Source organism: Rhipicephalus sanguineus, chromosome 2, assembly GCF_013339695.2.
Source record: "Rhipicephalus sanguineus isolate Rsan-2018 chromosome 2, BIME_Rsan_1.4, whole genome shotgun sequence".
In the NCBI taxonomy this organism is placed as follows: Eukaryota; Metazoa; Arthropoda; class Arachnida; order Ixodida; family Ixodidae; genus Rhipicephalus; species Rhipicephalus sanguineus.
In genome coordinates this window covers 50033460-50170959 of record NC_051177.1, presented here as the reverse complement: position 1 = coordinate 50170959, position 137500 = coordinate 50033460, and the positions used below count along the sequence as shown (strand labels likewise).

Below are 137500 nucleotides of genomic sequence, written 5' to 3'. Positions count from 1 at the left end.
ATGTAACATCGGCAGTATAGCAAGAATACACCATTCTTATAGTGCTACTGATCATAGCGGCTCGCTTTGACTGTGGCATAGGCCAGGCCTGTGATTGGCTTTGTGTAGTTTTTTTTTTTTTACGTAATAGGTGAGCATACACGTTATTCAGTCTATTGAATTGAATAGTTAAAGCATACTTATTGCATTGAAAGCACAGTTAAAGGAAATATGAAGAGATAAAAAGGTTTTATCAGCAGATTGCAGTTGAACAATATGCAAAAAAAACACCATTACCTAGAGAGGAGGAGTGATAAGAAAAAAGAAAGAAAGAATTAATTACGTGGCGGACCTGCCTTGTGGTTCTCACATCAGATCGCCATGACGGGCCGTTAGTTCATTTATTGTCCGTAAGGATAAACTACGCATGTATTTAAGAAGAGCCAGGGAATGAGCCTAGCAAATTTCGATAACCTTTACTGCGCTACAACGGCTTGAGTACCAGAAAAAAAAAAAAAAGATTGTGACGAGCCACGCTAACGTAACGGCGTTGAGTTTCGGTGCGGTATTAAAAAAAACTTTGACCCTAAATTTTGCTTTTAATAATTAGCCTGTTTACCCGCGGAATCAACGAAGACCGATCTTTCAAACAACTCTATAACGCTCTAAACTGATTTGCCGTTTTTCTTCAGTGTCCCTTTGCAACCGTTGTTATTTGTTTACAACCTCTTTGACCATCGATGAGCTTCAATTAGAATTAGGTCCGTATCAATAGTGTCGGTCAGTTACATGAAACAAGAAAGAAAAAAAAAAGGTAAAGAGGGCTTAATTTAGTCAAGTGACTAATACCGAATCATGGCAGTTATGGAATTCAAGGGTCAGCGCGAGTGTTTACTGGCAAGAAAACCTAAATGTGGAGTTTGTAGGCGTTCGAAACCGTAAGCGGAACTGAAGACCACGGCATTCACATATAACGTCGCAGCTCACTAACGTCGCATACATCTAAATCGCAGAAATAAAAGAGGCGAATGCGAAAGGAAGGCGGAGGTATTTTGTTTAATTAAGACATCAAGTACTATCTTGACCTTTTTGATACGTTCTTGACCCATCAACAAACGCTGCCCCGCCACAGTGGTCTAGTGGTTATGACACTCGACTGCTAACCCGTAGGTCGCGGGATCGAATCCCGGCCGCGGTGGCTGCATTTGCGATGGAGGCGAAAATGTTTGAGGCCCGTGTACTTAGGTTTAGATGCACGTTAAAGAACCCCAGGTGGTCGAAATTTCCGGAGCCCTCCACTACGGCGTCTCTCATAATCATATCGTGGTTTTTGGGACGTTAAACCCCAGATATTATTATTATCGACAAACGCTGCCTTTTCATGCCACGCAACGAAAGCACTTTTGAACTTTCTTAGAGGCGCTGGTCTCACTGAAATACTTCCACCTGAGAAGTGTTGGAGTGTATTTAGTTTATGCCTGTCTCTGTCGCGCACTGTGTTTTTCGCTTCGTTCTTCATCATATACATCTGAAGTGTAGCCTGCCAGACGTAGACAGCCAGAAAAACCTCTCCAGCACGTCTTAAAGGGACACTTAACTGAAACAATAAATTACTTTAGACTGATAAATAGAGGCCGGATTTTTAGGCATTAAAAAAAAACGTGTTTTATGCGCCAAAAATAGGCAGGCAAAACAACGTTTTAGGCCTGCTATATCATAAATATAGGTGCAATAAATTTTTACATAAATGCAAATAATTTTAAACGAAGACGTGCGCAACGTCTATCTACGACAGGAAAACAAGAAAAATTCGGCAGATCGCACGTACCGTGGGAGTCGATGTTATGCGAAGCATGCGGCGGGAAGGTGAATGTGGCGTAATTTTTTTTACTGAGCGAACCGTTACGAAATGACGCTAAAGGTTTGTATAAATTTTATACGAACACATATATGCTGAAGAGCCGCATATGTGTTGTATAATCAGTTGCTTACTGTTGGGTAGCGCTGCCAACAGCAACGTGGGTATTACCAACACCAGAAGCGGTAAGCTGATATGTAGTGCTTATAGTTGTCCCTTATGGTGTAGAACGCACGCACGTTTAGTGAACTCGTGTGCACTTGTGGAAGACTTTCTTGACAGTTCTTGAACAAGGTCATCATCACCGTGATCACTGAGACCCGGCAGCTGGTCATGATTTATCAGATCCGGTCGTGATTGCGGTGACGAGGGGTCCATGTGTAGTTAAGTAAGGGGTATAGTACAGCTATTGGAAATTGTGAATGCCTCGGTGGTTTCATCGACAAATTGTCTGTCGATATACGCCGTCGAGTCTGGTAGGCTTGGATAGTGCTCCGTAGACAAACATCAGTGGATGGCGGTTGTCGTATTCGTAGACTACCTGGGCGTATGTGGCCTACGTAGCCTAGTCAATCAATCTGGCATCATCCTCGGTTAGCATGAGTCCATCGCCCAGCTTCGTAATAAATGAAGACGACACTGTGTCGTTCTGGCGGGCTAAGTGCACTTTACGGCACGATGACGTGAATACCATACGTAACTTTCGTTAATGCATTCTTCCGGGGTCGAGCAATGCTTCAATATAGCTTGCTGAATCATAGGAATACAAATGTAATGCGTATTAGACTGCTATAAAAGCCGAGCGAACACTGGAACCACCGACGTTAATCCAAAATGACGCCTGTATCGTAGGAGTATCATGTAGTGTTTATTGCTTTCTTGCAAAAATTGGGGGACGCTTAAGCTTCGCCTTTAAGAGTTGAACGCGATAGCGATATCCTGCCCCTGTGCGCATTTCGAACACTAGGAGTGTTTAACAGAATGCGAGCAATAAGGTGTGTGCCTTATGTAATCGGTAGCATGCTTTAAACCAGGAGCAATTATGCGCGAGAAACGTTTTCGAAGTTGTGATGCAACCACTACGTGGTCTTAAGGGAATACGCGCAGTAATGTGTGTGCCTTTTGTAATGGGTGGCTGTCTTTAAACCACCAAGTCGTTATGATATTGACGTGGTGTGACGCCCGATGGCAATGTACGCTTGTACCACGCAATATTACTGCGATATTACATCTCGTACTGTGACACCTTTATACAGGACGCGTATTTTTGGGAAGCATGAAAGTTACTTTCAGTGCAACTCCAAGCAGAGGCGTGGCTGTGTGGTAGAACACCTGCTTGCCACGCAGACGGCCTGGGTTCGATTCTCACTCGGACCCAACATTTTTATTATTTATTTTATTTGCAGCTTTTTCGATTTTTCGGTCACGGACAAGATGATGATTTTTCGCTCACAACCAACGGTGCCGACGCCGACGGCGGAATTTCTGCGATACGAGCTCTTTAACGCTATCGCGTTAAAATTAGATAGCCAGCACCACAACCACAATTGACGTTGCAACGACATTACGCCTGCATAGGCTGTTTTTCCAAACCAGTTTGTAGATCTGGCGTGGCTCTGTGGTAGAATACCTGATTGCCATGCAGAATGCTTGAGTTAGATTCCTGCTGGGATCCTAATTTTCATTCTTTCCATTCGTCGGGTCAGCGCTGCCGATGTCGGTTCCTGGGTATAAACTGTCGATCACCTGTGGCGCATACCCGTACACCGCGGCTCGTGGTAAACGGGTATGTGCCCACGTGTGAAAGAGTTTGACGACGTACGCGACAGGATTTTCACGTTATTCATGTCATGACCAGACAATCATATTCGTCAAATCCTCTTAGCCTCCTATGCCAAGCTTGGTCTACACCAAGTTAAGGAGGCGATCATGAGAACACCTAGATAGATAGATAGATAGATAGATAGATAGATAGATAGATAGATAGATAGATAGAAACGCTCAAAGTGCCAAAGGTTCGCTATGAAATGCTTCGCATTTATTATTATTGTTTAAGAAGGCACAATGGCGCCAGCAGTTGAACGTAGCCGTGTAGTTGTCGAATGTATCGCACGGTTCGCAGAACATGGTCTCTCCGCTTATTCTGTAGCATGGTGAGTCAAGTGTCCACTGTCGAATCGACCCACTCTTGGGTGTCTTTCTTTTCGGCATGACTGAGAAGGGCAGAGCAGCAGCAGGTAGCCAGGTCGCTAAAAGACCAGAAAGGAGAGATTCCTCCTATTGGCAGGGCCGAATCGCCTAGAGCCGGTTTCTCCGCTGGCGCTGGACATCCTAAAAAGTAAATTACAAACAAAACAAAAGCCGCGTACGCATAAATTTTTGAAGTGTCCCATTGACGGCTACCTTCCCGTTTGGTCAGCTTCCTCGTTGAAGTTCCCAGTTGCCGTCAATGGGGAACTTCGAAAAATCATTTTCTTCCTTAAAACAAAGCTTGTAATGATAAAACTTGCCATAAAGACGAACTATTTATTTCCTTTAGATTGAGGTATAAAGCTAATTTTTAATTGGAGCACCACGTGGCGTAAATTGCTTTTCAATGTGGACCAAAATGATGATTTTCTAAAATTTGTGATTTTTATTCGTCAAATTTAGGAATATCAGTGCTCTCAAGATATTTTTAACGCGACATATACCTTCTGTACAGTGGCTACTCATTACTCAGATATTCATACACAGCGCAATATTATAAGAAAATGCAAACGTGGAACATTTTGGCAAATTTTCTGGAGGCGTGTATGAGTGAAAAATTGCAGTAATATTACTGAACTTTGACCACCTTAAACAAACGCCTTTATATAATAATTGTTGGGGTTTAACGTACCAAAATCACGATATGATTATGAGAGACGCCGTAGTGGAGGGCTCCGGAAATTTCGACCACGTGGGGTTCTTTAACGTGCACCTAAATCTAAGTACACGGGCCTCAAGCATTTCCCCTTCCATCGAAAATGCGGCCGCCGCGGCCAGGATTCGATCCCGCGACCTGCGGGTCAGCAGTCGAGCGCCATAACCACTGGAAGCACCGTGGCGGGTCAAAACGCCTTTGCTTAGGATCTAAGCCAAATTTGGCATTGGAACAAGAAATGATACTCTCAGAATAATTTTTGTGACAATTAAACTACACTGACGAAATTCTGCGAAATTCGGAAGGCTGCCACGTGACTAATAAACTCTCCGGAAAATTCTAGAAATTCGCTGTTTTCAATGCAAGAAATCAGCACGATTTTTTCCGAATGCATTTGACAAGGTCGCCTAAATGGCTGGGTCGTTTGGCGTAGACTGACCCAATTGCTCACTGCAAAAGTCAGCGCGACACCGTAAGCTCGCCGGCGCGCCCAATTTCACTGCTGCTAGCGGTTGTTTCCGGGAGTTGGTTGAACCAGAGGACTGTTTTGGACCCCATAGAGCTCCAACCAATCATTGTTGCGTGTTAACATGAATAAAGGGCTCAAACTGCACCGGGAAGCGAACCTTGTCGTTAAATAGTGTTCATATATGCGCCTGTATTGAAAATAGGCATTTATAGGCACTGTAAAGACACTATAAAAGCCATTCTTAACCTCTAATTCATGCTCATATATCGAAGTGGCACGATAGGAGCGCAAGGAACAAAATAGGCATTTGCCTAAAATCCGGTCTCTACTGATAAATTATACTCTGAAAACTCTGATGTCGTATTTCACCACCATCGCTTTAATAATTGATGAGAAAGTCAATATCAAGAGTTTGACTTCTAAGTTTCCCGTCGAAATCTTCGATGGTGACGTCATGGATTTCAAGGTATCTTTTCCCATTCTGACCATATTGCCTCAACGAAATTTCTTGAAACATGGTATGTTGAGTCTCTGGATCCTTTAAAAGACAATGAACATCATTTTTACCGATTAGGAACTACGTAGACCCCAGTAGACGCCGTCAAAATCTATGACGTCACGGGTACTGGTGCGGGAGCTTCAAGGTGGCGTAGCCAGCCGCATTTTATTTTTGCGCGTTTTATCGCTTACCGAGCGTTTCCTCGCAACTAGCCTTGTATTTTTGGTATCGTGAAAGAGTAATTTACTAATGCGAGAAAAATCGTTTTTCTCTTTAGTGTGCCCTTAAAGAACTCGCCTTCCTCTCGCAGGTATTTGTAGAAGGGTAGGTTACAGGGAAGGCTAAAAGTACAAAATTTTTCTATCTCTCTCGCTTCTTCCGTCCTCAGCCTGCACAATGCCGATCTAAACCGCTACGCCTATCGTAGAAAAGCTCAAAATTACACAGTCCACTATAATGTCTACTAAAGCCCTGCGCAAATGAATCGAAGTTACGACGCTTTAAATCGTCATCACAGCGTCGATGACTCCGGTCATTGAGGATGCGAATAAAATAACATTCTAAATGCGACGAACCCACAATTACCAAGCTAATGTGCGGCTATATTTGTCTCTTCTCATTTTGACCGTAAGCACACGCCCAAGTCATGCGGAGCATGCGTGCTTGGGCATTTCTGGGTAGCGGAAACTCTTTCCTTGTGCGAAGAAGTTTGGGGTCAACCGCGGGAACCTTCAGCGCAGGGAGCCTAACGTCACTGCCGCAGTCTTCGGAATCGTGGAGAGCGCTTGCGAAACGTATATAGTCATGACGCGGGCTGCCTTATGAAATTTGTGCTCGCGAACAGTTCGACTTCAGTTCTGCATATTCGGTGTTTTAGTCTTCTTCCAAACGTATGCACCTTTAAAATTTTCAGTTCTTTCCCTTCCGTCTATTGTGCTTTCCGGTTTCTTCGTTGCTACTGCGAGGAAGCAGCTGCAAACGTTTACCGGATCTCCGTTCCCGACTGCGCCCTTCTGCCTGAAAGCTTACTCCGCGTTTGGAATGCTTTGGAAGCCTTCGCTGTCATTGTGGGTTGAAACGCTTTCTTCGGGTAACAAAGCGAACGACTTGAGCGGGGGAAATGAGTAAATGAGTGCGGCCATCAAGCAATTGTGGGGAGATGTAGAGATGAGCGTAGCACAGACCTTCCTTTTCCTACAAGGGAAGGCCCAACTTTGCTCGAGCTGCATGGGGGAGGTGGGTGGAGGGAAGGGGTGGACGGTAGTTGCTTGTGCACGTACTGCTTGTCTGGTCACCAGACAAGGGAAGCGGGGCGCCTCCTTATCCTTTATTGGAGGAGACCTGTTCCGAGTAAGGTCCCTAAGGTAGCGACAACTACACGCGCGGCCTCTCGAGGGGTCCAAGGAGCAGCGATAGCAGACGACGCGCCGCTCGCTCCCATGCATATTGCGGGCGCCTGAAACCGAACTGGGTGCTCGCTTGAACCGCTAAATTAGTAATATTTGTGGCTTAAGATGCTCATCAGTTATCAAACTACAGGGACAATAACTTTAACGAGCACGTAAAGCATGGAGCACGTTAAATATTGAAATAAAACGCGTGCGTTTCCGAGCGGGTTCCCCACAGCAGCAATCATGCAGGGCATCTTTTTTTTCTTTGCATATCTTGACATTTAGCGTAACTTGAAGAACAGGTGGTGTTTGGGTGAGTTAAAAGTGCTTGTTTTCTAGCTCGAATAAAATAGGCAGGTAGTCAGCGTACTGGTACTTTCGGAAGCTTCATCGGGCACCTAGCGCTCTTGTATTGCGTAGCGCAAAATACACGCTAGTATTGGTTTGACTGTGTTTGTCAGCGTTCGGAAGTCTTCCCACGGTTACACGGTATTTTTAACTGTGTTTATACTCTAAGAGGTTTACTTAGGAGAAGAGGGGATATTCCTCATGCATTCCTCCCTTAGGAGAAGGGATGATATTCCTCATATTCTCAGTTGCACTGCATTTTAGGAATATCAGCAACTTGAGTACCTTTCAAGATCTAGGAAATATAGCATGCCCACTAGTACCTCGCCCATTTTAATGTTTAACTGTTTTTAACAACGTGAATTTATCCAAAGCTGTCCCCCTTTTACTACCCCCCGCTGCCTCCGTGTCCCGCAGATATGAAGGTACGTTGCAATGTTACCCAATGTAATTTCAAATAAATTTGGGGTATGTATACACGTACAGGCCCTAAAATATATGGCATATATGGTTTCAGTCTTTTCCTCCCAGTGTCTTGCAATATTATTTATTCGAACATGTCAATAGCATTCTGGTCCTCTACGGAAAACATCACGCGGAATGCTTCAACAAAGAAGTCTTAATCGATCTCGCACACAACAGTGCGGCAAAACACGGCAAGGTGTGGCAAAAAACTAATCCCAAATGCTCATTTCCCTGTGAGCTTGTAGTGTTTAAGCCACCTCAATGAGAAAAACAAAGGCAGCTTTATTGCGTTCCTAGCAATTTATTTTTAGAGACACGGGGCGTGACTCTCCATTGACTACTGCGCACAAATCTACGGCATAAAGAATGCCGAAGCAATAATAGCGTTGCTGAGATAATGCTCATGCATATGCACGAACAAAAGCACGCCGGCCAGGCAAAAGGCTGCTTGAAGTTATAACCATTACAAAATAACTTACTTCGCATTTCCGGGTGTTTTCTGTGGGCGCAAATTTCTTGCGACTGATTTTGTTAGGCCTTCCTTCAGCTTATATTTTTGTCACCGCGAGGAACGAAAAAAAAGAAAAACATTTTTCTGTTCTCCGCGCGGGGAGGCAACCGAAGGCATATATATAGAGACCCGACATACTAGCACGTCACGCTCCAAACATTAAATTCGAACGCGGAATTCCTGCGTCCACTCAACTTCAGGTACATAAACGCTTCTAGTTTGCAACAACAATGCGACAGAGGCGCGTGAAGTACTCTCTACTTGCCAAAATCGCCACACTCCACGCTAGAAAACACAGTGATCCGTACCTATCGCCGGCACAGCGCTGCCGCCGCTGGACCCTTTGGGCGGGGCGCGAAGGCGAAAAGGTCACGTGGCGCACACCGGCCTATCGCAGGGCGCGGCGGCTGGATCAAGACCTTTCGCTACTTTTGAAAAATAGAGGGACTTTAGTTCCGAGACCCTTCTCACTGGCCGTGAACAGCACATCGGCCGCTGAACCTAGCCAGAGGAAGGTGGGGGGGGGGGGGGGGGGAAGGGGTGAAGGGGAAGATGGGAGGGGTGAGGGACTAGCATGGTCGCAATCGTTAGTGCACCCATTGCTGTCGAAAACTTACATCGTCAAAATGACACTGTGGCGCCTACATAGATTCAAGGTAAACAGCGCGAGTTCGGGAAACTAGGGCAAATTGAAGAAGAGTGGCGTTTTTTTCGTGTGATAATCTTTTCTTTTTGTTTCTTCAACAAGTATAAATTTCTCGTAAGCTTGTCATTGACGTTTTCTTTGGTTTTTGTCCCCTTGTCAGGAAGTTTAACTGCTTATCTTGAATCACGCAGAGCAAACTACTACAATCTTGGACATTAATGCGCTTTCATAAGGCCTTGTCCTCTTTCATTTGTTCATGCCTCATTTCTACTTCCGAAATACAGGAGAGGTCAGCTGGAGATCTCCGCCTAACCTCCCTTCTTTCTTTCTTTCTTTCTTTCTTTCTTTTGCCTTCCTCTCCCTTCGCTGCTGCTGCTTTTGCCGGTCTCTAAAAAAAAAAAAGAAAGAAAGAAACAGGCGTTGAACACCTTTCGAACCCTTCGGGGGCTGACACCTTTCATCCTGACATCTTAACAGTGTCGTACATGGTCGGCGACTCAGTGCAGTAGCAGAGCCGTATTTGTCGAAGGAGTCAACCACGTACGACGTCGACAGTCAAGGACACTTCGTTTTTTTTCTTTTTTTGCGTTTTTACAATTCGTTTTGTGAGTATTGTGAAACCGCTTGGGTGCCTCGGTTTGATGTGGTTTCTAACCGAAACGCGTGTCGTCCGAATCCGAATGTTGGGCAGTCAACTCACGTCCACTACGGTCTCGACTGCACACGACGGTAAGTGGATGCGAACTCGTGCTTGCTGCTAGACATGCGCTCTATGAAAAGATGCAGCCTAGCGTACGCGAACAACGTTCAGTTGAATGCGCATCAACGAGTAATATTGGAAGGGAGAATTCGCGTTTCTTTCACGAAGCCTTGGCGACTGAACATACGAGCACAGATTGAAACTATCTTGGAAAGCCAAGCTATGAGCAGGAGAGCGACTACCATGTCATGTTCGAATCCGTATACATCTTTTCTTACGACTAACTTGATATCAGCTCACTGCAAGATCAGTTGGCGCAGCTATGCATTTACCTCCCTATAACTTTGCGTATGCTCTCAACTGCATAAAAATGAGCGCGAAATGACAGCATGGGGCGTACGCCATAGTGTTTGTCAATGATCATGCATTATTCCCATTTGACCAGCGCACCGTTCTCGCTGTCAAACTCGGCAGCTTCTTAAATTTCAATGCACGCGTTAATCAAATGAATATTCGAGTCGTTTTCAGAGCCCGTCAGTATTCCACCTTCCATGCTTTAGCTACTCTGTACTACGCCCTTTATTCATGGTCATTTAAACTGCTGCATCATCATATCAAACTTGCTTGATCCCACAAGAGCGCATTCAACAAACAAGCTCTTCGCGTTATGGCACACATCACTTATGCTCACTCGGCTACGCTATTTCCTCGGTTAAGCGTTGCAACTACTGCAAAACTTATTTCCTACAAATGAAGTCTTGTTGTCTACCTCATGATACTACACCAGAATGTTCTATATTACAGAGAAAAACATTACCAATTTTAATGATACACTTTTCTCCGTCCGGTGTAATATTTTACTGTCTAGTGCGTGCACTACCAATCACGCAAGAAACAGCGTGCGTTTCGCAGCAAATAAAGTGTCGGACACTCTTACCTCTGGTGGCTAAAACCTCGCCTTGAATAGTAATTTTTAAACGTGCAGTTCGTCTATTTATGAACGTTTTATCTTTAGGAAGTGATGCTACTTTCTTTCGCTTTTTCATATAATTGCCATATTTCAGTGCAACTCGTATTTTTTACCATATTTAAATTCAAATGGTATTCTTACTTCACTGGATGATATATACATGATATGATATTATTGATTTCATATCACTTATGCCAGCATTTATTTATTTATTTATTTATTTATTTATTATTTATTTATTTATTTATTTATTATTTATTTATTTATTTATTGTATATTTCAGTAATCAATTGTTTTGATATTGTTACGTCTCTGTATCTTGGCTCCATTAGGAATTCCATTCGAACGAGACAGAAAGTGGCCCCTTCAAAAAAAGAAATAAAAATACACGAATGCAATGCTTGCTTAAAACGCAGCGCAGACCATAATTTGCTGCACCTGCAAAGGGTAAAATGGCACGTTCAGACTTGCGAGCGCTGCACGCAATTTCGCGAGTCACGGTTGCACAGACCCCGTACTTGTAGGCGCCAGTGCGGTTGTCCTCGCGTAGGGCGTGCGACGAATTGACCAATGGAAAACGTCCCACAATGCGCCTCGCTGACGAGCAAGAGGAGGAGCCCCCCAAAACCGGCCTCCTACCAGTTTCTTTCTCGCGGGAGTCGTCTCACATTTCGCCATCGTCCAGACTGCAGGTGACACCAGGTACGTCCAGCAAAACCACTTCCGTGTTGTAACAATGACGGCTCCGTACATATGGTACCCCTTAAATATAGACAACAGAGCGTTTCCGCGCAATTCACTGTTGTTGTTAGCCGGCACAGACGTGATACAGACCACGACGCCATAACAATAGCTGCCTAAACTGTTATTTCTGGCAGGCACGTATAATTTGCTTAGTCATGAGCCTTTGTCTTAGCAGGGGTGACAACGAAAAGGGGAAAAAAAAAAACGAAAGCTGAGTTGCAGGTTACTGCTGCCACAAATTAAACTGGCTCGATCAGGAATATTAAAAAGTGTTTCTTTTTTTTTATATCCGCCGCGCTGGCTTAGCTGCTAAGGTGTTGAGCACGAGGTCGCAAATTCGACTCCGGGCCAAGGCGGCCGCATTTTGATGCGGGCGATATGCAAGAGCTATAAGCTTCGACTCAGTTGCTTGGATATCTAGAGAGACAGATGTAGAGTCAGTTTGAAGAAAAGCTCTTCCGTGTATTTTTCACCATTGTCGCGTTGACAAAAATCACTCCTTTTCTTTGCTGGCCATTACGCCATGCGTCATAATTTAAATAAAAGCAGTATAGGCCTGTCTCCTCGATAGTGTAGAGGGGTAACCGGTGCAGAAGGTTATAAGTCCAGGGCCTTAGGTCCGGTGGTCGTCTTGAGTTGTAGCCTAGGTAACCCAACCCCGTGACCCCGTGATCCAGCGTTGCCTTTATGGCACGCGCAGCGCAGACAGGACAGGTCATCGATGGAGACTGTGTACCGGACTTCCACATATAGCCCGGGCCGCATTGGTCAAGACTGCGTCCACGGGAGTCCCTTTGAGAGCAGCTTCTGAGGTCCGGTCCATGCCAGTGGTCAACGCAGAGGGATCAGAGTATGCGGAGTGCCGGAAAGTTTTTTTTTTTTGTCGGGGCGTACAAAAGAGCGGCAGTGGTTGTCGGACCGCTGGATGGCAGGCAGCTTATTCTCGACTAGAATAATTAGGACTCGCCCTACTTTTCTATCTTCGCCATGCAGCTTCTGTTCAACATCTTTCATCAAAACCATCATGTATCCCCAAATAGCTCCATCCCCGGCAATGATGTAATGAACTCGAAAACCTGCTTTTTTTTTTTTCTTCACACGAACCATTGAACTTGAGGAACTGATTGCCAATACCGAAGTGAAATGCGATTTCTCCTTTTGCAAATTTTTTATACTACATTGAGTATTGGTCTGCCTGTTCATAGCGGTTCTTTCTTTCTTTTCTTCCTTTTTATTGTTTTTTCTTTTTACATACATGCGTGTAGTTTATATAATGTGTCTTTCACCTCGTACACTTTGTATAAGATGGGCTTGTTTTATCACTCCCTTCATTTCGGGCCTCCCCAAACCTACAATATTCCTGACGGCCTGCGGTAGCGTCAAATAAATAAATAAATAAATAAATAAATAAAATATTAGAACCGCTGACAACGCTCGTGAGAGGACATCACATGTGTTGTATATTTTTTCCAGCTTTAAGAGGAGCTCGTGTATCGAGTTCATAGAATGTCTGAACATAACTGTATAAAAATGAATTATCTATTAATCTTATTATTCTAGAAATCAAATTATTTTTTTCAATTTTATTATGTATATCAGCTGAATGCATAAAATTCGGTCATACATTCAATGAATAATCTCGAATCATCAGTTATTTTTGGAGATGCAAACAATTTCATAAATATGTTGAGTCCTTGAGAATTGACTCGCCATGGTTGTCTGTTGGTTATGGCACTGGGCTGCTCACCCGTCCGCCGCGGTGGTGTAGCGGTTACAGTACTCGGCTGCTGACCCGAAGGTCGCGGGTTAGATTCCGGCCGCAGCGGTCGCATTTTCGATGGAGGCGAAATGCTTGAGGTCCTTGTACTGTTCGATGTTAGTTAAAGAACAGATGGTCAAATTTGCCGGAGCCCTCCACTACGGCGTCCCTCATAATCATAGCGTGGTTCTGGGACGTAAAACCCCAAATATTATTATGGGCTGCTGATCCGAAGGTCGCTGGATCGAAGCCCAGCCGCAGCGGCCGCATTTCGATTCAGGCGAAATGATACAGGCCTGTGTACTTATATTTAGGTACACCAGATGGTCGAAAATTTCCGGAGCACTCCACTACGCCGTCCCTCATAATCATACGGTGGTTTTGGGACAATTATTGTAATATTCCCTGAGAACTATAAAATATTCCTTGAGCGCGTTTCCAGAGCTTCTAATCACGCAAGACGCTGACTTGACTTCACAACATAAGAAATAAAAGAAAAGCTGTCTCACGCTGGATTCCAGCACCTGCAGCTGAGAGAAAGCGACAGGGACAAAGTTTACATAAAAGTATGCTTCGGCATTTTTCTTAAACAAAAAACAAAAAAAGTTTATTTATTTACAAATAAATAAACTACATTATGCACAGCTTATTACGCTTTTCGCCAGCGACATCCTGAAAAAAAAAAACGTTTCTAAGTAATTGCCCCAGCTTACTTAGCAAGTAAACAGTACACATCGGATCACAATTAACCTAAGGCTATGTGTACTTCGGAGTACATCTCGCATGTATATACATTCGTGATGTAACAGGAACTTTCGATAACCTAGCATGCATTCCGCATTACTCCCAGAAACCACATAATTAATAAAAAACAATCTCGTTCATCCACGATTGACCTTTGATCATCCCATGGCCCCCCTGCTTCTTCGCACAGGATGGGGCGCCTATCGATATTCGCAGCGATCGTAATCGTCGCTTGGTGCGCGACGAGTAGCACTGACGCCACGCCGCCACCTCTGCTCGCTGGCCTGGCCACCCTTCCGTCGCCCGGCCTGGCTGCTGTGCTGATCGGCGGCAAGCTGTTGGCCGCCAAGGCGGTCGTCGGCATCGGAGGCGCCAAGCTGGTCAAGGCATCGCTGCTCACTCCCATTCTCACCAAGAAGGCCGTCAAGCCCTGGATCGGTCTCGCCGCCAAGACAGCTCCGCTCGGCAAACTCGGCAAGCTCGGTAAACTCGGTAAACTCGGCAAACTTGGCAAGTTCGGCAAGCATGGCAAGTACGTGCCGATTCCCGTACCGGCTCCGCAAGTTTACGCCGCGCCCACCGTCTACAAAACGACCGTGGTCAAGAGCCCACCGATACAACAGTGGCCCTCTGAGTGGCCCTCGTCCGCCTGGCCCACTTCGTCCGGGTGGGAATGGCCGTCCGCATCGCCTTCTTTCGGAGCCTCCGCGGGTTTCGGAGGCAGCGTCTACGGCGACCTCTCGTACGGTGGTGGCCTCAGCTCAGCCAAGGCGCCGGCTTTCTCTTTCGATTCCCTGGCGGCGGCACCTAACAATTTTCAGGTTGCATCAGCTGCGACAGTTTCAAAGGCAGTTCCGGAATTCTACTCGAGGTACGCCGAGACCGCCAAGCAGGCCGTTCCAGTCAACTACGGCTCTTTCGACTTCAGCAAGGCCGGACTCGCGGCGAAGCCTGCTCTGACCGGCCTCAACTACGGGGCGTCTACTGGCTTCTCCGCTGCTGCCGGACAGGGCGGTGCCTGGGCCTTCCCCGACGCTGCTGCCTCTGCATGGCCCGCGGCTTACAACAGCAAGTCTGCCTTGGCCCTGGGGCCAACGGTGAAGCTGTGAAGTGGTGCTGCCCCAACAGATGTGGTGAGTAGACCAGAACGCCGTGCACCAGCCAGCTGCGTTTTGTGATACAGAGCAGCTTCTTGCGTAGGCGTGTGCACTAGGGGGCCAGGCAGATCCTGAAACTCCCCCTCCCCCCTCGCACTCCCATACATAAAAAGGGGGGGGGGGGTGAGATGGAGGCGCCGTCAGGCTACGCTTTAGTGTGGGGCCTTGCACACTTCTTTGGCTTCTTATGTTCCTGCTGTTTGCAGATATTCATAGGGCTCAGCAGGAGTTATCGCGCTAAGTGCATTTAGCGTGCGTTTGTTTTCACCTATATTAGTCAGTTGTTCTTTTTCGTCAATATTTTCGTTTTAGATTATTATTATTATTATTATTATTATTATTATTATTATTATTATTATTATTATTATTATTATTATTATTATTATTATTATTATTATTATTATTATCATTGTTATTATTATAACAACTGCACAGAAACAGGCCGTCCAGGAGACGTCTATCCCGATAATCAAAATAAACTCCTACATCTAAGAACCGTGGGGGGAAAAATGCGCTTGTTACTCGTGTCATGTGGTGTTTCGCATGCCATATTACTGATGTGGCTTCTTTAGTGTCCCTGTTTTTTTTTTATTGCATATGCTGTTATAATGCATTAGCCATCTCCTCTCCAAAGCTCTTTACTTCTGAGTGCTCTCGGGCTCTCTTATGAACCTCGAACTTTCTAAAGACTGTGCATGACAGTGCGTATTATTTGTGCTCTCGCTCGTGCGTTCCTGTCACTTGTAGGCAATTTATCGGATGTGTTCATGCTGTTAGACTTTCCTTTTTTTTCGCGAATGCTTTCAGGTTGACTGCTAATAAACAATAGCGTGCGTGCATACACAGTTCAATAAATATTGCGTATACGTAAGTAGCCTGAAATGAAACTCCCATTAATGTCACCAACCTTTATGATATCTTTCAGACTCTAAGACTCTCCAAGGACGGTTGAATCAAAGCTGAACTCACTCGTCCAGCATGAGTGGAAGTCTTCTGGAAGCTCACTGAATACAATTAAGCTCGTGAACGTGATAACCGACGAGTACGCTCTTCCAAGTTGCTCGTGTGCAATAGTTCGCGTCCTCACAGAGAAAGTTGTTTATCATTGTCTGTTGGATGCTTTTGTTTGACAATACCATCATATACGCCAATAAATATTGTTTGCTACCAAGTGTGCGTTATTCATCCATATATATATATTGTCATGATCTGCCATAAAATAGAGCACGTGTGAGTCGTGACAGATAACCGCACGTGACACAGCACGTGTGGCAGAGACTATCGGCCTGTATTGCAGGTCAGCTGAATTCTCCTCAAACGAATGTACTATGGTTGCTCTTTGCTCAACTTGAGTCAAGTACGGAGTCAGGTATTTACTGAAGTTTAATGGTTCCAAGAATATATAAGTCCACATACAACTGAATTGCAGTGCCTTCTTGTGACAGGCTCTTGATCTATTAATTGTGTGTCGTATCGAGGCGAAATAAGCTTGAGCGAATACGTACATTCATCAGCACCCCGTGCTTGAGTCTTGTAGAAATGAAGTTGAACAACCGATGGTCTTCTTGTTAGGTAACACTTTCGTGTTAGTTGTGAAAACTGGCTGAGAATTTCCGCGATAGTACTGCCGTCTTACACGCGGCCTTCTTATCCGCTGGAAGTGATGCTTTTGGACTTGAAAGGTGCGTCAGCACTTTTCCTGCTTTGTTTGAGTACAAAAAAAAAAAAAATTAAGCACTGAACTCGAGTCCGTGTTTCAGATTCTCATAGTTTATCGTGCACAGAACACAAACAAAACAGACATACACATGAAAACCAGTTGGCCCTACTACACACTCCAGCGATGCCAGCGCAACGTTGAACATCTCGAAGTTCTATACGTGACTCAGAGTACTCGCTCTTAGAATCCAGCGAGGGATTACGGAGAGAATAAATATACAAATTATTGTCCAAGCTAAATACTCTGCTTGGGTCACCGGCAAAAAGAATGCACACGCCTCTTTACGGCAAATGTGTCGTCGCGGCGAATAGGGAAACGCCTCCTCATCGAAACATCTGTGCGATATATAACTACTTTACCTCTTTGTCTTTGTTAAGCCCTCGTTAAGTTTCAAGACCAGAGCGACACCGTGCAGACACAATCAAGCGTCACTACAGCACACACACACACGCACACACACACACAACACACGAACACGTGATCTGCAACAGGCTACTCTGCGGTCGAATACTGCATGTCACCGTGCCGCGCTCACGTTGCGCGTGTCTCATACCATTCGTATGTTAGGTATTAAGTGACAATTGTCCAGGAATCGGTGGGACTTCTCGTAGGTGACTTTGGCTTCCGAGTACACGCTCGTGTCAAGCGACGAGAATTTGTCCGCGTTATTGAAACCTTCTAACGCGAAGTGACGGAACGCGACAAAGTATGCAACTTAGCTCATCGCGTGTTATCCATGCCTTGAACGAGCGTTATTGTAGGTGACCTACGCTCACTAATTGTGAACGACGCTATCTACCCTAACTAGCTGAGCTCTCCGGTCTCTTTCACCGAAGCGACGCGAAGCTTTCCACAAGATGACACGCACAAACACACGAAAGGTTCTTTGCAGGTGCCAGAGATAGCTCTTCGCTGCGGTGTCCAAGCAGCGACACAGTCAGTCAGTCATCATGCGGTGATGATAGAGTTTGGTCCAGCGAACTCGTTGTTATATGCGGTGTGAAACTGGATGTTCTCAGTGGGCAACGTCTGTGCAGGGAGTGTCCGCTCTGGTGGCAATTGCAATTGCTGCAGCGAGGCGAGAGGTACGCAGCTCGCACTGTCCGTACCACCGTCGCACAAGAAAAAAAAATAAAAACAAGAAAAAAAGAACCACACAAGCACAGGCGCACAATGGCTGGTGTCCGCACAATAACCAGTCATGATATGGCTGCACGCAACTATATTGTCCAGTCGATATGTCGACGAGACCGGAGACTTGGCGTCGCTTCGAAGGACGCGTGGTATACGTTTGTCGACGCTATTCCTCGCACTCGATGAGCCACGGCCTCCGGCTAGTTTGGTGTCCATAGCGTGCTCTTGGGTTGCGGATGCACGACGCTGTCGCTAGACCTACCGACCTGGAAAAAAAAAAAAACAAGAGACGAAGATGAGCAAGGAGCCGCATATGAACGTTACTTAACTATAACGTTACCGTGAAATCCTAAGCCAGTTTTCCTGGCAATTAAAACTACAATGGCGTCATTTCCTACAACCCTAGAGGGATAATTGCCCCGCGCCATGGTTCCCTCCCCATCAATGAGACCGAAATCTGCGCTCACAATTTGTATCACTTTCCCCTTTTTGTTGCTTGCTTACTCTACCACAACGCAGTTCCACATATGTCAATCCAATCCTGCTATGCACAATAGCCCCACCCCCTCCTCTTCTTCGTTTCTTCGCGGATGAAGGCAACGACGGCATTGCTAAAATTCTTGAAGACAACAGACTTGCACTGGCGGTTATAAACCAATAGCGATATTGGGACTGTGAGCAGTGCGACTTTGTGTATGTGTGTTTGTGCTCACCCTCTCCCTCTTTCTCTCTACATCTAACTTTCACGTTACCCCTTCCCTTTCCCCAGTGTAGGGTAGCATACCAATTTTCCTGAACTGGTTAACGTCCCTGCCTTTCCTCTCTCTCCTGTTCCTTCCTTCCTTCCTTGCGCCCCAGCTTGCTCTTCTGCTCCACTTCTGAGGTTGGGGGAGATTGAGCAAGGCGTACATAAACACGCCCCTAAGGAAGGCACTTTTGCTGCCCCGACGAACACAAATCCTCTTGTCGAAACAATGACTCAAGCGGCATTCACTGTTCAACGGTGTTTCATCGCTTCAAGCCTCCATCCAGACCTTAACACTACCTTCGTCTAGACTTCTGTCTACTCTGGATTCCTTGGTAATGTGGAGGATGATGTGACGTAATAGAATAGCTGTCGTGTGACAAGCTTACATAATTTATGTATGTATGTATGTATGTATGTATGTATGTATGTATGTATGTATGTATGTATGTATGTATGTATGTATGTATGTATGTATGTATGTATGTATGTATGTATGTATGTATGTATGTATGTATGTATGTATGTATGTATGTATGTATGTATGTATGTATGTATGTGTGTGTGTGTGTGTGTATGTATGTATGTATGCATTTTATGTGGGCTTGTCACACCACAGCTCTTCTATTACGTTACACCATCCTCACCATTCGTACGTACGTACGAATGAATGAATGAATGAATGAATGAATGAATGAATGAACCTTTGTTGCTAGGACAGCTAAAGAACCTAAAGCATGGTTATGGAAGAGGGAAAGGATCATTCAGAGCTTTATAAAACTGAGTGGGTGAGTGGAGTGGGGCAGGCATTGTTTATTTTTTCTGCGCAGATGCGCGAAGTGACAAATCTTGACCATACTAAAATAATCACAAAATGGTTGCAAGATAACCTCAAGAGAACATGAATGTTGTATACATGTCCCGTTTTCCCAATTGAATTTCTTTTAAGCTCTTCAGTATTTTAATATGCTAAAGTTTTATGAGCCGTAATATATTCAAGGCGAAATAAGATTCAGTGCTTACTCTTAACACTGTTGTCTGACTCCATGGCGATGGTGTCCTCGCTCTTGATTTCTTCCTGTAATGTTTCTGAAATTACGTAAAAAAAGACATATGTTCTAATATTGTCCGAAGCACACACACGATAAAACCGTACACAGTATAAGGCAGACAATACTCCAGCGGTTTGTGTACATAGAGGCGTGTCCAGTTAGTCCGAATCGCCTATTTTTATTGAATCTAGGCTGTCAAAAGATAGTTACTATTCGCAGTCGTTTTTTTCCGTTCACAACAGTGGTACAACAAGCTCTCTTCCGAGCCACATTTACTCCTCTCGTTCGAAGATATATTCACACGCCAAATTCTACAATTGAATGCCATGAGAGAGACAGCCACAGCTACTTTATGAAATTCGGATCGACACAACTCGAAGCGGCGTGTGGACAAATAGTCGGCTAGCCCATTTGATCTAATATGCCATTATTACATTTTGTGGCAGCATTGGCGTTTCGGCTATTTTATCATGACTATTTTCTTCTTCATTAAAGCGTATATCTATGTACTGCACTGTTAAATATTCCTGTAATAACTAAAGCTCTTTACATCAGTTCCTTACATTTAGCAAGGGCTCACTTCTGTCCTTGTTGATACGGCATATCTGAAGTGTTTAGCGCAGATTTATCACGACAGGGCAAGACGAAGGGATAACACGCACACTGGCGCAAACTTTCAACAAATGATCAAACGTCGAAACAAACGTTGAAGTCATTTGCTGAACGTTAGCGCCTGTGTACGTGCTATGCCTTCGTCTTGTCCCATCTTGATAAATCTGCGCTAAACACTTCAGATATGTTCTTCCATTTGTTTTTTTCCGCCGATGCACCAATAATCCCACGCTTACCTAGATTACTGACCACTTAATATACGCCAACCATTGAAAGCGTCAAGTGTCCCGTACCTTTGGGCGTTTGCTGCGACTCCACGAGCGTAGAGCGGAGCGCTTCCTCGCACCGTGCTCTCTTCTTGACTTCGCCTTCAAGCTGGTCTTGCACCTGTCGCCGGCAGCGCTTCTCGCGTCGAAGCCGTTTCTGGTAGAACACTACGATCGAGGGAGACAGCGTTAAGTACATTGACAATGTGACGGTTCGGTCATTACACCTAGTGAGTATCAATTCTCCCATCAGAGGTTTTGAGTGTAAGCATTTGGTTAAGTAATTTCCGTGGTCGTTTCATCGACTGATAATATTTGGTTATGCCACTTTAACTAGGCAATGAATGAATGGCCATAGTTTTGCCGAAGTCCCTGTGTTCAAATGCATTCGCCGACTACCTGTCTGGGTTACTTTCACATCTTGTTCTTCGATAAAACTATGAATACATCGCTGTGACAGGTATATATAGCTCGGTTGTTACACCACAGAAGAGTTAAATTACCCTCGAAAGTCACCGATCTTGTAAACACACTTTACAAAAAATCAAGTATTTGAGGAGTATTTCTGCCACACAAATATAATGATCACCTGGCTTGCTCGCGTTTCCTTCCTTGAAAACTCCACTCTCGCCACTTTCCTATCAAGGATGCTATGTCACGCTGATAGCGCGCACGCCGTTCGTGACCAGGAAGTACCGGGACCGTGGTGATAACGCAAGGAAAGTACTCGCGGTAAATGACGATCATAGTTGTGTGGCAGAAATACTTCCTAAATACTCGATTTTTTTTCTTAGAGTGTACGGACCCAGAAGGCTACCCTTGTAAGTTATACGGACCCAGTTCCGTCCAGAACCGCAGTGATGCTGCCAGTGCAAAACCTAAAGCGTGCTTCACCTGCTAGTGACGCTTTAGCAGAAGAAGCCAACTTTCCGTAACCGATCGGAGCTACAAATACGAAAGCGGTGAAAGTACTAGATGATGAATCTTTAGAAATGCCGTTAAACCACATGAACCAGCTCACACAAGAGCGCACGAATGCGAACTTTTCGCTCTCTTTTTGCCTCCTTGGCATGTGTCACATGTGACAATAAAAGCTTTAATATGAAGCCACACTTCGGAGCTTAATGAAAAGGTAAGTTCAGTCTGGGTTCTACCACAGTTAAACTTTATTTGGCACATGCATTAATTGAATGAACTGTTAAAAGTCTCTATGCGTTAAGGCTATTAATCATTCTTCACTACGATTAAGGCAGCGACTACTCACCTCTTTTGGTCTGTTCCTCCTGAAGCTTTTTCTCAAGGCCTTCTCTGAGTTCACGCTCACGAAGGATTTCCACTTTTAGTTCGGCTGCAAAAGAAAGAACGTAAGAGAAAATGCGTATAAGTGCAACTATATGAAAGTATATTAAATTATTGAAAATATTTGTAAAACAATTAGCGCATCTACGATATAAGCAGGCTGAAGTGGTGCAATAGTAATACATATCATTCTACACGCTGGTAACTTGGTTAACCTCTTCATTTTTATCTCTTGTTCTTTTTCTCGCTCTCTTTACGCGCCATCACAGTTAGCGCTTGCACAAATGCAACAATAAAACATACCAGCGATACGTCTCAAGGAGCAATGTTCGTCGAAGTTAGCTGAGTGTTTGGCATAGACGCTTCACTTTCTGTCAAGGCTAGCTATCCGAACGTTTACAGCGTCTCGCCTGGTGTCGAAGCTGCAGCTTTGTGAATGGTATCTTTCGCGGTTAGGCCAACGGCTCTCACGTGAACTCTGTGCATGCGCACACATGCGCGAGTCGAAATTAGTGGCGTCCCCGTTAAACCACTGCGCTGTTTCGGGAGGTTATACACCTCCAAATTTAGTTTTTCGTAATGGTAGATAACTGGATCACTAAATCAAGACTGAAATGAGGACAATGCTCTCGTTATGAAACACTTGAAAGACTATTATCCAGCGTTCACCAGCAGTTATTCCGCACTAATCATCATGTAGTCAACGCTAGCCACCATTAGCCCTTATTAGTCAACAGTAAATGGCATTTTCCTTAATACAGCTAGCCAGCTTTCGCCAATAATGAGCTAACAATAGTGAGTACTAGAAAACATCAGCCACGGTCGTTCATTACACTCAAAAAGTATCGTCGACATCATCACGAACATCATCATAACCCATCACAGAAAATGCGTGGGAGAAAATCATTTTCAAAATTCTTCGCATATTATGCGCTTGAATATGATGATGATGAGGATGAAAAGACAAAGAGTATAGTGGACACGGCGCTCACCTCTCTCCATGTGAACCTGCTGCTCCTGTTGCCTGGCGTTCTCCTCGGCCACCTTGAGCAAGCCGAGGATGTTCTGCAGGAGGGTCTCCACGGAGCCCATGCCCCTTGCGGCGAGAAGGCCCGCCCGCTCCATGAAGAGTTGCGCCTCGCCGTCCTGCGACGAGCTGCGCTTCACGCCGCCGCCGCCGGAACTCGACAGGCTCGCTTCCGAGTCCTCGCCACTCAGGTCACCTGCGTCGTCACGGCACAGAGACAGCGTTCGTCAAACTCTCGTGGTCACTTCGATGCTAATACAGCTGAAAATCGTTGTAACGAACACTTATACAGCGAATTATCGGTTATAGCGAACAAACAACGAACTTTGGTTGGTCGCACTTTATTTCAGTGACATTTATTCTTTATATGACGAAACCGAAAACGCGAGGTCTGCCGCGCTATCGGCTGTAACGAAGAAATACTGGTTCGCGCGCGGCTCAGAACTAGAAAGGTTGCATAAAAAGCAAACTAAATATTGAAAGGCTATTCGCAACCACATTTTTTCAAAAGTGGTTGTGAGAGGTCGCGGGATCGAATCCCGGCCGCGGCGGCTGCATTTTCAGTGGAGGCGAAAATGTTTGGGGCCCGTGTACGTAGATTTAAGTGCACGTTAAAGAACCCCAGGTGCTAGAAATTTCCCGAGCCCTCCACTACGGCGTCTCTCACAATCATATCGTGGTTTTGGGACGTTAAACCCCAGATATTATTATTAAAGTGATTCTGAGGGAGGAGGAGGAGGAGGATGAAGAAGAAAAAGACGGAAGGACATAGAGGTTAGCCAGGTCTCAGACTGGCTGGTTACCTTGTGCTGGAGAAGAGGGGAAATGGGATTAAAAATTGGGGGACGCTTAAGCTTCGCCTTTAAGAGTTGAATGCGATAGCGATATCCTGCCCCTAGAGCGTACTTCGACCACTTACTGCATACTTCTTATTGTATGTTGTTACTCAAGAAGTTCAGATCGTGCACTGCAATGTAATTGACAAAGTACAAAGTGGTCGCATAGACGCAGCACGCCGAGCTTTGGTGTCTGCCTTCTCTGCCTCCGTCTTGTGTGGCCGCCCTCGTTGTCGTGCGCCACTTGACACTGATGCCGCACCAAAATTCGCCGATAAGGAAGACACCGCAGTGTGATTGGCGCTTGTAGACGACACAATCCATCACAAGCATGTCAAGAGCCCGGTGTCGTGAGAGAACGTCTGTGCGCGTGACATTTTTTTTTTTTTCGAAGTATCAGTGCACCCACTACGTGTGTGTAACAGCATGCGCGCACTAAGGTGTGTTAAACGTTGGTGTGTGCCTTATGTAATGGGTAGTATGCTTTAAACCAGGAGCAGTTGTGCGCGAGAAACTTTTTCGAAGTTGCGATGCACCCACTAAGTGGTCTTATAAGAACACGCGCAGTAATGAGTGTGCCTTTCGCAATAGATTGCTGGCTTTAAACCGCCAAGTAGTTATGACATTCACATGGTGTGGCGCCAGATGTCAATGTACGCTTGTACAGCCGCCAAAATCTTTAACTATCGTGCGCGAGCGCCGGCTTTTTTGTGCGCCAGCGCCGTACGACGGAGCTAAGTTGTAAACAGGTCGAGAGTAAGCGCATGCCCACGAAGCGCGCTCAGCTGGGCCCATCGTCTGCTTGGTCGTTCCTTCGTGAGAACGTCACCCTGCATTAACTCATTTCAGAAGAACAGGCAGCGCGTCTTGCTCGTATCTTATATATCGAAGATCAGCAAGCGACCGAGAAAATGAAATCCGCAGACACATCACACGCACCTGCGCATGAGATAAGCTGACAAATGTGGATTGTTCATTTGTTATCTGGCGACGCAAACGCTTTTTTTTCCCTTGTAAGAGGGCCGATATCCGCGCAATACGTGCTTTAATGCTTCAGACATACCGAAATCTCATCGCTTACTCTAGCCCTCTTTGCAACTTGGCTCCGTCGTACGGCGCTTACGCACAAAAAATGTCGGCGCTCGCGCACGATAGTTAAAGATTTGGGCGGCTGTACCACGCAATATTAATGCGATATTACATCTCGTACTGTGAAACCTGTATACAGGACGTGTATGTCTGTGAAGCATGAAAGTTACTTTCAATGCAGATCCGAGCAGAGGCGTGGCTGTGTGGTAGAACACTTACTTGCCACGCAGACAGCCTGGGTGCGATTTTCACCCGGACCCAACATTTTCATTATTTATTATATTTGCAGCTTTCTCGATTTTTCGGTCATGGACAAGATAAGGATTTTTCGCTCACAACCAACGGCGCCGACACCGGAATGTTTGCGAAACGAGCTCTTTAACGCTATCGTGTTAAAAGATGGCAGAAAAGAAGAAGAAGAAGAAAACTTTATTTTGAGGGAATGGGTAGAAAAGGGGGTACTCAGGAGCATGTGAAAAGGGGGTACTCAGGAGCATGGGACCCCAAGTCCAGGGTCCCACTGGCTTGCGCCGCTCGCCTAACTTGACTCAGAAGCGCTAATTGCACCTCTGGGTACGAGTTGGCAAGTTGTGCCTCCCATTGCTCCGAACTTCGTACAATGTTGTTGCCTAAAAATGAGTTCAAATTCGCTGGCTTTCGGTCACACTCCCAAGAGATGCGATATAAAGTTGGCAAACCACCGCATATATCCCACGTTGTACCGTGACGCTTGTTCGTGATAAAAAAAAAAAAAAAATGAGTTGGTATAAAATCCACCATACGAACTCGAAGATCACATCCCTCCTCAAATAAATGTGAACGCAGGCATGTTTTGTCAAACTAATTTTGTTCAATTGTAATATTACCTTCTGATGTTCCAGCCTCTTTAGTTACCACAAAAAGGCAGGTAACCATTACCTCGTTTATAGTGGGCTTGAGGACCAGACTAAAGCGTTTTGTATCTAGCATACTTGCGCAGACCAAATTGCCGATTAGTTAGAGCATTTTTTATATCTACTATTACAACGAATATCGGATATAACGAACTAATTTATGGCCCCGATGCAACTTCGTTATAACGAGGTTCCACTGTAGCACAAACACGATAGTGTCCCACTTCTACACTATGCAGCCTCGAGGGAAGTTTGTTTACCTTGATCTCGGTCGTCGGCGTAGTCGGACTCCGCCTGCATTTCCTCGTCGTCCCTCGCCCTCTGGTGACCGTCGACGTAGTCTCTGTCACGCGATGGCATGCCTACGCCGCCTCCATTTTGAGACAGGTTGAGCGCTGAAGCGAGCTCGTGCTCTCCCGCAGGCCCTGCGAATTTAATGGCAGAAAAAAGCAACAAAGGCTTGGTGAAGCGTGACAATATCGCCTGGCACTTTTGTAGTTTCAGTATTAACGAGGCGTTAGGAGCGTCGAAGTGGAAAAAGCTGTGTGTGTGTGTGTGTGTGGTGTGGTGCGCCTATGTGTGATCTCTGTAAAGCTGGTCCGAGTTAGAACTATATAGACGACGTATAAGTTGCGTATAGGCTGATTATAGGTTAAGTATATATAGACCGAAAGTCTGTTTACCATAGGCCTAAGTGGCCAACCAGTAGCGGTTACGACAAAATATTATTTGGGGTTTTACGTGCCAAAACCACGATATAATTTATGAGGCACGCCGTAGTGGAGGGCTCCGGAAAATTCGCCCATCTGGTATTCTTTAACACGCATTGACATCACACACTACATGGGCCTCTAGCATAGTGGTTATCACAGATAGCGTGAAAAAGATAAAATCAGGAGTAGGAACTGGAGTAAAATTAAGATCAGAATAAGGTCGCCTAAAGGACCGGGGATGGTATAACCGTACTTAGGTATGACCCAGAAGTCATGGGCCGGAAGTGGGAGGTGACGTCAAAGGAAGTGAGAGAGATAACTTTTGTTCGTAGAATGATAAGAGATCTTGAGGCAGAAGTTTGAAGTGACGTAACGAAAGTCGGGAAATTAGAATGGATACGAAGCTAAAGAGGTAATGCTAGTGCATTTCTGTCGCATCTACTGCTAAATCGCCATTGAATATGCATAGTTAATGGCACCTGTCGACTGGCATTTGCATGTTTCACAGATGATGTTTGAGGAGTTAGCAATAGTCATCTGTTTTACATTCATTTCTTTGTTCTGACGCCGGGCGCTCGGTACTTTCAGGTCAGGAATGGTGTCATATAGTATTCGTGATTGAAGTGTGGCAAGCGCCGAGCTATTGCGAAAGGCGCGCAGGCAAGCCATATGACTATTATTGTTGTGGGACAAAAGATTTCCCGAAGAGTGCAAACTGTTTTTAGAGCGCACAGCGATTACTCGTAGTAATTTTTCTTGCACTGTGCGAAATGTACGTATACTTTCGTTTTGTACTAAAATTGCATCGTGTATGTGCTAGCGGGTGCTTATATGCAGTGACGTTTCTCGGGCTAAGTATGCATTGAACACGCATAAAGTACAAGCAGTGTTTTCCGCCAAAGGCTTTAATAACGAAAGCTTTGTGTGTATTCAGCAAAGGAAAAAAGAAAGACTAAGAAACAATGAGTTCGTAGGATCAAATTAGTGTCTAATATCGTAGCACCCGTCAGAGTTGCGATGTCGCTGAGATCAGGTAAGCACGCCACTCTTTTCTTCAAAATCGAAGGATTGAGAAAGAACCAAGAGATGCCTCCTGACGAGCTCGAACTTACATCCGGGACTCATTGATCTTCGGTTAGGGTCCGTCCCACGCATTTTCTCCTTCTCTCCATATTCGTCGCTGTTTCTGCGAAAGAAAAGAAGAAAGACATAAGAAAAAAAAAAGCGAATTTGCGCACCAAACAAGAAGCAGTAGCCAACACCACCCATAAACTATCTAACACAACAGCCTAGATTAGCCTGGGTTTGTAGTACGCGAGTAAACGCGGTAGCTAACTGAGGAAAGCCTTTACTTGAGACTAGTGAGAAATCATGTTCGACGTCGTAGACAACGTGCCCCTTTCTTTACAGAGAGAAAGCGCAAGCTGCCCACCAGTGAGACGGTGCATTAAAGCAAAACTGCAGGAGTTCTACCCCTACCGGGAAAATAGGGGCTGGCAAGCTTCGTGTGTGCGGGCCTAACCTACTATTATTTTTTTTCTTTCTATCGCATTACGCAATGTTCCCTTTTAACATTTTTCCTTCCTCCATGCCGGGAATCAGACATTCACCCACGTGCTCAGCAGTGCAACACTTCTGTTGCTACACGCAACAACGACTGTCATGCGTGAAACGACGAAATGCAACAATGAAAGGTAACAACGAAACGTGACAAGGTAAAATGACGAGAGACCTCGATAAAAGATCAGGTTGTCATATCAGAAACGGCTAGTCGACGACAAGCCTGCGACCGGGAGAACATCATTTATTGGAAAACTGCGCATACATATACGCATGTGACCGGCACACCTTCGAGGGCCACATTTCCGTACACCCGCATTTATCTACGACACATGCCTGCGCCGGGTTTCTCGCGAACTAAGCCGCGGCCGCAGCACCGAAATCTGTAGCTCACGGAAGCATCGCTCAGAAAAAAACAAAAAACGGAAGGAAATGATCGTTACATCACACACCGGCTTCATTCATGAGCTGCCGGGGCTCAAGTTGGCGCAAGCAAGGCGAACTTCTGTAGAAAGATCAAGCGCGAAGCATAAGGCATGATACAATAATAATAATAATAATAATAATAATAATAATAATAATAATAATAATAATAATAATAATAATAATAATAATAATAATAATAGTAATAATAATAATAATAATAATAATAATAATGAAGAAAAAGATAACGGCGAGGAGGCGAACGAGGTGGAGAGCAGGTTATGAACACCTGCCGCTTGTTGTCTGGTCTCTCTCACCCATCTTTCCCTTCCAGTCTCGCGGCCTGCGGTGTTGTAATGGGCTGCCCACGCGTTATAAACACGCGCACCCAGAAAAGCGCGATAGCGTCATATTCCCGCTTTATAACCTCGCTATGTTTTTCCCGTTATGCTGCGCCTCTGCCGTCGAGGAAGGCAGGGCAGGTCGCGCTCGGATATTGACCGCCCAGGGTTGTTCTTTTATTAATCGCACGGTGCTTTCCGGTCACCCGTTTCCCGCAGCGAGGAAGCCAAGCCCTGCAGCCTACAGCGTCAAAACCTGTCGATCGAGCGGCGGTGATGCTCTTTAATCTTCCCGGATCTTTTGTTTCTCCCGTGACGACGAGTTTTGGTTGCGATGGGATATCGAGGACGGAAATGTGGGAGGATATATATCGGACGAACGTGGGAGGCCGTCCAGGTCGGGGCTGAGGGTGCGTGTGTGAGCGATATACAGCACGCGGTTGATCGTGGCGCTGTGTTGGTCGATGATGACGACACAGATATTGCCTTGATGAAAACGAGGAGCATATAGCGGAAGCTGGATAGTCATTGACTATGTTTTTATTTCAGGCGAAAGCCTTAGATGCCTCATCAAAAGCGAAAATCGACCGTCGGCGTCAACACGAGTGATGCGAAAAGATGACCACGCGATTACGTCACCATATGACGTCATCATGACGTCGCATATCGCAAAAACTTGTGACGCCATCGTAATGTCACACGCTGCGGTCATCACGTGATATTTTTGTTTGTTCAAAGGTAGGCCTATCACGGAGACAGTGCAAAACCAGATGAGGTGCAGAAAGATTGCCTCCGATCCTGGAGGCAGCGCAAAACCACGTTCAAATATCTTTGACAGAGGGCGGGCGAGGACCAATACATCAGCCGAGAAGAAAAAGAAAATGGTTTTCGCCATCGAGTTGTCTTAGGCGAATGCAAAGGGACTCTGTGAGTTTTATCACCATCATCGAGCGTGCGCAACGAGATGCTGTAGACATGTGTGCAGGAGAAACACCTTTGATATGGATGCTCGGCTACAGCAGGCGTGCTGTAAGTATGTCGTTGATGTTGCAAGACAAATTATGCCAAACTTAAAACTGCGCCGATAAGAATTCTATCCGAAGATGTTCGTATAGAATTCTTGTTTTTTCTGTCCATTGCGACGATCCTGAACCCTCCAAACAGCCCATCTGGCTACGCCAGTGAGTCAGACAGATAGCCTGCCGTGTCCGTAACATCACAGATTTTGTTGGCGTCTAATGATGACTATGGTGAGTAAACATGTATTCACCAGTAAACATGAACTACGTCTCATTCTGAACTGGCCAATGGCCGAGTGTGGTAAGTTTTGAGAGCCGCTATTGCGCCACAACTAACTCAGGTAGAAAAAAAAAAACATTTTACAAGAGTGATTTTTATTGACTTTAAGACTGAATACATATGTAATACAGGTTTAGCTACGAAATAAACAATAGAAGTGTGACCTTTATTTTATGATTTAATAATTTGCCAATTAAGTACTTCCAAATAAAACATTACTAAATAAAACACGTAATCAGCCTAAACTGAACTATTGTTTCTGTTAACAAACAATAAATAAATAAACGAAGTTGAAGAAAAAGAAGAACAGAGAAAAAAAATGCACATAGAGCCGTATGTTAGCGCTCACATGCATTATTTATATTTCGCATAATCCGTGTGCCATCTGGCATTGTTTCTTGCCTGGTTCACTCATAATTAACGTAAGAACCTCATCGTATGGGAAGCACGGGAACCACTGCTTGAACAACACTGGTCTCGCCGCCTGGTGGCATCCAGTGAAACCAGCGTCGATCATGGGACTACAATAGGTCAACTTTACCAGCTGGTCTGGCTGTTCACGTTTCAATAATTCGATCCGATCTTACGATCTCTTTGGATACGAGAGAACTAAACACAGTTTTCTTCACACAGAAATTCTGGTGAAGTTGCCCCCGTTACCCGTTTCTAGTTGTTATGTTCCTAGTTTCCTCTAGGTGGCGCTACCAGTCCATGTGCATATTAGTTCAAATAAAAGAAAGAAAGTACGACGAAAGATGTTGGTAGAACCTGAGTCGTTACAGGCTAGATAACAGGTGTATATCATAGAAAAAAGAAGACGATTCTATAAACAATAAAAAGAAGAAAAACATAACCAATGTACAAGGCTCCACTAGATGCAATAACACCAGGTTATAGAAAACTGGTTCGGGGGCTACGTGTAGATAGATAGATAGATAGATAGATAGATAGATAGATAGATAGATAGATAGATAGATAGATAGATAGATAGATAGATAGATAGATAGATAGATAGATAGATAGATAGATAGATAGATAGATAGATACCGTATTTACTGGAATCTAGGCCGGCCCCGATACTAAGCCGACCCCCGAAATTCGCAAGGCCAGAAAAGAAAAAACCTCTTCATTGTACTCTAATCTTAGCCGACCCCTCCCCCCTTTCGCACATCGGCTTAGGTTCGAGTAAATAAGATAGATAGATAGATAGATAGATAGATAGATAGATAGATAGATAGATAGATAGATAGATAGATAGATAGATAGATAGATAGATAGATAGATAGATAGATAGATAGATAGATAGATAGATAGATAGATAGATACCCCGGCGAATGCTCTAGAGGTAGAGCATTCGGGAGCTTTACTGCGAAATAAGCCACAGCCTTTCTTACATTTCTTTTTCATTATTTCCCTGTTCTACGGGTTTCTGTTTTACCGTGCCTGCCGATGCCACGGTTTCGCCTACGGAAATATGATCGCGTTGAGTGAGAGCGCTGAAAGGACAAAAAGAATTGAAAAAGTAGTAGTCGGGCTGCCCGTTCAGCGAGTGGCTCCCTGAAAGCGTATACGTCAGGGACGGTCTCGGCTGCTGCAGTTTTGAGAAGCGAGAGCCACGTTCATTAGTTGCGCACGTCCTCGTCAGCGCGATTCGGCAGACCAGATGGCTGGGGTCTAAAATACGCAACAGATGGGCTGTTTCAGCTCGAGAGAGGTGCAGGGTCGATTTGCGTGGTGGGAAAGAGACGCGTGGCGCGTCCGGTAATAAATTCATCAAGGAACTGCGAGGTCAATAAGGAGAGAAAGAAACCGCACGAGCAGCGCAGTCTGACGGTTCCCGCACAGTTCGTTACAGCTGGTGCAGCCGCAGGAATCGAACCTGAGAAGCTGCGCTCACTACCGGGACGCTACGATATAAGAAGGCATCAATCTATACGTCTCGAAATATTGTCGCACTAGTTGCGTGCTGTGCGGTTCGAGACTGCGCCCGAGTCTGAGCAGAGAATGCATGCAAGACAATGATAGGTGCATTCCTCAGGATCGCGCTTTCAATACTCAGCCCTCTTGTGCTGCGTCATTGGGAATCAGAGTGTATAGTTAGCGCCATAGCTCTTCAGTCATAAACAATACTTCTAAGATATCCCAATGACACATGTTTGAGAATTCGGGTGCACTGATACGTGAAGGTCTGCTAATCGGTGTACATTGTTGCCTGTGAAGTAGAGATGATGTGCTTCGCCGACTTCGAATATAAAGAAGTTGGTAGTAGCACCCGTGACGTCTGCGCCAATGTTTCTTTATGACCATGGTTATGTCGTCGTATCTAAACTGTGCCCATCACCAAGCACCAACTAGGCCGAAAACATGCTGCTACGCACGTTTATTTATTTATTTTTAAATGCGAAGCATTTCTTCTCGAACCTTTGGTACTTTGAGCATTTCTATCTATCTATCTATCTATCTATCTATCTATCTATCTATCTATCTATCTATCTATCTATCTAGCCCCCTACGTCTGGGTGCTCTCGTGATCGCCTCCTTAACTTGGTGTAGACCAAAATTAGCATTGGAGGGTAACAGGGCCTGTCGAATATGACTGTCCAGTCATGTTATGAATAACGTGAATAACCGACATCTGCAGCGTCGACCCGACGAATGCAAATAATAAAAATCAGGATCCCAGCAGGAATCGAACCCAAGCATTCTGAGTCGCTGTCAGGTATTCTACAACAAAGCCACGCCAGGTCTGGAAACTGATTTGGAAAAACAGCCTATGCATGAGTAACGTTGATGCAACGTCAATTGTAGTTGTAGTGCTGGCTATCTAATTTTATAACAAAGCAATAAGCGCTACATTTAGCCGGCTCCGTTTCTCGGGAAGACGTTACCAAGGAGGAAGGGGGCGGGGGATGTCACGCCGAGCGCGACCTTACAATATGTACTCCTACGATGCAGGCGTCATATCAGGTTAACGTCAATTGTGGTTCCAACGTTGGCTCCGCTTTTATAGCAGTCTAATAAACATTAAATTTCTATTCCTATGATTCAACAAGCGATATTCAAGCGTCGCTCGACCCCGGATGAATACGCTAACGAAAGTTACGTATAATATTCACATCATCGCACCGTAAAGTGCACTTCGTTTCGCTAATACTGACGTATGTGCTCTAACGTGAGTGCTGACGTTACGTCAGACCATAAGTTACACTTTAAACGCCAGTGTTGCCGACGTGCCTGGTAAGCCCACGATGTGCACACAACTGCTACACTTACAAAAACACGTCGATCCACCTCGTAACGCTTGACTCAAAGCAAAATAATGCAACATAGATCTACTCGCTGACTGCTTCGCATGAAACCGATTCCCTCGAGGTGTGGGATCTGCCGAATTGCCGTTTCACCCACAAAAATTGTTACCACCGGTCGGCGCAGGCCGCGCCGCAATGTTTAGCAATTTCTGTATTACTTATGAATTTTCTGATAAGATTGTGCGCACGACACGAGTAGCCGAGTTTATTCTGGAGCTAACGCTCCCAGCGATAACGCTGGAATTTTCGATCATTCATGTATGAAAGACGACGCGTTCCACCGACGATCAGGTTACCGACGACCAACGTCTGGCCTTGCTGCTTTCGCTGCACCTTGAGTGTTGCTTAATTCCTTTACTGGGTACAAGTTCGCCCAATAAACTGTTTCATCTTTACCGGCTGCGTTTTTTGCTTTCTTCACCGCCACAACCACGTGACAATACTCTCTTGCCGATAGCCCGTAGCATGACTGAAGTTTGAAACGGAGTTTACAGTCGGTTACAGCCTAAAGAATCAGCGTAAGCTCTGCCCACAGCCGTCACTGTCCCACAAAGAGAACTTGCATAGATGCCCAGTTCAATTGAATTTGCTCATTTCCGTGACGTCAAGTACCTTTAACGTACTTGAAATTTGTCATTTTTTCCCTACTGACACTTATTTGTGTGGCTGGTTTTCCGCCGAAACTTGAAATTCCTGCTATATTTCAGCAAAAATTGCTGGCATCACTGCTCAGCCAAACGTAATATCTTAAGTAGGGACGACGAGCTTCAAATTCCTAATATGCCGCAGTACTTCAATTTGCAGCGGAAAAGTACTCGTGTATAGAACGGAAACCACCTAGCACGACTCTCTCGCAGAGGTTAATGGCAGGCGCGCCGCAGTTGTGGAGGCGGAGTTTGCCCTTGTCAGGTTGCAACTGTACCGCGATTGACTGAATCCTGTTTCGCAGGAACACACGAAGCCAGGTTACCCCCAGAGTTAAAATCTTTGAAAGGAGCCCGTTAACAGACCTGGGGCTGCACAGGTCCAGCCCGTGTGCCGCGGCTTGTTGTTGCTGCTGCTGTTGCTGTTGCTGCTGTTGTTGCTGCTGTTGCTGCTGCTGCTGCTGCTGTTGTTGCCTGAGCTTGTCGTGTCCGCTGACAGGACGTCCCAGTTGTGCCATGCCTGCGGCTGCCAACGGCAGCGCCAGTCCCCCAGCCAGCAGGTGCCTCTGGTAGGCAGCGGCTGCTGCGGCAGCGGCAGTGGCCGACGGGTGGGCAGCGCCGTGGGCTCCCAGGCCCAGCATGCCCAGGGCCTGCTGCTCCAATGGGGACACACCAAGGGCAGCCTGGTACGCGGCCGCCGCGCTGCTCGCGGACAGCTTGTCCGAGGTCATCGTCGGACGGGCACCTGTCAAGGCAAGCGGGAGATATGGTCAAGGTATGTTTGCTATATGTATTATTATAATTATTATTGTGCGAACGCCTCTGACTTGTGGTGCATTTCCGCACGCTTAAGCGAATTCACTGCTTTTTATTTTTTTCCCTCTTCCCTGCTCTCTTTCTCGCTCATCTTTCTATTCCCCTTCACTAACTCCCCAGTGACCGGAAGCTTTTCAGGTTAACCTCTCTGCCATCTGTCTTTCTGTTTCCTTCTTCTTCTTCTTCTTCTTCTTCTTCTTCTTCTTCTTCTTCTTCTTCTTCTTCTTATTATTATTATTATTATTATTATTATTATTATTATTATTATTATTATTATTGTCGTTGTCGTTGGTTGTAGTAGTAGTAGAAGTAGAGAAAAAGCAACGAGCGGAAAGTAGGGAGGTCAGGACCAGCGGCCTGTTTGCAACGCCACATTGGTGTAAGGCAACGAAGAACAGAAAGAGGGAGACAGTGAGCACTGCACGCGCACATAAGGACTCACGTCAAGACTGTATACAATCCGTGATGAGGTCGACACTTACCAAAAGCTACGCTAATGTGCGAATAGCTTTGTCGAAATGTGCCCAGGGTACAGAAGTGAATTTTTTCGCTAGGCATGTGTAAAAATATTACACCATCTCCCACTAAAGGGGACCATGTGGGGATGCGAATCAGCGCATGGGTCGACTTAAAGTTCCGTTCATCACGGGCACCTTGCCCGATGTTAACGCGTCCTTGCAAGTGGAGCACACCATGAATTCACTGTAGTTGCTGTTGCTGTTTGCCAGTGCTGGGCAGTATCGAAGATACATGTATCTTAGATACTATTTTAGATACTCTTTGGGTATCTTGTATCTGTATCGCGATACGTCTCGCAAAACAAGTATCTGTATCTGTATTTCCGATACATTCGATAATGTATCGTGTATCTTAAGATACAAGATACTGCTATCGCAACACAACTGTGCGAAACAATAATCGCTGGCCAAACCCAGCTCCTCAAGCTGGTACTGGCGCCACTATGCCATCTGAATAAAACTAAAGGCAGTGATGAAATTTTCTTTCTGCCAGTGCCCTCCAGTAAGGACAGAATATGAGGTCTGCGTGTCCCTTATTGGGGGAGCAGAGTCACGTGGCAGCGCTCGCGCAGTCTCGAGAGAAACAAGCGCGCGGACGTCTACGCCCATCTCATGTGCCTTCTGTTTTCTCAATCTTTTTTTTTTCTTTTTATTTGCGCCAGTGCCATGACACTTGCTCTTAACCACTGTCCTACGCCGAGTACTCCAATGCGTGCGGCGTCTATCGCGCAAACTCTGATGTTGCTATAGCGTCCTTATTGAAGATTCTCTTGCGCCTTGCTTTGTAACGAAATCTGACGCCTGCAAGGATGGGGTTGCTTTGCGTCTCGTGGCTTTTACATATCAGCGATTTGAAGGATCTCGGGGATGTATGTTTGACTTACATGCAATGAATTAACTTACATGCAAATAAGATTCTAACAACTTTAGCACCACTGATACTGATGCTAAATATAATAGAGCGAGCGTTTACCTAACAGAAGATATCTTGGCCTACCGTATTTTTTCTTCCTGCTGTCTTTATTCAAAGGATTTATGAAATCGTAATTTGAATGTTAGCAGAAGTGCTTTATTGGCTGTCCTTTTACATCCCATACATTAGCTAGGTCTCTGTACTGTTTTTTACGGTCTGGTCACTGCAGTATATCTTTTGTAACGGGCTATCAAAATAAGATCTCTGCTTATTCTTTTGACTGCATTATTTCTACTACTGCTTACACATTCACACGTTGCCAAGGCGATTTTGAAAACATTTATAGTCATGTGGGCGCGCCTTGAGTATACAGTACAAAACATTCTTTACCGCTTAGTAAAATAGCGAAATTGAGTTTGTGTTATAAAAGAGGAAGTTATTAGGAGCCATCTTAAAGATGTTAGGTAGGGAGTTCGAGGAACGCTGTTATACCGAATGCTCTGTTTTTCTGATGAGCGTCCTAACGACGCGTTTCAGGCAATTTTCCATAGGCACTGAATTTTCTATTGTCTCACCTTCACAGGTGAGTTGACGACACTTCATGCTTAATTGTCATAGCTATTAAGGGCACCGTCTGTATCTTCTTTCTGTACTCATTTAGTGTGAATGTTTGATACGGAACCGCCTCTCTATTTTACCTATATTTGTTTTCCTGTTTTAGGCCTTCCTGAATTTTTTAGTGTTACTAATCGCCACGTAATCAGAACTATAAGTGGCAATAGCGCGAAGGGCGGCGGTATCCCGCGACGCTTTGTGCAACTAAACAATACGTCTGAGACTTTTCTGGATTGCGCATGTTTTCTCGTTGAAGAAAAATCGTTAAAAGATTGTACTTTAGTGAGTATGTCAACAAAGAATCCTTTATGCCAGCAGATATGTACAATATGAAAATTCATTGCAGTTTACATCCTCTACGTATATACCAGGGGTCTCAAACTCGCTGTATAGCCAGCGGGCCTCAGTCACCAAATGCAGTCCCGCAAGAGCCAGGGCAGTAAAGTGAAGGTTGAAAGGGGGGGGGGGGGGGGAGAAATGGCTTGAACAAGATGACAGCAACGTTGCCATTTGAAAGGAAGCCTTTCCCATATCTCATATATGTCATTTCTGAAAGTACTTTGGAGTCAGGATTCGACAAACATCGATACCGTTCTACAGAATGACTGAAATCGGGACGCGGATTCTGAAATATAGAGTTTGTGTTAATAATAATAATATCTGGGGTTTAACGTCCCAGAACCACTATATGATTACGAGGGAAGTAATAGTGGAGTGCTCCGGAAATTTGGACCGTCTGGTGTGCTTTAACGTGCACTGACATCGCAAAGTACACGAGCCTCTAGCATTTCGCCTCTATCGAAATGCGACCGCCGCGGCCGAGATCGAACCGAGTTTTTGTTCCACGGTTATGTTTCAACACATGGTGACCACATGTCCTCACGAAAAGAATGATTGAGACCAGTCATGTCATTGTAGCTCATGTAAATACTTATTAACAAAATAAAAACAAATGGAACGAAGACGGTAATAAGTGCGGGCCGGGCCACGTGCTTGAGACCCGTGGTATACACAATGAGTCAAGAAAAAAAAATTTCGCTACTAGCGTTCTTGCTGCTCTGCACCTGTCCAGTGATCCGGTATTGCGCCAACGGTCTTTTACGGACAAGGCAAAAGTCCACACCGGTATTTGCGCCATCGTGCGAAGGCTTCTTATTGAAGTTCTTGTGATTAGATGGCAACCTGTTAGCTGGTCGGCACGCAAAGCAGCGACTCCCATCAATTGCGAAAATTACAAGCAAAAAGCACTGTCAGCGAAGTGTATAAAGAGCTGTCCTGTTAAGAAGCTAAAACAAATGCCAATAATTTATTTCAGGAGGAAACCAATGAATTTCCGGAAGAAGGGAAAATTTTTGCGATACTAACAGACATTTCACTCATGTTCTTTTTATTTATTTATTTTTTCAAACTACTGAGGAATGGAACCTGATACCTTTTCATCATCTGTACTCACCTGAATAAATTCATAATTACATTCTCACTATTTCGTAAACAACATTTTCATTTTAGAGTCGTTTGTTCGTTTGCCTTCCTTCGTTTGAGATTTTCAATTGGGCCTTGTACGTGTGTTTCTTATGTTGTACCTTGCCCCTCCTGCTTTGGCCACATGGCCAAAGTACGATGTAAATAAATAAATGAAACGAAATGGGTCACGGTTAAGAAATTTTCAAGGAGACATTTTTGTGCGTAGGCATTTGCTGCTACATTATATGGACTTATAAAAAGAAATTTGCGAATGTATCGAAGTATCTTAAGATACAATTGCCAAGTATCGTATCGGATACAATTCTTCTGGCAGTATCTTGTATCTGTATCTCAAATACTTCTTGCCTGAGTATCTTGTATCGTATCGCGATACAATTTCAAAGTATCTTTGCCCAGCCCTGCTGTTTGCCACCACGTGATTGCTGAGAGAGTGTAAGAGCGATAGGCCACAGAGTCTTACCCTGCCCCTTACACAGGCCCGAACGCGCTAGCGCGCGCCAGCACACATGGTTTTGTCTGCGTTACGCCAAGCTAAGACAGCATACGGCAGCCCGGGCCCCTAAAGTGCTCTGCACGTATCATCATCAAGGCGGTCGAAGAACAAGAGGAAGAAGACTTGTCCTTGGCGCGAGCGAGCGCTCAGCGAGCGCGGCTGTAGTACGTGGGAGGAGAGGCTGCGCCGCGGCTGCAGCGCGGGGGAGGAGAGGAGAGAAGGCGACCGAACGCCTGCGTAAAGGAGGAGAGTGGGAGAGAGAGTAGGCGCATGCGCAGTGGAGCGCGGACGCCACCGCCGGACACAGCCCCGAGCAAAAGCTGCTTCGCATCTAATAAAGGAATTAGCAAAAAGGCGCCAAATAAACGCATGCTGCTCTGCGCGGTACAGGTACTTCAACAAATAGCTTACGCAGTAATTGTCTGTTAGCCGATGTTTGTGGTTGTCCGCGATATTCAGGTTTAGCTCGACCACCACGAGCATCCCATTCCTTATATCCTCCGTACACGCAAGGGTGCAGCTACAAAAGGTTGATGAATATTTACCGTTGGCACAAATGCAGACTGTAGTCAAGACACTGAACGAACTTATAACACACTTATACTGAATGTATAAGCGCAGCCCGTGGCACTTGGTTCGTCTCCTGGCCTACAGTCATATGGGATAACTTCACATAATCGTTAAGGTTTAAGGGTTAAGATCAGATCGAATGTAGATGATCTGGACAAATTAAACTGTTTGTTCTTTTTGGCGACTTCTTGTGACAGGCAAACGCGGATCGTAGGTGCGATAGACACGAAAATTGTATAACATAAACATTGATAGTTACCGCTGTCGAATTCTCATTTCAGATATTCAATAACATGGACGAAACTTTAAATTGTAAAATAATTTCCAGTTACCAGTAATATGGCTGTCTTTTTGAATTCTCACGCTTAAGCTTCACGCGATATTGCCCCAGTGCGCACTTGAACACGAGTGTTAACAGAATCCACTGCATGACGACACAGGACCTTTAAAGGTGTAAAATAATTTCCAGTGTAACGCAGCAATATGGCTGTGTAACATGAAAGTTTTTTGAGCTCCAAGCTAGGCGTGGCTGTGTGGTAAAAACGCAGACGTCCTGGGTTCGATTCTCACTCGACCCAACATTTTTATTATTTATTTTAGAGCTTTAATTCAATAAGAAAAAAAAAAGATACGGAGATTAGGCAGATCAGGTACCGCGGATTAAAATATGGCACATATTTTTTTACACACACGAGAGAGAGAGAGAGGTTTTAAAAGAAAGGCTGCCTTCGCGCGATGGTACATACAGCACTCGCAGCAAGCAGACTAAGAAACACCGTGCACGTGCACTAAAGCAATGGTCGCATAGAGATGCAATATACTTGCTCGCATGAGCACTTCCTAAAGTTATGTGCAGTATATGTTTAAGAATTTTACTTTTCCTTTCTTCCTTTTTGCAAGCGCTATTATTACATTACTGTCGTTTATATAATTATACCACAATACAAGAAATTTCGGCGTGAGTTCACTTTCATAGATTATAGCTGCTGTTGCACTGCGATGCAAACTGGGTGCGAGCCAGAGCTACCATCGAAATGTCTGTCTCTTCGCCTTATCACGCGCGCAGGAGTTCGTCTTTTCTGGTGCCCCGATTAAGTTATTTGACTTCACTTGAACTCTGAAAATTATTCCGTAGCCGTGGAAGGAAACTTGGCCTCACCATACAACGTAAACTCACAGTTATCTCGAGAGAGAAGAATCTTCTACCGTCCCTATAGTGTGGGGTGATCTCATGAAAAGTGCTAAGAGGGTCATCAGAAGCTTACCCCAGCTAAGGCAGTCACATTAAGATGGATCCAAACCAAATCCTATCCCACGCTCGTCACTCATAATCGGTCAGAAGTGCCCCCGCATGCAGGACTATGAAACAACACAAGCATCTCGCGTTTCCAAATTCGGTGTCAGGGGTCCTTTAACAAAAAATGACGGTGATTATCTGGCTGAATGTAAACATTGTGGACACACTCCGTGTCTATTTAATCATATGTTCTGGCTGTGCCCCAACCAAGGGGTCGGATCTCAACAGTGAGACCCGACCCCTTGGTTGACAGGAGGACTGGAGTCGGCGTATAACCAGTGAAGTTCTCCAAGGTCAACTCCTAGCCGTCCAGAGAGCTCACACCATCGGGAAAGCCTTTGGCCTACCGGTGCCTGCGTAGGGGAGCCACAGACTTAGCTTGGGGGCTTTGCCCCCGGGTCGTAGTTTCTCTGGACAATTCTTGCCATGCCATGCCATGCCATGCCATCTCCAAAGAGATCTTCGTGTCACTGATTAAAAAAGGAAAAAAAAAGCAAACCCTTCGGTCTCCTTCATATTCTTACTTTTTTTTTTTTTACCTGTGAAACTTCTGTCTGATCGATGGCCCCGCCACGGTAGTCTAGTGGTTACGGCGCTCGACTGCTGACCCGAAGGTCGCGGGATCGAATCCCGGCTGCGGCGGCTGCATTTTTGATGGAGGCGAAAACGTTTGAGGCCCGTGTACTTAGATTTAGATACATGTTAAAGAACCCCAGGTGGTCGAAATTTCCGGAGCCTTCAACTACGGCGTCTCTCATAATCATATCTTGGTTTTGGGACGTTGAACTCCAGCTATTATTATTATCTGTCTGATCGATTTCCTTAGCAAGTTCGTGCTGCTTAAGGATTGGTGTGAATGCTGATCCTCGTGAATTTAGCTCCGCCTTGCTCATTACCGTTGAAGTGACGTGGTCGAAATTAGGCGCCATTTTGAGACACGTTGGGCTGTGACAAAACCATATTAGCATGGATGGATGGATGGATGGATGCTATGAGCGTCCCCTTTAAAACGGGGCGGTGACATGTCTGCCACCAGGCTCGAAGAAAAAAAAAAGCTTCTTTGTTTCATGTTGGCCTTACACCTTATCTACATTGATTAAATTATGTTATTATACCAAAAAAATATAAATTCGCGGTTCATCTCTCTGCCTCTTAAGGCAGAATGACCTTATTTTTCCCCCATTATTTATTTTTGTTCTTTATCTCTACTTTTCTGCCACCAATACTCTAACCGTCTCTTACTTATTTCTATCGCGGACGTGTTCAGCTTTACATTGTTGTCCCTAAGACCCAAGGCTTCCTGTAGACTCGTGCCCACAAGTATACTTGGGTGAATATCGCCACATTCAATCAGTACATGTTCCATCGTTTCCTTAGTTCCCCCGCAGCATGTACATTGTTCTTCTTCGTTACTGAACCTCGCTTTATAACTACGCGTTCTAAGGCAGCCCGACCTTGCTTCAAACAGTAAAGCGCTTCCCCTTGAATTATCATAAAACCTTTCCCTCCTTATTTCGTTTTTTCCCTTTCGGTAGTTACTCAGAGCCGGCTTCTTTTCCATCGCTGTCATCCAATAAGTCCTCTCCGCCTCTCTAACCTTCTGCTTAATGCTCCTTGTTGCTATATCGCCCGCACTGCTAGCTGTATATTTACTGGTGAGCCTCCTAGTTCTTTTTCTCCACTGCGTGTCAACGCTTTTTCTATACAAATACCTGAAAACCTTCTCTGCCCATCTACTCTACTTCATTTTCCTCAGCCTCTCTTCGAATCTCATTTTGCTCTGAGCTTCCCTCACTTCAAAGCCTGTCCATCCCATATCACTCTTTATAGCCTCATTTGTCGTCTTCCCGTGAGCGCCCAACGCGAGGCGGCCCACCGTCCTTTGATTTACCTCCATTCCTGATTGTACCTCTGACTTCATACACACCACTGAGTTCCCAAATGTAAGCCCCGGAACCATCACACCCTTCCACAGCCCTCGAAGCACCTCGTACCTATTGTACCCCCATAAAGCTCTGTGCTTCATAATTGCAGCATTCCTCTTTCCTTTTGCTACCGATGCTTTCTCTTGTACCTCCATATATCTATCCCCCTCATTTACCCATATACTCCGAGGTACCTGTACTCGCTTACCCTCGGTATTTTTTGGCCCTGTATAAAGACCGCATGGTCTTCGTGATCATTGAATACCATCAATCCACATTTTGTTGCACTAAATCCTAGTCCTAGAGCCTCACATTCCCTTCCGCATATATCTGCCAGTCGCTGTATATATCATCTTGACTGTCCGCAAATAAGACAATATCATCAGCATAAAATAGACCTGGAAGCTTCTGCTCAACCACCATGCCGACCTGTTTGTGTGACAAATTAAATCCAATGTTGCTACCTTCTAGCGCTTTTTCCATCCTCACCATGTACAGCATGAATAACAGCGGGGACAAAGGACATCCCTGTCTCAGCCCCTTGCTAATTTCAACGCTGTCCTTGCTACTTATTCCTTCCCATTCTATACAAACTGTATTTTCTCGGTATATTTCCCTCAAAAGCTGTATACAGTCGTCACCTATGCCCACTTCTTTCAATATATCCCACAAAATTTGTTCATTCCACACGCCTCGGAAACCTGCAACCACACGCGCACGCATGCTGGCACACAAATGTACGACCAAGTAATTTTGCAAGCCCCTGTCGCAAGCATGCAAAAGTACTCAAGGCAGATACAGACGCAAGATCAATGCTATACAAACGCCGAACACGTGGAAAACAATGCTTTTCTCTTTCGCCAGGCACAAGGAATATATGTTTCATTTCTTACGAAGGAAGAAAAAGATGAAAACGAAAAAAAAAGCCAGAGCAAATAGCTTCTAAATGAAAAAAACGCAGAAATCGGCGCTGATAAGAAATGGGAGAGAGAAAAGAGAGGCACCGCTCCACTCATCCAATAATTGATCAGTGACGACTCAGCGATTTTTCAGCCAATTTTAATTTCTAAACCACCGGCGCGCTTCGGCAGCCGCGGGTTCGCCAGTGTGAATCAAATTAGCCTCTCCGGAGAAGCCCACCCCCGATGCGGTGCATTACACGCCTTTAAAACGACGGCGAACGAAAATTTCGAAGCGACGCCACCCTAAGTATAAATCAAAAGGTCGATTTGGCAAGAACTCGGACAAGAGGGGAAAAAGAAGAAGTAAGACAAAGAAAGAAGGGCGAAGCACAGCAGAGTCATAACATTCCAAGTTACATACTACCGGCTTGGCTTGGCTCGGCCCTCGCAAGAAAAGAAGGCTCGCGAGCCGAGTTTGAGAAGGAAAAGAATGCAGCGCCATGGAGTGCTATACGGCGACGTACGCCGGAATTCATCTTGTCCCACTTCGATATTCAAAGACTTCCTCGCTCTCCTCCCTCCCTCCTCTCTGATGCGTGCAGCTGTGGCGGCCGGCACTCGCTCGGGCTTCGAGAGATAAGCGAGGATATTTATGCGACTCCGTAATAAAAATTCTATTATGCGCCGCCGGAGCACTGTCCGTCACCGGTCGTTTGGTTCGGGGGCTTTTTCCCGCTGCCGCTGCTGCTGCTGCTAGTGCTGATGCCCAATAATTCCGCTAATAACGTTTCTCGGCTGGGTGGAGCTCCGCGATAAAGATGCCCTCCTCTACCACCTTAACGTCCTCCCCTCCCCCTTCCTGCGCAAGCGCTCCACATACACAAACCACCACTGCATTTCCGTTCCGTTCCTTCACCTTTTCCACCCCTGTTCGCAATCAATGTCCCTTTTCCTCCATGGCCGAACCCTTTTGCTTCCTTAAAAACCCTGGGCGTTTATCTTGTATTCGGCTCCTGCTCATCGTTCGAACAATGGGCTACGACGAGCATGATGCGACTTTATAAGGCGGAAAGGAATTCTTTCTACGAACGCCGCACGATTTAATGGCCCACCCCTTTTGGAAGCGAGGTCTCGCGGTTCGACCGTCTTTTTTTTTTCTTTCTTCGCTCTTCCGTCCATTCCTTAATGTCGCTTAATGAAGGCTGCAAAGCGAGACGGTGGGCGCAACGCTTATACGTGGAGCTCGGCGATTTCTCTCTCGCCTAATCGAGCCATGGCCACAGGAGCCAAGTTTTCGCGATGGGAGCTGTATATACCCATTAAGGTCGTATCATTGGTTAGCAGTGCAGGCGAACAACGCAGGTCGTTATTTTACGGAAATAATGTAAAAAAAACAACTGCTGTCCGCTTGAGATTCTGTACGAAATTATCGAGGAAAGGCACGTGTGCTGTGATCAAAAGAATTGTGATTTAGGTTTAGCTGAATGAGCAGAAATGATCTACTCTATATACTAAAGCAAAATATTATCACACCGGTATACAACTGAACAATTCATTGAGACTGGATGAATACAATGCTGCTGTTATAACAGGAGAGAAGCCTGTATTAACACAATGTATTGTGCGGCGTGTCTCCGCAAACTGGTTCGAATTAAAACCTCGAGTCGGCATCGACTGGGATAAAAACGACACATGAACGTGACAGAAGGCTTAGAATAAATGCCGCCGCTAAATATTTGGGCAGGTCAGGAATTGATGCTCACGCGATCGCTCAGCATTCGTAAAGAAATCCAGTAGCCATGTTATCTGTTAAACAATACCAAAAAATAAAATAAGAAGCAAGGAAGCGGGCGGGAGATGATCGCATGTGCATCCCCAACAAGCTAACGTAACTTTGATTCACTTCGTTCAAAATCTGTCGACTCGACGAAATTTATTCGAGACATAAAAAGCGTGGGAAAGGCCACCTCCGAGCGGTTGCCACTGCTTTCTTTTTTTTTCCTTTATTAATATTCTAGAATCTGAAGAAACGAAGTGTTAAAAAAAAAGTGTCCGAATGAGTGCGAAGGCGGCTAGGACTTTTTCTCGCTGGCCTATCCAAACTTGCTGAAAACAATACCAGAACTGCTTCCTATTGTCAGCTATAGTGCTTGCTATCGAACTAACTGAAGGCAATAAAGGCCAATATTAACGCATTTTTCTGGTATTTGCAGCTAAATTGCCACTGATGCTTTTCATTTTCTTTCTTTTTATGAGACTCCAAACAAGTTTAACTATTATACTGGCTTCATATAATCGCACTAGCAACTTTTAAAAATGAGAAATAGCGCTTGCCATTCCTCCAATCAAGGTTTTCAGAGAAAGCGGGAGACAGGAAGAAAGGAATCAGGTATAGTATAGCAGTCGGAAGTGTAGTATAACGTTGTTCTTTACCTTGGCTCCACATCTTGAATAACACGGCTGGGATGTTCAGTTCAGCTTCCTCCGCGCAACGAATGTTCTCTGAGGACGAAGCAGAAGGAGGGAACACTCAGATTGGGGGGGGGGGGGGACAGTTCGGGCTCGGGGGGGGGGGGGCACACAGACGCTAAATCAACCCTGCACGATCCGCGCGCAGCAAGAGCGCGTAGCCGAGGTTTGCCACCGAAACCTCGGAAAAACACGAAAATCGAGTGCGAACACTTCCTATAGACAAAACGAATCCAAACCGGTGGGAGATCGTTTGGAAAGTGCGCGAAACTTAAACGACCGCTCCAACGTAGAAAAATAAAGCAAAGAAAACAAAACAAAAACACCAAGTTTTTTTTTACGGAAAACTGAGATTTGCTGTAGCAAGTTGAGGTTTGTAATGCAACTGAAGTCCGCGTGTTTTTGCTTATGAAACGCCGCTGCACGTTGCTGACCCCGCAAAAAGATGCAGTACAGGTACGCATACTGACCTAGCGGCATGGCATGGGGCAAAATATTGTGGTTCTACATGTACTGCATGCACCGTACTAATATCGTCTGTTGCTTCGCATATTTCGGTTTACGTTTGTCTTTTCCACGCATTTGCTTTTAATAACGCAGTTACGTTTTGTTTTTTGTTTTTTATTTCTTTACAAATGACACGCGCAACGGCCTTCGGACACGTTGATACTATCGAGGACAAACGTGAACCATATAACACGCTACAGCAAGCAAACTTTAGCGCGATTGCACTCATTTCGACGGCACACACGACACGCAAGAGGCTTCTAGAAGCAGTTCGAACCAAAAATGCAGCTCGCTATCGCAAGTAAAACAAAACAAAACAAAAAATTTAAAAGAAAGGGTTACGAAGAAAGAGTTGCGGGCACGGAGCTATCCATCAAGTCACAGTTTCCCAAATAGGAATATACGTATGCGCATGCCGGCAGGAAAGCTGGAAACGCGAACAATGGAGGAATCCTTTGAGGCAAAAATCCAGCGTCGTCGAGGGTTCGGCGACTGTTGGGGAAAGAAAGAACGGTTTGTGGTTGGACGGTAAGCGGAGCCGAGGGTATATATGGAAGCGTGCAGCAAAAGTTTTTGAGTGAACCCGATCTTAAACGGCGATGTACCGCTCCCTTACAGCTGGCCTGCCGGAATTTCGGAGGAGAAATTTAAGGCTACTTACGAATAAAATAACAAAAAAACAGAAAGCAAGAGAGAGGTTACGCGAGAAATCTCTGCACTTTCTCGTTCGCGCGGGAGGTGTAGGCGTATGTATATCGTTGCGGGCATTATGGAGATGCAAACGGATCGCTCGTGCTCCTTCCAGAGGGGCCGGCCGCGCTGTGTTCTGCATTGCAGATTCGGAACAGCCACAGCTATACTCCCACCTACTGAGAGTTTGCATTTACGGAGCTTCCTGAGCTGTGCCTCTTTGTCGTCCTTGTATTTACCTGTTCTCCCTCCTTTCTCTTTTTTGTCTAAACCCGTAGAACCCGTTCGGAATTTGCCCCTTTTCTCGGCAAAAAAGAAAGAAAAAGGTCTTTTCTTTTCCGCCGCAATGGAAAATTCCTGCCCGTGCCATGGCTCATGTCGATGAAGGAAGCCGAAACTTCAGTCGCGAACTTTTTTGGGGGGATATTACGGTCAGCTGGCGGAGAACGAAAGCGCGCTTGCTTCCGCGGAAACAACACGAGACCTCTGTGAGCGCGCATTTGCATTGTAGTAATCGGGAAACTTTGTTTGAGGGCTGTAGCATGAACGATCGCCATTTTGTGCCGCGAGATAACGCGCGAGTGCTCCCGCTCAAGGAGGTTCGAATGAAGAAAACAGAAAGGAAGAAAAACGTCTCGTAGTGAAAGGTACGAAGCGTAACGTAATATCTTTCCTTCGAGAGGGTTGCTCGAATTCCCAGCCGTTACAGCTCTTCAGCCGAGGGAACCTTTCTCCCTATTCTAATTTCACCACTTTCTCCCCTGTCGCTAAACACTTACTTCCGTACATTCTTTCGCATAGTTCACGAGATATTCCCACCGTCTTATGCCTCGTCTTCAACCTCCTGCTGCACCGGCTAAAACGTTCTCTCTTTTTTTAAAGTTTTTTGCCTGCACACATTACCGGCCCACGACAATAGCATCTTCGGCGTGCTAGCGACCCGGAAGCGCCGAAATATTCGTCGCGAAATATATCGCGTTGCTAGCGGGCGAAACGATTTCGAGCAAGAAAAGGCATCTGTGTATGCATACGTATATGCGCGGGAATACTATATACGTACTGGGCAAATGCGCACCGCGAGATACACGGCAGTGAGGTCAGACAAATTGTGACGCGTCGTTTACCGGGACACAATGATGCGCCTCGTGGGGAGCCAGACTCGCACGACAAATCGAAAGAAAAAAAAAAAAAGAAACGGGAGCGAGGAGCAGAAGTTTTCCAGGGGCGTCCCATGAATGGGATGATACGTGAAACCGAAAACCAAACTTGGGAACTCGCATTGTGATCGTCCCGGATCCTCTTCGTGACAGGCATTACTATTCCCCCACGCCGTCCCTTTTCTCCCTTTCCCAATTTCGCTTCCTTTGTATGAGACAGTTGTCTCTTTTGCCACCCTTCTCTCCCCAAACTTGGGTATCCCCCGCTTCCCTACACTAGCGACGTTGAAAGCCGCGAGAGGGCGCCGCATGTGGCCGCGCAGCGAGTTTGTAATATGCAGAGCGCTCAACGCATGGCAACGGCAGCGGCGCGCTATTGGCTGCGCGCCCACAGGGACGCCGCTGCGGAGTTCCGCCTAGCAACGGCCGCCACGACGCATTCGCCGCTCTCCTTCTCGGGGTGCCTTTCGCGGGAATTTTAAACGGTGAACGCGGCCGCCGGGCCCCGTGGAATTTTCGTCGCCGCTTGTGAACTGCTACTGCTCTCGCGTTGACCGAAGACGCCGTCGTCGCCGTAAGGTTCGACTGTGTTTTGTGCATTTTGTTTTGTTATAACGGTGAACACGTTCGCCCATGAACATTTGTGTTGTCGCCACTGTCTTTTGTGCCTTGGCGCTGCAGCAAGACGCGATCGGCCGTCGTGTTCCACTGTGCGTTTACGCTTTTTTCTTTTTTTAACAGTGAACACGCTCGCCCTTGAATATCTGTGCTGTCTGCTGTGTCTCTTGAGCCCTTGCGTTGTCGCAAGACATAATCGTTGTTGTGTTGGTCTGATTGCTTTTGTTTGTTTTTTTTAACGCTGAACACGCTTTCACGTGAATATATGTGGTTGTCGCCAGTGTTTTTTGCGATCTCGCGTTGTCGCAAGACGTGATCGCCGTGGGTTCGAGTGTGCCTTGTGTTTTTTTTTTTTTTTTTTTCGCGGCTGTGTAGAAGATTACGGCTTGAAGACAAACACATCGTGGGTTGTAGACTTTGTGAAGTCAACATCAAGGTGTGAAAGGTAATACAAAAATGGTGTTTCATAACTTCAAAAATAACTTGCGGAATCTTCTGTGGTAATTTAACTTCATGCTTTGGGGATAATGTCCAATGATCAGCAGTTCTCAGTTAGGTCGTATTATGTGTGCACTTAGCCCCCCTTATACGTGGCGTGCGGTTGGCAAAACAAAATCGAAAAAGTGCCGCAGTCACATAAGTAATTGTGTTCTAGTTATTTTCATATGTTATGGCGTAGGTACCATAGGATGGGAAAATAATGAGAGCAATCAGAGCGCAATGTGAACCAGATCTACATTATGGTTGGATCTCACGAAAGTATTCCACAAACCTGCACATTTCACTTAGGTCACCAACTTAAACCTCACTTAGGTCACCAACTTAAACCTAGGAGAAATATCATACAATTACATCCCATACTTCCTAACGTATAGGAAGGTTACCTTCAACATGGGGGAACTCGAGTCTGAGGTGAGGGGCATGGACAGCTTAGTTACACCTCAGGGCTCCATGATATTGCTCATGCTCTTAATCTCATTATGACAGGATTGTCAGAAAAAACGTGAAGACATCTTAGGAATCAATCGCTCCGTATACACGGATGATGTTGCCATATGAATCTCGCAAGGCAGTGATGGGTAAATAGAACAGAAGTTACAGGAAGTGGTAGATAAAGTGGAAGTCTACCTCACAGGCACTAGGCTTGAATTTTCACCAGAGAAATCAGAACTTTACAGGCCCATACTTAACAGGAGGTGGCCCAAGAGATACATGAAGGAGAGAGAGTGCGAGGAGATACAGACTTGCACGAAAAGGTCCCCATCATTGAACAAGTTAGGGTCCTTGTACTCAACATTGAGTCGAAGCGAACTAACAGCAATACTCTTATAAAAATAGTGACTAAGGTCACTAAGGCAACTGGCTGATCAGGAGAATCACAAACAAGTATATCACGGAATGGGAGGCTAGCATTCTTAGACTTAAATGGAACAAGACAGAAAAGGACAAAATCAATATTTTCGTAAGGAAAGCTTTTAAGCAGGCCCTAGGCTTGCCCGAAAGCACGAGCATAGAGAGATTAACGCACCTGGGCATGCATAACACCTTAGAAGGATTGACTGAAGCTCAGTTGGAAAGAATTGCCAGCACCGCGACTGACAGAATATAGATAAATTACAAACAATAACCAGCAAGGACCCAAGGTTGCATCGGCAAGAGATTGGGAGCCAGATTGACATTGCAAATTTACTAAAAAAGAAATAAAAACAAAATTCAATTAGGGCAGTATAACGAGCACAGCTAATACGACCTAATTGAGACAGCTCAAGTGCACACATAATACGACCTCATTGAGACGGCTCATCATTGGACATTATCCCCAAAGCATGAATTTAAATCACCACAGAAGATGCCGCAAGTTAATTTTGAAGTTATGAAACACCATTTTTGTATTACCTTTCACACCTTGCTGTTGACTTCACGAAGTCTACAACCCACGATGTGTTTGTCTTCAAGCCGTAATCTTTTACACAGCTGCAGGCGTCTTGTTCATCAGTGATGTTCGCCCGAACCACGTCGCGAGTTTGTAATATGCAGAGCGCTCAACGCATGGCAACGGCAGCGGCACGTCAACGTCAGGCGATGAACTGTCATTGTCTTCAACGCATTCGATCGCGCGGCGCGCCGACGTCTCACATGCGCTGCTTTCCATGGTCATAGCCGTACAACACCGGCGTTGCAGGGCTGCGAAATGCGTTGGCAAGATCAGCCGCGAAAAAAAAAAATAATAAGAAAACACAAGGCACACTCGAACCCACGGTGATCACGTCTTGCGACAACGCGAGATCACAAAAAACACTGGCGACAACACATATATTCACGTGAAAGCGTGTTCTCAGCGTTAAAAAAATAAACAAAAGCAATCAGTCCAACACAACAACGATTATGTCTTGCGACAACGCGATGGATCAAAAGACACAGCAGACAGCACAGATCGATATTCAAGGGCGAGCGTGTTCACTGTTAAAAAAAGAAAAAAAGAAACGCACAGTGGAACACAACGGCCGATCGCGTCTTGCTGCAGCGCCAAGGCACAAAAGACAGTGGCGACAACACAAATGTTCATGGGCGAACGTGTTCACCGTTATAACAAAACAAAATGCACAAAGCACAGTCGAACCATACGGCGACGACGGCGTATTCGGTCAACGCGAGAGCAGTAGCACTTCACAAGCGGCGACGAAAATTCTACGGGGCCCAGCGGCCGCGTTCACCGTTTAAAATTCCCGCGGAAGGCACCCCGAGAAGGAGAGCGCGGCGCGGCCGTTGCTAGGCGGAACTCCGCAGCGGCGTCCCTGTGTGCGCGCAGCCAATAGCGCGCCGCTGCCGTTGCCATGCGTTGAGCGCTCTGCATATTACAAACTCGCGGCCGCGCACGGTCCCTATATACGTGCACACGGGAGGAGGTAGGTGTTCGTTGTTTGCGCGTGAAAAATGTAGCAGCGGTCCCCGATCACCTATAGGGGCCATGTATCACGCGCAAAGAGACAGGAGCCGAAAAAAAAATGTGGTGTTCGTGCTTTCAACTCGCACGCTAGATCTTTACTTCTTTACGCTTTACTTTTTGTCCGAAACGGGTGCGGTGGACTCTTTATATGCTAATCATGCGCACCGTCCCTGACCGCAGTGAAACGGGCCCCCTTGTTTGCCGCTCGCATATGCACAGGACATTGCTTCCCCCTCACTATCCTCCTTTAAAAAAAAAATTCTATTTTCACTTGTCTGCCCTTGGGGTTTCAGCTTGGATGTTATACGATTTCCTAGATACTATCGCGTTGAAGCAAACTATTAGATCGGAAGCGAAGCGTTCCACTTTGAGGGTGATGTTGCTAGCATATATATATATATATATATATATATATATATATATATATATATATATATATATATATATATATATATATAGATATATATATATATATAATATATATATATATATATATATATACGTAGACTTACAGGCTTACGTTAATGAACTGTATCGTCTGCCTAGACTGTCCCTGGGTTTTTCGCGCTATCCTACAATACATTCATACCAAATAGCTCCGCTTTCCTTACCACTGAAGGAACTCGTATTCTTAAAAAGCAAGACAAAGCTCTGTCTGCGGCCGGTGCGACAACAACTACAAAAAAAGGGGGGGGGGGAAGCAAGGGAAATTTACTCGACGGATGTACACGGTATACTATTTTTAAGCATCGCTCTGTTCTTGAATATACAACACTGGTAACCGAGTCACGCTTCGCCACCATGTTGGTGTATAGGCAGATTTTGTCTTATTGTTAAAGGGCTCCTAAACCACTCTGGCTTCAAAGACGATCGAGTCGTTTCTTTATCGACTTCACTACACTTCCTACAGGCGCTGTTTCCTCCTCGCCACTTATTGTTTTCATGACTTAACTCTGTTTTCAAATATGTTTACAAGACGTAACTCTGTAGGCTTTAATTTCATATAATATTACATTAAATTAAAGCCTACATATTACATGAAATTAAACCTACAGAGTTAAGTCTTGTAAACATATTTGAAAACAGAGTTAAGTCATGAAAACAATAAGTGGCGAGGATTGTGCATAATGGCTTCAACCAAGTTGTTATTCTTATTTTTGCGGAATTCTGGTCTGCATAGTGCTGGTGATTGACGCAAATGGGCGGCGCTTAGAGGTAGTTTCAATGTTGTGGTCGCGCGTTAGCTTATGGATCTAGGTATACCATGTACCAGAACGCTCCGTTGAGTGTTTCGTGCAAGCGCTTTCAGGGGCGCACGTGCCGCTCCAGCGCTATTGAAAAGTCTCTTTGACGTGTGTGCCTGTATACAGTTGTAACATCACACAAGTAGACCAATTAATTATTTACACGAGTGGGCCAGCTAAATCGAAGAGAATATTAGTGCTCGACAGTCCTCGCTTAAATGCCACCATTTTTAATGACAATTCTTTTGTGCCTTGCCGCCGTGCGCCGCTTCACACGTTAAGGTGAACTGTCACCAACTCGCCCATCTTTCAACTTTACTGAACCATTTTCGGCTCGTGTGGCATCGTGGCTCGGTCTGAAAGGCTTTGCACTGTTTAGTTCGTTTCTCAATAATACGGGGCTACAGTGGAAACCTCGAGAGGTGCTGCAGCGCTTAGGTGCGCTGGAGTAGACGGCACTATGACGCGGAGGGAAACCTAGCGCAAAGTGAATTTAGCGCCATTGCCTTATTAGAGTGCAGCGCAGTACGTGTTGGTTACGGTTCATGCAAAGCATGTATCTGACTTCATGACGTAAAACGAAGGCACATGACGATGCACAAGGCAAACTGAACTAGTATACGACTGATGTGAGGCTATGTACACGCATGTACTTTCTTGTTGTTCGCGTCTTTGAAAATAATCTTGGCTAAGCAAATTTTCAGAAATCTGCCTTGCGATAAAATCTGCAGCAGTGTAGTTTACAAACTGTGTTTTCCTCTAGCTGTAACTGGAAATAACGCACCTTCGTGACGTCACGCCGTGGCGCCGCTTGTTTAGTATGGGGGCTTGTTTTCAATGTTGCTCATTTCTGATCCAAGATTAAAAACCTTAATAGTCGGCTGCGGTCGTCTTCCCGCAAAGAGAGCAACGGGAAAGGAGAACACGAAAAAAAGAAAAAGAGTTGACGAAAAGCGAATACGGAGAGATAAAGAGTGAGGAGAAAAAAAAAATCCCAATCTCAATAGGCGTCCTAAATATGCGCCATCTTACCGGCAGAGGCGCTCGCTACAGTAGCGCCGTCCGGTGTAAGCTCTCACACGGGGGACGGGGCCTCGCCACCTCAAATAGCCGAGATAATAAAGGGGACGTCGACGGGCAAGATGTAATCCAGTGTCAACGCAGTTCTTTGACAAGCCGGCTCGCGGCCCATTGAATTTCGGGCGCATCCCCAACAATGCGTCGCTGTCAGCCGCCGTATTCGTTGGGCACCGCGTGAGGTGATCCCGCTTGTTATGCGCTCACTGTAGCAATGTGCGAACCATAAGGCTGTGCGCAGATGCCGATTTTATGACGCCCGTGACTCCCTGCTTTTTTATTTCGTCAGCGATGTGAGGATGCGCTCATTGAAAAAGTGAAAGGAAGAAAGAAAAGAAACGTTTAGATGAATCTCATTTCGGTTCCTTCCACCCTCTATACAGAAAGCGTCGGTTAGGCGTTATTACGCATGCATATAAACTGCTTATTCACTCGATTCTCATTGTTTTTTATGCAGCGAGAGGACCATTAGATATTGCGCTATAAATATATTTGTATAAAAGTTGAATGTTTGGCCAACGGACAAAGATATGCTCCTATACTGATGACATGGCAGTCCAGTCGGTACGTATCTGAGCATGAAAACAGCACGTAAAGACGGGAGAACGGAATAAAGCACAGACATAGACACAGCGCAGTGTCTGTGTGCTTCATTTTGTTCATATATGCTCCCATATTGCGGTAACTGCGGTCACTGGTATATTGAAGCATATCTTTGCGCGTTGCCCTTAATGTCCCTATGGCCAGGTTCGTAGGGTGATGTCTCCTTTGTCCGTACGAGCTGGTCAGATAGGGGCTGACCGTGGGGCTGACCGTCAACATTGCTTGACTAATATTGTTTCCGTTTAGAATTTATAGTTAGCGGCAGCGCAACAAAGGGTGTAGGATGCACGATCACAAAATATAACACCATTTGAATAAAGTCAGGTGACACGAACTGCACAGAGTCCGAAAATACGTCGTCTGCTTCCTATTTCCGCGGTCATGATCATCGTCCGGCTAAAATGCAACTGTTTTTTCCCAGCGCATTTGCGGTTCAGGAAATCGTATTTTTGGAATTGCAAATAGTTCACTGCTAAGTTGAACGTAGACAAAGAACCACTCGCGGCGTAAGCAAATGATCAGTGCACGACACCGTGTTGAAGTTATCGCGACAGATATAGTTTTCGTTACGAATTTCAGAACGACTGGCCAGTACTATTAAATTTTAACAGCTGCACAGCAGCAAGCAATCAGTCAGATATATTCACTCTTGAAACGCACAAAACATTTTCTTAAGAACATTAGCGGACCTGCATGATGCTCAGTGGCCTACCTACTCGTGGACAATGACAAACCCATAAGGCTGCAGTGACATCGCGGGTGATTCACTATGGATTCAATGCTAGAAAGTTAAAATTTGCCCCTTATTACCCACACTAATGTGGAATGTTTTTCTGTCGTATAGAAATTCAGCGAGATTACTTTGAAGTGCGTTCTCAATCATTTAAAGGGCCCCTCACCAGGTTTGACAATTTTGAGCTGACGAGCGCAATGCATGCACTAGGCGTTCACGATTACGTCTGCCAAAATTTGCAACGCTACGCGCCGCGTAAATGGGTCAATTTTTAAGCTGAACGCTGCTTGCCCTTCCTCTCGCGGGCGCGCGCTTTAGAGAATGAGGGGATGACGTACATGAGAGAATGGCCCTGCGTAGGTAGTAGTGCTGTGACGTCGCTCCTCTACGTAGACGACTGTGCTCTGACGTCGCCAACAGTAGCACGTGACACTGCGATAATTATTTGACACGACGCGTAGTTTTTGTAATTTGTTGCTTGAATGGATGAATAAAACTTGAGAGCAATAATAAAACACACAAACGGAATGTGTGCGTTTTCTTTTTGAATTTTTACTGCGAATCGCAGCGAGATTCGAGACTAGTCTACCTCCGTTTCGCACGCGTTCGTGTTCTCGCGCTTTGCGCATCGTGCAGACGCCACCCTTTACAACGAAACTAATTTTCTACCGCGTTCCAGCGCTCATTAGGCTCATTTATCCTCCCGCGTCTAACTAGATGTTCATGCGGCACACCGCTAGTCTCGCGTCCGTACAAATGTTGCAGCTTTCGCGCTCAGTAATAGGTTGAAAGCCAAGTGATCGGCGAGGGCGCATTCGGCATAACTTGCAGAGATGAAGCGCAAAGAACGCCGCCACAACACCGCTCGCGTCTCGGGGGCTCGGGCTGGTTCGGGCGCGTCATGCGCTCGTGACATTTTGTGCGCATGACGTGATCATACGTATGCGTTATGTGATCCTTCCGCTCGCGTGGCGAAGAGGGCAGGGAAGGGATTTGGCTTGCGAAGGCTACGCGGGGCAAGCGGCAAGGGTTTGCAGCTCGCCTCCTCGCATTATGGTTTCGCGCCGCTACAAATTATTGTTTTTCTCAGCTTCTAACGGACCGATTAGAAAAATTCTTGTGGCATAATGCTCTTTATTGGGCTCGCAACAACTTGCAATGTCTAACTAAGATTCATTAGGTCACCTGGTGAGGGGCCCTTTAACGGTAGTCTCACAGATGGCTGAAAAGTTGTCCAGAACACTTCCAAAAGGTAGAGAAGTGGTTCTGCAGAAAGATATCTTACGTATTGCTTGGATAAGTTCTTTTTTATAGATTACATGAAGAAGTCACCATGCATATTACTTGGACAAGGCATCGTACACGCTATACTTAAAGAGTGGTCCTACATACTTCACTTACAGAACTATGGTCTTACAGTTTCGACTACTCGCTTGCCTTCGGTGTTCCATTTAATGTTACCGCTACAATCTACAGAGACGAATGTGTTGATACAATTCGAAACAAAAACAATGGAATGAAGCGGTGGCAGCGCGTTAGAGGCGTTTTTTTTTTCTCTCGCCTGTATTAGAGCACCTACCGGATTTGATGGCAGCGTCGTAGTCCATCTCGGCTCCCGGCTTGAGCAGCGGAGGGTAGCCCGAGCGACCACCGAGACCCACCAGGGAGGCGCGCTTCGGTGGTCGACCAGGTCTGGAAACACAGCAGGAAATAGAAAAAAAGTTAATGTTCCTATATATATATATAAGGGCAAAGGAAAGTCAGGTATAGAAAAAAAAAGGAGAAAAGAGAGAACAAGTGACACGCGCACACACAGACAGTCACAACTGAGAAATACTTGAGACCGGTTCCTCTGCTGTTGTCTTAAAGCAGACTGGAATCCAAGATGTTAAAGAAAGGCTACACAGTAAAACTTTACCCAGTAAAAACTACACAATAAAATTTTTACACCCTTATGGGCGTAAAAAGGGTGGTTGGCTCTCCCATGGCTAACACCTTAGCGTTTATGGTAGAACTAAAAGGAGGACACCGACCATGGAGAAGAATACGAAAAAAATACGTTTCGGTTCCCCTGACGGGTGCCTTGTTCACAATACGGCCAACCCTAGCGTTTAATGGGTAAGAGCAAATAGAAGGTAAGAACATGTCTCTTGTTCGCCGCCTTTTCATTGCAAGTAAATATTGTGGTAGGCGCAACAGACGACGGGAAATGTGGAATAGACGATTTTCCTTAGCTTCCGCTGCCTAATCTTCGTATAAGATGTTTCTACGCACACTAGGTGGTCATAATCGGTGCAAAGGTTTTGACCGAACCTTTTCTCATCGTGTACATGTTTTCAAGCTCAGTGTTGAGTGCAGTAAATGTTTCCTGCCGCCGCAAACGTAGGGGTGTTACCCATGGGACAAGGGACACAATTGAGGGTGTAAATTTCTTTAGAGTGTACCTTAGAAGCCGACGGTAAGCATCAATTGCAAACAGCATCAGTAATACGCGATTAAGTACGGTAGCCAGCAGTGAATGTGTTACGCGAGTAGATCCAGTACGCTTCACGCAACCTCGTAAACTTCTTGCCACACTGCCCCTGTTGATAACGCATTAAAAGAGTGCGCGGACCGCCAGTAAGTGAACATCATCAGCACTCGCTTTATTTAAGACACAGAGTGATGCATGCATATTGGAAATGATACATGCATTGTAATATTGCATAACAGATTAACAGCCGGATATTATTTTACGCTCTCTCTCTCTCGTTTGTTCTTAAAGAAGTAGCAAAGGTAATTTGAATGCGTTAATAACCTTTCGCCAATGTCATCACGGTTACCCGCGAAGCATCATCGCCGCCCAACAAGGCAAAACTAGTTTTTCGGTCCCTACTTCGCACGTACCAGCGGCTATTTAATAGCTAACCAACAGATTTCCTACACGATGTAGCGATTAAAGAAGCACTCTAATCCGCAGGCGATACCGAGGTTGCAACGCGGCTGCATGCATACAAAAACAAGCTGACTGAACCGAGAAAGCCTGTTTCTTGTTGGCGGTGGTGTTATTGTTCCTGTCACCGTAAATACGTATAAGGTCTTCGTAATCACGAAGTAGAGCTAGACGCTAGACGACGTGACGGCGAGGCACTGCGAAATTGAAACATCCATCAAAAGCTTTCCGCTTCTTTCGTGTTCAAGGCTGAGAACGTACGCGGCACCGGAAAATCGTGTACGAGCGCTTCAGGTTTCTGATTCAATCTCGAGCGCACTTGCGCGTTCAGTGTCACGCAACGTCGAAGCACCGTCGCACTGGTCTGCGCTGCACTACACAGGTCACTGCAAATACAGCCCTACTCATCTAACAAGACGAATCCCGTTTTTTTGGAAAGCGTGTGTAATCACTAAGCGCGCGAACCGTTCCTTGCATTCGTCTTCGCCGCAGCGCATAAACAAAGCCCCCGGACGACTGCTTCCTTGCAAGACTCGTACGAAGGGGGTGAGCCTCAGTCGGACATCGTGTCCAGTTCCGGCGCTCTGACGCCGGAAGGTTTATGCGCAGTCACGTTCGCAGTCGACTCGGTATACATTCGGAAGTACACTTTTGGACCGACGTACGTGCGTGATTGTGTGTAAACGAAGACGGACGTTTTCGCACAGGCATTCGCGGATTGATTACGAAGATGCACGCGCCAGCGCGTTGCATCAGTTCGTTTCTTACGCGACAAAGAGAAGAGAAACTTTCAGTTTTGATCTTTTTCTCGGTGTGTTTCTCAGCAATAAGCACTGCATAGGCCGAGTAGTGTAACTGCATTCTAGTTCATTTTTCGCGTATATGTCAGCACTGTGAGCGTTACGTCATCCATACGGCATCAGCGAAATCGCCTAGTCGCGAAGTGGTACATGATAAGGGTAGAGTATTTAGGAGAAAACGCAATTTTAACGCGAGAAGCACCGCGTCTGCTGTGCACCAGGTATATACATCTCGCTGTTCCTGTGACAGATGAATCGCTTAAGATACTCGTGGCACGTCCTTCAGAAAGGTATGTTCGGCTTTGTAGTTGTCTGACGCGTAAGTGCCTGTCGCGCTGCAGTTTAGGAATGTTTGCAAAGTGAGGTATTGGGCTAGTTGGGTAATGTAGTTGGGAATTAGGAATGTTTCCAACAAATATGGTGGAACAGATTCTGAATAGGGGTGTGCTCGTAAGCGCTGCATCTGATCTATGTCTCAGATAGACGTGCAGAAAAATCTCAAGTAAACAAGTAGTGTAAAACCTTTGTGCGCATGTTCAGGCTTGTGTATGTCCTCCTTTGCGCCCTAAACATCAATTATGAATGCTTTTACATGTTTACGCACGCGTTTGTGCGTGTGTTTTGTTTTGCTGCACCATTGAGCACACGTTAACGCGGCGATTCACTGAACTCGATACGCGACGCGTTGAAACGAAGAAAGACGTATTCTTGATAAACGGTCTTATTTTTCGACCGGTGTACGACGCTCTGGAAGGAACTATGAGAGCGAACCTGAAATGCGGAGATAAACTATAGGCCCCAGGTGGTCCCGCTTAGTGTGGGAAAACTGAGAGGACAAAAAAAAAAAAAGCAAAGTCGTTCTCCGAAACACTCTTTATCATTTATCAGGCGCAGCATCTTTCAGTCTCAACAGCGCGACGAAAGGGGAGACCCCGAGCAACAGTCGTTTTTACAACGGCTAACGAATCCTGTCCGGAAGGTATACTCTCAAAGCCTGAAAGAAGTTAACAACCTAAAAAAATAAAATAAAGCGTGCTCACGCGGGTTTCACAGGCTGCACTGAAGTGCAAGCGGCGCTGCGCGAGCACGACGAAAAATCAAGTCCAAACTCTGCGCAACTCCCCTTCTTTTCACGAGAAAATGAAGTCCACTGGCGTAAACACACTGGTAAGCGAAGACAAATTTTTTTTTTCTATCCCCACCTCTTTTCTTCGCGTAAAGGACAAGCTTCTCGCCGAAAAACGGACTCCCACAGAGCGGGACTCAGTGTGTACTCGCCGCGGCACTCTATGAAAACGGACAAGAAATCACGCAGTGGAAGACGGGCAAGAGAAAGCGAGCATCGCGTGTATACACACACAAACAGAGAGCGCACGCGGCTTCCCCATTGTGACGTATGCAAATCGTCTCTGCTTTTCTTCTGTCGGAACAGGTCCCCTCTTCTGTGCATACGAACTTGCCTGTTCGGAATGCTCCTTTTTCAGGGAACCAGTGGAGTTTACTAAACGCTCATTGTTTGTAAACCGCGTAAGGCGGGGCGGCGCGGCTTGCATTGTGCGTCTGCGAAATGGAGAGTATAAGGCAGAAAGGGAAAATTGAAGCGGAAGAGATGGGAAGGGGTGTTCTAGATATTCTAATGAAAACGCCTTCGTGCGAGGTAAGTAAAGGCTGGCCGCATTTTGAGCAGCAGTACAAACGGGAAATCCCGTGCCACCGAGATCATCCGTTTCCCTCAGTGTGTTCTCTTTTTTTCTTCTTCTTCTGCTGAACGAGTCTCATATGCAGATTAGTCTGGTTGGCTGGGGTCTTTTCCCTGATTTTCCGGTGATTGACTCGGCTATCGGCATGCGTTGGCATCTCCCCGTGTATGTATACAACCTGAAGTCGCGTACATTGATTTTGAAACTTTCTTTTACAATATTGTATTCTGTCCGGCCAACGCTACTGTTTGTAAAGGGTTCGGTATTTTGGGGACATGGCGAAAGGCTTGTGAGAAATGTGGGAAATTAGACGGCTGGCAGGGACTCCGCAAACTTCAAATACTGAAGCTAAGGCACAGGTAAGAAGTAAATATGTGTTTTTTTATTTTGTACTGGTCGGAAGCATTTCCCAGACCAAGCGTAATCAGCTGAACGAAAACGCTAAATCTCTGTCTATGCGCGTTGCTGTTGTTGATGGCGATGACACCCAGTTTGATACAGGGCAGCGGCAAAACGGTTGCCTACCCAGTCTGAGCTAATAACCCTCTACTACAGTTATTAAAGCCTCGCGTTTGCTCTATCTTTACGATCATTTTTGTTCATTAAATGCTGGCGCCGGAGTGAGCGCTATCTGTTGAACATTTGGGTTTTAAACATTTATACTCGAGGTCATCGCATGTATCAGGTTTCAAAAAAGAAAGGAAGAAGGAGGTAAGGCCTGGATCTACTAAGAATGTAAGAGTAAACATAAAGAAATTAACACGTGCATGTGAAAATGCCATTTCATTTGCAATCAAGATTTCGAGGACGTACTATTTGCCTTCGCCTCTTCCCAAGGTTCTCACGTGCGAAAACTAAAAAAAAAGAAGAAAATTATGATAATGAGCAACGCAACAAAAAGGAAGAACCTTAAGCTCGGCTTCAAAAGTTACGCTTTTTTTTCGGTCGAGTGGCGAATAGCCGTTTAACCGGGCAAAATACTCTCTCCCAACGCGCACTCGCGGAAGATTTAATGCGACCCCATGGACGTCAGAGCGCGTGGACGGCGTTGACATTTCTGCAATGAGAAAAGAGATATACAGCCGCGACACGGGCTCATTGTGATCCGTGCATTGCGTTCTTGACTTTGCCATTGTGCGTTTTATGAGAAGCCGGCGCAATAGGCGACCGCCCCGAGAGAGAGCCGCGCGCATTCAAACGGGGCAGGCCGACAGGAGGAGTTGAAACAGGTTTGCCCGCTGCTGCAGCGATGGACGTGGAAATCCCACATATATATCTATGCGGGTCGCAAGGGATTAGCATAAAGTCTGTGGCGCGCGGTCAGTTTTGTTTTCTTTATTTTAAAATTGTCCCCCACGATATGCACACAGCAGTGGGCGGTTGCCGTATAAATTCTCGCCGCCCTTTCTCAACTCCCCCCCCCCCCCCCCCATATCCGAACCGTTACACAGAAAGAAGGCGTGCACGTTTCGTTTAATTGCGCGTGCATATACGGGAGCAGCTTTTTCTGCAGCTATCGCACGTTTTCGGGCAGTTTTCAACTGCGGGCAAACGCGTCCGCTGGCTGACTTTTTCCCTCTTTTTCTCTCAATTCACTGTTGGTCCTAAAGTGTATATACCTAGCGGGTTTGGCGCGCAGCAGGCAGTTTCGAATCCCCCTTGACCAAATAGTTGGCCGTCTTTCTCACTCTTATATATATATATGTGTGTACACACGCCGCCTGCCCGCTGCCATGGGCTTCCCCCGTCGACGACGACGAAGGGGCGATTGTTTCGCCGGGATTTCTCCCCATTCACTGCGTCAACCCATCCTCTGTTCGAAGCCGCCACTCCTCCCCTTGTTCCCTATACTGCTGCGGAGATACTCTCTCCCGTCGTCAGTGCAGCTTGTTTTTGTATGGCTCTTCACTTCTCGGTGATCTGAAAGCGGCGTATAGGTCACGTTTATACTATACGTACGGAGAACCATGGGAAGCGCAGGCTGCTCAAAGAGAGGAGAAAAAAAAAAACTTCCTGAGGAACAAAAGGTTTTTAGGGAGTATACGAAAAGAGAGAGAGGACTGGCTATTTTAGAAAGCGCCGAATATATTTCCGCTTTCTGTCAGCACCTTCCGCACACATGCACTCTTCCGTTCCCGCGCCAAACGCGCAGCACGCGACAGTGTCGTCCACGAGCGGTGAAACAAGTGATCGCGACGAGCGTTCATGAGCGAAGGAGGAAAAAGTTGTGGGAGTGGTGATGAGGGGGCTGCAGCGGGGCGAGGACATACATAGTGAACGTCGTATGTTACCGGCTCGTGTCGGCGCATCGTCGGTTCGTGTGACGTCCGGAGACCATGCCGCCTGTCGTCAGCTTGCATGGATGCGCGGTGTGAACGAATACACCCTCCACCGCTTACTTTCTTCTTTCGTCTCCTATTTCATGTCATCCCGCGTGCGGCTGATGAGCCTGTACCAACAGTGGTGATGCGTGCGTGTGCCGCAGCGCGGCGCATATAGTGTGGAAGATAGTTTTCGAGCGCTCGACGTGCAAGGTCGTTTGCACGGTGATGTTCTATACAGCGGCGATATGCTCACTGCCTGATTTTACTGCCTCGTATTGAAAAACGGGCTCGCGCAAGAAAGGAACGTGCTAGTTCCTGGAACGTACATATTCGGTAGGTGTATCTGTTATATAGCACAATTGAATTATTCGCTTTGTTCGCTCTATGATAATAAGGTTGCTAGCTTTTATATGGGGCAATTGATTCACGCTGTACATTGTGCGTGCGTGCGCGCGCGCGCGCGCGTGTGTGTGTGTGTGTGTGTGTGTGTGTGTGTGTGTGTGTGTGTGTGTGTGTGTATACTAGAGGTGTGCACGGGCTCCGGGTAGCCCGAAAGCCCGACCCGGCCCGCGGGCCGACGTATTTTCACCACGGGCCCGGGCCGGGCTCGGGCTACTTGGAGTTTTATCGGGCCGGGCTCGGGCCCGGCGCAAAGCCCGACTCAAGCCCCAAATATAATGAGTGGGAATTGTATTCCAGCACGCAAACAGCGCCTTTTCCGCGACCGCCCTTTACCGCTTTTCCTTTCCATTGCAGTTGTTCAGCGAGTGGAGCGACAGTGGTGAGAATGTAGCAGTTACAAAAGATGAGCTCTCCGATTATCTCTCTATGGAATCGCCCTCCTGTTCATCTGAAGTTTTAGACTTCTGGAAAAACAAGCAGCAGAGATATCTCAAGCTTGCAAGGCTGGAAAAAAAGATATTAGCAATTCTGGCGACGAGTGCAAGCAGCGAACGTAACTTCAGTTCAGCCGGCTACATAATGCAAAAGCGCCGCACTTCGTTGAAGCCGGAATCGTTGGACTGCTTGCTGTTTTCGCACGACAATTTGTAATCCATGTACCTAATAGAGACAGTTCATCGTGTGTCGTTTGATCATATTTGGTATATATGCTCAATAAATTGCCAAATTACCGGCAAACGATGTTTTGTTTTCGCAGCGAACCTTCAAAAAGCCGGACCGGGCCGGGCCGGGCCCGGGATTGTGTTTTCGTACGTTGGGCCGGGCCGGGCGGGCTCGCAGCCCTTTGCTGTCGGGCTCGGGCGGGCCTTCGGCAAAGTCAGCGGGCCCGGGCCGGGCTCGGGCTCGGAAATACGGCACGTGCACAGCTCTAGTGTGTACACAACATTTGTTAGGGCAGCTACAGTATTTCAAGTTCGGAGGAAGGAACGGAGGGGGGGGGGGTAGGTAAGGAAGGAGAGGAGACACAGACATAGCGGCACTGTTGCAAAACACTATATATGTTGCCTTTCTTGAAGTCAGATAAGTACAGAAATAGACAAGTCTGACGCGCGTATCCCTGCTTATTTCTTCGTTAGTTAGTACGAAGCTGGTCGTTAAAAGCGCATACGGCCCCGCCACGGTGGTCTAGTGGTTATGGCGCTCGACTGCTGAACCGAAGGTCGCGGGATCGAATCACGGCCGCGGCGGTTGCATCTTCAATGGAGGCGAGAATGTTTGAGGCCCGTGTGCTTAGATTTAGATGCACGTTAAAGAACTCCAGGTGGTCGAAATTTCCGGAGCCCTCCACTACAGCGTTTCTCATAATCATATCGTGGTTTTGGGACGTTAAACCCCAGATATTATTATAAGAGCTTATACGTACAAAGAGATATATGCACAAATCCTGCCGCTACAGTGACACTAATCAGCACGACAGACGTATCAAGATATAGAAACAACTAGGCATTGGACCTAATTACTAAACGTGTGATATAAAATGGACTGAATGAAGCCAGAACCAGGGGCGTAGCCAGAAATTTTTTTCGGGGGGGGGGGGGTTCAACCATACTTTATGTATGTTCGTGCTTGCGTTTGTATGTGCGCGTGTATATATACGCAAGCAAACCTGAAAAATTGCGGGGGGGGGGGTTAGAACCCCCCAACCCCCCCCCCCCCACACACACAACGCGTTCTCACAACGTTCTCACAACGTTCTCACAACGCGTGTGCCGTCAAATGAAAGAAGCGAGCATCTGCCTACCCATGTCAACCAGAACAAAACGAACGCGGCTGTCAAACTAGACACACCAAAACTGTCGATGTGTAACGAGTCCTATGCCAGCGACTTAGCCAGAATTCGCATTGACAGCTCGCAGTCAGGCGCGACATGGACTGCGTGCTAGTTGAGGAACTGTGACAGACACATCGTCGGGCTAGCACAATCGACCACGTGACCGCGGCAAAACACGCGCGCTACTGAAATTGTAACGGAGAAAATGGAAAAAAGAATAAAAAAACGCTTTTCAGTGATACGAGTCCCTAGACCGGCGTATCTGATTGCCTCCGCAACCGTGCACCTATACGCATATTCTTTTTCATATTTTTTTTTTCGGGTCGAGCAAACACACTCACGCGGGCCATCTGTCCGTCGGTGCACGAGCTGTCGTCGAAAGTGGCCCCCGCGTGAGACGCCCGCCATCCAACGACCGTCACGTTAGCTAGTTCAAATAAGCGCGAATATAGAAAGAATCGCGAACATGATCGAGATAAAAAAACAAAAAAATGACTCCCTCCCCACGTTTCCTCTTATTTCCCCTGCATTCCGCTTTTGCCTGCCCGTATACTCACGTGGATACGGTGTCCACATACATAGAAAGAAAGAGAGAGAGAGAGAGAAAGCAGTGCATGAAACGAGATAAAAAGGAGGGGGGGGGTCTGAATAATATTTGGGCCGTTCTATTCTTTTTCTTGGTGCATACGCAGTTTTGAACGTGTCCGCGCAGTCAGAAGCCAAACCTAATTCGACGGGCCAAACCTGAAAACTCCGTACGAAATAGGGCCCCGTATGCGGGAGAGATGATTGACATCTGGAGGTCGGTTTCACCTCCGCACCGCTAACTCTCACCCCCGCACGCACACACAGAGACACATTCGCTCTCTTCTTTGCCCCGCCGCGGTGGTCTAGTGGTTATGGCGCTCGACTGCTGACCCGAAGGTCGCGGGATCGAATCCCGGCCGCGGCGGCTGCATTTACGATGGAGGCGAAAATGTTTGAGGCCCGTGTACTTAGATTTAGGTGCACGTTAAAGAACCCCAGGTGGTCGAAATTTCCGGAGCCCTCCACTACGGCGTCTCTCATAATCATATCGTGGTTTTGGGACGTTAAACCCCAGATATTATTATTATATCGCTCTCTTCTTTCGCTCTTATGTGTCACTTGAAGCGCGGAAACTAACGGCTAAGTATACGGTTCATTTATCGCCAAGATTTGTTTTATTTTTCTCCTTGCGTAGTTTCTACTGGCATAGCTCGGTTTTGAGCTCGTATGCACAACAAATTTATTCAATTTTATCAGTTGCGTCTTTGCGGATGACAGTTCTCCTCTTCACTGCATGTGTAAACTGCGCTCGAAATAAAATCGAGTGAGAAAAGAGGAGGAAGAAAAAAGAACTGGCCGCCATCCCGCCCTGCAAACGTGAATGTCCGACGAAGCGTATCAAACACCCCGCATAACCACACAGGACTACACAATGAAGTCGTAGCTAGCAGTATACACGTCAAAAAGTAAAAAAATTCACCGAATTTAATTGTTAATTAACACGGATAGATAGATAGATAGATAGATAGATAGATAGATAGATAGATAGATAGATAGATAGATAGATAGATAGATAGATAGATAGATAGATAGATAGATAGATAGATAGATAGATAGATAGATAGATAGATAGAATTACTACAAGCATGAAAGAAAATACAAAATAAAGAAATAGTGGATGACGTAGGACAAAACCAAAAAAAATTGAAATAATGTTCCGACGCACACATTCTCAGGCATTGTTAGGTCAATAAAGGTTCGCTCTCCTATCACTTTATTTTCTCTTCGTAATCGGTCCAACCGCACCCCCTTGCGTTCTTTCATTTCTTCCCTCCCCAGTGTATAGGTCAACGTTTATAGAACTTGGAGTATTTCTAGAAACGTTGATCCAGGGTAGGAAACTGGAAGTGCGTCTGGTTAACCTTCCCGCCGTTTATGTTCCTTTCTTTCTCTCTGCCTCTTTTGGATTATTGCTCGGGGGCGAATATCGGTAAACTTCGCTCTCGTCCGATCGATGCCACTCTGAGAGACCCCGAGACCTAGTTTCGCCATCTGGTGTCGGAAAGAGCAAACACGCTCCGCAAGATACTCGCATGCGTCGCTCATCCAAGTGGCCCCGTTTTCTTTTTCTCTTCATTAATATTAAACAGTATGAATATTATGATTTTTCAGATGATTAATATTTTTGGCGTCAGATCGATACTGCTGCGGCGAATCCTACAGAAGAAAGAAAAAGGCGCGGCAAATACCTACGTCGTAAAGCAAAATCCACGAAATAGTGAAAAGAATAGTAACAAATGAAGATATAAGAAAACGGCCTCGGGGAAAAGGAGAAATCAAAATAACAATGTAGAAGAGATGCACGAACAATGTGATCGAGGAGGCCTGTTTTTGGGCCGGACGCAGGGCTGCCTTTCCTTTCATATTTTCAAAGAACAGAAAAGAAAATGCCTAAAATTGACCGTGGGTGGAGGTGAAGTGGGTTCTGGTTATACCCGCGTTATGTGCCGAGGCTTGGCTTTCCCTTTTCAACGCTCGCGCCGAGTTCGGTTGAAGGGATCGGGTATCGCGACGGAAGCGGTGGTAGGGATGGAATAGGAGAGAAGGAGAGAAAGGTTTGTTTGTAGTTAGGGGCGGTATATTTATGGGGCGCACGCGATATGACCTCGACGAGCCCAGGAGCTACGCGACCTCCCTCTCCGCGTTTTTGGATCTTCCGATCTCATTATGAAGAACGGTGGGTGGGGAGGAGGGGGGGGAGGAAGCCGTGATGACGTGTGTGTGCGGGTCGGACGGAGACATTTGGCAGCCGACTAATGGATGTGGACGAAAGAAAATCTATCTATCTATCTATCTATCTATCTATCTATCTATCTATCTATCTATCTATCTATCTATCTATCTATCTATCTATCTATCTATCTATCTATCTATCTATCTATCTATCTATCATCTATCTATCTATCTATCTATCTATCTATCTATCTATCTATCTATCTATCTATCTATCTATCTATCTATCTATCTATCTATCCTATCTATCTATCTATCTATCTATCTATCTATCTATCTATCTATCTATCTATCTATCTATCTATCTATCTATCTATCTATCTATCTATCTATCTATCTATCTATCTATCTATCTATCTATCTATCTATCTATCTATCTATCTATCTATCTATCTATCTATCTATCTATCTATCTATCTATCTATCTATGCATGCATGCATGCTGTCTGTCTGCCTGCCTGCCTGCCTGCCTGCCTGCCTGCCTGCCTGCCTGCCTGCTCTGTCTGTCTGTCTGTCTGTCTGTCTGTCTGTCTGTCTGTCTGTCTGTATGTATGTATTGCCACCTGTAGTAGTGGGTTATATGCAAAGGCAGAGGCACAGACCTCGAAAGGAAGAAGTGCGCGCGCTGTCCCTTTTGCGAACAAGCCCAGCCGACGCGTTTGGCAAGAGCCCTGTTGCTCTACGTTAAATAAACCTTGCCTGGACCTCTGAAGCGACGTGACAAGTGGTGGAGGTGCTGGGTAGCCCTCACGAATGCTGCAGACCCCTCCTGGAAGTCGCACCACAAGCCCAGTGCTAGTCCACACTCCCGTGCATCGGGCCAGCCGCAGGATCAGGGGATTACCTCCCGAAGCCGAAGCGGACGTTACGGTGCGTACCACTTCGAGCGGTATGACGAGCACTTCCGTTCAAACCACCCCAAGCGGTACGGAAAGCACGATGGTGAATCGCTACACACTTTAGAGCCCACAAGTTCCGACGCCATTCCATGGCACCGTGCTCAAAGACGTCGAAGACTGGTTGGTCGACTTCGAGCGCGTGGCTGCCTTGAACGAATGGGACGACGCAGCGAAACTACGACGTGTGTACTTCTACTTGGAGGACGGAGCACGTACATGGTATCAGAACCGCGAGGAACAGCTGACGTCGTGGCGTGAATTCTGCCGTCGGCTGCTAGACACTTACACCAGTGCTGATCGCCACGAACGAGCGGAACGAGCGATACAGGCCCGCATCCAGATGCCCAGTGAAACTGTGACGACCTATGTCGAAGATATGACGCGCCTGTTCAGACGAGCTGATCCAAGAATGGCGGAGGAGAAGAAGTTGCGGCATCTGATGCGAGGAGTCAAGGAGCAGCTTTTCGCTGGTCTCGTACGGAGCCCTCCGAAGACGGTCGCCGAGTTCTTATCCGAGGCCGTCACAATGGAAAAGATGCTTCAGCATCGGTCCACCCTGTACGAGCGGCAAGTCAACAGTACGTCCGCTGCTCAGGTTTTCACGGCTATCGGGAGCAACACCGAGTATCTTCGAGAACTCATTCGCTCTGTAGTACGCGAGGAGCTGCAAAAGGCTGCCGCACCACCCCTACCTACTGTGAGCTCCATTGCAAGCATCATAAAGGACGAGTTACACCAGGCCCTCCGGGATCCTGTGACTCTTGATAACACCACAGCAGTGCCGAGTGAATACCGCCGTCCGACCTATGCGGAAGCCTTGAAGCGCCCTGCTTCCTCTCCCCCGCAATTCGTACATGCACCTCCCACGGTTTCCCTCCAGTCGGCGCAGCAGCTACAGTACTGCGAAGATACACGTACATCGCCTTTCGTTTACGGCGGTCCTGTTGCACATCGTTCGGAACAACCAGTGCATTACATCGGCGATAGACGCCCGTCCCCTCGGAAATCCGATGTTTGGCGCACTCCAGATCACCGGCCTCTGTGCTTCCACTGTGGTGAAGCAGATCATTTGTACCGCCAGTGCCCATACCGGCGCCTCGGACTGCGAGGCTTTTCTGCATATTCGCCGCCTCCCCGGTATGGCCAGCGACCCCGGGACATTGAGGACTACCTGGCTCAGCAGCGCGTGCCACCGCCTGCCGGGCGGCAGTCGCGCTCACCGTCGCCGAGGCGATTTTCATCTCCGCCCCAGCGATATGCTGGCGCTCGGTCCCCCAGTCCCCGCCGGGAAAACTAACTAAAGCGACCTTTGGAGGCGAGGTCGCTGGCAGTCGACGTGCTGAAGACCTCCGATCGACGCGAACAAGAAAGAGTGCAGATACGATTGAACGGGATAGCCGGCGTTCTCTCGATATACCGGTGCTGATTGACGGTTATGCGGTTAATGCTTTAGTGGATACCGGGGCTGACTATTCGATATTAAGCGGGAAAATGGCCACACTTCTGAAGAAGGTTATCACGCCCTGGCATGGCTCGCAGATTCGAACGGCTGGTGGCCACGTCGTCACTCCGCTGGGAACCTGCACGAGTAGAGTTCGAATTTGCGGTTCTACCTTCGTAGCAAGTTGCCTTGTGCTACGTGAATGTTCCCGCGACGTCATTCTTGGTGTCGACTTCCTGCAGGAGTATGGGGCTGTTATTGATCTCCAAGAGTGTCGCCGCATCACCTTCTCAGCAGACCGAGCAATCGACGGGCAGGACGATCAACGGCGTGCCGACGTTCTTCGTGTTTCCGCCGACAGTGTAACGCTCCCGCCACGAGCCAGTGTCATAGTCGACGTCACATGCTGTGGATTACGAAATGGTGAAACGCTCGCAGAAAGTAACCTGGAACACCTGCTGACCCAAGGTGTTTGTGCGGCTCGGAGTATCATACGGCTTCATAATGGCCGATCTCAGTTGCTTGTTACAAATTTCAGTAACGAACATCGACACCTTCGACATCGACACTTCGTTAGCGTTTGCAGACGAAATAGCAAACGTTCGAAACTGCTTCACATCTGAGGCAGTCGAGCCCGCAGATACGTCACTGGCCAATATCGATATAAATTCTGACCTGTCGTTCGATAACCAGACAGCACTGCGGAGGCTCTTGCTTGAATTCAAGTCATGCTTCGCCAGTTCTTCTAAGGTGCGCCAGACTTCCATCACTCGGCACAGTATAATTACTTACGACGACGCACGCCCGATACACCAGCAACCTTACCGCGTGTCAACAAAAGAACGCGAAGCGATTCGAACGCAAGTCCGAGAAATGCTTGACGACGGGCATCATCGAACCTTCCAACAGCGCGTGGTCATCTCCGGTCGTCCTAGTCAAAAAGAAAGACGGAACGCTACGTTCTTGCGTCGACTACCGGAAGTTGAACAACGTGACTAAAAAGGACGTGTACCCGCTGCCACGTATCGACGACTATTAGATAGGCTACGCCGTGCCCAGTATTTTTCCTCCCTGGATTTAAAAAGCGGGTATTGGCAGATCGAGGTAGACGAGAGGGACCGCGAGAAAACGGCATTTGTGACCCCCGACGGCCTCTATGAATTTCGAGTACTTCCTTTCGGTTTGTGTTCAGCGCCGGCAACTTTCCAGCGAATGATGGACACTGTACTCTCTGGACTGAAGTGGCAGACTTGTCTCGTGTACCTCGATGATGTAGTCATCTTTTCTGAAACGTTCGAGCAACATCTCCACCGCCTGCGGAGTGTCCTAGAGGCTATTCGATCGGCAGATCTCACACTCAAACCAGAAAAGTGTCACTTTGGTTATGAAGAGCTCAAGTTCCTCGGCCATGTAGTGAGCGCCAGAGGAGTCCAACCCGATCCTGACAAGCTTACCGCTGTAGCAACATTTCCGGCTCCTACCGACAAGAAGGCTGTCCGGCGCTTCCTGGGCTTGTGCGCCTATTATCGACGATTTATTAAAGGCTCTTCCAAGATAGCGGAACCCTTGACTCGCCTTACAAGAGACGACACGCCATTTGTTTGGGATAACGAGCAACAGGCTGCTTTTGCCGACCTACGACAGCGCATGCAGTCAGCACCCGTTCTTGCACATTTTGACGATGATGCTGACACAGAGGTGCGCACTGACGCCAGTAACATCGGCCTCGGCGCAGTGCTCGTCCAGCATCAACACGGAGAGGAAAGAGTAATAGCCTATGCCAGCCGCTCCCTGTCCCGTGCCGAGGCGAATTACTCGACCACAGAGAAAGAGTGCCTCGCAGTCGTATGGGCAATCACCAAGTTTCGCCCTTACCTCTATGGTCGTCCATTCAAAGTGGTGACAGACCACCATGCCCTCTGCTGGTTGGCAAACATACGTGATCCCTCAGGACGACTGGCCCGGTGGAGCTTACGTCTACAGGAATTTGATGTAACCATCGTCTATAGGTCTGGCCGGAAGCACGAAGACGCTGATACACTGTCGCGTGCACCTATTCATCTCATCAACCAAGAAGCAGAGGACGATGACGGTTTCCTGGGCGCCCTTAGCTCGTCGGACTTGAGCAGACGGCAGCGAGACGATGAAGAAATTCGACCGGTCATCGATTATTTAGAGGGTCGTAGCGCAGTTATACCTCGCCATCTATCCCGCGTGTTGACATCATTCTGCCTCCGAGACAATGTCCTGTACAAGAAAAACACTCGTTCTACGAGCCGCGCTTACCTCCTCGTGGTTCCAAGGGACATGCGGGACGACGTCCTCTTCGCTTGTCATGACGAGCCCACATCTGGCCACCTAGGCTACTCACGAACACTCGCTAGAGTAGGCGAGTCTTACTATTGGCCCGGACTTTCGGCAAGCGTCAAGCGGTACGTCAAAGGTTGTCGTGAATGCCAGCGCCGGAAGACATCATCCCGTAAGCCGGCTGGACTACTTCAACCAATTGACCCTCCTCATAAGCCATTTGACCAAGTCGGCATGGACCTTCTCGGCCCTTTTCCTCTGTCTACCGACGGCAACAAATGGGTGATTGTCGCAACTGACTATCTGACACGGTATGCCGAGACAGAGGCGATCCCACGAGCCACGGCTTCCGAGGTAGCACAGTTCTTCATGTGCCACGTCGTACTGCGTCACGGGGCTCCATCTGCAGTCATAACAGATAGAGGCACAGCGTTCACTGCGCAGCTCATGGATGAAGTTTTTCGATTAAGCAACACTAAACATAGAAAGACGACTGCCTACCATCCACAGAGCAACGGACTTACCGAGCGGCTAAATAAGACCGTCACAGACATGATCTCCATGTACACTGACGTCCAACACAAAACATGGGATCGAATTTTACCTTACGTGACGTTCGCTTATAACACCGCCGTGCAAGAGACAACGCGATTCACACCATTTCGCCTTCTCTACGGCCGCGAGGTTCAGACGATGTTGGACGCTATGCTTCCTTGCCAAGACGCTGATCAGTTAACAACTGACGCCGAAGAATTTGCAGAGCGTGCCGAGGAAGCTCGCCAGCTCGCGCGGCTGCACATCGGTCTGCAGCAACGGGCAGATGCACGACGCTACAACTTCCGCCACAGAGACGTATCCTACAGTCCAGGAGACAAAGTTTGGGTGTGGACCCCTGTTCGTCGCCGTGGCCTCTCAGAAAAGTTGCTGAGCAGATACTTCGGTCCGTATAAGGTGTTACGCCGCGTGAGCGACGTAAACTACGAAGTGGTTCCGGACACTGCGTCGTCAACAGGAACACAACGAAGACAACCGAGCTCCGACATAGTTCATGTCGTGCGCATGAAGCCTTATTTTGCGCGTTCATAATTTTTCTCCTACCGTTCACTTTTTTTTTGTTTCCTTTATTTGTGCCATTAGCATCGCCTCACCGTTTATTGACTGTGCGCGAGTGACGTTTCACCATTGTCCATTCGCGTTGTGTAAGCTGCTTTATGTTTTTTTCTGACAACTACCTTGCAGCATCGAGTCGATGCTCTTTTTCGCGGAGGAGGGAATAATGCCACCTGTAGTAGTGGGTTATATGCAAAGGCAGAGGCACAGGCCTCGAAAGGAAGAAGTGCGCGCGCTGTCCCTTTTGCGAACAAGCCCAGCCGACGCGTTTGGCAAGAGCCCTGTTGCTATACGTTAAATAAACCTTGCCTGGACCTCTGAAGCGACGTGACAGTATGTATGTATGTATGTATGTATGTATGTATGTATGTATGTATGTATGTATGTATGTATGTATGTATGTATGTATGTATGTATGTATGTATGTATGTATGTATGTATGTATGTATGTATGTATGTATGTATGTATGTATGTATGTATGTATGTGCAAGCTACTACAGGCTTCCCAAGCAACGCTTAGCGGCGCTGCTGCTCTTGACAGGCAGCGCCATCTCTGGCAGAAAAAGAGAAACTGGGGTGTTAGCAGCGCGCGTTTTCGCTTCTCTCCACCGCGTTGCCGCTCGCTTTGCACGTGCAGAGCTCTCGCGGTGCACTGGCGCCGCCTCACAATGTACCGCTTGCAGTGCGGCTTCAAAAGGATTTTCAAGCTTGACTGGCACTTCCGAAAAGCGAACTTGATAAAACGAGAAAGGCTCGTCAATCACGTTAACGGTGAAGAGCAGACGATCGATAACAACGACGCCCAACTCAAAGCGAAATGTATTTCCCAAGTCGCGATTACACCGTGTAGGACGTATACCTCGAGGTAAGTCTCATTCTGTCATGTTAAAGATGAATAATGGTCCACATGCACTCCGAAATGAAGCCGTACATGCTATCGATGTTCTGCGGCGTGGACTACGAATCATATGTTTGTTTTGATATGGCATGCTTACAGTAGCAGCCGTGTACTTTCGTGAACAAACGTTTGCGGCGTGCGAAAAAAAGATTATACGGCCATGGCACTGCTTCCTGAGAAGGTTAGAGTGAAGTCCTCCGTGCCGCTGGAGAATCACCCGCCGATTAGGACGCGAGGCAGCTAGCTGAGCTTTAATCACTGTGAAGCAAGATGAACTGCTCGCCTCGTTTTTTCGGCTCTCGCGTCATGCTTGTAGTCTCTTTTTATGATATCGGCTTGACAGGCGTATAAAACCTGCTGCGTGAACGCGGCTAGAAAATCGCACAAAATCAGAAGGTGGTTACTTCAAGGTTGCAATTGCAAAGCATGTATTAAGTGCCAGTTATATTTAGCGGCTTAAATATATATCACCCTAATAAAGTGACAAAAAACAAAGCAAACCTGCAGAACGATGTCAAAGTTTGCTGCAAATGCACAGACGTCCGTTCCGGCGTGATAAAGCAGCCTTCCCGACGCGTGAAATGCAGGCGCCGAACTTCTGACGATGTGCCGAGTTCAGTTGAATTCAACCAACCGCGCAATGCTAAAGGTATAACGCGAATGTGAACGTTCAACAACGACGGGTAGGTCTCACGAGCACGGGGAATCAAAACACAAAGTTGCTTCACCTACAACCGTAACTGGACTTTAACAATGCGAGAAGACAGCGAGTAATCATTACTGTAGTCACTGCGTGCATGCGCCCCGTTACTTACCGATTCAGGTAGTCGGAACGTACGAAAGCGATGAACTCAGACAGCCGAAATAGAAGGCGAGACAGCGCTGTCAGCTATCCACGCTTGCCGCCTTTATTTCTCGTGCGACACGCCCGGGAAACGATACAGTTTAACACGTGAATCGCGTGCCTTGGTGTTGTCTGCACTGTTGTGGCTGGCCGCTAAACCGCAATACTTCGGACCACGCTTGCGCTTCCGCGGGGTCGCTTCTGCCATCGCTGAAATGCGCGGCTTCGCACAGCAAGCCTCTCGGTTCAACGCACCCAGCTGACGTCCCCACAGTTATCCGCAACGAGAGAAGAACGCGTGCGCACGTGCGCTACCGCTACCGTGAAAGGGGCTGAGTCGGCCGCGCCGAAGGTTCAGAGCTTTCCGACAGAGCCGCAGCGCGGCTGGCGCGGCGCTGTCGTCGCGCCGCAAAACTTGAGCTTGGGTTCCCTATAGCACAAGGTAACATTCGAATCGAACGTTGCTCGTCTGAAGGACTGTCGTAATAAAAGCATAAAGCAAGTGCATGGTCGTCGGTAAGGGGCGCAAAAGGGGCACTTGCCCCCCACCCAAGCTACATCAGCGCTCCCCCGGCCCCTCCCCCAGCCGCGATGCAACCAATGCAACACATGTTTGCAGCCTCCAAAAGCAAATCCTGCCGACGACCATGAACAAGTGTGCGGAACGTTGAAGCATGCATGGCACCACATGCAGCGTGTGTAATTTCGTGCATACTCTTGAGAGCAAAAATCAACAAAGTTAGAGCAATTTCCAACTTGAGATCGAGCATGTAGTTTGACGGTTTGACGGAACAAATGCGTTAACCTCATATAGGTATATGCAGTACATAGACGGAGGCGTGAAAAGCGGCGTTAGCGATACCTGGTGGAAATAGAAAGTAAGAAAGAAAGAAAGAAAGAAAAAAGAAAGAAAGAAAGAAAGAAAGAAAGAAGAAAGAAAGAAAGAAAGAAAGAAAGAAAGAAAGAAAGAAAGAAAGAAAGAAAGAAAGAAAGAAAGAAAGAAAGAAAGCGGAGTGATAACCTGGAGGTAGGAGAGCCCGCTAGTATTTTTCGCGAAGGAATACTATTACGTGTTTTTGTGCATCTGCTACATGCGGAAGTTTTTGAAGGAGGCGATCCGCGTCACTTCTGCTTAGCCTTTGTTTCATATGGATGGAAAGGTGTCCATTTATTGACATAGTTGAGAAAGCGGTGTCGTTTATTTTTATTTTTTTGAAACATTTACTGATTTTCAATACTAGAGGCCGTAAATAGCAGGCATATGAGCCGTAAAAAGTGGACATGTAACAGCAGACTGTATTTAGAGGCCGAAAAAAGAAGGCATATGAAAGCACTATATAGTTATACAACTAAGAATGCAGCAGGTTGAACGCGTATACATATACAAGAGTAACCGTTTCGTTTTCCCATATTGAACGTATACGAATAAGTAATACCAAGTAGGCATAGCAACAAGGCATAGTATCGGGATGGGGGTGGGGTTCCTATATCCGTTTTCGCAGTACATGAGTTGATGGGTCCGCACCAATGACTGTAGTCAGCCTACGTAAAAGACAGTTTCGGAATGGAAGTTCGTAGAGTTCGGGTACGATACGCTATTTTCGTAACATAACGTGGGTACCCAAGAGGATAGCGTATGACGCATGCGCAAGGGCGACAAACGCTAACGCCAAAGCTTTGCGTACCCTGTTCTAAAACTGCCTAATATCTTGTATCACTTATGTTGAAGCCACTCACTCCTTCGTCCAATCCACGCGGTCGAACCGGAAGCCGACTGTACGATATGGAATGCATTAAGGCTCGGGGCAAATAGCGGATAAGCATGTTTGTCCGAGGAAGCTCCCATGCAGTTATCGGGTTCCAAGATCGCGTGCCTGGGACAAAAAAAAAAAGTGCGAGTCATGCGTGCCTGTGGAGCAACGAAGCTGAAAGCTATAGAGGCCTGGCTTCGTCTATAGAACAATAAAACTATCTCTTTGTGCTCTCCGAATAAAAAAGTAGAAAACATCCGACCATCGGCGGACACGAACAGAAAAAGAAAGAGAGAAACGTACGGAGGGAAGAGTAAGTGCGCCGGGTATTCCCGTGGGACGGCCAAGAAAAAGGAGGCAGCCTCTCGAGATGCATCGCACTTGGGACCACGACATGTATGCGCCCCATTCCAGCAGGGGCGCTCCTTTCCTTACGTTGTAGTACGTAGAATGCGATGAGAACGCAACCGGCAAAGCGAACGAATAAGTGCAGGCTGGTGCGCAGGACGGACGAACGAACGAACGATGCGGTGGGCCTACAGGAAGCATCAGCCGGAGAGAGAGCTCGATAAAGCACGAGAGTGCGCATAGAGGAAGCCAGAGAACAGAAGAGGAGGAAGAGTAGTAGGTTGAACGGGCGCGCGCGACCCGTGAGAAGGAAGGAAGCGGCCCACCCCACCCCAGAGCGCGCGCGCGCGACATTACGCCGAGTTCTTTCTCGGGCCCGGGGCCCGTTTTTCTGTCCCGGTGGTCCTGGAAAAAAAAGAAAATCCGAGGAAAGAGAGTAGAGCTAGAGGCGGAGAGGGAGTCCGGGCGCCGCAGCTGAGGCGCCAGAGTGAGTGGGAGGCTCCGGGGTTTTCTCACGTTTGCTTCGTTTTCTTTAAAACTTTCGCTTTCGGGGCGAAGAATAAAGCACACGCCTCTCCCGGTCGCCCGCCGCCGAGTCGTCGCTGGCGCCTGCTTGCTTCGTCTGTCTCTCGTGTGTGTGTGTCTCTGACGCGCAGGTGCCGTCGGGAGCGCGGAGGCGGACCGACGACGACGCGGCGCTTGTCGTCGTCTTCGGTCGGCACGCCTACCGGCGTTCTGCGGCGTTCCGCGGCGCGCCGGCGCAGACTCCGCATTTCGATTCGGACTTCCCGCAGTGGGACGGCCTTTCCTTGGCGAACCCGCCTCCGCAGCCGGCGTCGGCTGCGGAAACGGAGACGTCGTCGTCGTCGGCGGGACCCGTCGCCGCCGCTGTTGCGAATGCCTCGCTCTCGCGCTTCGCATCTCCCTTCCCTCCGTCTCTCCCTCCGCATCCTCGGTGGCTCGCTCCAGTCCTCCTAGCGAACCTACTCGCTCGCCAGATGGCAGCAAATGTCCGTGGTAGTTGTACGCTTCCGCGATAGACGTTATTCGAATACGTCAATTCTAGTCAACTCACCGAACCTCATCGCCATCGCCACCACCACCCTCATCATCAGCCTAACTACGCCCTCTGCTGGGCAAATGCATCTCCCATGTTTCGCCTATCAACCCGGCCCTGTGCTTGCTACGGCCACGTCATCTCCGCGAACTTCTTGATCTCCTCTGCCCACCTAACTTTCTGCCTCCCCTCGCGCGCTTGGCTTCTCTTGGAATCCAGTCTCTTAACATAACGACCAGCGGTTATCTCACCTACGCGCTACATGCCCATGCCCATTTCTTCTTCTTTAAAGGGACACTAAAGAGAAACAATGAATCGGCCTAGATCGATAAATTGTCCTCTGAGAACTCTAATGTCGTTAATTTCGCCATCATAGGTTTATTAATAGAGGAGAAAATCAAAGTTTCATTTTTAAATTTCGTGCCGAAATCTCCCCGCGTGACGTCACGGATTTCAAAGTGTTTTTATCGTGTTTTGGCACCGTTGGCGCAACAATATTACCCATAACTTGGTATGTTAAGTCTATGGTCCCCTCAGAGGACAATGTACTTCATTTTTACCGATTAGGAACTACGTAGACCCCAGTAGGCGCCGTCAAAACATGCGACGTCTCGGCGATTGGTGCGGAAACTTCAATGTGGTGTCGCCAAACACATTCTGTTTTTGCCCGTTCAATCGCTTCCTAAGCGTCTTCTCGCAGCAGGCGCGGTGTTTTTGGTATCGTGAAAGAGTACATTTACTAGTACGAGAAAAATCGTTTTGCTATTCAGTGTCCCTTTAACACATCTTCGCCGAAATGCGAACCTAAGCGCAGTTTTCTGGGAGGAGGCTCAAACGGGAGCGTCAATTCAGATGGCTCTCATCTTCGTGCATTTCGGGTGCGGAAGCTAATTGCAGCCCCATCAGCCCAAAAGCGCAATTCGCAGCAACAAATTCCGATTATGCAGAATTTCAATTGAGTGATATATAGTTTACTTATGCGGTGAGACGGAGAAACATGGCCTATTTCATTTCATTTCATTTCATTTCATTTATTTTGGGCATTTTCACAAAATGCCCACGAAAGGGGCAAAAGGAGAGTGTGTCTCCTGACTTGGCCCACTCTTCGTGAGGCACCTCGGGCAGGTACAGCAAGACAACGTATAGAATATACAATATATATACAAAGCAAAATAAACGAGGAATACGAAAGCAATTGGACAAAGATAAAGATGCAAACAAAGCTGTTCCTAAGCGATAAATACAAAATGCACTATAATCAGCACCATGTAACATATATTGAAATACATAGAAATTTAAGTGTAATGTGAAAACAATGAATACATTAAATATATTACATACATTAAATAGTTTCAACACATGCATCCTAGAATTGTGTTGAACCTGTCGTATAGGATATCAATGGCCAAAGAAAATGGCCAAACGTATACTGCCAGCATTAGGATCCACATGTGACTGACTGCTATCATTATCGGAGAGAGACAGTCCGGCGCCGTTTTCGCTTCTCAGTGACATGCGGCTTCTCAAGCACATTCTATACGCAAAGCTCTGCTGCTTCTCATTTCTACATTCCTGGGCAATCCTCCACTTTCAACCAAACCTCATTTGTAGAGCGATGACGATTTCGTTAATTCTTCTATTTACTTCTATGGTACGCCGGTTTCGACGCTTCATAGCGTCAAGGTAAGTTGGGGTACTATTATTTTTTTATGGCCTTTCTTTGCAAGCCGGGAGGCTTGGCGGGCAGCGCTCGCTCCTGCCAACAGATGGCACATCCTCGGCTTACCCTCCGGGCTAAAAGCCATTAAAGCCATTTCATCGAAGGGGGAAAGGAGAACAGCGCAATTTTCACTGATCCACAGATGCGACGAGTGTCTCGAAAGGTAAGGCGGGCCGGGTGCGGACGGAATATGGCTGGACCTGAGTCACGCGCGCACATGCAGACCAACGTATACGCTCTCCCTGCCCTCCCCGCGCTCCCCACGTCATCGCGCACGCACGTCTAACTTCCTGGAGGATGATCCCAAAGGGGCCAGCCGCGACGGTATTCGATTTGTCGTCGTGTCCCGTTGCGGTGTCACTGCTAACTACGCTCCCGAACGCGGTGATGCGCCCCGCTCCATTGTCTGTGCGCTGAAACCTCCTCCGCTATACGACGAGCAATGTGCGAACCCCGTTTTCCACGCTGTACACGCGTGTGTGCGCTTGTTCGTAAGCGTAAGCATATACGCGCGAGCCTGCGTGGCCGCGGGGACGGAAATGCACGAAACACGGAGAGTGCACATGGTGCGTGAATGCGAACGCGCACGTGCGAGAGCGCCCATGCAGTCGGCACCGGGTTAGAGAAACTAGATTGAGTGGGCCTTCGTGAAATTGGATCTCATTTCCAGCTTCCTCTTTCCCTTTGTCGCTCTAGCTCTCTCGTCCCTCAGAGGGAGGGACGCAAGCATCGTGAGAGAGATGCGCTCGGAACTTGGGGACGCAAAGCGACGTACACCATTCGCTCGGATCTCGTTTCTTTCACTGAAAGCAGTTTTGTATATAGCCATGGGCTGCAATATGGTTTGTCCCGCATGTATGGGAGCGTACGCATACGTTTTCGCTGCACTTTGGTCGCGATCGCGGACCGCGCAGACACGTAGAAAAGCGCGGCCGCAGGTGCGGCGCTATGTTTGTGATTCGTCTTAAGTGCACGTATTTTTATTCTCTGCGATCTCCTTGCGCTCAGCTGGTTAGCGCTATCGTAACGCAGGCAGACGTTCAGAACTACTCGTTCTGATTGAAGCATTTAACCATCCTTGTGTATGTTGTGTTCTTCTCTGAATTGAATATCACTGTTTAGCTTTCTCTGATGTATACAGTCCCAGATTTCTGCCGGATTTCTGCACATTGAAGGATTCTCACACTACAGAACTTCTCGTATAAAAATCATATTCCAGCTAATCCTGATATCGGACGTGTGTAAAAGGTCTGCAGGCAAATGGCAAACAACGTATTTACGAACGAAAAGCCCCGTGAATTCGACCTTTGGACTGCACGTAGTTTCAGAACTTCTATTTCCGTTTCGCTCCATGCACGACACAGAAACACAGAACGACGATATTTGAATACCACTCTTATAACACTAGCTGTACGTATAAAGTCATGCGTGTGTATTGCATGCAATGGAATACGTAGCCAACTGACACACAACGACATCAGATAGACGGCTAAGAAGAAAAGTCACGTCTTTCCAACAAAAACAAAAGCTATTATAGGAAAGCGTGTTTGCTTACAGTGATGTTCTTCGTCCTTCTCCCGTCTGTTGTCTGCAAAGACAAAATACGGTAGATACTTTTAGCCTCCCGTGGAAAAGCTGTTACAACGGCGGGCTGAAATGAAAGACACATGCGGAGAAGAAACTTGAGGAAGACGCTTCTATACGTATAAGGTATAATAAGCCTCATATTTAAGGATCGATCGTTTATATAGTTCGACAGCAAAGAAAACAACAGATATATATGCCTCTACAAAACGAGAATTTCTGTTAGACGAGACTTGTGGGAGACGAAATGCCCGGACGGTGCATGTAGCAAATAGGCCGAACGACTTGAAACGCGAAGCGCCATGGTGTACTAAGCGCGTAACCATGACAACAGGCTCACTTTTAAACTGGAGATTGTCCCTAAAAAGAAACAAACGTTGCCAACGCATCTACCGCATGCAAGAACTCGAGCACTTTGCTGCGCATGCCAGTGATTCACAGTACGTGTGACGGAAAGCGTGTAACGCCATCTTTTATAAATGAATGTTTGTTATTACTGAATCCCACAAAAAGACTTGTGGGCGGAATAATGCTTCATATAATGCACGGACGTATAGCTATAGTGAAGAGTAAAATAAGTTTAAACGGCTAAGTCCTGTTTTACAAAGTTCGTTGGCGACCGTACGTAGAAAGGCGAGAACGATTGAAGCTGAGGACAATTCAAATAGATGGATATATGTATTCTGGTGTGCCTCGTGAGTCGAATTATATCAAAAAAACGCCCATATTAACCACTTGCGCCTTAAGAGAACAAATGCGAGTGCTGCATGCACAATGCAGAGGAGCTCAAGAGTGATGGGGACGTTCATATTCGTGTTATATAGGCAGCGATTGTAAACAGCCGGACAGTCTGTATATACACTTAAGTTCGTAAACGTGAGTCACGCGAACGCCGTCCGCACGCTTAACTTAAGCATGGTTTGACGAAGTGCAACGAATCAATAAGATACTTTGTGTATCTCCAAGCGCGCCATTACCGCTGGAGGCTCTCACGGAAATGCCAAATACACGCGTATACAACCTGTATCGACGGCTAAAACATCGCCAGGACCTTTAGTTAAAAACACGACGCAGAGTGGGCAGCCCGTAAACAAGCCATGGACATCGTATATACTCGTTCATGTAATTGCAAGTGGCCAGAGGCGATCCATGCAGGCGTTTATAATCGCTACGAGGAAATCGTTGCCCCGGCGTGCTCTGCATATTACACAAACAACGTGCCGATCCTAACGCGTTTTAGTGCGGCGGTATACAAGAGAGCGCGTCTGAAAATATCGCGAGGCAGATATAAGTATCACTCGAACCGCCAGCCCTTATAATTCTGTTGCAGACATAAACCAAAACAAAACCGCGAGTAAATGAGAAAGATGCTCCAAGCGTTAACCGCGCGCGTGGAACTAATTTGAAACACGATCCAGGCCCCATGGCTGAAATATGGCGGTTGCGTAAAATTGAGCACGCACGCCTGTATGTGTATATATGGATGGGCTGCTCGAAGTGCAGTGATATGATGCACTTCCACAAGGCCGCTTTGCTGTTGCACAAAGTGTGTACTTCAGCGCTTTATTTATAAAGGTTATCGCGAGCGATGGCGTCATTTAACCCTTTTTGGAAGGCTCTATTCGTTAATGCATACGCTATATCACAAAATATTGCTACTGTTGCGAAAGCAAAAATGTGGTGTCTTGTGTTATATCGATGGATATACGAACGACGTTTACTGAACGGGTATTCGATTCTACTCGCTTTATGGCGATTCGCATTTGGGTCGACCTCCGAAATTATTATTCACAGACCCCTAGCTATATGTTTAGCCTTGCCGGACTTGGCGGCTGAGCCACCAAGCAACTTTAGGCAGCTCCTCTAATTAGCTGCAACATAGTCTTCCGGGACATGCATAAATAATGACTGCGCTTAAGCAATGAGACTGAGACATGCATACATGAATTTCCGAATATAAATCCTGAAATTCCAAGGAAACTTCCGTTTGGTACAGGAGGGAGGCATGGGCGTCGGCAAGATTGTGTCTTAGGGAGGGGGGGGGGGAGGGAGGGGGCAAGTGCCTTTTTTGCACCCCGCTGCCGACGCCCATGGAGGAAGGTACCAACCCAGAAGACGTCGCACCCATCACCCTCTCCTCGGCACAACAGCGAAAGCTATGCCTCATCTTGGCGGCAATTTCACCATCCGATGACAGACTACAAGGGAATTTTATGCGAAACTTCGTCATTTGAACAGGGAACTGATGACGTGTCGTTCGACACGTCATCAGTAAACAGTGGACTGGTCGAACCGGAAGACAAGTTCACGCGATCTGAGGCGGAACACGACGCATCAGCAGCTTGAAGTTGCGCGCGATCCACTTCGAAGACGAAGAAGACGGCCGTGTTCTAGGAACGCCGTGTCGCCAAGCAACCTGATCACACAGCACAAGAGAGAGAGAGCTGGGAGGCGGCACGCAGCACACGACAGAAGCGAATAGCAAACGCCACGTCGTTTCTCATGAGGGGCAACGCAATCATCTCGCGTTCTTCTCGTATGTATGCAGTATAATAAACAAGGCCGAGGAAGGAGAGAGGACAATTTGGTCGACGGCAGGATGTTGCGTGCCATCTCCGCAGTTCTGTGAACGCGAGTCCCACTGCTACTTCCACGAGTGCTACAGCTGTATGTATAGCTGGCGCAGGGCGTTGCACACGGAGAGCGTATAGCGAAGAAGAAGAAGAAGCAGAGAGTGAGACTGGGCGTACGACTGCGCAGCAGAAATATTGCGCGGCTCCCCAAACCGACGATTATCATCCGGCGCAGGAACGATTATGTACACCCTCGACGAGTGCTGCAGGCAACGGGGGGCTGTGCACCAACGTTCGCTTGATTCGACGTCATTTGTGCTTCTTTTACGTCTTCCAATTTTCGTCTTCGCGTCTCTCTTGCCACCTGTATGCGCAGTGCCGGTGGCGGCAGGTGCTTCCCCGGAGGCCGGTTACGCGCACGCTTGAGCGTTAGCTTGCATGGCGAGCTTGCTATATAGTTGTATAGCATGGTAAAAGTATATAGGAGTGTTCACACGACGTCATCCACGCCACATGCACTAGTATTGATTGCTTCCACGCACTGTGCTGTTGGAGGTGTATCGAGGCACACCGAATATCACGACTCTACTGGTTTTATATACAACAATATGGCGGCCGCAATGACGTCAATTAATGCCCCCCGTTGTAGCCAAGTGCGATGAGAGAATTAAAAAAGATTATATATATATATATATATATATATATATATATATATATATATATATATATATATATATATATATATATATATATATATATATATATATATATATATGCTAAAAAAAAGGTAAAAGCCAGTTCCACACCGAGTGAAAGCTGCATGAAGTGCGGAGCATTGATTCGCATGTGTTTCCATTGTATTTATCTTGTGTTTATCTGTTCTTTTTTTGTGTTCTTTTCGTGTGATTATGTGATATTTTTTGTCCTTTTCTGTTCTCTTCTCGTAATTGTCTGATTTGTTTTGCGATGATCTATTTTCTGTCCTTTGGTCTCCTTTCTACTGTTTTTCTACTGTTTGCTGCTCCCAGCACGGTGCGTCTAACTCACGGCGCTGGCGTTTCGCTGTGACTTCGCTGGCTCGGACAGTTACCCTTCAGCGACGCTGACGTTCATGGGCAAACAAGCGCTGGCGTTCCAAAGTGCAACCTGCTCGGCTTATGTGCATGAAACACCAGACCTACGTGACGCCATCGCGACACAAGTATGAAAGTGCGTGACTGAGACGACGACAGGGCGGTTCACTTTAACTGCTCCGTAGTTAAAAAAAAAATGAGGTATAAGATAACGTGGATGTAGCACATTTGTATACGACGTGACATCGTAGCCTACAAAGGAGAACGCCGCCGTCCACATATTCACGCGATCTGTTTATGAGATTTTTGTGGCGATATGTGAGCGAGCCAGTCGTAGAAAACTATGCAGTGCGTGGATATTAAAGTCCGTCTCGCAGCAACACGGGCTCGGGGATTGGCGTAGCCAGGCGTAGTCAGGCGTGAACCATTGGCGTAGCCGGGGGGGGGGGGGGGCGTGCACACCGGGCCCGAGCCCCCCCCCCCGAATTTTTTTTTTTCTATTGCAAACAGAGCCCAAAATGACACTTGACTACATCTGCCTGCCCGGCCCCCACTTCAAATCAAGGAGGTGCCCCCCCCCCCCCCCCTCCCCCGAACAAAATTTCTGCCTACGCTCTGGGTGTGAAAGTAGCGGGAAACTGATGAAATGCCATTATGCGCGCCTGTCAGGTGGTGTTCGCTACTTGAAATAAAATCCGATGCACAAACAGGACATGGACCTTTTATATGATGACATACTGTCGGTAAAATTCGTCACTGGTTACCTATGCAATAATGCACCGACAGAACCAACATGAGATTTCCTGATTAAATCACATTTTTATGGCACCTTCTGCGCAGAGTTTCCTTACTATTCGAACGTTGCTCGATTTGTAGTCCCTTTTTTGTGTGTATGTGCTGCTGTATTAATTTTTTCACACTATACTCGTAAGAGCACACTAGCCTATTCTTCTTCATTGCCACAGCACAGTGCTTGCGCAGAAGTTGGCGGGCTTGCCACGAGCCAACCAAGTTAGCGTGCGTCTATTACTACATTTTACTGGTTGATTTATATTTGCCGAAAATATCGAGGTCACTGCGTACGTGACCAGTCCTGCGTGTGATCAGACCACATATAGAATATTTCCGAAAAAAAAAATTCACAGATAGAGGAGACTGCAATAGGCAATTATATATATATTTTTTCTGATATGGAACGCTTCCTCGATTTCACGCACATCCTGGATGCCATGTCATAGATGTCACATATAATTAAGTGTCACGAAGGGAAGGACCACGAAAGGAAGGCCCGCCTTTTTATGCCTGTCCAGTGTCGCAAGAACCATTGCTAGAAACAGCCTTTAAACTTGAGGGGGACGTTGGATACATCGCGATCGAAAAACACGGGCAAACGTGCTGTTCCTCTACCATTTTCCCGGCAGGCATCGGTATATTATTTGTATTCTACACTGGCGCACGTATATAGTCATTGATTGCTTTCTGGGAAGCATACACGAGTGCTTATGACAGCAAATTCACAAACGCGAGCAAAAGGGCACTTTTGCGAAATCGCTCAGGGGAGGTCCCAACGCACAGACAGCGAGCGGCTGAGAGTTTCGTAACGTTATATATAATATACGCGCAGGCACCCCTCGTATATCTCGGGTCGCTGGAGCAAGAAAGCAGCGCGCGCTCTTCGCATTATAATAATTACGCGACGCAGAGACAACGCTGTCAACTTGAGATGAGTAATGCGCGTCGAGTCCTATTCTGGCCCCAATGGCCTCTCTGCAGCTTGTACGTAGTACCTGTTTCGCTTACAGCTATCTCCGCGCTCGCCGTGGAAAAACGTTTGCTCGGAAAAGCCTTCAATACCACAGCTCTAACTGCCGCGTCAAAGAGAGGAGAGAGCGAATTCGGAGCGTGTTTGCCTGCGTGTATGTGCAGCCAGTAGTTTCCTTTGGTGCTCGCGATGTATGTGTGGCATCTATACATGCAGGAGCGTTAAACGAAACGGGCCTCAGTAGATACGCACAAATATATACACGGTCGGGGATATGGCCGGAGCACGCGGCTAGCCCGAGTCTTCATTCATCAAGCCCCACAATTATCCAGCATTTCCAGCTGCCAACGACGCGGCGCGCTCGCGCGCGCGCCTCAGGCGTTCGTTCATTGCGCGCAACATCGCAGTGCTACTCGCGAGATTACTGGGACCACTGTTATTGTCAAGCGTATTACTTAGGACCTGGCGCTTCTTTTTATTGCCTCTCTAACTATATGTCATGTTGCGTCGTATGGCCGAGCATCGCATATAATGTCTCGCAAAAAGTGCATCGCCTTCTCGTTGCCCGCCGGCAACCGAAATGGGCGCACCACGGATCGAGGCCGCTCTGAGCTACAAGCATAATGACAGATTTCGAATTGCGTCTACGGCTTCGCGGAGAGAGAGGAGAAGGGCTGCGTTGCAGCCAATGACACGGCGCATTTGGACTCGGAGTATTTTTCGGTTCCTCGTTTCGTCGAGGCTTAGCTAAAAGCTATCCACCTATACACCTCCACCTCTCTGCCTCATGCTAGGCCTCCAAATGACCGTCCACAGTCACCGATTGGCCCATTCTGTTCCGGCACAAACAACACCGACACGCGCATCGGGCAAAACGATGCTGGCACTGGGAGGGGGTAGAAAAGGGGGTTCCGTACGGTACAAGAGACCGCCGCGCCGTGAGCGGAATGTTGCAGACGTGTCCAACCCGAACGACGCATTACCGCAGCAGCTTCTGCTAGGACACGCTGCACGTTCTACGTGACCGGCAGCATTTCGAACCCAGAGTGGGCCTTCTCTCTCTCTAGATGACGTGAGTGTAACTCTGTGCCAGCGAGAGTCGTTGCGCAGATATATGAACACGGTCATTTCGAAAGCAGCAGCAGCAGCAGCAGCAAAACAGCAGTCGTCCCCTAGGCCAGTATACGCACCACCGCCGCTGCGTAATGACTGGTCTGCGCGAATTGCACACCGCGCGAAGGGTCATTTCTGTTTGCTACTGCGCGAGTGCGTGCGCGTGCTCTCTCCTCCCTCTCTACCGTCTTACTGCCTGTTCATGAAGAAGAAACAAAGATACAACGAAGAACCGAGACGAAAAGAAACGCGTCGGAAGGCGAGGCCTATACTGTGTGGAAAGGGAGAAAGGAAGGGACGGGCAGCTGGACCCGTCGAGCAATTTGCCAATTTGCGAGAGTCGCAGTATAGTCGTTCCAGCCGGCCGATTTCGCGAGTGAGAGCAAGACTGAGAGAAAGAGAGAGAGACAGACGGAATTGCAGGCCGGCTCTGTTTCGATTGTAACGCGACCGGAGGCCGAGCGAGTTGCCATTCTAGGGTGTGGTTCTTTCCACGCCTGCGTGAAGCCAAGGCTACGGTGAGCGCAGTTATGGCCGCAGACACACGTATGCGAACGTACATTATACACTCGTATACGTGCCCTTATGTGGGCGGCATTTGTAAAGTTGCCTGACTGTCGACCAATGGTTCGCCGAGCGGGGCGGGGTTATACGCTTTTTTGCGTGGTCAAAGGCTGTGCCTCTCGACGGTAATGTTCTGGGCGAACGTGCGCGGTACGTGAACGAAAGGAACGCCTGTTCAGCATAGTGGGATAGAACGAGAGAGAGAAAACGATGAGGAGTCAAAAACTTTTGCCAAGAGAGGTCCCCGATTGCTGTCGAGGGCAGGCGCTGGCCTGATTAAGCGGAGTGCCAAAGAACGAAAGAGAACGTAATGAGTAAGAGAAGATAAATAAACAAAGAACGGGTTATATTTACGTGAACTGACCACGCGCATTTGTGGCATGCGTGGCTTTTAATGTTACATGGCATTAAAAAAATCACGCCATATCCACGAAGTGAATGATGATTGAGGAGCTGGCTTGGAGATAATCGGGTAAACCGTGAATGCTCCGTACAATTCCTATGTTGTCACATAAAGACGTCGCGCGTTGTTATAGTAGCGATTGTGGTCAGGTTGTTGTCGAACCACAAGCGGTCGCAGACCTTGTAGCTATGGCCGAACGCGCTTGAAGCGCGCGTCGGCGCCACCAGCTTCAGGTAGCGACCGCTTTCGGCGCTTGGCCGCTGCATCCCGCGCCCGTACCTCTTCGAGGTTCTCTTGCAGCTGCTTCCGCGCTGCTTCGGCTTCGCGGGCTTGTATCTCGGGGTCCGCACGTCGCTGACGTCTCTCTGAGGCCTCGCGAGCTCTCACCGCAGGATCTTGGCGGCGAGCCCGCTATGCTGCTGCCTTGCGAGCCCTCCGCTCCGCCGCCTTGTCTTCTTCGTTCGTGTTATTAATATCGAAGGGCACTGCCGGAGTGGAATGAGCGCTGCATGTTGGCTATGCTATATGGGGTTTTGACTGCGTTATTATCATCATCAAGGCTCTCGAAGAACAAGAGGAAGAAGACTTCTCTTTCGCGCGAGCGTGCGCATGCTACAGTTGGTAATGCTATATGTGGTTTTGCCTGCGTTAATATCATCATCAAGGCACTCGAAGAACAAGAGGAAGAAGACTTCTGTTTCGCGCGAGCTGCGCCTGTAGGGGTCGCTTCTGGAACTAAGGTTACGTTTCCGGCGCGGGACTTTGCCCCAGCTTAAGAACCTGGCAAGCTAGCTCCTAAAATGACTACTCCTGTGGAACCACGGTACTGCTGCTTAATTACACTAGCACAATATACGTGCACATTTTAGGGACAGTTTTGTCTTGGTCATGCGCTTTTGATGATCGGACACCGGATAACTGCCGTAACGTATATGGCGTCGCTACCCTGCCCCAACGGTGCTCTTGAAGCTACAGGGTTCGCCGAAATAACGTGCGGATTTGCTTTATAATAATAAAGTTTTTCCCTGCTCTCTCGCGGTATCAGTTAGGCAGTATACCTACTGTGACGCATTTCACACTTAATACGACGAATGACCGCGAGACGCGAGGCAGTGAGTTGATATTGTAGCGAACGTTTGTCTTGCGGCCTCTACATGGGTTTACACTAAAGGTATATGTACTTGACAAAGTGGACCGATCCCTCAAGCGGTGCAGTATCACACAGCACCTCAAAGCACTTTTCTACGAAGGTATAACGGGGAGAAATCAAGGCCGTAACTAAGGGGGGGTTGAGGGGGTTCTGACACCCCCCGAAATTTTTTCACGCTTATCTTTTCGGGTGACACTAAAATACTTGCACGCCTTCACAGCGACCACCAGTTGCCAAAGTGAGCCATTGTACACACAAACACCCCCCGAAAAAAATTCCTGGGTACGGCCCCGGGAGAAATGACGCGCTCTCGTGGCACTCCTACATTAAACTTCCCTTCGTAACCCTTGCGCCACCTTGCGGGTTTCCGCAGAACTCATTTGCGATAAACGGCCGAGCGCCGGCACCGGATAACTGCCGTACCGTATATGGCGTCGCTACCCTGCCCCAACGGTGCTCTTGGAGCTACAGGGTTCGCCGAAATAACGTGCGGATTTGCTTTATAATAATAAAGTTTTTCCCTGCTCTCTCGCGGTATCAGTTAGGCAGTATACCTACTGTGCCGCATTTCACACTTAATACGACGAATGACCGCGAGACGCGAGGCAGTGAGTTGATATTGTAGCGAACGTTTGTCTTGCGGCCTCTACATGGGTTTACACTAAAGGTATATGTACTTGACAAAGCGGACCGATCCCTCAAGCGGTGCAGTATCACACAGCACCTCAAAGCACTTTTCTACGAAGGTATAACGGGGAGAAATGACGCGCTCTCGTGGCACTCCTACATTAAACTTCCCTTCGTAACCCTTGCGCCACTTTGCGGGTTTCCGCAGAACTCATTTGCGATAAACGGCCGAGCGCCGCTCGAAGCATGCGTCACGCATCTCGCAGCGTTATAGCTTCTACGTGTTCAACGCAAGCGCATGTGGCCTTTAGGTGTATAGCCTTACCCTGCCACGCCGAGGGACCGACCAAGTCTCAAATCCCACCTTTTTGCCATTTTTCTATCAATATGCGCGAAGAATCACGCGTGTCAAAGCTCCGATCGAGCCTCCGTTTGCCGAAGTTGCGAGAACTTACACATAAAAAAAAGAAAACACAAAGCTTCCTTAGCATGTCGAAATATTCCACGTGATTCATGCGGCCGAGAAGCAGCCGCAGCTCAGGTGGTCCCGCGTTGCGCCATATGGAGCGAGCGCTCGCACGAGTGCGAAAGAGAGATTACCCGCTGTATATAGCGGCTAAAAGGGCCGAGATGCCTCGCGTATATCGTGACCGCCCCGAGGCGAAGAACGACGCGAGCGAGCTCGACGGCGCAGCGGGCTGCCTGCCACGCTGTGCGCGAGGCGCTCCCGTGGCGGCCAGCCACCCAAGCGAAGAAATCCGACCTCGCCCCTCTCAACACCCGTCGTGCAGCGGAAGCGGCCAGCCACGTTGATTAGAAGTGATCCAATTGCTCCCGTGCTGACCTCTGCCTTGTTGCACTATAGTACACACACAGAGAGAGGAACACTGTCGTGCTGACCCCTGGCATCGAGTCTTACTTGCACGACGGTGTAGTACGCAGAGGAAGAAACACTGCAAGAAATAATCGTGACGTGTGCTCGCTATGTCCTTGGGTCCAGGTGGGCATAGAGTTAAAGTTACAACCCCCCCCCCTCGAGTTCCCTCTCCAGTGGGAACTTTGGTGGGAACCCTGATAAATAGAATGAAAACTCGGAAGGTGCATGCTTCGATAACTATGCCATTAAAGTCCCTAGAAAAATGTTTGCTTTGTCTATAGGAGCCTTATAAGCTATACTTGTATAGTACGTCATATTGCTCCAATACTCGCGCTTGTCGTCTTAGACATCCTTGCGGCGTCCTTTATCGCGCCTCCTCTATCTAATATTCAGGTAAAACATCTTTGGTTTTTGCTATACACATGGTGGTAGTAAATCTTTGCACTCATACATAATCACTGCTAACTGTTGCCCTTATAAGGAATCTTTTGTCCAACATTTTACATCTGAAAATAATCGAGAAGGACGTCTGGGGAAAGAAAAAGAAAAAAAAAAGAAAAGAGCGCCATCAGTAATTCCCGGACTATCTGGCCCGTCATGTAAATGCAGATCCTATTTAGACATGATCTAGTGCTAAAGCTACTCAATAGCATAGTTGTTTGCTGGAAGCTCTATTACTTGCAGTGCGCGGAGGAAATACTCCACAAAATGAGCGTGCGCTGTAATATAGGCCAAACCTCTCCATGCACTTATACGTACATTCGCAATACGGGCTTTTGCCTGTCAGCGCATTACAGACTTGCTCAACTAAGGATCCCTGGTTTGTATCCGAGTTTCGACACCGGGAACAGCAGACGCGAGTGCAGGCCGCGATCGAAAACAGGCATGGAATCGCCACGAGCATTTATCGTATAACTGAAAGCAATAGGAAAATAAAGACGATGCCTGTTTGCTTGTTTGTGGGAACACACCTACTAAAACTCGCCAGCGTAGGTGCATGGCGCTACTCTCGTCAGTTGGACTACCTGAAAAGGCAGACATTATGCATGCGCGACAAATCGCAGTGCCATGTTAGCTAATTAACGAAGTTCCACCGATTAACTAACCATCTTCTATAGGAAACATTGCAATCTAACGTTGAAGAAGCCGTTTCAATTTAGCATAAGCTTGGAGCTCAGTTGAGAAAATTCGTTCCCAATCTTGCCTCACTCATCACTGTGTCAGTAATCACTCTTACGTGTGTGTCCCTTGTTGCCTCTTGTGTATCTTTCGACCTATTGTATATTTTGGTGCTCCTAGCTAATTGGTATTAAAAATAGCTCCTGCTCTTCACTTCACTCGCATAAAACGCAGGAAAGTCTATCTTCGCGTTCACACTAGCACACACAACCCATATACATACAATACTATACATACAGCGTGCAACGGAGGGGTCTCCATGAAAGCAGCTCACAAACCGGGAACAGTCTGTGGGGACGACAGCAAAACACGAAAAAAATAAACGAGAACGACTCACGAACTGTCGCGTTCTCAAGGTTGGCGTCATGAGTGTCACCATAGCCTGTCGAAGGGATGCCATTACAAGATGAATGGAAAATACTGTGTACAAAAACCTACGCGAAAAATGACGAGCGAAGAAAAGCGAGGAACTGAGTTATGGCTGCCAGGCCGACTCGATATCGTGTCCTGCTCGGTGCATACGCGTTTTTTTTGTTTTTTTATTGGGGGGGGGGGAGGTGTGGGAGGGGGGCAGTGTCTTTTCTTCGTTCAACATTAACGCGCTCCACTGGCACGTTGCTCAGTAAGTCTGTGGGACCATTTTAACGGAAGCAAGAATTCGCTTCATTCAGTATCAAGACTACACTAAAGGTGACAGGAACCGGCAGTGAAGACCAGAAGAAAAGCGTCACTCCACGGCAACCCACGAGTAACAGAGCAGATCAGCAGAAGAAGAAAAGAGGGAGAGAGGGAAAGTGTGTGATAACGCGAGCGAGATGCCAGATTGCGGCGAAACAAAAGCGCGCGTCAAGTCACGGTGGCGTTGAGGGGGGGGGGAGACGAAGACGCGCGCGCGTTATGCACTCCACCAAGCAGGGAGGGGTTGATAGCGTGAGTCCGTTCTTCTGTAGCCCCGACTGGGGACTGCGACCGCGAAAGGCTTGGCTCCTCGCACGACGTCGTCGTCGCTGGAGCGATCACTAGGCGCACGAGGAGGAGAAATGCGCAAGCCTCGAGTCCTGCTCCATTGTGTTGCCCCACCACGGCGACTGGCCGGAAAGACGTCTTAGCTCTCGATCTTTCTTTCTTTCTTTCTTTCTTTCTTTCTTTCTTTCTTTCTTTCTTTCTTTCTTTCTTTTTCTTCTTTCTTTCTTTCTTTCTTTCTTTCTTTCTTTCTTTCTTTCTTTCTTTCTTTCTTTCTTTCTTTCTTTCTTCTTTCTTCTTTCTCAGCGCTGGCGTTCGCGCAAGCCATTGTGTACCTACTTCGACACCGCATAGGTGAGGAGGTGGCAACAACAACGCGACGACGACAGCGCGAGCCGTGGGCCGGTCGGTCGCTGGATATCTTTCGTTCGCGTTGGCTGCAGCATGGTCGAGCGGTTCGGACGCGTGGATATGTAGTGTACGCTCACACGCATGCGCACCGTGTACGCTATACTGCGCTCCGCGACAAAAGAGCCGCGTCGCCACTGGTGGGGAGAGTTTATTGGAACGTCCACTCGGTTCACGACGGCGCCGACAACCCGGCGACAGCGCGGTGTCAATGCGTGACGCGGCCCGGCATACGTGCGTCGTTGCGTGCGGTGCGTATGTACGCGGGGTCGGTTCATTCAAGTCTTGGTTGTAAGCCGGCGGCTGCAACATGCGTGAGAATGAAAGGCGCGCGAGTGTAATGATGCTGGGGTATAACCCCCCAGATGCGATTCTTGAAAACCTTTTTTTGTTGGTTCGAGAAAGACGGCATGAAAAAAAGAAAGACGCGAATGCTCTTCGGGAAGAAAGGGAACCTCAAACTGAGACAGGACCAGGCAGGCGTCTCATATACACGGGTACTTACAACTCGAGTGCATTAATGCGCTCCGTTGAACACGGGACAGCTGAATCCATGGCGGCTCAAAAATGCCCCGCGGCGGAGAAAAGCGCCTTGTAATATAGACTCCCGGTAAGGCGAGGTATAAAGACACGACTCCGTTTAAGACTAAACGGGTTTCTCAAAGAAGGCCGTTTCGAAATACGAAGTTCTCAAAAGCTGGAGAAATCTCTTGCTTAGCTTTAAATGTCCCACAAGGGTTGGGCAATATGTAAGGAAAGTCGACAGCGACAAGCACAGTTGTGAGCGAAGGCTTAAAAGGTGTCGAGTGTAACCCGAGAAAAGAGCGATACCCCCAGTTCTCGTGCCTGTCTGAACACCGAGTTCCCTTAAAAATCAGGGAAAGGAAGATTCGGTCTATTTTTTTTTTTCCCTTCTTTCCAACTTTCGTTTGTTATGCAGCATTCACTACGACCACTGATAGAAGTCGTGCGACCTCTGCGACTTCAGAAGATGCAGAATTACTAAGTGTTCGAAGAAAAAATATTGGGCAACAACTCTTCTAACGCATAACCCCGAAGAACTGTAGGCTTAAGAATATAGGCAAGTTCGGCTACGGGGTATGGCGTTGTAAAGGATCTCGATATACAACAGCCGCCGTCAGCACCCCACATCTCTCTATTCGGCTGCACTTGAGGATCATTCATTACGTCAGCGGCGCCCGCGCTAACAAGATTAAATTGGGTCACACATCCCCACGGCCGCGTGGTCTCCCCCGTCTATAGGTCCGTTCATGGTTATATCATTCAGTCCTGATCTGCAGCTCGGCGTATGCAGCTTCGCGTAACAAAGCATCATTGTTCTTTACAAACCAAACGATTTATTTTTTTTTATCGTATACGCGTGAAACAAAACGTATTGTTTTCCCAACGTTGTAGGAGCGCGCGCCGCGAGGGAATGTTTCGCAACAACTCGTGTTTTTTGTGCGGTTTCGATTGCGCCTGCGCACGATTTCCATGCCGGTGTTTGTCGGATGTCGAGTGCGTATGCGTTGCTCGCGCAACAATCTGTACATCGCATCGATCAGCTTTTCTTTATTATTATTATTCACACCCGCAGAAGGAACATGAAAGAGCAGCTAAAGGAACAATGCACTCAACGCTTCAGAACGGGCAGCGAAAGAAACTAAAAAAAAATAATCTCAGAAGGTTCTGCTTTTCTGCCGATACCATAGAGCTAATCTTCGCCGTTGTGTTCCAAGACATGGGGTGTCCATAAATTAGAGCATCCGCGCAGGCAAAAACCAGAGGCGTGAAGCGTGAGTGACGTGAGAGAAGGGATGCGGCCAGTATACCTGTCAAATGCTTTTTTTTTTTTTCGTAAACGACGGTGGCGGTTTGTGGGTTGGGATGAGTGACGTTTCGGCTAGCTGGGAGGCGTTCTCCGCGTGGATGGGGTGCGTTTCTTCCCGTGTTACGTACTGCGTAACATGAACACTAGACGCTCACTGCTCAGCGAATGATTCTGCCTTGGTGCATGTGCGTGGGCTGCATGTAGGTCTGAACCAGCATCTTTATCGGCGTAAAACTGTGCTTTCTAGAGTTTCGTTCTAAGGTAGCTCAAAATGCGCGCGATCCTTAACCAAAAACTAGCGGCTAGAATATATTAAGCGCTGCAAACGTATACAGGGATGGAACATATATGGTCCCACATACTGTGATAGTCAGAAAAATATCGATCCGTTATCATCGTAGCAGGTCATATATGATCTCGCGCGAAGTTTGCGCTATGAAGGGGCGGTAAGAAAGTGGAGCTCGTTAAAATTTTTTTTGTGTTGTTTTGCCGCGGACTATACGCCTTCACGTTTGGCTGTGGAAGCTTATAATACCGGTCAGGTGTCGGATATTCCCGAGTTTTCATAACGCCAGTTTGTGGAGCCGTGTTTGTTAGGCTGATTTTTATCAGACTGCTCTAATAAAAACAAACTGGTGAGGTAGTATATGTATACGGTAACGCAAAACAGATACACACACATGCGCGTACACATAGATACAATACAGTCTATCTTGTACATAAATGTACAAGGAATGTACATTAACGCTCGCACAATATGAAATCCGGAAATCCGGTAATTAAAGCTATGAAGGATTTATACACTTGACGTATTTGCCAAGCCTTCCCCACAAAATGCATGCAACGGTGCACACGCGCGAATGGAGAAATACGATAGAAATGCGCTGATATCCGCGTGCACACGCTTATGATTATCGCAGTGCAGGTAAAAAAAAAAGAAAACCAAGATTTGTTTACAGGAGGTCGCATTCTTAGTATTGTCAAAGAGTTTGACCGAATTTCGTTCTGCACGTATGCTATACGCAGAATGTAGCATCGTTATAAAGAACTAAGTCGCTGAAAAAGAAAGGAGAGGGCAGGAATGACTCTTCACTCGAGATTAAAAACACGCGCACGCAGGAGCAGCATGCTTGACGGGCATGTTCAACAGAGGTATATATACCGTCTGTTCCACTATGTATTCCATAGTACCTGAAAGTAATAGGAGGCCGACGCCAAGTAAAACTGGCATAGAAAAGTAAAAGATGAAAACGAATGAACATAGTTGGGTTTTAAAAATCTAGTATAATCAGAATAGCGCTGACGAATGATGAAGAAATGCAAGTAAGGACCAAAGGAAGAATTCCCAGTGAAAAGATACCTTGACGCATTAATGAGAAGTAAACACAGCGTATCTTGGTGGTGACTGCTATGGCCTTGGTTTGTGACTCTTTACTTAGACTACAATCATCTTCATTTGTCATTGCTTCACACGCGCCGTATATTGAGTTCTACCTCGTCTTAATTTGAAAATATCTTGCTTTGATGAAACGTATACGGTGGAAGGTTTACAATGCGGTTTCTTGAAATTCAAGCTAGCACAAAGTTATCGTGCAATGCGAAAGGAATGTAGGTATCTGTCAGCGGGTAAGCACTTTTAAAGACGATAGTCTTTCTTGGGGAACTTAAACGCAGAAATTTTGGTCTGTCTTTCTGTCTGTCTGTCTTTCTGCTTGTCGGCACGTCCCTCGATTCAGCCACTCGGCCAAAGTTGAACCACTTGCCCAAGGGCCAGCCGTCTTGAACTGGTAGGCTGTTCATACTTGTGAACGTTGTGGATCAAAAAGTAAATATCATGCATATCTGAGGTGCAACATCACTAGGTAAGTATTAGGTGGCGTGTTCCTTTAATAGAAAATACATACATACGTAATTTTAAGGACCCTAGTTTCTTAAGCTGCGCTGAAAATGCATAAGAATGGAAGCTTGAGCGAGTTGGTATGCGTTCATCTTTGTTGAAACAGCGCTCACTAGACGACGACGAAGTAAAAGAAGGCACAGGACAGGCACCGCCTATACATGAGACAACGAAGCACTTTCTCATTTCCTGCAAGAGGTACTCTACCTTGCGCAAAAATACCTTAGGTGTTGTTTTCCGTCTGCTTAGATTAGAATTAAATGAACAAAATGTACTGTCTTTCGGGGCTTTTTCTCTGGGCCACAGTGACGGGAAGATTGCTGATGCATTGCAGGAGTTTCTTAAAGGTTCAAAAAGATTTAGATTGTAAACTTTACCTTTCCAAAATATTATTTCTATTTTTCCCCAAAATTATCGGTTTTATTGATTCAATTCTATTCTATATTATTATTAGTAGTACAATTTTAACTCTAATTCATTTATACTTCTTTCGTATTAATTAAACAAAGTTTGAACTTCAATTTCAATTTTTCCTTTAAAAACTAACCGGTTCTTGGCCAATCCCCCAGTGTGGGTATGAGCCACAGCTTCCAGGCTCTACTCTACTACTATAGTGTACTAGTTCTAGTACACTATAGGCGCTGCCTGTCCTGTGCCTTCTTTTACTTCGTCGTCGTCTAGTGAGCGCTGTTTCAACAAAGCTGAAAATGCGACTGCGCTGAAATTTGCCTTCCTCCATGCCCTTCGCACGAGCTCATTGTTGTGTTTCGGTTTCGGTTCTGTATTGCACTGTACGAATGCCATGGGTTGGTGTTGAAAAACTTTAGTTTTGAGAAGGCCAAGAAGGTGAAAAAAAATATTTAAAAAATGAAAAAGCAGCGTTGTGGGCGGCCTTCAGGCTGCCGGTTGTGGGCGCCGCTCTGGCGTTCCTGCTTTACCCAGGCGACGTGTAAATAAAAGAGTGTGTGGAGAGTACTCGTTGAGTGCGGACGTTTCTCTGCTTCAGCGCTTCGCGCCAAACCGCGTTTTCGGGCTGGCTGGCGTCCCCGCCGGTCGCGTTGGTCACCGCCGGTCTTCGCCTGCTGCTGCGCCGGGACTACCAGCACGCAACACAGCACTCATGTTTCCCGACGTATTGCCAGATGGCGTCCATATCTCACACAGCGCCTCTTCTATCGTCTTTACACGACATTTGCAGCGAAGCACGCAGATACGCGGCCAATTTTTTTTTTTTTTGGAAGTAATAACATGGCACTGATGTTATGTTACATTATGAAGGAGAAGAAAGGGGAGAAGGAAGAGAAAGTTACGTTAAGATTCTGGGTCAAAGCAACCCGAAATACACGTATTATGTATGTTTCTGTATCAGCCGATTAAGCTACTACTACCGTAAAACGACCGCTCTTGCCGCAAAAGCCGCCTTGAGTCTCCTAGAAGACATGCAAAGCCAGTCCCCGCGCCGATTTCCCGTGAAATCGTGGAATTTGACAGCTTCACACTCGGATCTGTTACATTGCTGGATCTTTTCATTGATAAAGAATGACAGAATTTTGGTAGGAGCCAAGAACTTAAATCAAAAAGTAAAACATTTATGCTCCAAAATCACCCGAAAAATATTTGTTCCTTGCAATCCGCGAAATAACACTGAGCAAGGAACACCAACGTGATGACACGAAAAAAAGAATAAAAAAAAATAAAGGGAGACGGAGATGCCCTGCATTTTTTAATGATTCCTTTGCCCATTAAATGAAAATTTGAAAGGCTATTCTTTCTGGCTAATTTACTAATGCCTCAACGAACTTAGTGTCGCGCATTAGTTTATAAGCATTAACGAAAAAATTCTGTGTATATGAAATCGTCGCGGATTCCTTATTCATGCTATAACTCGAAAATTCATCCAAGGACTGACAATAACCAGCGCAATGAGAAAATCAACAAGCATAATACGAACCAAGGGCTCATATGCTCAGACCTGTTCAGTTTTTACGCAATAAATGTTTGCAATAACGCTTACTCCAGCCAATCACAGCGACGGACATACCATTAGCGAAGGTGACAGGCCAATGGGAAGCATTGTTTGCGAACGAACAAGAAACTTGTATTAATTTGGCCGGGAATCTTTAAGAACATGTACTGCACATCAATAGTCATAAGCCGAATCCGCCGACTTTCGTTCACGCATAAGTGTTTTTGCCGGTGGTAGACCGCTCTCGCTAGTAACACGCCCAGAATCAGGATTCGCTGCAATTTTCTTTCGTAGGCAATATTCCAGAAAGAGCTTTTTGATACGTGCCCAGGCGCCTAACACACAAAGCTTTTATTTCAAAAGTGCCGCTTATCTACAGGCCTTTGATAATATTACATTCAACATCGGGATTGGGTGAAGTTAAAGCTTGCGAAGAATTTTAGCTTAAGAATTTCTTTTCTCTGAATGCACTCTCGTAGTCACGGAGAAACATTCGCACCCTGTAGCTGTTCATAAGATTAGATGCTGACCTACTGTGTGACGTTCATTATACGGATAATAATACTCTGAGCGAATGCCGCCGGTCAATAGAGAACTGCACTTGCGAACCGTAGTGTTCGTAGAGAGATTTCGATTCAAAGCCATGGGCACAATCGGGCAAATATCGCGAAAGGAAAAACAAAAGTTAGCGACGTGACTTCCATTGCAGTCGTTTCTAATTGGTCCATCAGCGGATGACATGGTTAGGAGCTAATGCTAATGACCAATAAGACGGGACGAAATATACGCGAGATCAATTCGCGTTGATTTCATGTCAGTTTCTGACACGAAACATATAAACAGCGTCTTCTCTGGAACGTCTACCTGAACAACAAACCTACAAGTTTTCAAAAGCGCCGTTATATTATTTTGTAACTTGATATATGATCGCTTTATTGCGTTCACTACTACGCACTTAAATTGTTGACAAGTTCCGCGGTTCTTATGTTGCGTCGAGCTGATTTTTACGTGAACGGTAATATAATATTTTCTTTTTCAATTTCGTATACTTGTATATTTTCACTGCTCCACCGAGTGCGTCGCACCACGCATCCGTGAACTAATAAATGTGCCGAGAATGCGCTCGAAAGCTACAGTCTCTTACCCATAAAAATATGCACTTACCGAAATCTGTTAACGCTGCTATAACATCACGACGTTTAACCAAAGAACGTGTGGGAACTTGAAACTGAGTTTTTTTTTTTTGTCTCTTTCTTCTGCTGGTCGCGCGCTTCGCCCCATTGAATTGGGTGTTGATGTTGCAGAAGGAAAAAGCCTAATTATATCTCATTTCACTTATCGCTAAATTTAGAATGAGCAAATATGAATGCACGCGTTCTTTTGGTACATGATATTATTATGCCTTACTTCTTTTTTTTCTCTCTGCCATTAGTTCTAAAATATACCTGTCCTTTATGAATATGGATGTCACGGTTCATGAATGAAGAAACCGTTTACTGTTTTATCTGTTTACCTTATGGAGAGTGAAGGTGCATACATGATTTCATTACAAGAAACTAACAAAAATGACGCTATAATGAAAGTTCTCTACGAATTTCCCGTTGTCTAAGGTAAAAATGAAGCAGTGCGTAATGAGTTTTCTTGATAGTTATATCCGTGACACACATGTGCCCATGTGTGGCATGCATGTCATCGAACTTATGGATAAAAAAAAGACGTGGTGATTGCTCAAGTTTTAAACGCCTCAGTGATTATATTTAACCGCTTATGTTGGTGCGTGAGATACATACACCAATAGCGCCTCACGACGTCCGCGTTAGGTATGCGTCATCCCTGTGATAATGCCGGAACGCGGAAGAAGAAATACACGGTGACTACGGAAGTAACTTCCCGTTGACGTAGAGAAATTAATGACCATGTCAGACTGTAACGGCTGGTATAAAATCAGATGGGCGCCGCTCGTCGAAGCTAACGGCTGCTGTTTCGTTGAAACGCAAAAAAAAAAGAACATTGATAGCCCCGTTAGCCAATGTAGGCAGGCTTCTCCAAATTGATGATGAGTAACAAAATAAAAATGCTAGACAAGAGATCCTGATTGCTTTCCTGTCTTGAAAGGTTGATACGACAGAAAATAACCGTTGCTGATAAAAAAAAAAAGACGAGTAAGTCATGTTCGAGAATAACCTCGCTGAGGTTTAATGAAGTTTGTTATGGTTGCGAAGGGGAATTCCTCGTACTCAGTGTTATAGACGGATGACTTTATGATATTGCAGTTCAACGATGTTGTTGTTTACTACTCTCGCAGACAGTGTCGTTAAGCTTATGGAATGTAAGAACGTATAAACATATAGAGGGTTCTGCGAATGGCCGAGATGAAAGATGGCGAGCGTTTTATTCTTTTTAGTGATTGAGCGTATAGGGTGAACTTGTTGAGTGTTTCTAGGATAACTCTAAACTATCGGAGCCTGCACGCGCGTAAAGTGCGCTCTTGCGTAATTGTTAGTTACACGCCATGCTATAGGGAAAGCTTTAACCAGTACCATAAAGTTCAATATATGTCAGCATATAGTAACAAACAGCTTCTTGTTTTTCGGAGTGCGAGTAACCTACTAACTATACATATTACGTCATATTGCGACTTCAAGAACAAGCAAGGTGATAAATTTTGTAATTACACAAGCACACAAAAAGGAACGCCCTCCTGTAAATAGTAGGGTTTAATATACTCGCTAAATGAGAATATTAAGTTAGTGTTTCGCTACTGAGTGAGGCTTTTACACGAAAGCCTCAGCAATATGTTTTTTTTTTACTAATCCGCCACACCAAACAATTTTGCCAATGAAATTGTTAGTATGTTAAAATTATATCGGATGAAACGGCAATTCTGTGTTCACATTAAGGAGCGTACCACGCTGTACATTAATGCGGCTCTGTTTCTATAGTTATACGTTCTGTGAGCGAATGTAGATTCGATCTCGTAATTACGAACAGTCAAATGCAGAGGTCGCTTACATATTTCGTGACAATGCGCGCACTATTACGTCATAAGGTCGCGGTGATCTAACATGCTTTGCGTTTACTTTCTCGCTAAAGATGCTAATGAAGGTTTCAATGTTACAGCTTGTAATTAATCGAATTCAACAGCGGTAGGGCTATATTGGGGATCACATACTTCGATACTTTGTAGCGAAAGTTATTTGGACGTCAGCCAGCTGAGATACTCGATGAAAAAGGAATAAATAAAGAAAAATACGGGTTCCCCTCTTCACATGAGAGGATTTAGCGAAGCAATGAGGATGAAAGAGCATGGTTAGAATCATCGAATACTAATGAGGACAGATTTCTAAACGTAAACGCGGTCGGCGAGCCGTGGTTGATGTTGCAATTCGTTCTCACATAGACCTTGACATCGAAAGAACATTATGGCAGGCGGAATTTCACCGAAGCGTGCGTTATAGATTCCAGAAGGAAGGTTGCGGAGAGAAAAGTTAAAGAGGTAGCCTACCTAGTTTCGTTAGTTTATTATTATTTTTTTTTGCATGGGGGCAGGGGGCAGCGTACCAGAAATCAACACAGCATCGATTTGTTTCCTGTTACGTGAACTTGAGTTAGTTGCAAACCATTAGCTCAGCTTCCCTCAACTTGACTACATTCCACCAGTGTTCTCTATCGAAGGTGATATAAATACAAAGACAAGAAAAACATGCAGCACCTCTTACGAGCGCTTTCAGTATGGCATAGACCAATGGAACGGCTAGGACACAAGTATGTTTGCATTACAGGGAAGAAATCAGGATGTAAGGCTCTACTTCACCACAGCCATGCCGGAAGGGATAAAACGAACCACAGGGGAAAAAAAGAGGAGATATGAGTGGGTGGATAAGAGACAGGTGGCTCGATGAGCAAATCAATGAAAGTGGAACGTCCACGCAGGATACCCACACACACACGCACACATTCAAACGGGACGCACGGTGTGGCTGTTGGGAAGGAGGGGCAGTGAACAGATAAATGATAAAGAAGTGGGTTCTCGACGGCAACCAACCCGAGCGTAAGGTAGCGTGCTGACCTGGCAGTTGTGCAGTCCTTGTACAGCGAGTCGAAGTCCTTGCACGACAACAGCTTGCACCGGTTCACGCCGGGCTGGATGGCGCCCAGTCCGCGCAGCACGCGCACCTGCTCCACGTTGCACACGATGGGGCTGATGCCCAGCCGCTTGAGCTTGGTGTAAACGGTGTGCAGGCCTCCAACCAGGTGCTTGAGGAACAGCTCGAACGCCTGCGGCAGGCACAGCAGGTACTCGCCGCGGTACGCGAACGCGGCGACCTTCTCGCCGCGGTACTCGATGAGGCGGCAGTCGGTCGCGTCCGCGGCCACCGACCGGGACGGACTCTTGAGTCGCGCCGCGGCCGCTGCGGCCGACGACAGCGGGTCGAGGCCACCGCGGAAGCCGTTGATCACCGAGCAGAACTGGTCGCATAGCGCTGCAGCATTGAACGCCGGCGGCAGGGGCGGCGGCAGGTCCGGACCGCAGGGGGACGAACCCCGGCTGTCGCCCCCCATGTACGAAGACACCGACGGCGGCGCGGGGTGCCCGCCGCCCAGCGAGAGGTTCTCGGGAAGCAGCGAGGCAGCATCGGTCGATGCCATGCTCTCTTCGGAGAGGACTCTACGCGTGAGTGCCGCACTCGACTAAGCGGCCCGCGAGTGAATCGTGCGCGCACGGGCGCGATGCGTGCGGCGACGGATCGGGCCCGGTGGAGGGGGAGGGCGTTTTCGACTTCGGAGAGCGCGAGGGGCAGTCCGTAGGGTGGCGCCGCCTGGCGACGTTTCGGAACGACGTAAGAGCGGTGGTGCACCGGTCTCCTCCTCATTCGGAGAGAGGCCTGTCGCGGACGCCACACAGGCCCGTGGACACTGTCGCGCGAGCGTTTCCGAAGGGCAGGCTACGCGAAAAGCGGGGCAGACTGTCGTGTCTGAAGAGGGCTTAGCGTACGCGGAGGCGTACCGCTGCTGCGTTCTGCAGCCGCGAATGGGCTGCAAGTTCGCAGGGAAGTTATTGAGGATAAAACTAATTAACAGTAATGAGCAAGGAATGTCGCCGGACAGCTAACTAAGCCAACCAGCGCTTGGGCACGGGACGCAACACGGCTAGTACGTGAGGGCGGTTTGTATGATGCCACGTAGTGTCCCGTTTCCTACAGCTCTGGTTTGCATAATGAAACGCCAACAGGTCCGACGTAATGTGTGAGCGATGGAGCAAGAAACGTTAGAGTGCTGTTGATCGCTGCGAAAGAGCTAGGCCCTGCTTACGTGCAAATGCGATGGGCAGGATACGATACACTTACACTACCGTGTTTACATTCTTTCGTATCTTCCCACGTCGACCCCATAGAAAAACATCCTTGTGAGAATCTATTCAGTCACTGAACTGACTGCTTGGAGGAGGAGAAAAAAAATTGTGAAAAGGAGGAACTTCGGCACATTTTAACAGTGAAATGGTCTAAGGCGGCCGTTAGTCCGCGAGTCGCGAACAGAAAAGGATCATCATCATGAACCTGCACGCACTCTCTTCGTCCTCTTCTTCATCGTCGTCGTCTTCTTCGCCTTCTGCTTTGCTCCTAAAGTGCGTACGCCGATTTATCCGGCGCTGGATGCAATAACTCTGAGACAACGTGTAGAGAAAGAAAGGGAAATAAAGTAAAAAGAAGAAATGAAGGTAGAGGAAGAGAGAAATCTAAAGGGAAATGATTTCTTCGCGAGGTGGGATTCGAACCCACGTTTCCATGATCCGAAGGCGAGCGTCTTAACCACTCGGCTATCCAGGCACGCTAGCAGAGCATAGCATAGCCTTGTACAGTATACTATAACAAAGGGGTGGGAAAGAGAAGTGAGGGACAGAAGTGAGGGTGAGGAGGAAGGAAAGGAGGAGTGGAGTCAGTAAAGCATAGCATAGAAAGAAAGCAAAAAAGTGTAATAGAGAGAACTGTAGACAGAAATAGAAAGGAGAAAGAGAGAGAGAGTGAAAAAAGAGAAAGAAATAGAGCGAGAGAAAGAGATGGAAAGTAAGAGGAATACAGAGAGAGAGATGATAGAGTGAGAAAGAAAGAAAGAAATAGAAATAAACAGACATGGGCGTATCCAGGGGAAGGAGGAACACCGGGCCCGTGCCCCTCCCCCGAAATGTTTTTCTGCCATGGTGTACAGAGCACAAAATGACACTCGACCACACTTACCTGGCCGGACCCCACGTCGAATCAAGGGCGTGCACCCCCCCTCCCCCCCCCGAAAAAAAATTCTGCCTACGCCACTGTAAACACAGGCAAAAAAGACTTACACGAAAAACAGAGAGAAGAAGAAAGAAATAGAGGAATAAAGAGAGAGAAAATTGCAAAACTTAGCTAAACAGCAACAGCCGGGACTACGTAGGTGCCCATCAGCTCCGCTGTCTCTTTAGCATCTCGCCTCCAGTGCAAGCTAGGCTAATTTTTTTCTGTGGCGTCTCATACCGTCTGCAACACACTTTTAAATCCTTTAAACTAAACCGACAGGAAGCATAATGTAACACTTGAGAGCTCCCATCGAAGGTGAGTTTTGTGACCGTAATACAGGCAATATCAAACCGACCGACTGTATAGTTATAAGCCCGGCGAGCCGGAATTTAGATAGTAAGGATCAATGTAACCACTGTATGCCTATTTGGGACGATTTCTGGGTACTTATAAAGGCACAATATGTGCTTACAGATACGCGCATATGAGTAGTTTAGCGCTGTGCATATGTGTTCATCGCTCTATCCCTTAAAAAGTTCTTATGTTTTGCTTGATGGGAAAGAGAGATCGCTTGAGTGCGGTATGTCATGTAAATATTTCCTACCTTACCACATGCAGAACTAATAACGCACTATACCTTATATCAGGGGTGCTCAAACATTCAGGCCTTGGGGAACCCAAACGGCGTTTCCAGGGTGCCGCGGAACCCCCAACTTTTCTTTTAGCACGAAGACAATCGGTAGCGGGGGGCGTGAGGGGGTGCATTTGACATTTCTCGACGCGCGCAACCACAGTATTAATTCACCGCCCGCATTGGCCTATGAGCTTTAATACCGAAGGCCATCGTAATTGATGTGCAACCCCTGATAATACACAGACTTACGATTCCTCCGCAACACTCCCAGATAAAGTCATAAATTAAGTGCTAACGGAGGTAAAACGCGAGCAGGTCGCATTCGTTCTGACCGCTCGCGGAAGCCAAATAAGTTCTTTAGCGTAACCCCTGGGATCCGCGGAACCCAGTTTGAGAACCCATACCTTATATTAAAGGCAATATACACACTACCGCCTCATATTGCTCCATAAATAGCAATAGGGAGCTCGCAATTGGGTCGTTATCAGTATCTTGGCAAGTGTGAATTAACCATAGTTTTTAATACCATGCTTATGCGTGCTTTCTGGTACCGTTTGCTTCCGCGTGGTTTTTGCGTCGCTGCAAAGTTTAGCCAATCCGATGTGATCAAGACGTGCATCAAACATTGCAATAATACACGCACGCTTGCTAAGGTAGCGACGAAAGTCTGATGCGCAAACATTTCTTTATCATGACTGAAGAACCATGCAATACCAAAAGGGTTGCAGGGGCGCAGCAACGCTCCGCACAATTCCGGGGCCTCCATACTCCGTTTCATACATCAGCTGCAACGCTGCGGAAGCTAGCGAGACTTCTTGCTGTAGATGCGCTCGCACTAAGAAACAGTACAGTGAATTTACCACCCGTAATGTGGTTTTTTTTCGTTCATGGGCTGTGTAATAAAAGAAGGTGATTTGCGTCCAAGAAATAAACGAACCACGTTATTTACACTGTTGTCGATAGTTTGTTCTGAATCGCTCAGCGTCTCTTTCTTTTTTTTTTGTGTCATGGCCTCCGCGATTAGCACTGGCAGCGCGCAGCCGGAACTGATCGCGGAGGCCAAGCAGAAGACACGCGGATTTACACATTTTGCTGGCCGAACTTCTTGCATAGCTTCCACAGCGTTGCACCTGATGTGTGAAACAGAGTATGGATTCATATGAATGGTATAGTGGTCACTTGACAAGGGTCAAGTGTATGTATCTTTCTAGTACAGAGAGAGAGAAGGGGAGAGAACAAAACGCAGATTGACCTCGGGCATCAGCACAAAGAAAGCGCTTCATGTCTCCATATATACCCTCGAGCCCTGCATAATATTTACGTCGATGAGCACCCGTCGGTATAGCTATAAGAATCCGCCGGATAATATCGTCGAGATGAAAGCTGGGCCAGTAGGGGACAGTAGGACGTAACATTTTCTTTAACTAGATTGCATTATCTTGTCATCTAGCGCTCATCGCCGACCTATCCAGGTGGTAACGAAGGTAGGTCATCGCTGTAACCACTGACGTAGCGTCGACATAAAAAGACAAAAACTAAACTAAAAGAGCACCAACAAAAAAGTTAACAATTCAAAAAGCAGAAATAACATCATTGCGTAATTCCTGTCTACATTGCCGCCTAGTCTAACGAGTGCACAACGTCTATAGACATCGCACTAACGCGGTATTTCATCTTCGCAGTCCCCTTATATTCTCGCAGATGACGAAAACGAGTCGATCACTTCCTGCATCCTCGTTCGCTTGTCGACTTAGGAAAAATTCTAAAGAAAGAAAGAGAAAAAAAAGGGGCTTGAACAATGAGAAACACAAAATTAAGCCAACGGGTCCAGAAGGATATCATTCTATAAAACAAGCTCAGAACACGCGACAAACACACGTATACGCACACGCGCGCACACAAAGTGACGTGGCGGCGTGACCGACGCCCTCTTTTATTGATCGAAACGCAGGAGGAAGTAACCGCCAACAAGCGACAGGCGTGACGGCACACTCCTTCCCCGAAGTGACAGCCGTCGATAGCGACACGGACACAAGGAAAGAAGTCGAGGATGAAAGACGCATATAAAAATCTTCGAAATTCGGTCGCCTGTCCGGTGGGGGAACCGGTCGATGGCCTTGTTTCTTTAAAAGCATGTTGCATGGATGGACTCCCCGCTGAAGCAGTTCCGGAGAGCGAGAGAGAGAGGAATGATGAAGGGAAGGCACGGGAGGTCAGCCAGACGTGTCTCCTGTTTGTTACCCTACGCAGCAGAAAGATTGTGGACGGAGAAAGAGAAAGGACGAAGGGTATGGCGTTTTGCAGTAGGCTCCATGTGTCCGCAGGTTTACAAAGCAACCTGTGAACAATGTGATCTATCTATCTATCTATCTATCTATCTATCTATCTATCTATCTATCTATCTATCTATCTATCTATCTATCTATCTATCTATCTATCTATCTATCTATCTATCTATCTATCTATCTATCTATCTATCTATCTATCTATCTATCTATCTATCTATCTATCTATCTATCTATCTATCTATCTATCTATCTATCTATCTATCTATCTATCTATCTATCTATCTATCTATCTATCTATCTATCTATCTATCTATCTATCTATGCATGCATGCTGCATGCATGCTTTATTTGCCTCATTCCCAGAGGCAAATGGAGCGACACTTTCTAAGCGTTCGTTATAGTAAATCTCGTAAACCTCGGCCTGTGAAATACATTCGTAAAATAGTATTTAGCCTGCACTCTGCTAGGTATGGTTCAGGAAAAATGAGCTTAAGGCAAAACGTTGTAAAGTCTTCCCGAAACGGCGCCAGACAGGAGAACAGAAGAACCCGAACCGCACTCAAATGCTTGCTATCAAGAAGTAAAGCAGGTCCTTAGTGTTGTTATATGCGGAGTTTTCTTTTTGAATGCAATATACGGATCTCAGCATAACGCTACTTGAGGAACGTATACACTCCCGGTGGCCGAGTGTATATGCGATATCGTGCGTACTTTCCTGAAACGCAGTCACCTGTAAACACGACTGCGAGGGTCCTCTCGAGTTCAATATTCAGGCCAATGTACGTAAAAAATATTCACTGCTAGAGAACGAGTCCCCAAAGAAAAAAAAAAGTCAATCGCTACCGATCGAGGCCTTCTCAATAAAGGTCAGAACTCCGACCACAAGAGAACATTTCGTACTCAACATTCAGGAGTATCTTTTAGGTGAAGTCAGAAGAACGCCGATTTCCGGCACGCGAAATAAACTGTAGGATCTGAAGAATAAATTGCGTGCAGGAAACAGACGGGGAGTATATAAAATGGCGGTCATAGATTCCGTTGTTAAACTAAATGAGTAGGAGCCGTTCTTTCGTCTTTACTGCAATGGCTGCCACTCGTGCCGCGAAGCTTGGACCTTTATGACGAGAATCAGGACCGGCGGGATATATATCCGGTTGAGGGGGGTGGGTTGCGTCCGGCTTGTAGCGAGAAAAACGAGTGACCTTTTTTGCGACCCGCTCTTTTTACGATTGCACTCGTCGGCCTCGTCGAGTGCTGGCCGTTGAAGCGGAGAGCTCGACTCTGGATCGGCTTGGCCCAGGTTACGGCTGTAATGGAAAGTATACGGCTGAGCCGACTCATTGCACGACGGGAAAGTCTTGAGGGTATCGTGGGCAACCGGATGTCCGGAGGTACACCGACACCGTCTACTCCTATGCTTCTTCCAGCTCGAGGTATATGGTACTTTTTAGATGAAGTCAAAAGAGCGGAGTACTCGAGATCGAAATTGAAATGAAGTGTTGGGCGATGGTTATCGATTTTTAAACCTCAACATCTGTGTTTGGCCTCAACCGAAACCCGGTAAACGGTCTCGTACATTTTTTTTTCTCCAGTCGCATCAAGTTTCTTCAGGCTTAACTCGCAAAGCTTTAGACGTACATCTTCAAAACAATCTTAAAGACTCGCCTTGAGGAATTATTTATTGGCTAATAAATAAATAAATAAATAAATAAATAAATAAATAAATAAATAAATAAATAAATAAATAAATAAATAAACTGTAGCAGTAATACAAAATGATGCGAAACAATTCCTTGCGCACTATCTACGCTCCTTCTGGGAAAATTATCAGTGCAGAGCATGCGCTGCTAAACCAAAGCGCGGTTTACAGCAGTTGTGCGAGAAAGCCGGTGTAAGATTACAGGGGTCAAAAATAAAATGTGGAGGATATATCTATGATCTTTGACTTAGGTGTCTGGTAGCCGCACGCGCACGGCGGCGCTCATGTGAGCTGGTGCATTCCTCGGGTTAAAATTGTGTTTCGCGAGCTGCCGAAGTTGCTCTCAGAAGCCACGCAGAAAGAAGTGCGTGTTTGAGATCTTCTCCGCCAGGTGACGCAACGATCCCAGCTTCCCGCAAGAAAAGCGTCTGCTCTTTCAATGGACCCATTCAATTAATCTTCATTGCTTACACTGACAGTTAAATTGTCATTATCCTAAGTAAACGTATGCTCTGATATCATATGTATTAAATATAGCTGTTAACTTGAACTAGAACCACTGATTTCGAACTGATTTTATTTTTCAAAGCAGGTTTTCTGAATATTCGGAAGTAAGCGCTTGACCGGAAGTGCTTCCAAGGGAAGCACGAGTGTCAACTCGTTGCTTTTACCACTGAAAAGAACAAATTTTACCGATCCATTGCATGGCGGATCGAATGTAAAGAGGTGCTTCCAGGAGCTTACACTTCTTTTGACGACGAAATTTTTTCCAGCTTTTGTGTCGATGACCGCTTGTTTTACTTTGAAGCGAGCACGTATCACGTGTTCTTCGACTTATACTTCCGCGTCCCTATGTGTGTGCGCGCGTGTTTGTGCGTGAAAAGTGTGCGTGCGTGTGTCCTGGCGTCAAACTCTGCGACTGGGTTTTGTTTTGACATCTATAAAACTTTCGCACCGGCCCCCGACACTCGCAATTTTGAGGAAAGCGCCACGCGTACGCGGTCTCTCATACGCACAAAACAGCTGCTGCGAATTCAGTTGTATACGTTTATCTTCGCTTTGCGGGCCCTCCATTTCCACACCGCGCATTTCAGAGAGCCGCCACTCCGGTGCGTGCATATCTGCGTGTCACGCGCTGAGTGGAGCGCAAACACCGCTCGTTTCCCACTGTGGACACTTCCAGTTAGAAAAACCGCGGGCCGCTTCGAGGCGCGCCGAAAAATCCATCGCTTCGGGGAGGAACGCCACTGCGTGGCTTTTATGCGAACCCCCTCTAACCCTGCCGGCCTGTCTCTCTCTTCTGAAATGCTGAAAGGACACTTGCAGAGCTCGTTTTTCGTTACTTGGACGTCATATTCTCTCATTTGTTTCATCTCGGCTCTCGTTTGGCCATTGTCGTATGTCAGAGGACCCTATATACTGCTTATACACGTGCCCAACGGAGATTCTCAGCGTTTTCGACTGCATATACGAAGTACATTACACGCAGACAAAGCCTTAAGTAAAAGCTGCGTTTAATTCACTCGCATCTGCTTTTTTTTTTTTCGCTTGTCAAGGTTCATCTGCTTTTCTTGCACTGCCTTAATGAAGGGCTAAACGAACATTATTACAATAGGCACAAAGCAATCCAGGAACACATAGGAATCCATTGCCGCAACTGTGGGTGTTCGCCTAAGTTTGATCAATGTGAAGCGCTGAAAAAGCCCCGGTCACAATTCACGCGATAAATTGTAGAAGCGCGTTATATAATGGCTGGCAACGCGTGTCAGAGCCCCATCCTCGGCCTTGTCTTCACAAGAAATGTTGCATCTTAATCATAACTGCGTAGGAATAACAGCACGAACACGAAGACCAGGAAGAACACGGGACTGAAGTTTTTAACCAGCCGCACCATTTATAAAACATTGATATTTGTTCTGTGACGGTGTGATGGCGCAGTCCCATCTTGGTGAGACATCAGGTGTTATTGATTGCTTGTGCAGGACGATATATTTGACGTAATCTGCCAATAAAAACACGTTGGAAGTTAGCACTCTGTCTTTTCGTTTGGCCGGCTAGACCGTTTCTTCATATTCAGTAATGCGCTATAGAAGTTCAAGTACGACATATCAAATCGCCCAATTATCAACACTTGTCGAATCGATCGCTGCAATTTTTTTTTCGAATCTTTCAAGAACGAGCATACGTACGGGGATTCAACGCATGCTGTGAGCGCTTTCTCTCTTCTTTCGTCCCGACGAGCGCGCTGGAAGTTATACACATGGGGGAGTAACAAAGGGGAAGGAAGTTACGCCACGCGTGCGTCATGAAACGCGATCGCACTGTACCGGCGTGATTCCGGTGAGCGCTATTCGCCGCGAGATCGGACTATAGGTGGCAGCACCGTCGCCGCGTTTGTGTGGATAGGCGGTCGGCGGCGCGTATACAAATGTACGCAGCGACGCTTCGCCGTATGCGGTTTGAGTCGATTGTTGGCGAGTAAAGCGCGTTGACTGCAGCCTAATGGTGATGTATGTGCCCTCCATTGCCACATCAATGCATGCAACCGTCCTAACGTACCTATTAATTGTGAGAGAAGTGCAATCTACCAATCATTGGGGTACTGGCCTTCAGTCATATTCGTGTTTTGCCCCGTGCTCGATGTTTTTTTCTTGCTTTATTTGCACATGTTTAAATTGTGTTTTGCCTATACCACAATATAAACTGTGTTGCGCGACTGAGCCATTGAAGTATTTACTTCTTGCTCTAGCGGCTACAAAGAAAGAGAACCTGTATTTCTGCGTAATTAGATGAAGTAGAACTTTTTTCATGAATACGCGTATTGCTGTAGAAATGCGTGGCTTCAGGTCTTTTTTACCGCTTACCATCCTCTGCAGACGATAGTTCATGCTTTGAGGTATCACAAGGATTTCCAAGTCGCCAACACATCACGAGATGGTGTCACTAAATTTCTGCATTCACACCTCGACATTCAGTAATTTTTTTTTTCGTTTAGGACGACGCCGAATGAACTATGTGACGTGCTTGAACGAGAAAGCGGTACCCACATTGAAATGATTTTGGCGAATGGACGGTACGATGGTTAGACCTAGCGCCATACCGACACGGGTGTGTACTCACTTATTCGAGTGCATACAAGTCTTGTAAGGCGAAATGCCTATGTATATCGTGTAGGTATACGTACATTTGATACTGTGGTAGCACAACAGAATAACATGCAATCTTAGGACGCGCATGACGTACGCACACATGCGAACACGGTGTGGCTAGCAGACGACGCAAGGAGCCATCCACACCGCGGGGTTTCGTCCGCTCGCCGCTAGGTGCCGACTCTGCTCGATCTCGCCACCAATAGTGTTGCGACTGAAAAAAGTTTTAGCACACTACAGAGCGCGGCACCCGGCACGCGGCTGCACCCCGTGGTAAGAAGCGCATAACGCTCTTGGTTTATGCCAGCTATCAACCAATAGCAGCAATTTGTTGTGTGGCGAAATATCTGCTGTATGACAGCACTCCGAGGAGAGTACGGGCTTCTGTATGAAAAGAGGGCGCTTGGGAAAGTTGCAACTCCGTACTCCGCTTGTAAGCTCTCCTGGCCGCGCACGAGTTTAAGATTTTCCTGAGCTGTTCACAACAGCGCCTGCTTTCCGCTGTACGTGTTTTTTCACCAAGCACGAGGGAGGGTTTAGGACCCCTTTAAGGACTTACGGTTGAACTGAGACACACACGCTCGTATGAACCATGCGTATAACGCTTACGCTCACAATTTCTCACATTTTCACCAGAATGTATCAATCTCTTCTTTTACTTTATCTTCAGGCAGCGAATACGGTGTTATACAGTTTCTTCCACAGTTATGTATACAGCACGTATACTTCTCGCTCTTACAGCATCGCTGGTACATATTTTTAGCGCGCCTCCAAGCACTCGCACTCTCAGCCCTTTTCCTAATCATTTACGGGTTCCAGGTCGACGATCATTGCCCAGCATTCGAGCTGAATATCCGAAACATTAACAACGCTGATTCTACGCTTGATTCAACGTCGCTACCAGCCTTATCCTCGAAAGCTGACCACGCTTTCATGCGTGCACGAATAACGCAAATTCCCGCGTGAAAATATAAACGCGATAACAAAACCATGCAGCTATAGTGAAAGGGGTGAACTTCGATAGGAAGACACAACCGGCTGGCCGAGCACGCCGGTATGTCGTCCGCAGCTAGCGCCTTCGTCCGCGAAACTCTTCAAAGCGTGCGACACGCATGCGCGTCTAATGGCGCACGAAGTGCGGCCGGGTCCCTGTGGGGCTCCTAAACTGCTGACGCGGCGCATCCTTCGTGTCGCGTCTCCCGCTTTTTCGGAACATGTGGCGCCGGCATCGGCGCTGCTGTACAGTATGCACGCTCCAAGTGTTTTCATTCCCGAATGCAGCAGCTTCCGAAGGTACCGACGGGCGTTTCTTGTTTACAGGTCGCCCCGGGTGAGTGAGGTCGAGCGAGAGGGCCGTCGCGCTGCTGCTGCTGCTGGATCCCGGCTACACACGTGGTCAGGTCTTTAACCCTTCCTTGTTCGCCCGCGGCCATCGGATCCCAAGAAGGTGGGTGAATGCTATATACGGGCACGGAGGAGATGTGCACTCATTCGCACACGCCGTGGCAGTTTAGCGGCTAAGGTATAGGGTGCATCGACGTGTGCGCCTCCGGCGCTGGCATCGAGGCACTCTGGGCTGAGGTGTCGCGCTTTTCTAAGCTGAAGGATGCGGCCGGTTCGACTCCAGGCAAGGAAGCCGCATTTCGTTTCGCGTGGAAATGCAAGAACACCTCTGTACTTGGATTTATGTGGCTGATAAGTTTGTTGGAGCAGGTTCCATTTCCGGTCACAGCGGCCGCGTTTCGATAGGGGTGAAATAAAAAATAATAATAAAAAAATTTAAGAAACGTGTACTTATATTTAGGTGCACGCGAAAGAACCTCAGGTGGTCAAAGTTATTCCCAGAGTTCCCTTCCCGCTACGGCGTGGGTCAAAGTCATATCGTTGTTATGGCACAAGCACCCCCAAAAGTGATTGTTTCTTTCACCCTGGCTGATATGAGCGTCTCAAAAAAGCGGAACAGTTTGACACGTGCCTTGACAACCGATGCTTCGGCCCACAAAACGATTGTCTCGCGCTTAAATATGGAAGGATCGTTCGCTGATGTGATAATTACCGATGATTCAGCATGCTCTTCAGGACTCACACTGACCTTTCGGCACGTACTACGCGAAATTAGTCCGGAATCCGTGAGCTTATTCATTCGGGCATGATTTCAGCATGTGAGTGCATGCACGTTGGCGTTGCCTTGCAGGAAAGTACTGGAATGACTATGCCTCGTTTTAAGCGACGTTCTAGACAAATGACACTCATCTGTGACGATGCCATTCATATAATCGTCCGCTCACGGCCCGCTATTCTCGTTGACAACGGGGACAGAGCGTGGCCCTGACCAGTCACCTAAAGCGTCAAAAATGCATTAAAAAATAACATCGCTACAAAATAGCGGCCCATCAGTAGTCGTTGCGGCTCACGCGTCCTCAAAAGAAAAAAAAAATGTTGCAATAACTTTGATACCCGAGATATTTGCTATAGACAAGAACTCGAAGACTCCCGCTCCGAAAGCTCGGTTGGTATTGGGATCCCACAGCCTGGCGACAACCCTCTCGACACGGTGCAGGAACAGGCTTTTTCCTAACGAGCCCAGTTTCAAGCATCTATAGCGCGTGGCGCGCGCGAGATAGGAACGACAAGCGCAGTCGAACCATGGCAAACCGCCTCTGGAGCGTGATAAACATCATACGCGAGGAAAATGCTGTGATGGCCCCGAACACTTGGAGGATTTCGAGAGAAAAACGCAAGAGCAAAGGGGAGTGCAGGATTCAATGTGGCGGCGTGTATACAGGGCCGGCGTGTGGGTGGGTGGGAACTGGTAGAGCCCATCAATTAATTATGCGCTAATTAGTTAGCTTGAGCCCGCTCTTTTCGCATCCTTCGCGCGTCACCGTATACAGCTTCGGTTTTCGGTCGGTTGGCTTTGGCCGGCTATAACGAGTTTTCGATGAAAATGGACCACGGGTCTGTGTGAACGGGGCGCGCTCCTGACCAGCACGCTTCCTGGGATATCGCCTCCCCTCCTACACCGCTGGACGATGCGTTCCGCCGTCGGTGTGAGATACGGCTTGTGTTTTCTAAGAAAGGAAGCAAAATAGGAGATAAAAAAGATAGGATGGAACGAATGATGGAAAGAAAGAAGGAAGGAAGGAAGGAAGAAAAAAGAAAGAAAGAAAGAAAGAAAGAAAGAAAAAAGAAAGAAAGAAAGAAAGAAAGAAAGAAAGAAAGAAAGAAAGAAAGAAAGAAAGAAAGAAAGAAAGAAAGAAAGAAAGAAAGAAAGAAAGAAAGAAAGAAAGAAAGAAAGAAAGCTCTTCCACTACCGGGAGAATGGGGCAAGCGAAGTTTGGCGTGTGCGTGCCTGACTTATACTGTTTTCTTTTTAGGGGCGAAGCTCCTTAGGGTCGAGGCTTGTCCGTCGTTTTTCGTTGTCCGTGCGAACGGCACAGCACCGTGTAAAATCGAAATATCAGGCTTAAAAATAGACTAATATCAATCATAATTGTGACGAAACAATATAAAACACCTACAAGCACAAACCCATTATACTAGTCGGCGACTTCAACGTACACATTATGGACCTTACGACCTAGCTTTGTCGTCGACTCTCACTGTCGGCTGTCACGGTATATAGAAAAAGCGTTGTTATAGTCGAAACATATATGTGTGTATGTGAAAAAAAAAAGGTTTACAATATAGACGAACATCAATCATAATTGTGACAGAACAGTATAAAACAACACCTACAAGCACGAACCCTTTATACTAGTCGGCGACTTCAACGTGGACATTATTGACCTGAGGACCTAGCTTTTGCGTCAACTGTTTATGTCACTTTATGTCACTCAATTTACATTATATGGGCAACGCTCGGGTAACGTACGGTCACTCACCCATACAATACCCAGAGGTTCGCCCACTCGTCATGATTCACTTCGGGGAGATGCGTGGATTTTTTTTTCTTTCTATCGCGTTGCGCAATGCTCCGTCTGAACTGTTTCCTTCGTCCATGCTGGTAATCGGATCTTCATGCACCCGCTTAGCAGCGCAGCCCCTCAGTTACTACATGCGTTCATGCGTTCATATCCAGGCAACGATGAAATGTGGCAAATTAAAATCACAAGTCACCCCGATAAAAGATCATATTGCCGTATCGGAAATGGCTAATCACCAACAAGCCCACGATCGAGAGAGCAAGCCGCCGACGGCACATTTCTTATAGGAAAACGGCGCGTACAAATACTCAGGCGACCGGTGCACCTTCGAGGGCCGCATTCCATTGCGCTTGCGGGCGCCGGGTTTCTTTCTTTTTCCTTTTTTTTTTTGCGGTCACTCTACAACGCCAACAACATTTATAAGGCAATACAAGCTTTGCATGAAAACAGAACAGAAAGAGACTATTTGAGACAGTGTAAACACTGTGACATCCGATCGATTGAAGCGTCGTACATTTACACACAGCGATGCTGCGTCATACGATGCACCGTGTCACGTAGTCGCAGAATGTCGTAAACCCCTGCCTTAAGTATAACGCAGCAGTTCCTTTAAAAACTAATGGCAACGCTCCGCAGACTAAATTCAAAGCCCCGAACTCAGGGCAGAGAAGTGTAATATGACAAGTGGGGTGATAAGATGGCATCTCAAATGTTTTTCAGTAATCTTTAAAATATATTCGCACGTCTACTTATCTGCAAACAGTGTACAGATACACTTGAAGCTAACAATTAATTTCCTTGCTGTGCAAACGGTGCAGTTGAGGAGCCACTGACCCATTCACAGTGTTTATTTCGCGCGAGCCGCGTCAGCGAAGACGCGAGAGACGTCACGTCGGCGGCTTGTTCGGCTTTTCGAATGCTGCTCGCAACTAATTAGTGTGTAAGCGCCGGCTCGGCGTTCTGTTCGCGCTCTGTCGAGGTGTTGACTAATCGCGGCCCGCGGTTCGCGTTTCCCATTAGTGAAATAAATGACTGCAGCCTCGCAGTCTGAACCGGCGCATGCAAATGTCCCGTCTCGCATTACGTGTTTATACTTACGGGCGAGCCAGATTTTGCTCGGCGCTGATGTTTCAGCTCGATGCGCGATATGCATCGCCGTGTGAGTCACGCACACAAGCGACACTGGGCACGCTTTGCAACACATTGCTTTGCCACATCGCGTCCGGCTGAAAACCGAGAAAGTGTACGGGGCATGTACACTGTAAGCAAAAGTTAGCCGAGATTGGGGTTTTTGCGGCTCATTACCTCTGAAAACTCCCTCGCTTCTAAAATTACTACCTCACGTTGGAGTAAAAGTGGCACATGACATAGTTTTACCACCACCTCTGAGGAACGTAGTAAAAGGATGTCATAATCCAATTTTACTACGTGGGGTGTATTCTGTCACGTGATTTTTAACCCCCGTTTTAGAGTTTATACCATGTGACCTCAAGGTCCTCCCGCTCGCCCCGCTTCGGCGGCTTTTGTCTGACGATGAGTGCCCCTTCGTTTTTTTTTTTTTTTTTCAAAGCTGGGCATTGTCGCGCCTCAGGCACTTCAGCTGCAGAAGCACAACGAGCGAGAAAAGCAGCCTGTGAACGAAAGGACTTGCTCGAAGAAAAAAGCCTGCTGGAAAGCCGTACTGCAGATATCGGCCCTGGAGACAGGCGAGTTGTTGTTGTTGAGTGGTTCTTCGGAAAAGACGCTTTCTGCCTCCCAGATGGGGGCACGGCTCAGCGCCTGTGGGACGAGTGTAAGAAGCTTGCGCTGTATATGTCTGGTGGCGGTGATGGCAAGCGGCTGCGCACAGCGGGCTGGATCTGGGGTGCTTCTTCTATCATCGAGTGGCCGTGCGCTTACGAGCGCAAGGCTCCGAGCCTGGACGTCGTGGATACCTCGCTTCCGGGCCGAATCGCGAAGAGCTACGAAGAACACTCCCAGCGCCAACAAAATCAGGCTGGTGTGATCGTCCGTGGTTGCTTCCTGGAGAGTGACCGAGAAAAAGGCTTCACTACGTCGTCGGCACCGAGCCGGCCAGCGGCCGGTGTGAGTGCCTCGCCGGAGCAGGTGAAACAAGCGTCGCATAGATTGTGTACAGTCCTGTGTACAACTGTGTATAGTCCAAACTGTGTATTTCACTCCATGCGGCCGCCGCTGTGAAACATCTAGCGCGAAGGCGAGCCACGATCGAGACAGACGGAACCAACGTGCGGCCGACGGTGCACTGCAAGTACGAGCACGGTGAAAACCGGGCCCGCGAGCGGTCTCGTTCGTTGTAAGTGCATCGCTCCGTAAGACTCCTCGAATAGCGGACACCTATTTTTAATTTGTCTCTAAAATAACGACGACGAAAATTGCAGAGGAGATCGCCAGCTGTCGTTTATCGCATAGCCGTGCTCCTCGAAAAGGCCTAGCGAGGCCGTCGTTAGAACCTGGTACAGGCACGGCGCCGCTCTACTTCGCCGGCGTTCCTGGATATGTGCTGCTACTGTGTTTGTGTAGCGTTGCGCAATGAAAAAATTGTTGAGTGGCCGTGGTTTGTGTGTGCTTAGGTATATTTTGCGGGTTTGTGCATCAGCACTGCTAACCAACGTTTAGCTGCTAACGGAAGTGCGGCCAACAAGGAGTGCAAGCGAATAATTGGATAATCAAAAAGGTGAGATAAGGCGGGTTTATACTAAAAAGGTCGGTGTGTCTCATGGCGACTTGCCGCCAAACTTAAAAGTTTACGCGTGCGCTGTGAATCTTTATTGTGCAAGCAAGCAAAACATAAGTCTCCTACCTGCACTACATGGCGGGTCAAGATGCGGTGCCTATATATACCGGGTGGCCGGCGTACGGTTGTACAGCGGAGCAGTCGGTTGAAGTGGTGTTTTATTCTGCATTGGTTGTGTGTGTGTGCGTGTGTGTGTGTATGTATATGTGTTTGTGTATGTGTTTATCTCTATATATGTCATGGATACTGTGTTTTCTACGTTGATTAAATTCGAATTTCGATGGATCATGGTGCAATCGCGCTCCTTTTTTTTTTTTTTTAACCATCAGAAATAGCCGCGAAAACTGAGTTAGGGGAGTAAATAAATACTACTACATCAGCCACAAGAAACTGTCGACCGAGAAATAACTCTCAGAAATCACCGGGAAAACATTGTAAAGGCAGTAAAAAATTACTCTTACTATACTCGCTGAAAACCTCAGCGGGGGTAAAAAATTACTACCGTTGCTACGTTCAAAAACTCAGTTATCGTGAGAGTAAATTTTTACCGCGACTGGTACGTGTAAAAAAAAACCCAGAAAAGGTTGTGCGCTAGAGGACAAGCAGTTTACTCCCGTTTCTAGTTATTTTTGTTTAGTGTGTAGTTACGCATTTCTCAACTCGTGTAGTTACCAATTCTGTGCAGTGCGGTGAAAGTTTCATTGTTCCACGTGATTCCACGCTTGGCATGCACTGTATTTGAGAACTTGGATGATCGACTCTGGTAACTTTGTCATCGAATTCGTACGCGAGAGGTGTCCGTATAGAGAGTCTACCACACTGCTACATATAAAAAAGGATTGTGCAAAGCTAATGACGGAGGGAACCTAGTTTTAGAAAAACGGAAACGGACAGAAGCGTTCATCAGTGCAGAATCACGCGATTAAGATGCCTTTGCATTTGAATCTTCGAATTAATGTTTTTGGTGTTTTAGTCATTCACAAGAGAAAAATGAATTATTCATTCACTATTATTCGAACGAAGCTTTTTTAGTATTAAAAAAAACCTTCATCTTCGGCTACGTGTGATGAATCCCATCAGGCAAAATAAGCGGCAGGAGTTGGTCGTACAGGGTTGCTTGTTACATCATTAGGACGGGAACAAACAGTGCCTAAGACAGGACGGTCGGGCCACGACAGGCAAGGCGTTGAGATAAGTGTTTTATTGCGAGAATGTGATGTGTATGAAAAGCAGGTTCAGCGCAGAGAACCAACAAACAACAACAACAAACAAACAACGCTATTTGCGCAGAAATGGAACCGCGATCGAAATCATCACGACGAATGTGATGTGATGATTTCGATGGCCGTTGTACCTCTGCGCAGATACCACGTCTTTCTCTCTTTTTTTTTTTTTGTCATCTGCGCAGAAGCTGTGTTTTATAGCTATTGCATTCCCCGCAATAATCCAGTGGTTGTTATAGATCGGCGCCTAGTCTGTAGCTGTATCACCGTCCCGTCTTAAGCACTGTTATAGTTCGCGTCCTAAGTAAACAAAAAAAAATTGCAGCAGAAAGTCTTACGATATCGTACCGTATGAATTACGATGAATATTACGCAGAACTCACCGCGATACAGACCTTCAAGGAAACAACCACAGAACACGCAAACCAAAACAAAAAGTAAAGCGACGATGTAATGCAAGACTTAAGTGGTCTGAGAGTGGCACTCGCATTGACTGTGTTAGTAAACTTGTGATTAACTGTGAGCTATCTTCCTTTTCTTCTCAGTGGGTCAATTGATCCTTGCTTTCTCCACCTAACGTGATCTTGCACTGCCTCCGGGATCGGAAGAAACAACAAAAACTGCGTAAATATACCGCCCAACGACACAGCTGCAGGGACCTGCATGCCCCCTTGTGCCTTATGTAAACGGGGGTCACCGAGCCTATATATATAAAGCGCACCGAACAATCTCTGCCGAAGGCGCCTCATGCTTGCTGCAAGAGACCGTCATAAACGCGCCGACCGTGCTCACATAAGATCGTTTCCCACAAAGGTGAAGACATCGGAGACGTGCGATGCGAATGCATCGTTTGTGTGTATGCGCGCACGTATACCTAAGTATACGTACTGGGTGACTCCATCGGTGGGATTAGCAATGCCGAGGAGACGGGAGGTAGTAAACGGAGCCTCCGTGCCTTGCCGTGCCGTATATGTTGTGTCTTCTGCAGATGCCTTCCGCGACCGAACACGCATTATGGTTCTTCATCTTTCTTTTGTGGACAGCAGTGATGCGAGCTGTGGTGGCGAACTCGCATCACGACGGTGCTATAGCGCGGAATATGACCGCGCGTGCTCCGTGGATTGGACGCGCTCCGAATTACTGCCGGGATGTCGCGCACGGTCATGATGCCAGTCGTTTCGGTTCTTCCTTTGTGGGAACGCGCGTTATGTGGAACGGCGGCGGCGTTGGTCGTAACCGAAGGGGTTAAGACCGAATTATGCCGAAGGGAAGCGGCGATGGAGACCGCCGCATTTGCGAGAAGAAGGAAGTGACCGGAATAAGGGTTGTCCGCAAGTCGAGCCGTATAGACGTAGACGGACGGAAGCCTTATTGACTTAAGTCGCGAAAGAGAGAAAGCATCCATACGGGAGACGCGTGTGGTGCGGTGTGAGAGGTATGTAGCGTATGCGTTGTGAGAGGCGGTGCACGTGAAAATAATAAAACGATGTTGAATTAGTGAAAGTAGCTACAGAGGAGAGGAGCAAATACTGAAAAAAAAAAAAACACCTTAAGCCAGACTATCTTTTGCTATGCACTTTATCGACGCGCTCGTTTGTGACAAAGGGAGAACAATGGGCATAGCACGCGATGCCAACACAAATATTGAATTAAAGAAAAAAAGTAGATGAAGGTGGGCGTCGTAAAGGGTGCAAGAATTTACGTAAGGCAGAGTATGTTAACGTTCCGTGAAAAAATGTTACCGCAAATGGCTCAGCGTGGAACGATGTGAGCCTCCGTGTGGTAATGATGCGATGGCTGGACAATATATCGTCCTGAAAACAATGTATCGTCATATATATACAGGGTGTTTCAAGAAATGTGTCCAACCTTCTCAAAAAATCAGGCAAATGCGATATTTGACTGCTGCCTTCATAATTGGTTTTTCTGTAGTGGCAGGGATTCTAAGATGGTTAAAGAAATTATTTGGGACTGTAATTAAAAAGATTAAATTAATTAACTTTTTAATTAGTGGAGTTAGATGGTTGTGTCGAATGGGAGAATTGAAGTTCTTCATGCCAGAAACCCAACCCAACTTTGAGATTTCGAAAAAGTGGCATCTAGTAATAATTACGAAGTGATGAAATTCAACCAAATTCAATGGCGAAACGTAAACAGAAACATGAAAGAACGCAACTGCCATATTCTTCTGAGACGTCCAAAATGAGTGAATGCTTTTTTCTGTAGCGCTAGGCATCTTAAGATGGTTAGAGACATGACTTGAGAGACTAATTAAGAAAGCTAAATTAATTAACTTTTTATTTACAGGAGTTAGGTGACTGTGTCAAATTGGGGAATTGAAGTTCTTCGTACCAGAAACCCATCCCGACATTGAGATTTCGAAAAAGTGGCCTCTAGTAATAATTACGAAGTAATGAATTTCAACCGAATTCGATGGCTTTCGCTGTTGAAAGCCCTTGCATTTCGTTGAGTTTCATTGCGCCACAACTACTAGAGGACGCTTTTTCGGAATCTCAAAGCTCGGATGGGTTCCTCGCATGAAGAACTTCAATTCTCCCATTGGACACAATCATTTAACTCCACTAATTAAAAAGTTAATTAATGTAACTTTCTTAATTACCGTCTTAAATGATGTCCTTAACTACCTTAAGATTCCTGCCCCTACAGAAAAAGCAATTCTGAAAGCCTCGAGCAAATATCGCGTTTTCCTGATTTTTTGGGAAGGTTGGACACATTTCTTAAAACACCCTGTGTGTGTATATATATATATATATATATATATATATATATATATATATATATATATATATATATATATATATATATATATATGTGTGTGTGTGTGTGTGTTTGTGTGTGTGTGACGTATGAGGCCAGTCAGGAGAAGCCGACGATGAAGAAGTGAGCGCGTGCAATAGAATAAAAGTATGGCGTATGAGCCACGGCACGTCACTCATTCATAGCGTCACACAAGTCGACAGGATGGAGACCTGGCAGCCGACTCATCAGCCGCACATCACCAGCAAAGCCATCAGCAATACACCTTGACCACATGCAGATCACCGAAGCAGAGCCTGCTCCCCACAGCGACTAGCATCATGACAGAACCATCAATTGACCTTGACATCCCCAAGTACACCGGATCAGCGGACGATGGACCCGTACAGGACTGGTTCCACCTTTTCGAGCTCCACGCTACCGCTGCATCATGGTCGGAAAGGGAGATGGTCACCAACTTCAACGAATACGTCACTGGTGAGGCCTTCCGATTTTATCTCACGCACATCTTCGAAAACAATGAGTCGTGGACAAAAATCAAAGAAGAGATGGTCACCCGATTTAAAGACTACGATGAAGACTTGCTTATAACGCACCATCTGCGGACATTCGCACTAAGTCCTCATTTTCACAAGCAGTCTTCATGCATTCGAACACCGAGCATGAATCGGCCATTCCCACAAGACAAATCAAAGCATCAGCTGACTGAAGATCACCCAAGATGTTTTCCCACAAGAACCGACCTTCCACCACGTTTCCCATCTGCGCATAGATCGCCATCTCCTACCTCTCCACTCTGCTACAAAAATCAAGCCAATATTCAACTACCCGATAGGCTTCACTACTCGTCTGGCATACGTGGACCACCACCTGGTTTCACATCATGTGGCTCTTGGACTGCTCATAACGCACACCGGCCTCCTCTAAAGCTCGCTACGTTCACAATGGAGGAACTGATGAATCGGGAAAACACTCGACTAAGCCACGAGCCACCCGGACGTGTTTATGAGTCAGAAGTGCTTAGCTCAATAGTTCCGCAAAGAGACAAGTATTCTGAATCGCAATCTGCCCAAGCCATGTCATCCGCGATATCATCGCCCAGTGCTCTCACGCCCAGAAGTCAAAGCAATGATGAGCCAACATTCAATATGAGCCGCAAGGATAAAAACGTCAAGACAGTTCTTACTTCGGTTGACATGGAGCATGCTTACGTACCACCACTGAATTACGCTGAGACCACGCATAGTGTATGCTCATCGAATGGTGAAGACCATCAGAAATTTCCACAGCAACATCGACAGATCCAGCACAAGCCAGCTGACCAACTCAGGCGACAACAACAGATACTGCGACAAGGACAACGACGAACGAAAACTTCATCCGAAGCGTACTCGCGGACTGAAGGACGTCCGAAAACAAGATTATTAAGCCGAAGACAAATTCAAGACGTAAAGCATCTGCCTATGAAAGAACGCCTTCTGCCCCTAGGAAAACAACGAAAAAGGCACAAAGCTACCCATTCTGCTCCACAAGAACAAAAAGGTCACCCTGTCATCCTCGATCAAACAACACTCAAACTGGAACCACAGCGTGCGTACAAGCCACGACCAAAAATCCAACGCCTACGACACCCTACCTGCCGAAGCTACAGGGTATCCCAACCTCGTTCGTTTCTCACGAGGACTCAAACTGTGCTTTCATTAGCATCCAGGCGCCGGGAAAGCTTATCTCATCCGATGTGGAACAGCCAGCCTCGCCCACCAGAGCTGTGTGCTGTACATCACCGGACTGCTGAACCCTGTTTTAAAGTCCTGGCGACGTTATAGGACTCAGTTGTGACATGGACCTTCCCAGAGATTTTGCTTTTTTCACATGCCGACCTCTCGCTTTTCCCTTTTGTCGTGTCATATATCAAGTTCGCTTTCTTTCGGGGGAGAGGGAATCATGTGACGTATGAGGCCAGTCAGGAGAAGCCGACGATGAAGAAGTGAGCGCGTGCAATAGAATAAAAGTATGGCGTATGAGCCACGGCACGTCACTCATTCATAGCGTCACACACACACACACACACACACACACACACACACACACACACACACACACACACACACACACACACACACACATATATATATATATATATATATATATGTGTGTGTGTGTGTGTGTATAATAACAATGAGAACTAACAGACAATAATGTCAAGGAAAGTATAGGGGATGTTTTTTAGTAGTAAATGTAAGGTAAATGTGACGAAAGAAAAGTGGACGAAAAGATAGCTTGCCGCGGGCAGGGACCGAACCTGCGACCTTCGAATAATGCGTCCGATGCTCTACCAACTGAGCTACCGCGGCGGCCATCCCCCCGTCCGCTGTATAGGGTATATATGTACATTTAAACGTGGGAGCGTCAGTCAGCGCCGCCAGTAGCCATGACGGCGAGTTTGGAACACTCTTTTTAAAGACGATAGTCTTTCTTGGGGAACTTAAACGCAGAAATTTTGGTCTGTCTTTCTGTTCGTCGGCACGTCCCTCGATTCAACCACTCGGCCAAAGTTGAACCACTTGCCCAAGGGCCAGCCATCGTGAACGGCTGACTAGGTTCATACTTGTGTACATTGTTGATCAAAAAGCAAACATTACGCATATCTGAGGCGCAACATCACTAGGTAAGCATTAGGCGGTGTTTTCCTTTAACAGAAAATACATAGATACGCAATTTTAAAGGTCTTGATGGTATGCGTTTAATGTTGAGACAGTAACGCGTTTATTAAAAGATTGCCACAGCTGAAGCGATCAGCGCTCCTAGCCGAGCAAGCGCGAGAGCCAACAGCCACCGTCTTCGTCTTCTTCTTTCGCAGGCGTTCTTGTCTGCGCCGTACCATGTTACAAATCACTCCCCCGCGGAAAAGGAGCCATCCTGGCGACCTAAGGAACAGGTACAGCTGGTGGGTCATAATGCGGCTTCAGTCGATCGACGTGAACAGTCTCGCGGCCGCGACGACGGCGGCCCGTAGATGATTGAACAGGCTCAATCATATAGTTAACTGGGGATGCTTGACGTAGGACGCGGTAGGGGCCTTCGTACTTAGGCAGTAGCTTTGTGGAAAGGCCAGGAGTGGAGGAGGGAACGCGAAGCCACATCAACGTTCCAGGCGAATACGCCTGAGGAGGCAGGTTTTCGTCGTGACGGTCCTTCTGGCCCTACTCGCCCTACAATGTTACAACCCTAGTTTCTTAAGCTGCGCTGAAAATGCGACTGCGCTGAAACTTGTCTTCCTCCGTGCCCTCTGCACAAGCTCATGTTGTGTTTCGGTTTCGGTTCAGTATTGCATTGTACGAATGACAGGGGGCGCCGCTCTGGCATTGCTGTTTTACCCAGGCGACGTGTAAATAAAAGAGTGTGTGGAGAGTACTCGTTGAGTGCGGACGTTTCTTCTCCTTCGGCGCATCGCGCCAAACAGCGTGTTCGGGCTGGCCGGCGTCCCCACCGGTCGCGTTGGTCACCGCCGGTCTTCGCCTGCCGCTGCGCCGGGAGTACCAGCCCGCAACACAGCACTCGTGTTTCCCGACGTATTGCCAGATGGCGTCCATATCTCACGCAGCGCCTCTTCTATCGTCTTTAGACGACATTTGCAGCGAAGCACGCAGATACGCGGCCAATTTTTCTGCCTGTTTTTCTGCCGTGATGCCAACAGGCAGAAAAAGAGTGTTCCACACTCGCCGTCATGGCTACTGGCGGCGCTGACTGACGCTCCCACGTTTAAATGTACATATATACCCTATATACAGTGGACGGGGGGATGGCCGCCGCAGTAGCTCAGTTAGTAGAGCATCGGACGCGTTATTCGAAGGTCGCAGGTTCGGTCCCTGCCCGCGGCAAGCTATCTTTTCGTCCACTTTTCTTTCGTCACAGTTACCTTACGTTTACTACTAAAAAACATCCCCTATACTTTCCTTGGTATTATTGTCTGTTAGTTCTCATTAATATTGTGTATAACAAAGAAAACGAGCCCTTGAAATTAACACTTCTTTCCTTTATTCATAGCGAGGGCCTCGTTCTGTCAGACTTGATGCTTTCAGGTAGTATGCGAGGGATTATTGGTCAGCTGCCAGCTCGTAATAAGTTCACGTGCTACGTGATGCCAACAGGCAGAAAAAGAGTGTTCCACACTCGCCGTCATGGCTACTGGCGGCGCTGACTGACGCTCCCACGTTTAAATGTACATATATAACCTATACAGTGGACGGGGGGATGGCCGCCGCGGTAGCTCAGTTGGTAGAGCATCGGACGCGTTATTCGAAGGTCGCAGGTTCGGTCCCTGCCCGCGGCAAGCTATCTTTTCGTCCACTTTTCTTTCTTCACATTTACGTTACATTTACTACTAAAAAACATCCCCTATACTTTCCTTGGCATTATTGTCTGTTAGTTCTCATTAATATTGTGTATAACAAGGAAAACGAGCCCTTGAAATTAACACTTCTTTCCTTTATATATATATATATATATATATATATATATATATATATATATATATATATATATATATATATATATATATATATATATATATATATATATATATATATATATTGGACGTTCCCTTCGCACCAAACAGTGGATGTTGCGTGCTTTATGCTCGTAGGTTTGGGCTCATCACAAGCATACCGTAGAAAGAGCTTACTTCGGTTGCTTTGGCCTCGATCTCTTGTCGATGAATTCATGCAAGAAGGTCATGAAGGTGACCGTATGCTCTCTTCAGGCTTACGCCCCTTTGTTTGCCTCTTCACGTCTGTTCGTAGCAGTCACGCAACATGTTGTCTCTAAATTGTCGTCACGGTCACTCGCACGTAAGTTTCGCAATTGCGGGTCCTCACAGTTGCAGCCCTATTTTACGGTATCAAAAGCCGAAGCTGCTAGGGGCGTTCATCAAGGAACACTATTACAAAGCCTCGTTCGAGGACTCGATATCCATGTGGTTTGGAAATCACAGTTCTGTCGCTTAAAGCTGTTGGTGAAACATACTCAATGTTGAAATTTAGCATGCATTCTTCTATAGTTCAGTTTCTTCTTGGTGCGACGGAAAGAACCGTTAAACCTCACGCCTTCTATCGGGCAAATGAGCAATGTACTTGCACGTCGATGAAATACATATTGCCTGATTCAATATTGCGCAGCATCCGCCTTACTGGAATGAACAAAACAATAGTTAAGAGAGGGAGGGGGAAGGAGCGAGAGAACTGTGATGTTGACGGGCAGTGTCTCGTTTCCGTCTGCGCCATATAAAACGTCACGTGGACAGCGTCCTAGCTCCTTATGTCCCCAGTCGACTAAGGGCACCACCCTCCGCTACGTCTTCGTGCCGTTCCAACGTTCCGTTAATGACCGCGCCGCAGAGTCTCGGCAGTCGTAACTTCACTGTGTTATGGACATTGGCTGGGACACAACGACATCGCGTCACCACGGGGCCCCGCATATGTTCTCTCTGCTCTGTATCTGTATCCATATCGTCCTTGCGTATACAGTGGTGCCCATCTCGGACCGCTTCCTCTGAAGGAGCAGCGATGGACGCGTGAGGCGAGGGCGTACACAAAATAGCACATATACTTGCGTGGTTTTGTGTGGTCATTAGTGGACATCGTCAGTGCTTATACATCCAAATAACTGTCGTGCCACACGTCTCTGAATGTGCTATATGTGTGCTGAATGTACGCTGGGCGTCAACATACTTTCACTAGAGGAATGCTCCGGAAACTACCGTCATGCCATGATCAGTAAATTCGCAGGTAGCCTCGGCAATCGTCAGAAAAGAAGATAGTGCGAACTTCACAAGACTTCTTGTGTGAACGACTATGCCGTTCAGCGTGTATTTGGGCTCTCGCATTTGCTATGCATTCCCTCCTGGTGTCGTACGCTCTCCTTCTCACCCTTTATTCTTTACCCTCCGCTTTCTCCTCCCCGACGCAGGTTAGCGAACCGGATATAAGGATCTGGTTCTGCATTCAACCTTTACACTTCAATCTCTATCTCTTTGTTCCTGTCGTATTCTCATTAAGCAAGGAAATAAATAGGAGGGAGCATTACGTAACAGAAGCGAAGCCATGAAAACCCCGTTCAGCGCACGGTAATGCCGTGCTAAAGTGGTAGTGTCGTCCACTGCCGGTGCTAGCCGCATTCAGCGTGCGTTCTCCCTAATGGAGAACGGTTGCGACAGCAACGGGCAGCTGCCACACTCGCAGGTTGCGACGAAGAAGATAAATGTTGTACATATTGCGATAAACGGGCGAACGTGCGCAAACGTGTCGCAAGAAAATGTACGTACACAGTGTAGTTCGCAAAGCACCTTCAAACGAGTACGCATAAAAAAAGGGCAGATCCCACGCGTTGTGGGAATCGGTTTCATGCGAAGCCGTCAGCGAGTCCTTCTATGCTGTATTTTATCGCTTTGAGCCAAGCGTTACGAGGTGGATCGAAGTGTCTTTGTAAGTGTAGTAGCTGTTTGCACATCGTGGGCTTACCAGGCACGTCGACAACGCTGGCGTTTAGAGGGTAACTTACGGTGCGACGAAACCGTCAGCCCTCACATTAGAGTACATGCGTCAGTATATTCGAAACTAAACGCACATTATGGTGCAATCATGTGAATATAATACGTAACTTTCGTTAATGTATTCCCCCGTGGCCGAGCAGTGCTTCAGTACAGCTTGCTGAATCATATGACTACAGATGTAATGTTTATTAGACTGCTATAAAAGCGGAGCCAACACTGGAACCACAGACTTTAATCTGATACGACGCCTGTATCGTAGGAGTACATATGTAGTGTTTATTGCTTTCTTGCAAAATTAGATAGCCAGCACCACAACCACAATTGACGTTGCGCCGACACTACGCCTGGATAGGCTGTCTTTCCAAACCAGTTTGTAGACCTGGCTCTGTGGTAGAATGCCCGATTGCCACGCAGACTGCTTGGGTTCGATTCCTGCTGGGATCCTAATCTTTATTCTTTCCATTCATCGGGTAGATAGATAGATAGATAGATAGATAGATAGATAGATATGCGAGCGCTCATAGAAGAAGAACGATGATCACGTGTGCGCTCGCATCACGCAGTCGGCAGCCGCTGGCAGAGGGCAGTTGCGGCCGAGGCTCGGGATAGTAAAGATGGTTCCTGATCTGTCTTGGTCTCGTCCCTGAGGTGTTTCTGGGCCAGCCGCAGGCACGAAACCCCACTATAGATTGATGGATGGATAGATAGATAGATAGATGGAAATTCTTAAAGTTCCAAAGGTTCGCTAAGAAATGTTTCGCATTAAAAAAAAAAACCCTACTGGGAGTCAAGTGCACTGGATAGCTGAGCGCGGGTTCTCCTGTTGGAAGGACTTCCTGGGAGAAAAAAAAATTGAAGGTGACGGCGTCACAGGTAATATAATTTCGATGGACAGCTACGTGACGTAGTCGGAAAGCTGCGTGATCTCCATGAATTAAACACTCCACGTGCCATCAAGAGGTAGGTGGACAATCAGCACTCATTTTATCTGTTCTGTATATTGGCTTCTTGATTTCAATGGCCGATTTCATTAATTTCTTGATACATAATGCATGAATTAGATATTGCTAGTTTAGCTCGAACATCGGTCATGCCTCTCGCAAGTACTGCAGTGATTTTTGATACATTTTGCAAGTTCTGTAGCCTTAATAAGGGTTCACGCTCACCTTTTTAGAGCGCATGCTCTTAGGCGCCCGGACCTGCGTTGAATGGCGTCGCCGTCGGCGTAACCGATAGAGCGAACGAGGACGAAAGAGAGTGAACGCGGAGCGCAGCGAGCCGCTGTGTTAGCGTCTGCAGTGCCTCGAGCCGGCTCGCGCTTCTCGTAACAGCGCAACGCATGCCTCTCGCGCACCAGCACGAGAAAGTGGTTTGACTTGCGAGGCTTGGGAGAAGAAGACGTGCGTTGGTCGAAGGGACACCGTGTATGTGGAACGCTTTAGCGAACTCTTAGATTTTGCATCTAGTTTTCTGGGCACAAGTTCGCCAATAATCAACAAGTTTTAGAGCACAGCTCTTGGCCCCTGTTTCTGCGTTGAGCGGTGTCGGCGTCGTGGTAGCGGGCACATTGAACGAGGACGAAAGAGAGTGAACGCGGAGTGCAGCGGAGGATGAAAGAAGGCGATAGCGAGTAGAGCGCGAAGAGGAGGGAACGACACCGGCGTCGCTGGCGGCCACCCGGGGCGCCACAGTAGTGCGCGCCGCCTTGCGGTCGCCGATGACGTCATCACTAAGGTATGCAGCGAGGGCGTCCACCGACACCATATATGGAAATAAAGCGTGACATGAACGGAGGCCTGTCTGCGGTGGCTGTTGTGGAACGCGCGCACGCGCTGCCTTCCGTGGTTTCCCGGTTAGCGAGGCAGTCGCGCCTGAATTATCGCCAAATTAAGACATCAAAACTGCTGCGTTCAGAATTAGAATTAAGCAGTACCGTAATCGTCGGTGAATTTTTTTTTCTTATATAGAGAAACGGACGCTCATCCAGAGAGCAAAAAAATATAAAGAGGCATATTGTAGTTGCGTAGCCTGTACGTTTTACGCTGTTAGGTTAGGATAGGTTGTGCTGGGTTAGGGACAAGAGAGAGAAAGAGAAGAGGAAAGGCAGGGAGGTTAACCAGACGAACGTCCAGTTTGCTACCCTGCACTGGGGATAAGGGAATGGGGGAATAGAAAGAGGAAGAGAGAGAAAAGGAGAGCACTGCACGTGCAAAGGGGTACAATCAGTCACTGAGGCTAGAGCTTCTCTGACCTACATGACATCAGCGCTCTGATATTCCATTGGGGAATCGCGGCCTTTGAGAGGGCCGTGGGCGAGCCGTTGTGATTACTGCAGCGCTGAAAACACTGGATTGAGAACCTCCAGCAGTTGCAGGGCAGTTCGGGTTGTCGGAGTGTTTAGCTTATTCAAAAACATGAGTATGGTGTTCAGAAGAGAGCGAAGCATCGCAGCAATGTCCTTGTCTTTCTCGGGCAAGTCGTGGGGAACCAGCGTTGTCTGCTTGTCGTAATAACTGTACTGCCCCTCCCGCACATATAATTCCACACACCGCTGCAAAGTTGGACTCGGACACAGAAGGGGTGAACTCTGCTTTTGGCGTAAGCCGGCATCCCCGGGCAAAGGTGCCATATAACACTGGTCAGGGAGGTCTGACGACAAGACGCGCAAAACGAGGCAGGACAGAGGGGACTCAGCGAGACAAGTAAAACAACACTAAGAGGTGGTGGGATAATCGGGAAATGAACCGGGCCGGACTTGATTGGAAAAGATGTCGACTCGAGATGGGGAAGACGTCGCTATACCGGAAGAGAGAGTTCGCGCTGTTATAGTTCGTATCCGAGGCTCAGAGCTCGTTGCTGCTCGCGCCACGGGCGGTGCTGTAACCCCGGGAGCGCTTGATGGGAGCTGGAAACGTGCGCCGTCGTTGTTTCCAGAGCTGCGATCCCCCGTAGTCTTGTGTCACGACCGAGTTGGTGTCAGGGAAGGTCTCTTAACAGTGCTTGATGCGTTGCATCGGAAGCAGTCTGGAAGCAAGATCCTGTCGATTGATGCTATCTGTTGCCGTCGGTATAAAGCTGATCTTGTTTCGACGCGCACATAGGGGAGACGACGTCCTTTTACCACTGTTTCCCCCCGGACGTTGAGACGAAGATAGAAGTGACAGGAATATCGCCGCTGCTTTCTGTGCTCCGCGTCGAGCGGGTTCGGATGAGGACGAGGAGTAGGACTTCTTACTGCGTGGAAGCCTGAACGAGAAAGGAGGCACACAGGACAGAAACAGTGTGGAAGGGTGCATTATACGTGATTGTTTTTTTTTTCCTTTCTTGCTCCCTGGCTCAGGAATGAGCAGTGCAATCTTTGACTACATTAACATGAGCCTTACCAACGCAGGAAGTGCACTTTGTTAGAAATTTAAAAAACTTATTCTTTTATAAACGGTTATCGGAAGTGTGCGCAAAAATGCATGCAATCCAACAATAATATATTTCGATCGTTTGAAGAGAAAACTCGGAAATATAATAAAAAAGACGAACAACGTCACGCAAGAAACTTTAATGTAAGCGATCAGAGGAAAACGACATCTCCCTTTTCCGAGATATAAACTTAAGACAAAGAGAGAGGAAGAAATGAAAAGAAACATCCCCTTTTTCTACATTGCAGTTCGGCGCTATCATTGTGTGGTGGTGCTCGAATGCTTCTGCATCGGGAAGCTTTGGGGTGCCAAGAATGTATCTAATAATTTTTTTCTCGCATTTTGGGTTTCAGCACGATAGCACATAAGCTCGTATTTCGCTCCATATAGTGGGTCGAAATACTGTATTTTTATTATTCTTTTTTTTTTGAAGCATTCTTAGGTTATTTGAAAGGTATCCGCACACTCGAAGTTTCTCCCTCCGATCATTTCCCAGTAATTCTTTTCTCTTTCTGTTTTATTTGTCTTGTTCCTGAGCCGTATACACCTGTGCGTTCACGATCAGCGAGTGGAGGCGCGAAATCGTACGAGTTCGCACTGCCCCCCGGGGACCCTGTCGGACCCGGCCGGCCGTAAACCGCACGCTCCTGCTCTGGCTCTTGCAAGCTCGGACGTCTTGCGGCCACGACCCCAAATGACCGCCGGCTGCGGACGTGCAAGGCTTCAGTGAGAAAACAAACAGGAACTAAGAGTACAACGACATATAAATATTTCGTTAAAAGGAAGAAAATCACCATGTCGGCAGGTGTGTACACTAGAGTAAGGCACAATATTGATTCTCTTTTCTCCCGCCGACGTGTCGTGTCTTCAAAGCCACGCGGGAAGGCTCCCCAGAGCTCCGTTCACTGGTAGAATCCCGTCGAGATAGGTATACTCCACGGGAGAGTATGGCGTGATGGTGACTCCGTGGGCGTTGAGGACGCCGGGCAAGAAATGGACGCTGCGCGTAAATAGCGACGCCACTAGACGTCGACGAGTCTGAGAAGCCCGGGAAAATCATCGGTGGTTGTTAAAGGCAGCCAGGCCAACAAAGCCAAAATCTGTAGATATTTAGGTTATGTTTGCAATCAGGGACCACTGACGTTGCGAACAATTCAAAGGGGAGGATAGGGGAGAGGAGGGTGAGATGAAAGCACTGGTCGTCGCCCAAAGTATTAAGGGTGTGGGAAACCTTAGCGTTCCTCAGCCTGTCTGTCCCCCGTAGTTTTCCCTCACGAGACAGACCGACAGACAGGCGGTATAACCATAAGAGAGATCTAGTTTGATAACCTGCAGGTAAGAAACAGACCAAGAAATCAAAATGGAAGGTGAAAGAAAAAGATAATTACGAAAAGTGCATTGGTTGCCCTGAAATCTGAGGCGGCATTGGTCGTTGACACAGCTTGTCGGACTTGTAGACAGGCAGTAGCGAAGTAGCCCACAGTAGCTATACCTTTAGTGCGGACTTGACTGTGCTCACTGCCGAAAGACATTCAGCGCCGCCACCATAGCGCCGCCTTGCCCAGTCTGTGTGTAGAACGCTACACCGCCCTTCATTCTCTCTCAGCCATAGGTCGGCAAGCTCACTCATGAGTCGACTCACTCAGACTCAGATCGAGCCGTGAGTATGAGGGAGTCCGGGTGATTAATATTACAGTGAGTTTGAGTCCGAGTGAGTCCGGCTGAGGCAAATCTTGGCGAGTCTGAGTCCGAGTGAGCTCCAAGCCCAAAATATACTTCATGAGTGAGTCTGAGTGAGCTCCACATTTCTTGCCGACCTATGGTCCTATCTACTCAACTTCAGCACTTCTACCAGCCTTGTGTCGGTTCACGTTTTACTCCATAGTTCAACGCACTAACGTGCATACGCCAGCTCAATATTTATTGACTAGAGGCGTGAGTTACGGAGACGGAGGCGGGTGTACCTTGTCCTC

At 47.0% G+C, this 137500-nt stretch overlaps 2 protein-coding genes and 1 non-coding gene across 8 annotated transcripts in view; 1 reads left to right on the top strand and 2 right to left on the bottom strand.

Moving 5' to 3' along the window:
• The window catches only part of LOC119381163 (E3 ubiquitin-protein ligase CCNB1IP1), a 16170-nt gene extending 15915 nt beyond the window's left edge, over positions 1-255 (top strand). Inside the window, exon 8 of the mRNA XM_037649125.2 lies at positions 1-255. This exon is cut by the window's left edge and continues 252 nt beyond it. The gene's annotated coding sequence lies outside the window, so the exon portion shown is untranslated.
• Positions 256-16899: 16644 nt separating this feature from the next.
• On the bottom strand, positions 16900-105563 carry LOC119382912 (dachshund homolog 2). Of its 6 annotated transcripts, none has more exons than XM_049412343.1 (12): positions 104886-105563; positions 82426-82458; positions 57265-57377; positions 46074-46142; positions 34473-34851; positions 27644-27717; positions 26079-26243; positions 22966-23196; positions 21939-22022; positions 20702-20842; positions 19768-19833; positions 16900-18265 (listed from the first exon to the last, which is right to left on the bottom strand). In XM_049412343.1, exons 1-12 carry the CDS (start codon positions 105488-105490, stop codon positions 18258-18260), a joined length of 1968 nt encoding a protein of 655 aa, XP_049268300.1. In that variant the 5' UTR covers positions 105491-105563; the 3' UTR covers positions 16900-18257. The 6 variants fall into 6 exon arrangements, with proteins under 6 accessions (XP_049268300.1, XP_037506751.1, XP_049268302.1 ...); XM_037650823.2 differs by having other exon boundaries at positions 104910-105562; XM_049412345.1 differs by lacking the exon at positions 46074-46142.
• A 22282-nt stretch (positions 105564-127845) lies between these two features.
• Positions 127846-127918, bottom strand: Trnam-cau (transfer RNA methionine (anticodon CAU)). Its single transcript has one exon. It is a non-coding gene; the product is annotated as a tRNA-Met (tRNA).
• Positions 127919-137500: the final 9582 nt, after the last annotated feature.

Excerpts from the sequence above, each read along its gene's own strand:
- LOC119382912 (XM_049412343.1), bottom strand. The coding sequence starts at position 105,490 with ATGGCATCGACCGATGCTGCCTCGCTGCTTCCCGAGAACCTCTCGCTG. Across the intron at positions 26,244-27,643 it reads AAGATCAATGAGTCCCGGAT|GGCCTGCGGGAGAGCACGAG; the intron begins GTAAGTTCGAGC and ends TTAAATTCGCAG. Across the intron at positions 23,197-26,078 it reads CGCCGACGACCGAGATCAAG|GTGACCTGAGTGGCGAGGAC; the intron begins GTAAACAAACTT and ends GTGACGACGCAG.